The sequence below is a fragment of the Nelusetta ayraudi genome, unplaced genomic scaffold (genome assembly GCF_046127955.1).
Source record: "Nelusetta ayraudi isolate G7.1 ecotype Tasmania unplaced genomic scaffold, CSIRO-AGI_Nayr_v1 ptg000019l, whole genome shotgun sequence".
In the NCBI taxonomy this organism is placed as follows: Eukaryota; Metazoa; Chordata; class Actinopteri; order Tetraodontiformes; family Monacanthidae; genus Nelusetta; species Nelusetta ayraudi.
In genome coordinates, this window is record NW_027466069.1 from 4,028,590 (window position 1) to 4,147,708 (window position 119,119).

The 119,119-nt window shown below is 46.8% G+C and overlaps 9 protein-coding genes and 1 long non-coding RNA gene across 14 annotated transcripts; 9 read left to right on the top strand and 1 right to left on the bottom strand.

Moving 5' to 3' along the window:
- The first annotated feature begins 302 nt into the window (after positions 1-302).
- Positions 303-27,025, top strand: epha2b (eph receptor A2 b). Of its 2 annotated transcripts, none has more exons than XM_076026483.1 (17): positions 303-500; positions 1,242-1,321; positions 2,447-3,095; positions 16,234-16,389; positions 17,005-17,343; positions 17,437-17,567; positions 18,156-18,327; positions 18,439-18,538; positions 19,364-19,419; positions 19,536-19,661; positions 20,388-20,585; positions 20,707-20,768; positions 21,202-21,411; positions 21,502-21,651; positions 21,785-21,978; positions 22,978-23,133; positions 25,139-27,025. In XM_076026483.1, the coding sequence occupies exons 1-17, from the start codon at positions 416-418 to the stop codon at positions 25,245-25,247; spliced, it is 2,973 nt and encodes a 990-aa protein (XP_075882598.1). In that variant the 5' UTR covers positions 303-415; the 3' UTR covers positions 25,248-27,025. The 2 variants fall into 2 exon arrangements, with proteins under 2 accessions (XP_075882598.1, XP_075882599.1); XM_076026484.1 differs by having other exon boundaries at positions 20,388-20,573.
- An 11,419-nt stretch (positions 27,026-38,444) lies between these two features.
- fam131c (family with sequence similarity 131 member C) lies at positions 38,445-48,576 on the top strand. Its single transcript, XM_076026036.1, has 6 exons — positions 38,445-38,633; positions 40,120-40,184; positions 42,123-42,207; positions 45,823-46,065; positions 46,400-46,489; positions 47,646-48,576. The coding sequence occupies exons 1-6, from the start codon at positions 38,603-38,605 to the stop codon at positions 47,897-47,899; spliced, it is 768 nt and encodes a 255-aa protein (XP_075882151.1). The 5' UTR covers positions 38,445-38,602; the 3' UTR covers positions 47,900-48,576.
- A 201-nt stretch (positions 48,577-48,777) lies between these two features.
- LOC142888306 (uncharacterized) lies at positions 48,778-51,314 on the top strand. Its single transcript, XR_012926681.1, has 4 exons — positions 48,778-50,146; positions 50,246-50,316; positions 50,599-50,689; positions 51,165-51,314. It is a non-coding gene; the product is annotated as an uncharacterized LOC142888306 (long non-coding RNA).
- On the bottom strand, positions 49,868-60,310 carry clcnk (chloride channel K). Its single transcript, XM_076026486.1, has 18 exons — positions 60,141-60,310; positions 59,457-59,804; positions 57,828-57,967; positions 57,632-57,709; positions 56,890-56,973; positions 56,106-56,262; positions 55,273-55,357; positions 55,087-55,203; positions 54,871-54,955; positions 54,150-54,296; positions 53,495-53,564; positions 53,301-53,399; positions 53,022-53,238; positions 52,111-52,244; positions 51,176-51,267; positions 50,608-50,676; positions 50,236-50,322; positions 49,868-50,018 (listed from the first exon to the last, which is right to left on the bottom strand). Exons 1-18 carry the CDS (start codon positions 60,271-60,273, stop codon positions 49,980-49,982), a joined length of 2,181 nt encoding a protein of 726 aa, XP_075882601.1. The 5' UTR covers positions 60,274-60,310; the 3' UTR covers positions 49,868-49,979.
- Positions 60,311-66,104: 5,794 nt separating this feature from the next.
- On the top strand, positions 66,105-68,906 carry hspb7 (heat shock protein family, member 7 (cardiovascular)). Its single transcript, XM_076026490.1, has 3 exons — positions 66,105-66,408; positions 68,179-68,303; positions 68,415-68,906. Exons 1-3 carry the CDS (start codon positions 66,225-66,227, stop codon positions 68,592-68,594), a joined length of 489 nt encoding a protein of 162 aa, XP_075882605.1. The 5' UTR covers positions 66,105-66,224; the 3' UTR covers positions 68,595-68,906.
- A 1,081-nt stretch (positions 68,907-69,987) lies between these two features.
- LOC142888310 (kelch-like protein 2) lies at positions 69,988-72,621 on the top strand. Of its 2 annotated transcripts, none has more exons than XM_076026491.1 (4): positions 69,988-70,146; positions 71,199-71,444; positions 72,120-72,235; positions 72,340-72,621. In XM_076026491.1, the coding sequence occupies exons 2-3, from the start codon at positions 71,240-71,242 to the stop codon at positions 72,212-72,214; spliced, it is 300 nt and encodes a 99-aa protein (XP_075882606.1). In that variant the 5' UTR covers positions 69,988-70,146; positions 71,199-71,239; the 3' UTR covers positions 72,215-72,235; positions 72,340-72,621. The 2 variants fall into 2 exon arrangements, with proteins under 2 accessions (XP_075882606.1, XP_075882607.1); XM_076026492.1 differs by having other exon boundaries at positions 69,994-70,146; positions 71,202-71,444.
- A 271-nt stretch (positions 72,622-72,892) lies between these two features.
- On the top strand, positions 72,893-79,574 carry LOC142888307 (zinc finger and BTB domain-containing protein 17-like). Of its 2 annotated transcripts, none has more exons than XM_076026487.1 (15): positions 72,893-73,028; positions 73,889-74,133; positions 74,228-74,407; positions 74,572-74,892; positions 74,991-75,125; positions 75,290-75,507; positions 76,056-76,198; positions 76,274-76,574; positions 76,690-76,777; positions 76,930-77,046; positions 77,145-77,265; positions 77,354-77,484; positions 77,591-77,836; positions 77,959-78,048; positions 78,260-79,574. In XM_076026487.1, the coding sequence occupies exons 2-15, from the start codon at positions 73,929-73,931 to the stop codon at positions 78,667-78,669; spliced, it is 2,706 nt and encodes a 901-aa protein (XP_075882602.1). In that variant the 5' UTR covers positions 72,893-73,028; positions 73,889-73,928; the 3' UTR covers positions 78,670-79,574. The 2 variants fall into 2 exon arrangements, with proteins under 2 accessions (XP_075882602.1, XP_075882603.1); XM_076026488.1 differs by having other exon boundaries at positions 74,991-75,077.
- A 726-nt stretch (positions 79,575-80,300) lies between these two features.
- Positions 80,301-84,179, top strand: ddost (dolichyl-diphosphooligosaccharide--protein glycosyltransferase subunit (non-catalytic)). The gene is made up of 11 exons (XM_076026489.1): positions 80,301-80,562; positions 81,126-81,236; positions 81,341-81,427; positions 81,525-81,628; positions 81,736-81,830; positions 82,064-82,157; positions 82,401-82,549; positions 82,672-82,819; positions 82,907-83,027; positions 83,131-83,237; positions 83,499-84,179. The coding sequence occupies exons 1-11, from the start codon at positions 80,328-80,330 to the stop codon at positions 83,646-83,648; spliced, it is 1,401 nt and encodes a 466-aa protein (XP_075882604.1). The 5' UTR covers positions 80,301-80,327; the 3' UTR covers positions 83,649-84,179.
- A 399-nt stretch (positions 84,180-84,578) lies between these two features.
- On the top strand, positions 84,579-99,450 carry plekhm2 (pleckstrin homology domain containing, family M (with RUN domain) member 2). 2 transcript variants are annotated; one of them, XM_076026494.1, is made up of 20 exons: positions 84,580-85,125; positions 86,592-86,698; positions 86,874-86,983; positions 87,079-87,178; positions 87,281-87,368; positions 87,446-87,620; positions 88,586-88,645; positions 90,038-90,329; positions 91,071-91,862; positions 91,938-92,007; positions 92,450-92,540; positions 92,649-92,713; positions 92,936-93,024; positions 93,298-93,430; positions 93,525-93,706; positions 94,579-94,644; positions 94,785-94,944; positions 95,023-95,202; positions 96,171-96,287; positions 96,412-99,450. In XM_076026494.1, exons 1-20 carry the CDS (start codon positions 85,066-85,068, stop codon positions 96,547-96,549), a joined length of 3,075 nt encoding a protein of 1,024 aa, XP_075882609.1. In that variant the 5' UTR covers positions 84,580-85,065; the 3' UTR covers positions 96,550-99,450. The 2 variants fall into 2 exon arrangements, with proteins under 2 accessions (XP_075882610.1, XP_075882609.1); XM_076026495.1 differs by lacking the exon at positions 88,586-88,645 and having other exon boundaries at positions 84,579-85,125.
- Positions 99,451-101,662: 2,212 nt separating this feature from the next.
- Positions 101,663-116,680, top strand: ano11 (anoctamin 11). Its single transcript, XM_076026496.1, has 24 exons — positions 101,663-102,286; positions 103,172-103,292; positions 103,390-103,583; positions 103,726-103,833; positions 104,603-104,739; positions 104,830-104,887; positions 104,968-105,078; positions 105,159-105,324; positions 106,098-106,188; positions 108,514-108,610; positions 108,696-108,839; positions 109,042-109,179; positions 109,898-109,996; positions 110,080-110,182; positions 110,308-110,419; positions 110,511-110,565; positions 110,808-110,905; positions 111,556-111,692; positions 111,810-112,015; positions 112,114-112,250; positions 112,901-112,991; positions 114,097-114,295; positions 115,366-115,407; positions 115,659-116,680. Coding segments are annotated over exons 1-23 (2,730 nt in total). The 5' UTR covers positions 101,663-102,160; the 3' UTR covers positions 115,368-115,407; positions 115,659-116,680.
- The last annotated feature ends 2,439 nt before the right edge of the window (positions 116,681-119,119 follow it).

Below are 119,119 nucleotides of genomic sequence, written 5' to 3' on the forward strand. Positions count from 1 at the left end.
CGCGACAGGTTCTTTCTGAAAGTTGCGAAACTTTCTCACGCACCGTCCACAGGAAACTTCCCCCATGTCAAACACACACACACTCACACACACCCACTCGCGCGCGCGCGCGCGCACCCACTCACGCACACATTCCAGCAGGCGGAGCCAGCGACGCGCGCCGCCGCTGTCTTGTGAATGAGCTGCGCCGGAGCGCAGCGCACCTCTTCAGTGCACGGCGGCGGAGCGCAGCGGAGGGGTGCGTGCGGCGAGTGTGCGTGCGTGCGTGCGTGTGTGTGCCAGCCAGCCAGCCAGCCTGCCTGCCTGCCTGCCTGCCTGCCTGCCTGCCTGCGTGAGTGAGTGAGTGACCGAGAGAGGAAGGAGCGGACCGCTGGCCCGCAGGGAGAGAGAAGTAACAAGGAAAAGTTGAGCAACAATGGATTTCTTCTGCGGATTCAGACCTCTGCTCTTCACCTACGTGCTGATCAACGGGATCTTCATCACGCTGCAGACCAAAGAAGGTGAGCGGACCTTTGACTTCTGTTCTGGGAAAAGTTTTTTTTTTTTGATTTCTTTTCGCGTCGGATCTGTAAATGGAAGCGGAGCGACGGGCGCCACGAGGGGGTTCCGACTTGTTGAGAAACTGTGGAGAAACAAACACACTTTGTGCCGTCAAAGTTTGAGTGTCCAAGGAAAAAGTTTTGGCTGCAGCGGAAGTTGCGCGTGTTGAAGTTTAACGCACTTAATAAAATAAAAAAAAAAGTGCGATTATTCTTATCGGCGTCTGCATGTGCGCTGCTCTCCTACTCCCAAGCAGGTGAATTCTGGAGACAATTTGTCATTTTTTTTTTTTTTTTTTTTTTTTTTTTATAAACAAACTTTACAACTCATCGGAATCTGTCAGTGTACTCGGCATTTTCCTGGGTTTATATTTATGTGCACAGTAACTTTAGATTTGTGAGTCGGTGAGGAGATAACTCCGCGCTCATGCTCAGACTGGCCGTAAACCACAGCTGACAACTTTACCGTTTCACTTTTGAAATTCGAAGAATTCCTTTCAGCAGAAGGTGTGTTTGCTCTCCTGATTTGCGGCTGTCAACTTTGCCAAAAGAGAGAGAAAAAAAGAAGAAAGAATCAAATAAAGGAACCCATCACATAAATACATTTGAAGCCAACTTTTTAAAACTCTCACTCCAACCTTTTTTTTGTTTGTTTTTTGTCTGCTTTAGTATTAAAAGTGTGCTGCTCTGCTCTCTCCACAGAGGTGCTTCTGGACATGAAGGCCACGGGAGGCGAGCTGGGCTGGCTGACATGGCCCCTGGACCAGGGAGAACGGCCCGGGGTGAGTCCTCCTCCCTCTCTCCTCCTCCCCCTCCCTCCTTCCACCCTCCTCCAGCTCCCACGTTCCCACTTGGAATTTGCCTTTAGGATAAAATACTGCAGGCAGCAGATTTTACAGGATGGGAGCTGTGGACGCTTGACGCTGGTGTGGTTTTGCCTTCGAGTGCGCTCAGCCGTGCGCGCATACGTAGTCTCCCCATAAAAAACAGAGTCTGTCTAGTTCCCGACTGAGAGGAGGAGGAAGGAGGAGAAGAAGAAGTGGCGGCCGCGGCCTTTGACGGCAGGCGTGCGACGAGTCATGTCGGTGCTGCAGCGAGCCTAGACGGGGTAGCTGCCGAGAGCTCGGAGCTGGGAATACTTGTGGCCTCTTGTGGTTGCAAGGCCTCGGCTGCTGAATTGTATGTTAGGGAGCAATTAACTTTTTGCCGCATGTGGTACTTCTTTTTTTTTTTTCTGGGATGGGGGCAGGGGATCGTAGGTGGAGCTAATCACTCACAGCTACCTTTTTTTTTTATTCCTGCAAAACCAGGGAAGCAAAAGTCTGGAGGGGAACTTTAACTCGAACTAATGAACTTTACATCCGAACTGGGACGGCGCTGGTGCTGCTGACCAGTCGGCCCTCGAGCAACTGAGAGAACTAAACTTTTGCTGTTCTTCCAATGACACCTCCTTCCTTCCATAAAACACTTCAGTTTTACTCTTTGCACATACGGGAGGGAGCTTTACCCATGACTCATGTGAGAGTCTTATCGGTAACGATGACTATTGTCGTAAAAAAAAAAAAAAGAAAACTTCCACCAGCTGTTTAATAGACGCGTTGCCTGCGCTGCTGTTTCACAAGGGGTTTTTTTTTTTTTGGTTTTGTATTGTTTTGTTTTTGCACAGAGAGCCTCGCTCAGCCAACAAAGCACATTCCTCTAATTACCAGCACAGTAGTGGGTGGCAGAGAGGAAACCGCAGCATTGGGCCCCCTGTGGGGATCAGTCGTGTTTCAATAGGGAGACGTTATGGCAACGCACTGGGCAGCAGTTTTGTTTTAAATACAACCCTTTGCAGGGCCACAGTGACACCAGGTGAACTTTAGAGCCTCAGTTCTCATTCGGCATTTTCCCGCTTCTCCTCACAGTGGGAGGTGGTCCAGCGGACCCTCAACGGCTCCCAGTTCTACACCTACTCCGTGTGCAACGTGGGCGAGCGCGAGCAGGACAACTGGCTGCGCACCACCTTCATCCAGCGCCGGCAGCTGGCCTCGCGCGTCTTCGTGGAGCTAAAGTTCATCGTGCGCGACTGCAACTCCTTCGACGGCGCCTCGCTCACCTGCAAGGAGACCTTCAACCTCTTCGCCTACGAGGCCGACGCCGACGTGGGCACGGCCTTCCGCAAGAGCCTCTTCAAGAAGGTGGCCACCATCGCGCCGGACGAGATCACCGGCAAGAACGACCTGCGCATCAACACCGAGACGCGGGTGGTGGAGAACCTCTCCCGCAAGGGCTTCTACCTGGCCTTCCAGGACATCGGCGCCTGCATCGCCCTGCTCTCCGTCAGGGTCTTCTACAAGACCTGCCCGGCCACCGTCAAGAACCTGGTCTCCTTCCCCGAGACCATCGCCGGCGGCGAGAACCAGGCGCTGCGGGAGGTGGGCGGCGTGTGCGTGCAGAACGCCGTCAGCGAGGAGCCGCCGCGCATCCACTGCACCATGGACGGCGAGTGGGTGGTGCAGGTGGGGCACTGCCACTGCCAGCCGGGCTACGAGCAAGTCGGAGACGCGTGTCAAGGTAAGGAAACAGAGTCTGTGGGTTTCTTGTTTTTTTTCTTTTTTTGCAAAGGTTCCATCTCCCTCCTCAAGGGGGCGTTTTGGACCTTTGTCCTCCGCATTTGACCCATCCCGTGCGGGAGCGGTGGGCAGCAGCGGTGCTGCGCCTGGGAATCATTGGGTGATCTAACCCCCCGAGTCCAACGCCCAATACCGGGTGCCAAGCTGGGAGGCAATGCGTGCCATTTTCACAGTCTTTGGTAGGACCCAGCCTGGGGATCAAACCCACAACCTACCAGTATCAGGGCAGACACTCTACCACTAAGACCACTGAGATGGACCTTACTGGTTACTTAATTAACCTGTGTGTGCGCTTGCAGGATGCACGAGATTCTCATTTTATTTATTTATTTATTTATTTATTTATTTATTTATCTATCTATCTATGAGTGAACACGTGCAATGACTCACTGGCAAATTTAAATTCCTGTCGGTCATAAAAAAAACAACTCGTCCCTTGCGCATCGGAGGTTGTTATTAGCGTCGCAGGCTGGAATTCTCCCCGTGGCTAAACCCCCCCCCAACCCCGAACCCCCCCTCTGCAATGGAAGGAATGCTCGTGCCTCCTCCTGACATGTCCTGGCAGCTCCCCCCTCCCCTGACCTTGAACCGATACCTGTAAAATTAGGAAACGTGCTCGGGGAGTTTCACCCACCGGCGCTTATTAGCAGCGCGGCGCTCCAGCGGAAGATCGTCGGCCCTTGCGTTCCTGCCGAGCCCTGCGTGCTGTAATTTGTTCTTTTGGGGAGGGGAAGGGGGGTAATTCTCTGGTGGCGAGTGACGTGTGGACACCCTTGGCATTTCAACCCCACTCGTGAAAGGGAGGGGCGGCTGTGTCATGATTGTCAAGGTCCGGCCTCTCGCTGCCGCCGTCCGTCAGGTGATTTCCGACTCCTGTCATCGTTGCGTCCTGCTATCTGGATGTGGTGGGCGTGATGGTATCATAACTCCCCATAGGACCCCCCCCCCCCGGAACCCCCTTCTCCATTGGCTCGGCGGTCCTGGCAGGCGCTGCTGCCGCTCAAGTGGCGGCACAGAAGGGGTCCATTGTTGCGGGCGTGAGGGCTGTCGGAGAGACTCGGGCTGATCAAAGACGCCGAGGCTGGTGCTACTGTACTGTGATGGATTAGCATCTTGGAGGCCTCTGAGGAGGAGGAGGAGGTGGGGGTTGGGTGGAGGACACTGGGAGCCTCACACGCTTTCACTTTGTTCCTCTCCGGCGTGGCAGGAGGCAGCAGAGGCCCTCCGCTGCTCCCTCGTCGTCCGTCCGTCCATCTCTCTCTCTTTCTTTCTTTCTGTCCCTTTCTCTTCATACTTGGCATTGGGAGGGCGGGCGGAGTGGGCGGCGGGGTTGTATTGTGTGCCGCCGCCGCCACTCCTGCTGCTGCTGCTGCTCCTGCTGCTGCATATGAACACAGGCCGGCATGCAAGGGCCTGTCGGAATCCGCTCAATGACGGAGCAGCTCAGGCTTCCGAAACTGCTGCAACAGGAGCCTCCTCCTCTCCCTCCTCCGCACCATCATCATCCTCTTCCTTCTCCACCACCTACACGCACACGCTCACCACTCACGCCCACCTGGAAGTAGCGTTTGCAGACAAACTCGCAGCCTGTTTGTAATTGATTCTCTCGGCTCCCCTGCCGTTGGCAACTGGCAGATAGGAGCGCTGACGTCTCCTGTCAGTGCGTCGTTGGCAGCTGTGGGAAAAGCGTCAGCAGGAAGAGGGCGACGGAGGAGTGGCACACAATGGGGACGGAGGGACGGTCCGTTCGGGGCTGTTGGTTTAAAAACTAGGCAAAGAGCAGGAGAGGCGGCCGACAGAGGAGGTGAGGAATGGAATGCAAAGGTAGCTGAACAATGAAGCGCACTGTTTCCCACCTCCACCTCCACCTCCGTGTCTCTCCGCCTCGGCTGGGACATTCCTGATCAGTTTGCTGAGGAGGAGCCTCTCCCAACATTACTCCAGACCTGTGGAATTCCCAGGAGGAGGATATAGAGCAGCTCCGGGTCAGGACCTCACATTAGAGGAAAAAAAAGAAAAAGGCCCCCCTCTCTTAACAAAAAAAAAAAAAAAAAAAATCTGCAGCGGGAGAAGGAGCCTAATGAGAGGTCGGGAGACTCATGAGGGCAGTTGCAGATGAGGGTGGAAATGAATCACTGGGCTGCTGAGTCGCAGCCAAGACGGATGATTCGACGGCCTTAAGGTGGAATCTCACACAGACACGCAGTTAATCATTCTCCTGCTGCTGCTGCTGCTGCTGCTGCTGCTGCTGCTGCTGCTGCTGCTGCTGTTGCTGCAGCAGCGAGAGAAACCACAAAACTTTTGATTGCGCCGCTTTTTCTTTTTTTCTTTTTTTTCCTTACTAGCTCTGCTCCAATGTTTCCATGTTCGCCGATGTGTTCACTCACTTTTTATGACTCCCCCCGCTCGCTCCCACGGGACCTCTTTAAAGCAGAAATACTGCGACTCTCTCTGGTTTTTGTCTCGGGCTCCTCGTGGGGTTTTTCGCCGCCGTGTTGTTCTTGGCGTGCAGATCACTCGGACTGTGATTTTTTTTTTTTTTTTTTTTTCTGTTTTCTCTTCAGGCTTTCTAATGAGGTTTCTGTAGCCGGCGTGCGTGTATTGCTCCCAGCTGCACTTCAGTGGGTGTGTTAAAGGCCCGTTGTGTAAAATTCGAAAAGATTTGCTTGAATGAAATGATAGATTTGTGAGTTTATTTTTAGATTTGGTTGCTAAAAACAGACTAATAATGACTTTTTCCAGTATATTTATGTGATTAGAATGGCCTCGAGTACATGGATCTGTGTGGGATTTCCTGCTTTTACCCTGAAATCACAGCTGCTGTAATAAGCAAGTGAGAGCAAGTGAGATCAAGTGGGATGCTGGAGAACCAGCAATCAACTTTGTTTTCAACGCACTTTCAGACCATTCATAGCGCCAATACATATTGCGTACTGGACCTTTAAGTGAACGACGGTCCACTTGTGGGACAAACTCCAAATGATAAAACGCCTCACTTCCTGCGCGTCAGGTGTAAAAACCTTTATTGGGCGGCTGTAAATCACATCAGTCAGCAGTGCCAAGGCCTCACAACAGGCTGAGGTCTCTTTATGGAGGTGGCGCAGAGACAATAAAAAGTCAAACTTATTGCAGATTCATCAAATCTCTGGAGAACAAGAGGAGGCACGGTGGCCGGCAGGGCTTCAAAGATCGGGTGTGTTTTATGATCGGGATCGTTCAGGCCGAGTGAAGACTTTCCCAGGGTTATAACTGCGTCTTTGTCTCGCTGTTCTGATGTCTTTCTCTGTCATTATTTCTCTGTCAATTTATTGTTTCAGCCTTCGAACTGCTTCGTCATCTGTGGAATTTACACTTCACAAATTTACGCTTTCGCGCGAAAAAGACCCGTTTTTGATGCTGATTGAGGTGGAAACTAATTAAAAGTGTGTAGTGGTTAAGTTGTAGTGCATCGTATTTGTAAATGCGTTCCACATTGCTTCGCCATTGTGGAGAAATTAACGGTCGGTTATTTGGAAAATCCATTCAACGACAACGGCACCCGGTCTCGTTTTTGGGATTTTTGTGCGTTTTTTTTTTACAACCCCCGGAAAATAAAATTGGGACTATTTGCAATTTGTGGTGGGTCGTTTTAAATGGACAGCGGCGCTGCGGCTTTCCAACCGTGACTCACTGTTTACACCGTTTCCCTCCGCTCCGCATCACGCCCTTCCTTAGCCATAATCCCTCCTCGGGCCTTGTGCTGGGCTGCACACCTCAGCGCCCGCTCTCAAAGGTCCTCGACAAATAAGGCTCTAATCCCGCATCCAGGCTGCCGCGGCTGGTGGGCAGCAGGAAGGAGGCAGGCACACACACACACAATGCTGCACGCTTGGACGGCGGTGCGGCTAGTTTGGGTGGAAGCTCTTGTTGTGGCGGAACAGCTGTCCGCCCAGTTCCCGTAAAAGTTGTTACCCCGAGCCGGGACAGAGAGGTTCCCGTAAGCCGCTCTCTTCCCTCTTTGCCCTCCTCCAACTCTTCCTGACTCCCAAATGTAACAGCCGGTGACGGAGTCTCTCTTGGATTCCTGTGCGGCGCAGCCACTTTATTCGTACGGGTAGCAATTGACTCGGGTGTGTTTTTTTGGCCTTTAGCGCGGAGGCAAACTACCAGTTCTGCCCACGTGCAGTTTCCTCTCCGTCCCATCCTGCCCGTCCCAGGGGAGAAATTTTTTTTTATTATTATTTTAAAGCCAAATTTTCCCGCGTCTCAATTTCAGTTTATTTGAGGGATTTCTCAGCCCGTCGCTGGATTCCCATCCCCATTAGAACGGCACGGCTTACGGAACACGCCGTCGCACAGGCTCTGCCCAACGACAATAAACTAACAGAAAGAAAATAAAAGCAAAGTCTTCGGTCAGGGGGCCACAGTTGTCTTTGGGAGGATTTTCAGGTCAACGATGTGACACCCGTCGAGTTTCAAACATCCCGTTTCACACGACCCCGGCGGGTTTATTTAGACTGTGCGCAGTTTTGTCTGTTTTTTTTCCACCGGTAAATACATTTGTACACCGACGGACTGGTAAAGATAAATAGAGGCTAAATTTAAACAATGCCGCCAATCAGAGGCCCGGTGGTGGAATGCGAGGGGGCAGGCGGAGGGGCGCGCAACTGCGCCGCACCGACGGTTAATGCGTAAACACTCTGCAGGGCTGAATGCAAACTCGAGAGCCTCCACGGTTTGTTTTCTTGGCTGCTGTGTGACGTCGGGATTAGGAATACCCATCTGGGAATAAACCCTGAAGAGAGCCGGAGATCAAGTGTCTCCAGCAGACTTAAGCAAACCTTTTTTCGCTGCCTCGAGTCGCCCGCTTCGTCATAATCGCCCCCCCATTCCCCACTCAACCTTTTAAGACCAAAGCCTTGTGCAATTTCAGTTCAGCACACAAAGGGGCATGACACGGCAGCGCACCTCGGGATATACGGGCCTGGATTGAGCCGCCTTCTGCTCCATTTCACATGATGAAACTGTCTCAATCCTGCAGGATAATCCCCAGACCCAAGTCTCCTGTTAGGGCGAATATCCTTGGCTCTTGATCCCCGAAGCGGGTCTAATAAAATTAAACAGAAAGAAAAAAACGGTTGCAGGATGCTGCTCATTAGGATATCCAGTGCGTGTGTTGATATAGGGGAAAAAAGAAAAATTTAAACAGTTCTCAGAAACCGCCGCCATTACTGCTAGTCGCACGGATTCCTCAGATCTCCGGCCAAGTTCACGTCTGCCTGGCGGGCTACACTTTGGGGAGTTGGTTAGATAATGGCGGTGGTGGTGGTGGTGGTGGGACTCTGAAGTCGAGCGGTGTCATGCACGGTCTTGTCGGGGCCCACGTTCTAGGCCCCGGGTAGAAAACTGACAATTACGGCCAAACGAGATGACAGAAAATGCAGCGAAGACGAGATGCGGCGGCGGCGAGCGTGTGCAGCGGAAATAATGGCCCGTCGTTTTGTCGCGGAGGCCGAGGCTCCGAGCCGTCAGGAAAACGCTTCACATCTGGTGCCCGTTCTGGTTTAGCTTCAGCGTAGCGGCGGCTTCTGAGGTCCTGCAGCCCCCGGGGGTTTGTTTAAAATGTGCGTTTTGCCGCCGCGATGCTCCTCTGTTGTCTAATTTCGGGGGTTTAGTGTAATGGATACACCGTAACATGTTTTGGTTTTACAAAAATATTCAGCGGCAGTCCAATATTCTCATGAGTGGAAACCGCTGCGGTGTTGTAGTTTTTTTGTTTGCTTTGAACTCGAGTGTTGCCAGTAAATGTTTAATTTGAATGTAGCTGTATGTTTGTCTCTTTAAAGGGGGAAAAAAACAGTACAACTCTATTTAATGTAATTTTAACCAAACGGGATTATTGTGGAACTCGGATTGTAAACTCCTCCCATATTCCAGACCCTTCCTGTTGTTTTCCACAGTTTTCAACTGGCCTCCATATATAAACAGCAGCTCCTAGCTGTTGGTCTCTGTTGTGCCTCTTCGGGATTTTCAGAGCTGGCAGAACGTCGCCCGGCTGATCAGATACAGCAAAACAACAAGTGCCTGGCTGTCAGTTGAAACTTTGCTCTTTCAGTCATTAAAAATAATTTTGAACGTGGTAGCATTGCGCAATGTGCCCTGTGGTTTTACACACACCCAGCAAATTTAATTGCTCTGACAAGCAGAGCGTTTGCAAGAAGAAGAAGTTATAAAGCGAAAAACAAGTATTTTCAGTTAAAAAAACAACAACAAAAAAAACAAAAGGGGAATGCAAAAGTTTTCCGCAACTCAAATGCAGGAATCCAGTTTTTTTGTTTGTTTGTTTCTTTTTTTTTTTTTTTTAAATGCAAGTGTTATTTGTGTTGAGGAAGTTGGGACACGTTTCCGCTCGGTGACATTCCTGAGCCTGGAGGGCCTGTGTGTGTGTGTGTGTGTGTGTGTGTGTGTGTGTGTGTGTGTGTGTGTGTGTGTGTGTGTGTGTGTGTGTGTGTGTGTGTGTGTGTGTGTGTGTGTGTGTGTGTGTGTGTGTGTGTGTGCGCGCGCACAGGCCCTGTGCGCCACATTGTGTATTGTGCTGCCGTCGGTGTGTGAGGTCAGCACTTTCCTTCCCCCGCTGTCACTCGGCCCCCTGGCCGCCGCCCCTCCAGCGCTAACAGGACGAGCTGCCAGCGGAAGCCGGAGGTCTGCTAATCCCCCGCTGGCTCCTGACACGTCGGCTCGCTCGGCTTTTCCATTGTCGCCGCACGTCGAGCGGCCACCGCTCAGCCACTTTCTGTTTTGTTGTTCCGCCCCGATAAGTCGTTCTGTTTATTGCCGCATTTGGTCCCATTTTAGCCCCCTCCTCCACACCTCCCACCCCCCCACCCCTTCTTTTCACTCTTTTGCAACCAGGAAGCAGACGCGTGACGACGACGACGACGTCCAGTCTGCGACATTATTGTCGACCCCGCGTTGTTGCGAAACAGTGTGTTGTGTTTGCCACCTGGCTGTCTGGCTTTCACCAGAGGGAGTGAAGCTCCTCGGCGGCTCCAGCTGTGGCCTCGCTGACCTGCCTGTCGGCTCCGGACGGCGGCGCTCTGCACAGTGTCAGGCTGTTTTTTCTGGGCCCCGTTTCAGACGGAAGCCACTTAAATCGAGAGCTTCTATAACTGGACGGGTCTTTCCTTTAAGTGCCAGTGTGCTCGGCAGACCGCCTGCTGGCCGGTTATTGTCGTACCATAAAAAAAAAAGGGCACACTTCCTGCATTGCTGCCTCCTATAGAGCGGTAGAGTGCGAGACAAAGGCACTGGTGAGTTTGGCTCGGAGAGGCATTGATGAACTGGTCATTGTCCTGCGTCCTTTCGCACGGCTTGTGGTCTAATAATGTATTTGTGCGATGGGCACCGTCAGCGGTGATGTCACCAATTCCTCAGGTGGTCGGTCGTCATCGGCAGTGTTGTTGGGATTACTCCATAAAAGTAATCCAACTACTGATTACTGATTACTCCTTATAAAGTAATCCAATTACTACTTTAACGGCTTTGTTTCATGAGTAATCTATTACTTAACTTTACTTAAAAAAAAGATAAAGAAACATTTGAGAACGTCTTGTTTCCTGCACACAACGTACAACGGACCACAAAATCCTTTAATTTAGACGAGAGGAACTCAAAATGATGTTTATATTTCCAACAACGCCATGCTCGTTTTGGTGCGTCGTCGCACATCAATGACGTTGCCTGCACGGCTGCTTCATCAATCGGCGACATAATTGTTTTCTGACATTTTGTGGATTATAAGACATTTGTAGCTTGCAAAGTATTTCAGAAAACTAATGGAATCCTTACTTGATAAAGTGCATTTAAAATTATGATATAATTACCAGTTTTGCCAGAGCGATCCAGTTACATTACTCTGTTACTAAAAAAGAAGTTTAATTACAGTAGTGGATTCCTGAGTAATGGATTACTCGCCAGCACTGGTCATCAGAAGACTGCTGAAGCTAAAGAATCGCTGCACAATTGTTGCATTTGATGCGGAAACTCTTGCAAAACATTGTCTGTGTGACACGTTGTCTAGTGCCGCTGCCCCCGAGTGTGTCGTGTTGCGCTCCTCGCAGTCTGGATTTCCCCGGCGTGAAGGAGCTGAGGCCCCGCGTGACCCTGGTGTCAGCTCGGACGGCTCTCTGCAAACCATCAGGCTTTACTTTTAAGCGCTCCGAGCGTTGCTTTATGGCTCCCGGCCTCCGCTCTCTCACCCGGCAGCATCGCTCCTCTTGTCCGTGGACCCACGGACGGACGGACGGAAGGGAGTGAGTGAGGGGAGAAAGGGGGGATCGGGAGAATTTATTGTGTTTGTTAACGACCCCAGATGAAAGCCTGCTCGCAATTGTAAAACAGATGTAATTCCCTTACAGCTGCTCCATTGGTCGGCTAATCCCTTTGACTAGTGCTGCCACCCCCCATCCCCGCACACACTCACACGCACACACACACTCACACGCACACACACACCCACACACACACTCTTCCATCAGCACGCACACACCTTTACTGCTGCCCCCTCCTCCGACCCTACCTCGGCAACCTCTGACCTGGGGGCTCGCGTTACCGGCCTCCCCCTCCCCCCCCCATCACAGACCCCCATTGTTCCACGGTGCACCCCTCCGAACCTCCCGCACCCACCGCTGGGTGCCCCAACATGCTAATGACAAGTTGTCACTCCGCGTGCAAACAAAGCGACATGACTTATTGCAATTACAGGTCTGACCGAGGCAGGAATGAAAATAGAAGAAGGGGGTCTGGGAGGAGAAGTGACCCAGAGCGGGACTTCGCTCTGCTCCGCTCCACTTGTGTCTGGGGACTGGTCGCCTTTTTCTTTTTTTAATACTTTTATTTTTCCAAAAGGCTTTTTTTTTTTTTTTTGTTCACTGCTGCTGCTGCTGCTGCTCTCCTCCTCCCCCCCTCCCCTTTCTCCTCCTTCCTCCTTCCTCCTCCTCTTCCTCCTCCTCCTCTTCCACGCTGTTAGCATGTGTTTGTTTTACTTGGCCGCCGACTCCCAGCAAGCCGTACACAGTTTAACTCGCAGCTACCCCGAGGCAGACGTGACCTTTATGCCTCTTTCTTAAAAAGCCCAGCGCCAAACTCAATTGAAGCCCCCCACAAACCTCCCTCTCCACCCCTCCACCCCTCCCCCCCACCCCCCGCCCGCCACGGCCCGGCCCGGCCCTACCCAGAACCCACCTCCCACCGCCGGCCCTGAGGGGCGACTTGTGTTGTGGAGCCACCATGTTACCCCCATTCATTCATCCATCTAGCCGAGCGTGCATTCATCACTGTGGCCGTCTCATCCATCTTAACTCCCTCCTGCCGACACACAGGGAAGCTCCAGGGGGAGGAGGAGGTGGAGGAGGAGGAGGAGGAGGAGGAGGAGGAGGGAGTGGGCTCCCACTCGGCCTCTCCAAAATGTAACATGCCCCTGCACTCACTCACTCACTCACTCACTCACAGTAAACAAACAGGGAGCCACTCAAGGCGCACGGGGGGCCTCTCCAGTGACAAACAGTGCTTGTGCTCAGCGGCCAGCGAGCGAGCGAGGGAGCGGGGAGGGAGGGAAGGAACGCAACGCTCTCCACTTTTTTTCTTCCACTTAGTCAGATGTTTCGACTCAGAGCAGACCAAGAGACTTTGTGTTTATGAGAAGCATTCATCTACCCCCCCCCCCGCCCCCCCCGTCACTCCCGACAACTCCCCTTTCTTGGGGTTTTAGTGCCTGCGTCCATGTCGGCTTCCTTTCATTTCTGTTATTCTGCAGCCTGCGCGCTCGCTCAGGTATCCTCGGCCACCGTCTGGTCACGCTCCTCCGTGCTCGCGCCTGTTTGATTGGACTTCTGCGAGGAAGGAAGGCTGCATCAGCCTCGCACTTCCTGCTTCCTGTTGTGTCCCAGCAACAATCGCACACATCCCCTCTCCTCCATTCTTTTCCCCTCGTCCACTTACTTCATGGAACCGGGAGGCTTCCTTTCGCCGGACCTTGTTGTTTTGTCGAGGAATCTTCCAGTGGAACACCTCAGCGAGGGGTCGCCTAGTTTACCGTCCACTGGTTCCTGACTGGTTTTCCCCTACGATGAGAGCTGGATGTGAAACTGCAGTGAAAACACTTGAAGTCGTTTGTCGAGTTCATGAATCAAACCCGCAGCTTCTGTTCTGTCGCAGTTCAGCCCTTTTTTTTCCCCCAAATGAAGGCTACTTGTCAGCACAACCGACTCCCAAACTCACTCATTCTGTCCTATTTGCGTGAACTGGCCCAATCTAAAACCATGAGAACGTTAAGAACCTCGCTGGCGTGGGTCGGGGTCGTCCGGAGACCCTCAGCTGGAGAGGTGAAAGTGAAGCTGTGGAAGAAAAGAAAGGAGAGGAGGAAGGCCTCTCTGCCATACAGGCCTCCTCTCCTGTTGGGTGGTGTGCGCTGGAATGCATCATGATTATAGAGGCGGCGCGCAGCGTACGGCCATCATCTCTCCCAGAGCCGACCACGAGGCACTGCAGCGCGCACTGCTGCCCCAAAAAGAAGGTCGGTTCCTCCTCTATTCAGTTGCCATGTGGCATTTCGGCTATTCCCATCTGCATCGCTGTTGTGTGTGTGTGTGTGTATGTGTGTATGTGTTTTCTTTTTCTTTCTGGAGCTCTTGAATGGCATTTCATTCTCTTTGCCTTCTGCTCAGCGGTGAATAGCAATGTTAATGGGTTAGCTAGAAACCCTTTAAGTGATGAGTGGGAGGGAGGAAGGAATTTGGGGATTACGAGCGGCAGAGCTCGGGCTATGAATTGGGGTTTTTTCGGGGGGCAGCAGCAGCTGTTCCCCCCACTCAGCGCAGGAGTCGGCCCGGACTTGCCCTCTCTTGGCACTCCCCTCCTTTTCTCCGGCCCTCAGCAGGATACAGTATTCCTCCCTTTCTTCTTTCTCCGACCTTCTGTCGCAGCACCTCTGCATTGCCTCGTTCAGGTTAATGAGTAGCTGTTGGTGAAACAGCTGGCTGGGACTCGTGGTGTGTGTGTGGAGGGGAGTGTGGGGGCGGCCGCCCCTGGGGGGGCTCGGCTGCTGACTGGATGAGTGTGAGGGTCCACGGCACATGTGTCCGACTCCAGGTCCGCCATTTGCCATCGTGAGGTTTTATTTTAAGAGCTTAAAAGGTGCTTTGCAGAAGTCTTTCCTGCATAAACTACATCTCCAAAAATGCATAGTGAGGACTAGTTCCCACGTCAGGTGAAAACAACTTAGGAAATAACCGCAAAAGGACCCAAAACACCCAAGACGGTAAAAAAAAAAAAAACTGTTGCGGCAGGACAGCGATGTGAGGAAACTTTGAGCAAAGTTTATGTAACAACTTGTGTTTCGGTGACGTTTGTCTCTTGTCGACTCGAAAAAGTTGATTGATGCGCGAACCCAGGCGTTGAAAAAAATAATAACCCTGACTCTGGAGGAGTGATTGCACGCGTGCAGGCCAACACTTCCAGCCGCGACACCGACTCTGCCGGACGGACCTGCCAAGTATTTCTGCACCGGCCTTCATCCTCTCTGCGTCCGCACGCTGCCAACCGCAGCGCCGCACGGAGCGAATCACAATCAATCAAGTAAATCCCCCCCTGATTTTTCCGTAAACCGGCTGGTGATTTCCCTCCAGCGTGCGCAAGCGTGTGTGTGTGTGGTCGTCGGCGGCAGCCTTCAAAACGGCGTTTGCACGTTCGCGAAACCACAACTGCCTTCGGTCTCGTGTCGTCTCCGTCCTTGGCATCTTCTCCTCAACTCCTCCGGAATCTTGACATTGAAACTTGACTGCATCACCCCGGTGGGTCGCGCACCGCCTGTATTGTCTCAGCCGTCTTGGAAGTACTCCTCCGACTCTCCAAACAATCCAAACCGACTCCGGGCCGCTCGCATTCTGTCCGTCCCTCCTCCGCCAAGTCTCGTTTGCAACCGGCCGGCGTCTCTTGACATCTGTCGCTGAACTATTTAAAAATGCAGCCAACGTCTGGGAAGGCGAGGAAGGAAACGCGTGTTTGTGTATGTTTGTGCGCGTTAGTGTGTGTGAGTGTGAGTGTGTGTGTGTGCGTGAGCGGGCTTGGCAGACGGATGGGAACAGGTGACGGCGCAGCCGACATAATCCCCCGTGTTTTTGTGCACACATGCAGGCGCGGGCGCATGTGTGCGGTGTACACGCACCGCCGACTGCCTGCCTGCCTGCCTGCCTGCCTGTGTGTGTGTGTGTGTGTGTGTGTGTGTGTGTGTGTGTGTGTGTGTGTGTGTGTGTGTGTGTGTGTGTGTGTGTGTGTGTGTGTGTGTGTGTGTGTGTGTGTGTCGGCGAATGTGTGATAGTGTGAGGGCATGTGTGAGCCGCAGCCTGTCGGAATGCCCCTGCAGACCGTCTCCTTCACGGCTTCGCCCCCTCTGTTGGAAAAATTTCACACCGCATCAGCCTCGCGTTTCATGGCCGCGCCGGCCGCAGCTGGAGCCTCTACCTGCCGCGCCGCGTCTGGAGCTGGACGTGTGAAATCGGGAGGCGTCTTGTATCAACCGATAGGGTTTCAGAGAGCCGGTGGGCATCCGGGGGGAGGAAGGAGGGCAGAGGAATTTCATAAACTTGTGAGTGGATGTGGAGGAAATGGAGGTTTTTAGTTTCCTGGTACATCCGTCGTTTCTTTTGCCCTTTTCCTTTTTGTTTTTGTCGCTGGCCGTTGTTTTTTTTTTCTTTCTTTTCGGGCTGACTTACCACTGCGGAATGTCGTCAGACTGGCTGCGTTTGTCAAAAGTCAGTGAGGGAGCAGCAGCCGATTGGGGGGGGGGTGGGGGTGGTGGTGGTTGAAACGCTAATGAGAAGGAGTGTCAGGAGGATTTTTTTGTTTTTCGGAGACGGGGCCACGTGAGTAGATCTTACCTGGAACAGAAAGGAGTCACACAACCTTTTTCACCCCCTCGACTAAATCTGACCTTTGACCTTAATAAAGAGTTCAACTTAAAACCTTGTTTCTGCTGATGTTGTCCAGAAAGTCGACTTGTTCACTCGGCTCGGCTCACGTCAATGTGACCTTTCTGTTTGCAGAGTGTCAGCCCGGCTTCTTTAAGGACGCAGCGTTGGACAACAAGTGCAAGCCGTGTCCCGCCAACACACAGCGGCAGGCCGCCGGAGCCCTGTTATGTCCCTGCATGGACGGATTCTACCGGGCTGCATCGGACGCCCCCTCCGGACCTTGCTCAGGTAAAGAGCCCCCCGTCACCCTGAACGCATCATCATGGTGAGGTCGTGCTGCAAGTAGAACATTCCTGGGGCGTGTGTGTGTGTGTGTGTGTGTGTGGGGGGAGGGGGGGGGCGTGATGTCACTCCTCAAACTCGCTCTAGAGCAACGCAAGCATGTTGAAGCAGCTGCCTGCAAAGTCCGCAAAAAAAAAAAATGCACTGAAGTCGGCACTTAATCCTAAAAACTGAGCCGAGCAGTTTCCTGCCCGTGTTTTGCTGCTGCTTTGCAAATTAAGTCCCACATCATGTCGATTCTGACAATGTAGATATGTGCAAAAAAAACCAAAAAATATGTGTGGTTTGAAATTCGAATTGGAGAGGAAAAAAGTTTTCCCAAGAATGAAATGTGAAACCTGCTTCCGTACAACTCCTCTCAGATTGGTCAAGATGTGACTAAAGCTGGGAAATTACAGAATACCCTTTTTTCTTTTTTTTGTGTGATACCGTTTCCTTCCTTCTGAGGTGTTAAAAAAAGAAAATATATATATATATATATATCCGGGACTAAATAAGAAATGTTCCAGGAAAGACTCGCTGCTCCTCCTCCATCAAAAACAATCCTTTATTTCCCCTCAGGCCTCCCCTCGGCTCCCAGGGACCTGGTGGCCACCAGCAGCGGCGGGAAGCTGCTCCTGACCTGGAGCCCCCCGGAGGAGACGGGCGGCCGCTCGGACATCACCTACAGTGTGGAGTGCCAGCACTGCGAGGGGGCGCTGTGCCTGCCCTGCGGCGACAAGGTCCGCTACGAGCCGGCCAGCGCCGGGCTGACCGAGCCCCGGGTGGCGGTGAGCGACCTGGAGGCGCACCTCAACTACACCTTCACCGTGGAGGTGCACAGCGGCGTGTCGCTCTTCGTGGGACAGGCCAACAAGGCGCCGGCCACCAGCGCCCTGACCACCTCGATGCTCTACACAGGTGGCACCACCTTTCTGCAGGAATCATCAAACCTCACACCCTGGCTTTGTTTCTTTATTTATTTCTTTTTCGCCTTCTGATTCTTAACTTCAGATCCCCCCAAGATCATCTCCATGCGGCTGGTGGAGAAGACCACCAGCAGCCTGTCGCTGTCCTGGGACGTGTCTCCACGGCGGTGGAACAAACTGCAACCCGTCCGCTACGAGCTCACCTACCGGAAAAAGGTGCAAGGCTTTGTTTGCTTTTTATTCAGTGTTAGCTTCTTCTAGGTTTAAAGGTTAAGTGTGTAATATTTAGAGCTTTTGAGAAGAAACAGCGGCATCAAGTAGTTAAATTTAAGATTGCGACACTCTTACCACCCCCCCTCTCTCGAGCTTGCCAGTGAACTACTTTGGCCTGTCCAAACTTGGCTTCACCTTCTTCTTTGTTGGTTTATTTGAGGATGCGAGCAGTCACCCTAAATATGAAACTGTCAGGCAAATTGGGATTGTCCACACCAGGCTTCCTAAGAGATATGGCAGAGCAAGATGGCAACTAAGTGGGACTGTTGCTCTCTGTATATTCTTAAATATAAATAAGAACCGTTTTCTGGGAAAACTAAATATGTTTTATTCGACCGTGAGTATCCACTTTTGTTAATGTTTTTGTTAAGGTTTTTATGGACAGCATATTAAGCTTTTACCAATATAAAAGTCATAAACCAGGTCAAAATTTACACAATAGACCTTTATTGTAAATACGCTGAATAACACACATGAACGACGTCTAATCACATCAACTCATCACTCCCTCCCCTCGCTCCTCCTCTACAGGACGACAACCTGGACGTCACCACCTACGTGGTGCACATCCTGGAGAAGAACTCTGTGCAGATCTCGGAACTGGCGCCTGGCACCGTCTACCTGTTCCGGGTGCAGGCACTGGGCAGCGACGGCAACCCAGGAGGCTCCGGCGTGGAGGAAGTGTTCGAGACGTCCAGGGAAGGTACGGTAGAGACACGGAGGACACAAAAGCAAAATAATGAGGCGTGTCATTTCCTACCACAAATGAGAAACTCAGTGGTGTGTTTTTTTTTTTCTCCTCTGTGTTTTCCAGGATCTCTGACTCAGAACCCCACCGCCATCATCCTCATCTGCGTGGCTGTGGGGGCGGTCCTGCTCTTCATCGCGGTTCTGGCGCTGTGCCTGCGGCGACGGTCAGTATCCTCTGGTCTGTCTGTCTGTCTGTCTGTCTGTCTGTCTGGCCAAAGCCCCACCCACCACCACCATCATCACCACCACCAGTTTCCTCTCTCCTTTCCCCCTTTTCCTTCCTGCGGGGGCCTTCGCATGGCCTCTGCTTTCACTCCGTCCTCACCTCTCTCTCCCCCTCCCCCACACCGCCGACTTTCTCTTTCTCTTTCTCTGGATCTGTGTCCCCCCGCCGTTCACTGGGGGGAAGAATTTGCCATGAATGCGCCTTGTCATTGCTGAATGCTCGCATCCTCCAGAGTGTTGGGTCCCTTTTTTCCCTCCTTGTTTGAAAGGAAATCGGTGCCGGCTTTTGTTTTTTTTTCCCCCTGTATTGTTGCTTGATAAGAGGCGCTCGGTTCCTTCTGTTTCAGGCCGGCGGCCACTATGTAAAGGTGACCCAGGGCCGGTACTGTAGCAGGCTGCAGGCCCGTCGCTCTGTCCACCTCCCACCCTCTCTCTCTCCCTCCCTCCCTGCTTGTCCGTCTTTCACTCTTTTTTTTTTTTAATTTTTTCAAATGGGCTTGGCAAACACGCTCTGTCCGCGGCCTTTTATCCAAAGCCTGCTTCTGTGTGAATGGGCTCAGTGCAGCGAGGTCCGCGTCCCTCTGGAGAGCTTGAGAACGTCTTTGAAAAAAGAAAAAAAAAACCTTCCACAAAGGTTGCTATGCGCTATTGATATTAAAGTGGCGACATGATATAAAGACACGGGTGCATTTGCTGTGTGAAAGCGGGGCTGTTTGCCTATTTTTATTTGTTTTAATTTTTTTTCCTCTTCTTTTTAATTTAAGGAGGCGAAACTCTCACGCGAGGCAGGGACCAGAGGACACCTACTTCTCAAGCTCAGGTGGGCAGAACAAAAAAATAAAATAAAAATATTTTTCTTCTTCTTGTACATGTTTATATTTAGTTACCTACTTACTTACTTACTAACTTTCATACGTATTTATTTAATTCCAACAGAGCAACTCAAGCCCCTGAAGACCTACGTGGACCCGCACACGTACGAGGACCCCAACACGGCCGTCCTGAAGTTCGCCACTGAAATCCACCCCAGCCACGTCACCAAGGAGAAGGTCATCGGCGCCGGTGAGTGACGGCTCCGTCGAGACGATCCTCGGCGGCGGGGGCGGGGCAGGAGGGCCTGAGTGCCGAGTCGGTGAAAGATCTGCCCCAATTCCCCCCGAAATGCCCTGTTTGGATTGAGCCGTTTTTTTTTTCTTTTCTTTTTCTTTTTCTTTCTTCCCCGGCAGCTTAAGCGGCTGACTGACAGCGGTTACTTTAGCAAGATTAGCATCTGTCTGGCCTCATTTGCAAACGCACACAAAAAAATTGAGATATTTTCCTTTCGTGTCGACACACACACACACACACCTCAGCGGTGCAGAAACGGAGTGTATTAAGAGCCACCTTTTACCCTCTGAACCCCCGGTTCCCACGACGGAACCCTCCTCCACCTTCAGGCGTCTCCTGGTGTGACAGCTGATTCCCAGGCCTTGGCACCACAGGACATCCACTGCCGCTTACACAACTCCCTCCCAACACCAACACCCGGCCGGAACACACCCCAGCAGCACGGCCTGGGGCAAAACAGCCAGAAAGAGAGAGAGAGAGAGAGAGAGAGAGAGAGGGAGAGGGAGAGACTTCCACCTTCCTATTTATGATGCGCCGCACAAAATAAAAAAAACCTGCAGGCGAGAAAACCGAAGCAAATGTATCAGACGGTGTTTACATCCACTACACCCGGGTGCTTTTTTATCTTTTTTTCTTTTTTCTCCCCCCTCTCTAAACCCTCTGCCCCGTGTCGTCCCTCAGGGGAGTTTGGCGAGGTGTACCGTGGCATTCTGAAGGCGCCGGGCAGGAAGGAGTCGGCGGTGGCCATCAAGACGCTGAAGCCGGGCTACACGGAGAAGCAGCGGCAGGACTTCCTGAGTGAGGCCTCCATCATGGGCCAGTTCTCCCACCAGAACATCATCCGGCTAGAGGGGGTGGTCACCAAATGTAAGGACTTCTGTGAGTTTTCAGCGGTATCATTTTTCTCAAACTTTATTCCCCACCCCCCACCAACTCCCCTTGTATATTTAAGCCCGTTGAAACGCCACTTTTAGTCACATGACTTGTTGTTTTTTTGCAGTTAAACACGCTATGATTGTGACGGAATACATGGAGAACGGAGCGCTGGACCGCTACCTCCGGGTGAGTTGGTCTAATCTGTGGATGTATTGTGACAACTGGATACTGGACTGTGAATATGGCGGTGCTGCATTTTTTTTCTTCCAGTGGCCACTTGTGGTAGTGCAGCCAAAAATTCCATGTGACCCAAAAAAGAATTTTTCGGGCCATATTGAATACAAAAATACTGCAATACAAAAATAAACACTGGTAAAACAGTTAACAGGACAACCTGCGATCTGAAATCATGATAAATAAGTCATGGACTTTTAATCTTTCTCTGAAATTTATAAAGAATAAATTTATTATTCTCAGCATGACATCACAACTTTGTACATGCTCTTTGTCTCGTCTCGTTCTGATTGGCTAATGCGTTCCGAAGTTACAGAGGCATGATGGCATTTGCCCCAATGAAACGAGTGGGAGTAAACCTCCACTCGTCTTCCTTCCCCTCCAGGACCACGACGGAGAGTTCTCCTCCTTCCAGCTGGTGGGCATGCTGCGGGGCATCGCTGCTGGCATGAAGTACCTCTCCGACATGAGCTACGTGCACCGCGACCTGGCCGCCCGGAACATCCTGGTCAACAACACGCTGGAGTGCAAGGTGTCCGACTTCGGGCTGTCTCGGGTGCTGGAGGACGACCCCGAGGGGACGTACACCACCAGCGTAAGCAGAGGGCGGAGTTTGCCGATCGAACTCGTTGGCCAATCAGGCGGCGTTTTGAACCAGCTCATGTTTTTGTTTCTTCTCCTGCAGGGAGGGAAGATCCCCATTCGCTGGACGGCTCCGGAGGCCATCGCCTACAGGAAGTTCACCTCGGCCAGCGACGTGTGGAGTTTCGGGATCGTCATGTGGGAGGTCATGGCCTTCGGCGAAAGGCCGTACTGGGACATGAGCAACCACGAGGTGAGCTGACGGCCCCCGCAACCCCACACACCCTTCCGCCTCACCCCCACCGCCTCAGCCCTCCTCCGATTGTATCTGGGCCTCGTAGCCGTAACAGGGAAATCACATTAGTCCCATCTGGAACCTCTTGCAGGTGATGAAGGCCATCAACGAGGCCTTTCGACTGCCGGCGCCGATGGACTGCCCCTCGGCCGTTTACCAGCTCATGTTGCAGTGCTGGCTGCAGGACCGCGCCAAGAGGCCGCGCTTCGGCGACATCGTCAACCTGCTGGACAAGCTGCTGCGGAGCCCCGACTCCCTCAAGACCATCGCCGACTTTGACCCACGGTGAGGTTTTTTTTGTTGTTTTTCTTCGGACCCCCCGACCAAGCGGCTAATTTCCACCAGATGTGGGTGCGCTGCGACCCCGCTCTGACGTTGTCGCCAGTGGCAGCTCATAGAGGAAAAAGTACTGAGGATTTTTTTTTTTTCTTGATCAGATTCTGGGAGTTGCCTAAAATAACACATCTGGTTTGTTTAGATAATCAAACGAAAACTTCAGTTCTGAGGGTTTACCACGCCTCACTGTTACCGCATACCGATAATGTACTACTGCATGAGCACACTATCGGAAGATCGCCAGCTTCCTCAAAACATGTTAAAGAAATTATCATGAGATTGTTGCATTTATCAATGGGGCATTTGATTGGAAATGATCAAGTTCCCAGTGGTGGAAGTAAAAAAAATCTCCCAAACAAACTCAGATCTTCAGCTGAGGCCTTTGTCTTCTCCTCAGGTCTGGAACTGTGAAGTCTTTGTGTGGTTCTTTTTATATGAGCCACATTGTGTTCATCACAATTCAATTGTTCAGTTATTGAAGCTGTTATAACCTTATAAGGTTGAACTGGCCAAGAGTTTCCAAACTTTTTGAAGCTTCAGTTTCGAGGGTATTTTATCCCCCTTGGACTTGTTCTCGGTCTGCTTGCAGTGAAAGTCGAGGTTCTGTCAAAACGGTGCCAGGATGTTCCAACAAAGCTGTTCAAAGAGCAGCCTGACATCTTTCCTGCCAGCCTAATGAAAGAAACGTGTGTTCTCATCCAGAGCACCGCTCTGCTGGATTCACTTTTGTGCGCAAATGCACTTTTTATTTTTTCACCCGCCCGTTTAGCAGCAGCAGAGTGTGAGAACGGACCAGGAGGTGCCGTATCTTAATTATCTGTCGCCCGACTGGTTTTTTTTTTATCGCTCGCTGGCTTCCTGCACTGTAATTACAGTCCTCGCCGCCTCGCCTCTGTTGTGGGAAAATCTGGTGATTATCTTTTTTCTATCCCCTCTGTGCTCTTGCAGCATATCCATCCGCCTGCCCAGCACCAGCGGCTCCGACGGGTCCCCCTTCAGGTCGGTGTCCGAGTGGCTGGAGTCCATCAAGATGAGCCAGTACAGCGAGAACTTCAACTGCGCCGGCGTGGTCACCATGGACCAGGTCCTCCAGATGAAGAACGAGTAAGTGATGGAGGCGTCGGCGGGTGTTGAGGCCCTTTCGTCTGCAAATTATGTCATCATCTGGGAGCAGTGGAAGCGTTTTTCTCTCGACAGACGAAAGCATTACCATTACCAGCCTCCACGTCGCAGTCGATTCACTTGTTTTCCCCGAAAAAATGCTTCTTAACGGCCAGCGGAATCGTTTTTTTTTTGCTCCGTATAATTTCCAGCCTCGGTTACAACTGCAACGTTAAAGACGGAAAAAGTAATGGATGGGAGGTGGAGACGGTGGAGGTGGGGGTGGGAGGGAGGTGAGTGGAGGAGGAGCGGGAGGGGCGGGATCATTTGCGGCGGCTGGTGGTGAAGGCTTGTGGTCGGCTCCTCCAGTCTCGCTCCCATCCTTCTCCTCAGCCACACACCCTGAGAGCCTCGGGCACAACTTTTGCTAGAACCCCATGAGGAAAAAAAAACAAGCCACCAGTTTTTGCCTGTGCAGGGCAAAGTTCCTTCTGTGGCTTTCCCAACATAAAAGGAGTTGAATGGAAAATGGAGAAGAGTCTGCGGCGGCGGATTAGAGAGGTAAAACTGACGGGCGGCTTTGGAAGCCCCTCACGGTGGCACATTAGTGTTTGGAGGAAGATTGAGGAGGTGCGTCGAGCGGGAGCCTCTTCTGGGGAAGTTTGAGCGTCAGTGGATCTTCTCAGATGTGGAGCCGAGGGAGCGATTTTTTTTTTTTGCCGTTTGACTTAAAGGTCCCATGTTATAACAGTTTTCAGACGACTCCACTTAAACGTTCACCAGAAAAAAAAAAATCAAAAGAACTTAGCCTTCTGTTTACAGCCTCCTGCAAAAAATAGAAATGCAGGGGTTTAGCTGCTAAAACTGAGGCTTTGTTTGAAAGGTAATTAAAGGCTCAACTGTTTTCTTTTATTTCATGTTCTGATTTTTTTTTTTTTTTTTTTTTTTTTTAATTAAAGGACTTGTATTACAATCATTTTCAGACATTTCGTTTTCATCCCAACTCCAGCGGACACAATTTATTATCTGAGAAAAAAGTCGAGGGAAAAAAAACCCCTAAAAAACTACAAAATTTAGCTTTCTGTTTCCAGTCCCTCTAAAAATGATGCTTGATTGGAGATTCCAAATATTTGGAAAGGGGGGAAAAAATGGCGGTGTCAGAGGGCAGAGCCACATCTGGCGTTGTGCCTATTGTGACATCACAAAGGGCTAATTTCTGTGGGTTCTTTCAGCAGAAGGAAGTAGAGGATGGCCTTATTTCTCATGTCAGTCGAGTCACTGGAGACGCTGATTGTTCCTGGAAGTTGCTGGTGCAGCAAAATTAGCGCAACGGGGGACCTTTGAACTTTTGGGAAAACAAACTTCAGTAAACAAAACGGAGGGACAAATGGCCTGAAAGCTATTTTTATAATGATACGACTCTCCAGAAAGATCCTCCTCCTCTCCCACACGGCTTCCTGTCCCATACGTCCCACTGGGCTCTGATCATAATTTGGGAAGATGGGCAGACTGTGGCGCAGACCCGCTATTTTCTTTCTCTTTTTTCTTCTTTCTTTCTCGGTCACAGGGCGCCATGTGATTTCATGGCCCCGCGTTTGCATCTCTGGGCATCTGGTAGCACTCTGGGAACAGCAGCCCTCACTTCCTACCCACCCTCTGCTCGCCAGACGGGTGATTCATGGTCAATGGGGAGATTCCTCGTTAAGTCATTACGGCTGCAATTAAGGCCTTAAACTTTAGGCTGCCGCCGCCGCCGCCGAGCTACAGCGGCAGGTCGGTTTTCACGTGAAGCCCCCCCCTTTGAAGCCAGAGACGGTTTTGAATCCCAGCAGATTACCGAGGGCTGAGCGCGCCCTGCCACTGCCTGCCTGATTGGCGTCTGTCGACACTTTGTCACGTTTGCACGAGTGATTCTGGAGAAGCAGGAAGGACATGTTGGAAGACGTCCGGAGGACGGAACGCTGGCTCAGCCCTCACGTGTTTGTTTTTTTCTTCTCCATGTTTCCAGGGATATCAAGAACATCGGGGTGAGGCTGCCGGGCCATTTGAAAAGAATCGCCTACAGCATCCTGGGTTTGAAGGACCAGACCAGCACCCTGAGCGTGTTTGCTGTGTGATGGCCGCCGCCAAAAAATGGGAGATATTAAAGTTTGGGCACTGAGGCAGGACGGCCCCTGTGAACTCTAAAGTGAGCTGGAACACAAACTGCACAGACGGATCCGGATCGGCACCAGGGACCAGGAGAACCGGGTCGATCCGTCGGGGCAGAACAAAAACTGGCTGTACATTTGTGATTTCTTCATTCTTATCCTCACTGCTGGAAATCCAGCAAATATACAACAAGGCTGCGTCGACTAGACTGTATATTTAGACGTCTGTTTTTCTTTTTATCACCCATGTTTCTTTTTTTTCCTGTACAGATGCAATTCATCGCTTCATTTATTACTCACATTCTTTTTCCAAAAAAAATCACATTCCTGTTTCAGTTTTTAGAAAAACAACAACCAAAAAAAATCAGTCATCGAGTCAATGGCATCCTGGGTTTTAAGGGCCGTGATCATCGGACAAATAAGCCAATCGCACTGACGCACTGAGTGACAACCTGGAGGCGGGGATGATGTCACAGCGCCCCCTAGTCCGCCCTCCCTGTCGGACCAATGAGGACGCAGCGTCCGGAGGCCGAGCTGGCCCAGTCAAGTTGAAGAGACAATGTTGTACTGAGGCAAAAAACAAACAAAAAAAATGCAAGCTGCACTGTCCTGCTGCTGCCTCCGAGATAAAAAAAAAAGAAAAGAAGCTATAAACATAAAGAAAAAAAAGGTGTTTTATGAAAAATGTGGATACATTTGCGGTACTCTGTATGTACAGGATCTTTTTTGTTTTGTTGTGTTTTTTCATCACGTTAGGGCAATCATAAAAATGAAAATGGGATTAAAACTAATGTAGCACTTGAATTAAAAAAAAACAACAAAAAAAACAAAATCCCATCGTCTTGATGTGTCTTACAATTACAAAATAAAAGGGATTGTAATAAATACAATAATAAAATGGTTAGTTAGAACCGAGCTGTTTGTAGCATATATATAGGGAGAGGGTGAAGTTTGCCAAATGTAAAGCAAGAAGAAGAAAGAAAAAAAAAAACAAGTTTCTGGATGATAATGAGTCTTGTTTTGGTTGAGATGATTTCACATTTACCCATCGCTTAGTTTGCAATTTCAGCGCTGTCTCATTGTTTCCTCTTTTTTTTGATTCATTTGTCTGTTGGTTTGATATTGACGAGGGTGAAACTTTACGCCTTTGATAGTTCCGGACATTTTAGAAAGCAAGAAAAGAAAAAAAAAAAAATCATTTCTAAAGTGCCTGTTTGTGAAACATCAGATTTCCCACCCCGCTCCTTTCCTGTGTTTAATGGGGCGACTGCTTTGCTGGTGTGGCAGGAAGTGCAGAACGTACACTTCCTGCTGGGCTCTTCACTGACTGCAAATCAATGTGTTACTGATGTTCCTTCCTTTACTTGAATTTTTACTGTATTTTCTATGACTCTGTTGTAGTTTATATATCCATCTTTTGGAAAAGGGATTTATTTTTTTTGAAAACTTATTACTCCGGCTTTCTGGTTGCAAATTTTGCCTTCAGTGTTTTGGTTTTTTTGTCACGCTGTTTACCATATTACCAAAACTGATTTCTTTTTTTCCGCTTCTCTTAGTTTTCATCACTTCCCCAAAGCGACTCTCGGCCCTCAAACTACCTTTCCATATCTTTTTGAGAGCTTCTCCATCAAAGAGCAAACGTTTGCTTTCCCCTCCCCTCTGTTGTTTTGTACTATTTAATAGCTTATTTATTTTTTACTCTTTTTATTTATTTATACGAATAAACACTGAGCTGAAATTCTAAATGAAGGGTGTTCCCTCTGTTTCTAATGTTTCCTCTTTAACTTTAGAATGATTCAGACCTTCGATTCCCTTTGAGTGCACTAGTGGAGTGATGTCCCGGGTCGACCGTCTGACAGACAGAAAGCAGAGCAGAGTGATAACTGTTGCTTTAAAGGACCCTTAATTCCAAAATTCACTTTACCTGACCAACGTGTCCCTCCAGGCTCCTCACAGATAAGAAAAAAGCCAGTTCACTTGTTTGAGTTTGTCCACTTTTCAGAATTGGTTCTTTGTGATATGACAGAACAATGGACAGAATACGGGCCCTTTAAAGGCAGCAGTGGGCGGTTCCACCCGCAGGTTCTGTCCTAATGCTGCCCTTCGCTTTAATGCCAGACTCAGAACCTCTAATGTTCATGTGCCGCAAGTATACAAACACGCTCACAGACACGTCAGCAGTGACGGACAAGTCTGAGATTTTGAAATGCCTAAAAAATTAAAACCATCCCAATATTAAACTCTTAGAACAAAAACAAACTCTGCAAAGCTCAATATTTACGAAATGGATGAACGAGAGATCCCACTCATCTGCTGTTAGATGAGTTTCGCTTTGGGGAGAAAAATAAAAAAATGTGCAACATCACATATTTCATTCCCATGAACTCTGCTGCTGGAGAAAGGTCAGAGTGAGTGGGATTTTTTAACCTTTAAAACTCTGGTTTTCAGCTGAGGGAAACCTTATCAACCTCTGCACAGAACTCAACTTGACCTACAAGGTATCCAGCATGAAATGCAATCTTTCCTTCAAAACAACTCAAATGTCAGAAATTTTTATTTGGGAGTTTGAAATTCTTTCAACCTTAACTGGAATGCAGCCTACGGGATATGTCGAGGGAGGGTGGGGTTTGCGTGGAGGGGAGTGTTAGCAAGTAAATGTCATGGACAAAATATGCAAATCAGGTGAAAAGCATGGTACCCGGTCCAGACCAGACACGCTCCGCTCCTTGCTAATGGCGTGCGTCACCGCCAGGTGATCCACTTGTCCTTATCTCTGCTCCTGCTGACCTTGCGGTGGCAGGAGCAGGAGCAGGGAAGTCCACGGCGCCGCCTTCGGGTTCCTTGAAAATTATCAGCCTTGACTGATTGATGCAAGTGACAAAGCCTTAAATGCATTCCCCAGATAAGCACCGCACTCGGGGAGGAGGAATGTCAATATTTAGCGACTGAATTAATCTGCGGGTCGGCACTGTGAGCTAGCGAGAGAGAGCCCAGAGCCGAGGGGAGCATGAGAACTTGGATCAGTAACCAAATCCCTTGTGAGTCTTTTTGTCCTTGACTTCCAGCTGGCCATGTGTTCTTACCTTCGTCCAGCCGACGGGATGCCTCGAAATAGTTTGAGCTCTGTGCGGCGAGCGTAAGCCGAGAAAGTCTCCCTGGACTATTTTCCACCGCCTCGTCCCTCCCTTTGCCGCTGCGTTTCACAGCTTAGTGTATTTTTTCACCCCTCGGTGGAAAACAACAGAAAGAGGAGCAGAGTCTAGCAGGGCTTCACCGCTGGCCAATCCCAGTGCCTCAGAGTTCCAGCTCTGAAATCTCCAATAAAGTCCAATAAAGAGAATTTTCAATCCGTCTTAGTTTTCAACGGGTTTTTAGCTTCCTTCCAGTTGTGGGATGCCCTGAAAAAACCACTTGGAGGTGAAGAAGAGAAAAGGAAGTCACTTTTGGCCCTATAGCTTGCTGCGGGATTAGCTTGGGTGGTACAGCAGCAGCAGTGGTTTATATTAGAAATAAATATAATTTTATTTTCATTAAGAGGAGATCAGAGACAACATGAAATAGTGTTTGTTTTTTTTGCTGGACGGCAATTATTTAGCTTAATTTGATTTTGCTTTGCTCTACAAAAGTTTTAGCAGCTAGTCACGGCTAACACGCATACAGGAAGACTCAAGCTGTGGATATCTAACTTATTGATTTTTCCACTTATAGTATGGAAGACATACTCTATAATCTATAATAAAATTAACACCTCAGTGGACTATTTTTGTTTCTAAAAGCTAGTTTAGACAATAAAGTATCAGAGCGCCTGTAAGTATTTAGTCAGTTTATTTTTAGTTTAGTCAGATCAATCAATCAAGTCCAAATTAGTGAGGTCACTGACATTTACCCCCGTGTCGCTGCTTCAAGTTTTGGATTTCCTGTTTATTTTGTAAGTTCCTTCCTTGTGGGTGTGGTCTGGCGTTGTATTTCCTGTCCGTGCTGTTTCCCCTCACCCCACTGCTTATCACATGACACACCTCACCTGAATGACCTCTCTGGTGTGTTTAAGGCTCCTCGGCAGAGGCTAGCGGCTAGCCACCATGTTGCTAGTGCCCCCCACGAGGAGGCCTGCGGCTGCCCGGCAGGAAAGGCGCTCGCTTCCGGTGGCAAACCTGTCTGTGCTGTGTTTGAGCTTCTCTCTCTATTTTTTCCAAACCCTCTAACTTACTGAACACGGGAGATAAAACCCAAGAGGGCCGAGGAAACGTTCCATCTGGCGTCGTGCCCCGCTTCGCTTTCGGCGCTGACTTCATTTATGCAAATCCACGTCCGAGCCCCCCCCCCCCCCCCCCCCCCCCCGTCCCTTTCTCTCTCGAGCACGCTGCACGCGAGGGAGTTTGGTTTGTGTCGCTGTCGTCGGCCGTAACGTGATTATCCTCGCTCGGCAGGGGCTGTGAATGCGCCGACGTTTGTGTCTTGTCATTAGGACTGTAAATGACAGGGACGCATGGGGAGACGCAGAGAAAGGCTGGTGGGAGGGGGCGGGGGGCAGCGAGAGAGGGGCCCACTGGTGTTGCCGGGGGTTGGAGCTGCAGATTTGAGCCAGACCAGGGCTTTACTGCCGGCCACAATAGCATGTGTGGTGATTGTGTTGAAGGCTTGGCGTCCACGGCTGCAGCGGGGCCCTCCGCTGGTGTGTGCGGCTTTCGCTTTTTTGGAGGTCTTTTTTTTTTCTCCTTTTTTTTTCTCTCTCTTGCCCCTCCCTCTTGCCTGCGGTCTGTTAGATGTCTTTGTTCTCGGGGCGAAGGTCAATTGGAGGAGAAATAAGGAAAGAAGGAAAACATTAGCGTGGCAGCGCTCATGTGTGACCTCTCCCTCGTACCGCCGCCCTGCCATGTTTAAATTTTCTTTTTTCCTTCTTCTTTCCTTGCCCCTCCTTTTTTCATTTCGCTCTTTTTTTGTTTTGTTTTAAGCTCTCTGTGTCATGCCTGGATCTGACAAAGCGGCAACGCTCAGGAATTTACATCCCGGTTAATTTTAGCGATGGGTTCCTGACCAGAAAACACATCCTCCAATTTCTGTCTATATTGGTCCTCCGGCTTCTTTTCCGCCTCCTGCTCCTCTCACCAGCGCCTGCGGGGCTTCTGCCGATGATTCCACTCCCAGAGTCTCCACCAAGACCTTCAATTTTCCTATTTTTCCCTGCATTCTGGACTTAAAGATTTCATATGACCTCATCCTGGATGACACTCTGATTTGTACCGACGCTCCTCGCACGGTTTAATCTGTGCCAGACAAAAAAAAAAAAAAGGGAGGGCTACAGGAGGAGCAAAAAATTATTACCAGCGTGTAGTATTTCCCAAACTTTGCTGCTGGATCTGTTTGATGTCAGCACGAGGCGACATGAGGGGGAGTGGAGAGCAGAAACACAAGCCGCGTGTTGACATAAGCCCCGTCCTGCTGCGGACTCGCTGTATATTTTGAAACGCTGGCCTAATTCGCTCCATACTCCCCCACTAATGACGCTGCTGATGTCACTCAGCACGTAAAAAAATTCTCGCCGATCCACTCTTTACAAGAGCAAGTAAACATCTGGTGCTGCTCCTCAAAAAGCTCTTCTTCCTTTTCTTCTTCTTCTTCTTCTTCTTCTTCTTCTTCTTCTTCTTCTTCTTCTTCTCTGGTTTCTTTTCTTTCTTTCTTTTGGTCCAGGAGAGACTCTTTAAACTGGACCAGTGAAGGCCAGTTTTAAGTGCAAGACACGTCGTACCACTCCAAACCTAGCATCATCCTACAACTGCGGGTCTGAAGAGTCTAGTCGGTGTGATAGCAGGGTTTTCAAGTGCTGCGTAATGAGAGTGTGCTCATTTTTTTTCAAATTGATCTGTTTACTGCAGATGGAACTCGCAGGGAAGCTGAAACGGTTTTAATCTCCAATGTTTTTAAGAGCAAATTGTGTAATTTCTGCACAGTTTTGCAAAAGAATTATGAGAACAAGAGGAAGACAAAAAAAAACATCAACACAACCAAATACACAAATGTGTGTTTGTGTGTGTGTAGACAAGGTTAAGGAAATATGCAGAGCAACTATGCAAAATCTAAAATATTTCAAATGACATAATTGCAGCATGGAATCAGTGCGGCAGTTTATTCCGAGGATGCCTGAAGGTCTGAAGGAGGCTGTGAGCCGCACATTCCTGAGACGAGCTGAAATAGGTCCTTGATTTTTGCGCCGTTTTCATCGCTTTATTAAGAATAAACCAAGTCTCGGGTCACACATGTTATGGCCGCTCGTTCTCACATGTGTGCAGTTGCATAATTACCGTCGTTGGATAACCCCAAGAAAGCTGAAATCGAAAACAGGATGCGAAGCAAAAAAGAGAAATGAGAGGACTTATTCCTACTTTTCTACAGCAGAGAGAGAACCTGCCGGAACATCTGCTACTCTGGAAAAACACGCAAGCACATGCACACACACTCACACACACACACACACACACACACACACACACACACACACACACACACACACACACACGCACACACAAACACAGTGCATTCCCTACGCACAATTGCTCACTACCAAGTTCAGACCTTACTTCCTTCATTACATTGGTGTGAGATTTTTCTTTAATTAAATCTGCGGAGGTGTCGTACCTGGCAGGGATGCCTTGGCCCCAAAAGGGAGACGCCTAGATCAAAAGGAGCAACAACGCTGGAGGAAGGTTGAGCAACGCGAGGCAGCCGCAAAACCCATTGTGTTCTCGTTTGTTTTGGCAATACGAGCGTGTGTGAAGCTCCGGCGCTGCGTCACCGAGGCCGAGAGGAGCGTAAACACGGTTTAATGCACACACAACGACTCGTATACGTGTGAAACGCACATATTTGTGTGTGTGACGTTAGCGCTCTCCTTCAACGTGCACATAATGGCAAGAACGTGCACACAAAAACAACTTTCTCGACTGACAGAGTCTGAGGACCCACAATTTTTTTCCTTATCATGCAGTCGTGACCAAAATTTATTCCAAAGCACTGAAAATTTATTCCACAAAAATAAAAACGGCAACCCACATTCTAGCATGTCTGCAAATGAAAAAATATAAACGATTGATTAATTTATTAAATAGTCAATTATTGAATTGAACGTATAAATATATATTCCTTTTTGATAAAATGGGAAAAGTGCCCATGAAGCCGCGACCCACCAATCAAAACACCTCCACGACCCACTTTTGGGTCACAGCCCACCACGTGAGAAATGCTGTTCTAAAAGGTGTTAAAAACTAATCTCCCAGACACAGCACCTAGAGGACGTTAGCGGTACTGCGACTTCACCATCTGCGACTGAGCAATATTTACAAGCGTTATGTTTTCATTACCTGTAGGAGCTTTAAAAAGCTCACCACCACTGCACAACAACTTGGGTGGCATTTCCTGAATTGTTCCACGTGTTAATCAACTTTTTTTTTCTCTCTCCCATCAAAAGGAGAGTCAAAGGTCAAAATCGGCATTTTAACCACAGCATTCACAGAGAGAAGCAAAAGAGCAGCGGAGGCTCCCCCAGCAGGACGCGACTCTCCGTGGCTCTACCTGCGACTTTATGGCTCCTTTCTCCTGCACGCCAGCTCTTTGTTAACCCCTCCCCCTCCCCCACTCACGGCCTTTTTTTCTCCTCCTCTAATTTCCGTCTGTCTGCATACGTTTGGGAGGCCATTAATCGTCCGCCTCTGTGCAACATGCACCCCAGCAGATAATTACAGTCATTAAACCAATTAGGGAGCACATGGCGGGGAGGCTTCGCTCGGGGCCCGAGGCCTCGCTCTCCTCCTCCCCCTCCTCCTCCCCCTACTCCGCCTCCTCCTGCTCCCCTCTCTCGCCGGACGGCCGAGGTGGTCTCACTGGAGAAAGCGTGAATGAAGAAAAGGAGCCAATTACTCGGGCTCAGCTCCGGATTAATGTCATTTCCTGTTGGCGTAGCCTTGAGAGACCTCGTCGGCTTCGCCCCGAAACTAACCAGGACCAGCACGAGCCTTTCCCATTTTCACATCCTCTCCTCCTCAACCTCTCCCCTCCTTTTTTCCACTCCCCCCCCCTCCCTTCATTCGGACCTGTGTCATCAAAAAATATCTGTGTCCCGGCGCTGAGTGGGCTATTTTGGTGATTTCTGTGGCCAGAGAGGAGGGGAAGAAAAAGAAGGGGATGAGAAGTGGCAGGAAAGGGAGGGAAGAGCGGTCAGTGTTGCAGACGGCGGTTTTCGGTGCTCAGTGCTCCGTATATCATGTGATTCTCAAGCTAATATTATGGTTGTTGCAGTTCCTGACGCAGTGGGAGTTCTTGCAGAGCTAGGCCACGAAGTGACCGCCGCACAAAGCTTTGATGACTTATTGGGACGATTGGCACCGCCGGGAACGCGGGCGGAAAAAAAAGAAAAAAAGAAACGCGAACAAAAAGTCCCTCGCACTTCCACCGTAGGCGTTCCTGCGTCATCGCAGTTGCTCCGTGCGAGTTTCTTTCGCTGCGTTGTGCTTGGCAGGTGTCTCGAGGAGAACAAGGGCCTCCACACGCTCTCTGACGGGACGGAGTCAAAAAGTGGTGGAAAGTGGATCTTGACGCGGCTCCAGGAGACACAAACAGAGACGAACGTATTGAATCCCCCCCGCCACCACAGGTTGAAGATAGCATCGTGGCCGTGGTAATGGTAATGGTCTGCACATGGCTCTGCGACCTCTCACTGCTCGAGCCGCAAAGTCAAGTGGGCGAGACCCATTTCTGTGCAGCTCTGTTGGATCGGAGCCTCTAATGCAGTGTGAATACGAGACTGGCCGCTCACTTTTTTTTTTTTGTACGAATCCACCAGTTTTGTTTCACAGCCCACTGGAAACTTTTGCAAATGTTGGATGAAGCCTGTTCAAAAGGGGCCAATTTGGATTGGTCCAGTTAGTCACAGCACAGAGCTTCCTATTGGTGCCTTCGCAGAACTAAAAGAAAACAGCAAAAATAAAGAAATTATAAAATCAAGAGACAAGACTTTACTGCTGTTCAGCTGTACAACAAATTATGTCCTGCTGCGATAAAATCCCCAAATTTGAAGAAATTTCCTGTTTTTCCTACAAAATCCAAATCTTGGCTGCCTCTGTCTTTTGGCAAAAGGCTGATTAGTCTGATCGCAGTCTGACCAGCTAAAAGCGATTCAGATCATAGCTGGATCTGGATGCTGTTGTTAGATTTTGGACTCAAAATCTCAGACTCATTTTTGTAAAATGTTTTATAAAATCTTTTGCTCACAAAAACGTTTTTTTTCCCCCCTGTATGACTTTGCTGCACACTAATGAAGTAGAATTCTGGGTGCATGAGTGTCTTAAAGTCATTCATCTCACACTGCACTGTCACACTGCACTTCCTGATTATCTCGATGACTTTATTTCTGGAGAAAACTCAACTGTTATCAGTTTTGTATTTATTAACTAAATATTTATTAACTAAATAAATTGGCCTTTTTTTTTTTTTTTTAGTGAGTGATCTTCTCTGTGTGCTTTAGGTTTTGCAAGAGGAGCACAATCCAGTCACATGGTGAAAAGTGGTGAGACCTACAGCGTATGGGAACAGGAAACAGTAATGCTTTAATGTTTAGTGCGTTTGTGCTTTTCCTGTATGTCCTCACATATTTTCCATGACGGCACCGTCAGGTTTTTGTTCTGGAACGAGATTCAACAACCTGCGGCGCAGCTGAAGCCAAACCAGACTGAGTTCTATTTGTGTTTCTCTGCACAGGGTGAGTTTTCCCTGACTGGAGGAGTCGGAGGGCCGCTGTGGGCACCTCCGTGTGTGAAATGTGGATCTTTTGTCACCGGGGAGCAGGGTGGGTCTATAAAAAGCACGGTGGTCCGTCAGCTTGACTTCCAGAGTTTTAAAAATACACCTCCAAGTTGTTCTTCCCCCCCCCCGATGACATGTTTTTAAATACGCGAGAGTGGGAAATCCCCGCTGTGCAAGAAAACATTTTTTTTTTTGCCAGAAGCTGATTTAATTTCAGAAAGGCAAAAGAAAAAAACACTCCTCTCATGTGTAAGCTAAGCTAATTTAAGGCAGCCGTGTGTCTGTCGGGTGCGTATAGAAATGTTTTCTCGTGTGTGTGTGTGTGTGTGTGTGTGTGTGTGTGTGTGTGTGTGTGTGTGTGTGTGTGTCATCCAGTTTGCTCAGTGCCTCCAGGGGAAAAACAGCAATGATAGTGACTGAACGTCTGTGGCTTTTCCACTCGGGGTTTGTCTCTGTGTCTCTGTGGCTGCTGCGGAAACATTCCTCCTGCTCTCTTTCTGTGACTGAAAAAAAAAGAAAAAAGAAATAGAATAAAATAAATCAACCTTCTTTTTCTGTCGGTTGTTTTGAGGAGGTAGTGTGATGCTGGAGATGCACACAAGGACAAACACGGCTGGTGGAACCGCGATGGAGGGTTGAAGGAGAAGTGTGGAGCCGGGATGTGAATATCGACCAAAATTGATTTTTTTTTTTTTTTTCTCCAGCCATGTGCAAGGTGATTGATTGACAGGCAGGTAGACAAGCCAAAGGTGATTAGAGCAAAGGCTCCCCTGGTGGCCTGAATTATTGATCACATCCTTTTTTATTTTCTCCCCCGGAACTAAAACCCCAAGCTGCTTTATTTCTCTGTTTTCCCACCATTCCATGAGAATACAGAGGTGGAACTTGCGCAAGCAATGACATTTCTTTTTTCTTTTTTTTTTCTTTTTTTTTTTAGCGAGTTTGGAAATTAACAGCTGCACTTCGGCTTGGCCGCCACAAGAGGGCAGACTGCTTCTACTGAACTGTCCCTCGGAAGTCTCCAGACCGGGAGAGCCATTTCAAAAATGTGGCTCATAAATCTTGAAAGAGTTGTTGAAAGAGTCCTGCACATTCTGAGGAATGTTACAGCTAGATTTATTTTTGTTTTTAAATTCTTTCAACGAATTCTTCTTCGCCTTTTCATTGTGATTTCATATAAAACAAAATAAACAAGGTGGCCAATTAACTACTTGTTTTGCTTTCTCCATTTTTCAAAAGAGTGCGCTGAAACACAGACGCCTGGTAATTATTGCTTGATGTGATGTGATGTCCCAACAGACACTGACATCTCACCTCCACATTAGTGACGACACCTCCATCCAGATGTTGGCTCTGCCACTTTAGATGGTCCTGTTTTATCCCCCCCTCTAAACGTGTGAAAGGTTGAAGGTAGGCTGTTCACAGAAAGTTAAAAACGCTGTTTCCTGAAGATCTGCAGAGTTATTTAGAGAAGTAATCATGCAATGCTGCTTTGCTTCAGTCCAGGGTGAAACATAAAGTTTGATATGACAATGAAGTAAATGCATTTACATAATTTTTGTTGGACCGACTGTGTGTGTTGTGTAACGACGGCCACCACCTGGAGTTGTTTCAGTCTGCTGTCGTACCCACTGAGGGCCTGCAGGTGTCATTTAGAGACAAACAGTTTTCTGATGTTGTTCTGCGAGTATAATGGGAAAATCCAAAGGCTCTGCCTCCTCAATCAACTGCCCCCTGACAGTATCTCACTTCTGGTAAGGCTTTTACAGATGATTAGATCTGAGCTTCAGAGACACTGAACTAAACAAAAAACTTTCACTACAACAATCTAATGCCAAGATCTTTTCGTACTAGTGATATTGAGATGTTTGTCTCGTGTTGAACATCAAGCCCTCAGATAGTTATGTTGTATTTTGACTCGGATAAAGTGAACAATTTTCCTCACCTTGCAGAAAAACAAACCCTCCCTTTTCTCCGTGTTTGCCAAACTTTTTCCCACACTGTCAAACTCCTCGCATCAAATATTGCATCTTTGGTTACACAGACAATTTGTCTCTTGGGAAAGAAAATAAGGGGTGCTTCAGTTGCCACGGCAACAGCACTTTCCCGTAAAAAAGAGGCGAAGGAGCTGTTTGAGCAGGCGGTGTCAGTAAAGTGTCAGCGATGTGAGCATCAGGGAACACTGCCTCTTTACCACAGTGTGTGTGTGTGTGTGTGTGTGTGTGTGTGTGTGTGTGTGTGCGTGTTTGTGTATATCTGTGTGTGCGTGTGTGCATGTGTTTGTTTGTTTGTTGTGTCTGAAAAATATTTTTCCAAGGTCACAGAAGACACAGAAAGATACGCAGCAAAATGAATGTCCAAAACCTTGATGTAATTTCTCAGACGTGCCATCATGTTATGCTACATCATTAGAGTATTATGCCAACACAAACCTCTGTTTTTTGTACTTTGAACTGTCTTTGACATTTTTTTCTCAATCAACCTGGAAAAGAGAAGATTGGTTTTTCACTGACAAACAGTCCAAATCTCCCGGGATGATCAAAGAAGTCTGTCCCAGGCGTCTGAGGGAGAAGGCAGAGTTGAACAGTTGCCACTCGGTCACATGATCACACAGCGGAGAAAACGTTTGCAGTCACAGTCACACCTGCGCGCAATTTGGAGTCTCCAGTGAACCTGATTGGGGTGTGGGAGGAAACCAGAGAACCTGGAAGGAAGACAAACAGGTGCACGGAGGACGTGCAAAAAACACACACAGAGTGGCACGGGGCCTGGGATTTGAACCTGCAACCTGTGGCTGTGGCAAATGTGTCATCGGGCCACCTTGGATCTGTTCAGTCAAGTTGCAATTGTCAAAAGAGACAAAAAAAAACAAACAAGAGGGGCAGAGTTTGGATGTTTGGAACCTGACTGCCCCAAGTGGACTCAGTGACTTGAGTTTTGATTCGTCAAGATTTTTTCTCCTCTTAATGCACTGACAAGTGCGGAAGTCACTCAGTAACAGTGACTGTTGGGAAGAATGAGCCATCTGTCCTGCTGCCCCTGGTCAGCGAGAGCCTCGAACGCAACTCATTACGACTCAGTACAATTCCTCAGACACTCACCTCCATGTGGTGGATGGATAGATAGATAAGTTAGATAGATAGATAGATAGAATGTACAGATAGCCAGATCAATACATAGATTCCAGATCAATACATACATAGGTTCTGCATGGGCTGCAGGAGAAGAGTGGAGTGGGAGGAGAGTAGAGGAAAACAGAGGGGAGGGGATTTAAAATCGTTCACGGATTTCCCTCGATTTTCTCCCCCGTCTCTCCCTCCCCCACCTCTCTCTCTCTCTCTCTCCCTCTCTCTCTCTTTCTCACCCTCTCTCTTTTCAACTCTCTCCTCAGCTGAAGAAGCCCGTCAGTGCATCCTCCTGCTTCCACTCTGCCTCCTCGGCTACGTCGTCCTCTGCTCGTCCACCTCCACCTGCGCCTCGCCCTCCAGCCCGCCATGGTGAACAGATAACTGCCCGGCCGTCGCGACACCATGGGTGCCTGCCTCTGCAAAGGTCACAAAGGTCAGTGCCGGAGCCCACCTGTTAGTGCGTGCCCTGAGTGTGTGTGGTTGCCGGTTCCATTCCCCCTGCAACCCAGTCTCAACGGTCCACCAGATGAGAAGCGCTCTTCCTGCCGGCGCGGCTGCACGAACGATTGGATGAGGCTGCGTTGGCTGCGAGCGCGACAACCTGGAAACTTTTTTTCACGTGCTCTGTATGTGAGCTCGTCGCTGGAGGCTGATTGCTGGGGGGGCAGGGGAAAGGAGTGGGGCGTGCGGGGGTGTTATCATCGGATCAGCGGAGGTTGCGGAAGATCAAACGGCAACCTGTTGCGACTTGAACGTGTGCGGCGTGAGCCGCATGTGAACGTCTCGGACCGCGTCTCAGCCGCAGCTGCTTTGTTGCGTCAGAAAAAAAATTGAAAATGTCTGCAGCGAAACACGAGGGTTGGTTTTGAGCTTCAAACTCCCTCATTAGCACATTCTCAGCCCGTACTTTAAATTCCCACTCTTCCTGTGTTTATTTATTTATTTATTTATTTATTTATTTTGCCATGGGGGTTGTCGCTGCTTCGCCAGACAAAGTCATTCATTGTTGCTGTGACTGTCTGAGCGATGCTCTTTGAAGCCGTTGACAGAAAAGAGAGAGAGAAAGAGAGGGCTGGCAGCGGAACAAACTGATAAGACAGCTGTGTGTGTGTGTGTGTGTGTGTGTGTGTGTGTGTGTGTGTGTGTGTGTGTGTGTACGTGAGGACGCGTATGACTGAGAGAGAAATTGAGTGTCCAGCAGGGATTTACCCCAACTGGAAAAACAGATTGGTTCAGTAGTCAGGATGTGTTTCTTGACCTGATATTAGCGTCCTGTGAGTCTTTAAGTGTGTGTGTGTGTGAGAGAGAGAAAGATGGAGAAATTGAGAGCCCAGCAGGGATTTAACCTGGCAAGAACAGCTGATTGCTTCAGGAATGAAGATGAGTTTCTTGACCTGTTACTGGCGTCCAGAGACCAGCAGCAGCAGCAGCAGCAGCGGCCCAAGACCTTAATGAAATGGATATGTCTCGTGCCTCCTGTGGCTGCGAGCTGTGACGTCTTTATGGCACCGTCATGCAAATTGTCTTTGCGACAGGCGACGGCGGGGGAAAGCCCAACCTGTGTGCGCGTGCATTGTGATTGTTGGCGTGCGTGCGTCTCCATTGACCTTTCATACGATGCAAATGGAGCCTCTCCCTCCACTTCCTGCCCTCATTAATGGGAACCCTGTCTCCATCAATTAGAGAGAAAATATGCAGGGACACTTGAATTCAAATCTCAAATTTAATTGTGTGTCTCTCTCTCTCTCTTGCTCCGCTCACTCCTCCTCCTCCCACTGTGAGCCTCGTTTGACCCCTCGTTGCCAGAGGCGACTCATCCTTTAGCTCTGACACTTGACCGCATATACACACACATGTACACACACACACACACACACCGATTCAGCGTGACTCTAAATTGGGCGTGTGCTTCTCCACAGAGTTCCGCTGTCCAATGACTGCCGTGCAGGAGCAGCTAGCTGAGGCTCAGACCAACTCAGCCAAGGTGAACTCGTCCACAACCGTCCTTCATTCATTCCTTCCTTCATGTGTTTATACCTTATTTGTGTCATGGGACACGGAGTTCCAAAAAGCTGTACCCTGCAAGATAATAAGCATGCGTTTCCTGTGAGTAGTCTCCTCAAAACAGCATATTTAACAAAGCTGTTCACAGCATCCTGGAAAAAAAAACTTTGTGGCCAGATGAAACATCAAATGGTGTCACCAACCCAGATGAGGTTTTAGTTCGGTATCACTGCCCTTTGTGACGTCACAAAGCACCGATAGCCATTCCTGTGTGTTTAGCTCAAACTTGCTGCAACTTTCTGAACTTTCTGGGATCTTCCCCTTGCAAAACCACTCTTGCTCAGCTGCTCTTCGTCAGCCGATGGAATGGGAAGTTTACTTGCAGGGCTTATTGTACGCGTACATATGAGTCTGCATTCAAGAAGACGTGACATATTTCCTCTCAAACGTCTCTTTCACACCTCAAACTCACTCTGTGACGCTCCTTCACACCTTCCCGCAGGTGAAACTTCCTGCTTCTCACCCCGACAGTGGATACACCAGACTTTGCTGCATTTTTACCAATGTTTAACGTCAATGTCCTCGGCAGTCAAATATAATCCTTTGTGTGATTTTGAACAAAGATATCACTGCGTCTGGCGCCGCTGAGACGTCATTGATTGTGTGTTTCTGATGATGAAGAAGAGAAATTGCCAAAAAATCGTCCTGTTCCCGTCACAGAAAAAAACCTCCACCGCCATCTGCGCTCTTACCTTATCGCAGCTGGATTACATCCGCCGCCTTTTTGCTCTTTTAAAATTAATCCCAAAAGCGGAGGCTATTTCGCCTTCGCCCAGTCGGCGGAGACTTTAATCAGTTTTCCAAAGGAGGCCAAGGAGCCGCTTTTATTTCCCCCTCCAGCATCTGGAACGACGGCTGCGGGGCACATCACCAAGTGTGTTTCTGCACACAGACACACAAGCACACACACCGCCTGCTCTCCTGAGCGCTGTGAAAGGAAAATTCATAATGATGCTAATAATAAAACACCTGACAAAAGCCACGCTAAATGCATTTCCCGCTCCAGGGTTCTTCCTCTCCGCCAAGATCTGCAGGAAACGGCATATTGAGCCCAATGTTTACAGCGCCCTGCCAAAACTGACGCCCTCCTGCACCATATGTTTAAGAGGAGGTGGGGCGTGCAAGTCAGAGACCTTGAGGGAGGAGGGGGAGGGCCCTTTGTGACATCACAAAGGAGAGATTGCCAGGCTGTGCATGTTCAAAAAGACATGTTAAAAAAGACGTATTATTATTATTATTATTATTATTATTATTATTATTATTATTATTATTATTATTATTATTATTATTATGTGGGACCTTTTTATAACCGTTGCTAATTTGATGTTAAACTATCTGTGATGCAGAATGCTGTTGGAGGCAGACCTGATGCACTTCATGTGTCAGGATGAACGCTCATTTGCAAAATGAAACAAGACAAACGCATTCATTTTTTTAGTCTGAGGTGCAGTTCCGATCGGAGCCGTTTCAGGTTCTCCATATACGCTTTCATCTCCTTCCCTTCGGACCTGCAGGGCTGGCAGAGACGCTGGCAGTTATCGTCACTCTGGGCCTCTTTTTAAAAAAAGCAGCAGCAGCAGCAGCAGCAGTGAGCTCCAGGACTGACTGCTTATAGTCGCGGGACGTCTCTGTTGGCTGTGTGCCGTTATATTTTGTTTTTTGTTTTGTTTTTTATCTCTGGCTGGAAATGCCAGGCGGAGACTCTCTCCCACCTCCTCTGCTCCCTGGAGAGGCAGCAGCCACACCGCAGCGAGTCAGCGACTCCCTATTTAGAGAAACAACACCTTCCCAGATCTATTTGAAACGTCTCGACCGCGGCTCTGACCGGGCCTGAACTTTGCTCTCTCTTCCGCTCCAGGATGCTCAGAACCCCTCCAACGGCCGCGTGGCGGACAAAAGGGGCGGCTATGACGTCGGGGCGCTGGCCACCTCCTCCCTGATGGGTGAGACTGACGACTGACACACACGCTTCACGCGGCAGCGGAGGGGAAAAGCGGCATGCTGGGAAGTGACTTCAGGAGCCGCGGGAGGCCCCTAATGTCATTTCCCTTCTTCTCCTGCTCATAGTCGTCCCTTCCTACACGTGCACTTAACGTCAGTCCACACACGAACACACAAACACACAAATGCACGTTCTCCCTCCCCTGATTTGATTGGTTTCCCTGCTGCTGCGTCCTCTCTTCTTCATGACGTGACTTCCCACCACTTCCTGTGTATTTCCTCTTTGCCTTCCTTTGCACCTGCAGGAGGTTAATTATATCAGTCGAGGGCTTGTGCCTTTGCTGAACTTTTGCCAGCAGAAAGTGTGGACACACACACACACACACACGGGTGACACCTGCATCAGGAGAGCAACAGAATTTGAGCAGTTAAACTAAAAAAAATGGACCTGCTAGCATTGCTCCAGGATTTAATTGGCTGTCAATCATCGCTTAATTTGAAAAAACACTCTTAAGTCACAGAGTGTAGCTGCCGGCAGAGACGCCGCTATTCAGGGTGAATTTGGCTCAGCTGGAGGCAGAAACTTCAATTCCGCCAGCGCTTCGACCTCACAGTGCAGCCGCATCGCTAATCGTTTGACACCGTCGTCGTCATTGCTGAGAGACTCAGACCGGCTCTGATTCAGTCTCCAGGTGTTTTCAGCACTTCACTTTAGTTCATTTCAGCTGGAGTCCGTTGAGTTCAATTCGAACAAATTAGTAACTTGTTGCGCTTTTTGCATTATGAATACAAAATTAGACAAGTGAGTGTAACTAATGCTGAATGTTAAAAACAAAATCAGTCAACACTGGCACTTTCTGTGGCAACAGTCTGTCAACGTGTCTCTCGGCTGCCACTCGCACAAGATGCTTTTCTCTCCCGCGTCATTGTTTTCTGCTCTGACTGAGTGTAAACACCTGTCGATGCGGGCCACAAGTATAAAGTGGCCGCGTTGGAGCAGACCACCTCGTATCATGTGACGACAGAGCCCCTGCTGGGTGCCGCTAGGAGACGGAGCGGAATAACAAACAAGGACAGATGAGCAAACACGGGGTGTCATCGCGCCCATATGGAGCTCCGCTAACACAGATTTGTTTCTCTGAAGCCCGTGCAGAATTTTTACCCGGGGGCATAAAATGGATTTTTTTCATTATTTATTCAACAGTTGGCAAGAAAATTGTATAGATTCAAGGCAGAAACAACAAAAGGGGGGTAAAATGTGCAATGAAACATGAAAAGAGCAACCACACAATGGTTTGTTATTATAAAGTAGAGACGAAAATGAATTAGAATTCGACGGAATCTCATCCAAATTTTTAGCTGCAAACAAACAAGCAGACTCAGAGGAGGAGTTACAGGGGAGACCGCCTGCAGATGCCACTGATGGGATCACATTTAGGAGGAAGAACTGCAGAAATTAAAACATGATCGGTCTAAACCTACACATTGAACACAATCTGCAGCATTAACTCACAGGGTTCATAGGAGACCATCATTGACGTCATATTTAGTCATATGAAACATGACACTATGGCTTGAGAATCCATAGAGGATCACACTTGAACACACATTCACCTTCATATAGGTGGCCTAGTTGAGCAAAACATAGTTTCCTTCTGCAGCTGCTGCAGGTTTGTCGTGGTTGCCACCGGATCTGCGGGTTGGGTAAAGTCTTAAAGGCTCTCTGGGCTTATCCAATCGCAGGACGCGTATGCGTGAAGTAAAGCCAGCTAGCTGTCCGTGGCATCACAGACTTGAGATCCGATTGGCTGTCGCAACTAACTGAGGTCTGTTCACTTACAGCAGACAGGAGCCTTCTTTGTCGGTCCTGCAGGCCTAACGCAGATTTCATAGAACCTGAAAACACAAGCCAGCTGAAATATGATTGGATAAAAACTCTTCCATGATATACGACAATGGAAGCAACCCAACCGGTTGTTGTGGCGTTGATTCATTGCGCTGAATGTTCAGAAGACGGAGCTTCCCAAACAATCAAACTGCACATTCTGTGGGAGCCACAGATCACTTTGATTTCCTGCTGCAGTACAGATAGTGTAACTCAAAACAACATGTCGGGGAAAAAAAACTTTCCTGATATGTTTATTGCAAACATCCATCAATTTAACAGGCAGTAGGAGAGCCATAGAAAAGCACTCAAATCGGATTTTTCACCCAGACAGCAACAGCTCACTGCTTTCTATTAATGCGAACGGTGACGCTATAGGGAGCAGCTGCACATTGTGCGATTTTAAACAACCTTCCCAGCATGCCATACTGCTCGGCAGGAATGAAAGGATGTGTCATGTCGTGTCAGCCACAAATGGTTATTGCAAATTTCTGACTGTCAGAATTGATCGCGGGCTACCTTTAGTCTCAAAGCAGCGGGCATTATTTGAACAAGCTAGCATTGATTTTCTACTAGTGGCCACATTTATCTCACAATGTTTCGTGCGGTACAATCAATAAACGGCACGGTCATTATCCTGATGTCATCATGTGTCCGTCTTTCCCTTGTCTTTTGATGTAAAAATGCTCAAATCTTCTGAAAATCCATTGCTGCATCCGAGCTAATCTTCTTAGCCACAGCTGGCCACTTCCTGTATTTCTTCTTCTTTGTTTTGTGAAGACACCTCACAGCGGCTGCTTCCCTCGCAGCTGAAAGAATACACAAGGCCAATGACAATGGAGAACATTTTAGAATTGTGTTGAGCACCTCAGCGCTGAAAATAAGGCGGCGTGATGAGTTCTTCGGCTCTCGTTAGCATACAGGCGCTTTCTCTCTCTTGCTATCGCTCTCTCTCTCCATCCCACAAGATTCTGTTCTTCATCTTTCCTCCTCCCCATGACAACATTTGCCTCTGTTAACTTCCCGCTGTAACCTTTCCTCATCGTCCTCCGCCGGTGCCCTTTCAACATTTGCTTTTCCGTCCCTTTGATTGTGCTCCAGTCTGCTGGCTGTCATCTTCAATCCAAACTCTTTATTCCTCCCGACCTTTCTGCCCTTATCTCTTGTGATTAAAATAAATTAGGGCCTTTCTGTGGGTCTGCACAGTCGTTCCACAGGTTATGAATAACATTAATGCTGATATGGGACACGGCGCATTCATTACTGCTCGACAAGAGTCAATTTGGGGCAACAATGGGTGTTTGTCTGTCTGATTCAGATGGATGTAATCGCTGTGATGAAGGCTTGTGATATGACTTGACAGCTGCGGGACTTGAGGAAAATGATGTTTTGTTTGAAGATGTGGCAAGAATATTAGTGAACAGCATACTAGCCTGTTAGCATTTCGACTTCATGATGCACATATGAACTGGGTCAAAATCAATGTATTATCATTTTTAAATCAAAGTTCAACCTCCCAAGACACTCTCAAAGCGACTCTTTTTATTTCCCTCAGGCGTTCTTACACTGCCATGAAGAATATTTACAATATATTGAAGTGTTTATTGGAGACTAGCAGCAGCAGCAGCAGAAATGAATCTCTCGGGAAACAGAGTGAACAAAATGAGTGAACAAACTAAATTAAAACAATCTTGATTGAAGCGGTTGATTCTACTGATCTCTCCTCCTGCAGGCCTGGTGGCCACCGTGAAGGAGCACATCACCAAGCCGACGGCCATGGCCCAGGGGAGAGTGGCTCACCTGATTGAGTGGAAGGGCTGGGGAGGCGGTGGCGGCCGCGACGCAACGGGAGGCTGGAGCGGCGCCAGGGGCAAAGGTGGCAGAGGCTGGGGGGGAATGGGCGCCGACCTGCAGGAGGACGAGCAGTTCTACTCCCAGATGACGGACGAGATCAAGGAGGCTCGTTTCGCTGCAGGTGAGGCGGCGGCGGCGGTGGCGGTGCTGGAATGAATTTAAGGCGGCTGAGATGAGGTCAGCCGAGATGAAGTGGCGCTCACGTCCCTCAGGGGGCCTTTTTGTGTTTGTTTGATTGGCTCACGGTGAAAGTCGATGTTCCTTTATGACGTCCCGTGATGCTGACTCGATTCTCCCGAGCTTATTTGATTTCCCTTTGTTTGAGACGGCAGTCTGGTGGTGATGAAAACTACAAGGGAAGGTTGGCTTTTATAAAAAAAAATACATAAAAAAAAAAAAAAATCAGAGGGACCTGACGGTGTGATGTTTTCTTTTGTTGATCGTTTTCCTCTCAGGGGTGGCGGAGCAGTTTGCGCTGGCCGAGGCAGCCATGAGTGTGTGGTCCATGGACGACTGCGTGGACGAGCCCACGACCAGCGTGCAAGGTGAGAACACAACACGGACTCAGACACGTCACCCGTTCATCGCAAACAACGGCCTTAACAAGGTATTCTTACAACAAAACGTGTCTCCAGCCCGTGAATCCAGGATTGCTGCTTTGTGTTACCAATGTTGTGTGTTTGCAATGATGCAAAAATTTATGTTAGCACACAAAAAGCAAACGGCTGATTCTCTGAACTCTGTGCTACTATAAACCCTTTAATCAGGTTAACAAAACCATGCTACTCTGTTTAGCAAAGATCAAACTTTAAATAAATACCAAATACCAATATACCAAAGACAAAATTCATCAAACAGTTATGTAAGTTATTACATCCACTTTATCCCAAACTTTCAAATTAAATCACCTTCGTTTTATACAATATTCTTCATCCCCTTTTGTCCTCGTCGACATTTTAAGAATGATTTTTTTCGGGCAATTTCTCAGTTTCATTTATTGGAAACGTTGATGTGAAAACACTGGAATCAAGTGCATTGTGGGAGATTTTATGACTCTTTATGACTGAGGTCACGTTACACAGACCACAATCACATTCACACAACTATTATGGTCTGGTGGGCTGCATGAAACAACCCGATGGCTTGAAGCTGGCCTGCAGGTCTGGAGCTCCCAGAAACACGAGAAAGGAGCAGAGTGCACGCACACCCACTTCAAGAAGAAACACTTTCTTCATTTACTGCATGCGATTGCGGCAGGCCGAGTGCTGCCATATACCAGTGAATCGTGCTGCATGTAAAGGAGGAGACGTCTAACTGAAGCAGACGGGGAGCAACATCGAGTCGGATATTTGCAGCCTGTGACGACACCGTGCGGTGGCGCTGTCGCAACAGTAGCAGCAATAAATGGTGTCTTGGAAAAAGATAAATAAGATTTTCAGAGTAATGAATAAATATAATGATAAAAGATATTAAACCAATCTCTCTCTCTCATGGTTCCTCGTCCTGTGCAGCCCTGCAGCGTCTGACTCTGACGCCTTACTTTTTAATATCTTTATAATCCAATCAACAGGACTAAATGCATCGCCAGTGCTCCCTCATCGTGCCACCGAGCCGTTTAATTGCAAGTCTCGTCATTTTTATTTATTTTCGTGTCAAGAAGTGCAAAGCCGTTGTTAAGTGAAACCCGTTGTCCCTCCTCAGCGGCACCGAGCCACTTCCTGTCCCAGTTCCTGCTGGACGCTGCAGGCCTCGGCGTCCCCCAGCACCTGTACGACCTCCATTGCCAGGCGTACGCCACCGCTGGCGGCAGCAGGATGGCGGCGCAGGCGGCGCCTCAGCCGGTGGTCGACTCCGTTTCCCCCAGCCAACAGGACGGCGCTGCCACTGCCACCGAGGGCGCCGTCCGCCACGTGGACAGCAGCTCTCTGTCTGAGGATGATGTTTTCTACAACTAGGCCTGACGGGAAACCGGGAGAGCGAACCTGGGCTTCAATCACCAGCAATGACTGATGGGGGGGGGGTGAAGAAGAGAACATAAAGAAAATCGAGGCAGCCGTCTCTGAAGAGACATTTCCTCAGATGAATTGTTGGGAGACGTCTGAGTGCCTGAACCTCCTCACGATCCCACAGGTTCAGACGTCTGCCGCTCTGAATATTAAAGAAAGAAGGACTCTCCATGTTTTGTTCCAAGTAAATGTACATTAAAGGGTCCATATTATTCTAAATTCCAATTTACCAATGATTCTGAACAATATGTGACTCTAACCTGTCACTGAACTCCATCCGTTGCTTGCTCCATGTTTCAGAAAGTGTTCAATCCCTCAGTGATGGAAATCAGCCCTTTGTGACGTCATAAAGGCCTCTTTTCATCCCCCTTCAAACACGTGGAAGATCCTACAACACACCAGTTTCAGTAAGAACCTGTAATTGAGTGTTTCTGTAAACAGAGGGTTAAAGAGAGCTTCTTGGATAATCGGGCTGCTCCACTGGAGTCTGGGATGAAAAATCAAGAACAGAGGTGTAACGTGGGACCTTGAGCTTTGTTGTTTTTACACGTGGAACTGATCCGTGAACACAACTCTGCTACTCTGCTGTAAATATCTTGTCATAAAACATCTCTTTTGGTAAATGTCGCTGTAACCTTTGTGATTTTTTTTTTTTTTTTTTTTTAAATCAAACAAAATATCTCAATAGTGACAATCGGAAACAAAACTGCCAGGACAAAAACAAAAAAATGCATCTTTCCTTCAAGAAACCTGATTCATCAGGGTCTGGGAATGAGAACTCTTTTGTGAGGAAAGCAATTACACGCCACAGTCCATCTATGATTAGCTTTTATTCACACTGCCGCGTCTGAGAGCGGCAGGTTGGTGAGAAAGAGGGAGGGAGGTGGAGCGTGTGTGTTTGAGAAAGAGAGACGAAGTGAGACTCATGAGGAATCTGGGTGGTTTTAAATTTAAAACAAACAGTCTGTCGACTGCTGGTATGAAACAAAACTCCTTCCACAGAATGTCAAAAGTAAAAATATGACAAAAACAGCAGATGTAAAGAGAATGTCACTGTTGAATTTACAACTTGTCAGAAAATCCTGGAGTGCATCAGTACTTAGTGCATTTGGGTTTTTTTTAACCAGCAGACTACGACTGCTGGATCTGCAGAGGGGTGCATATAGTTCTGATTTCAGTCAGACCATCTTAAGTGGTTTTCTTTAAAGACAAGCTAATCTTGAAGCCTTTGAACAATACGTGTCACCTCTTGAGGAATTGCTCCAGTTTGAAAAGCTTTCACGCTTTCCTAAAGTCAGCCAGCATTGTGTTTTTCTTTATTTTTTTCAACAATTATCACATGATCTACCTGCTCCATTTGTCAATATAGATGTTTATTTAGATGTAAAGTCAGATAATTTTGTTTCCATTACCTGTCACCAGTGAAGTCAGAAAACAAACTGGGCCTTTAACGTCCATTAGAGGTTTTTTTTTTTTTTTTTTTATCTCAGCACCAATTGGTACAAGAGATGAAACCTGTGAATGTCTACGTTCAGAGCCCCAACGCATCCCATAAAACTCACACGAGGACATTACTGCACAGTCATTTTAATTAGTGCCAAACTGACAAACAGAAGCTGCCTTTGCCGGATTACACAGAGTAAACAGACGTGTCTGCAGGGATTAAAGCCACCAGCTGGGGCCACGTTGGGTTAATGGATTTAGCGGCTGCTTCTTGGCCTTTTGTTTACATCCCGCCTGCGTATTGTTCTGACTGGACCGGACCAAACCAAGAGCTGTGCTTTGTGTGAACTCCTCGACTCACTGAGGTCCTGCTAATTACACCTTCTAATGAGCCCTGATCACTGGGGCTTCTGGCTAATAATGGGTTCGTTCATGTGCAAATGTTGCGAATGTACAAAAGGGATAAAAGGAAAAGAAAAATGGAGAGGCGGCATCTTGTTAAAGTCGGCCTTGTGTTACAGTTAATGGGACCGAGGTGGATGGAGTTCTGCTCTAAGAGGTGGAGAAGTGGGCTTGAATTCCTCCCTCAGACCTCTTTGGCCAGATCCTCCATCATCCTCTTCATCTGGTGCCACAAAGCAGAAAAAGGACACAGAAAGGAGCAAAGGAAAAAAAAAAAAAAAAAACACAACTGTGGTTAAGCATTAATGAAAACAATCATCATCAACCAACTCTGGTCCAGCTGTAACAAAGGTTGAGCTTCACAGCTGCTTTAAAACATTGTGAATCAAGATTTGACCTTGCGTGTGAATATGGTTTCTACCGGATTCCTCTATTATTACCTCTCGCCAGGTAATGAATCCCAGCAGCTTCCCCTGGTCGACCACGAACAGCGGCTGGGATCCTACCACGGTCAGAACCCTGTAAGCCTGGAAGAGCACATGAAGCTTCAACAACAACAATATGTTTTCTCGGGACGTCAGTCGGCATTTCTGTTCCGTTTTTTACGTCGATGTGTGACTGGATTAAAAAAAGAAAAAGGGAAAATGGAGACAAGGTGTAAATGAGCCATGAAGGCGTTGATGGATATTTCTCAACAGCCCAAGCTCTTCATTAACCTCCACTTCCACCCGCAACAACAGACTGGAGACAATATCATTGACAATAATAATAATGACAATCATAGGAATAATGTTTCTTTCTAGTCCTCCTACCTGCTGAACGGTGGCGCTGGGTGACAGCAGGACTGACGGCGGGTGAATGCGACACACCTCATCCAGAGTCTGCACAACGCACGTGAGACACAACGTCTGGCATATTTAATTCATTTTTCCCAGAGTCGCATTGTTGTCATGTCCACAGAGTGTGCACAACATCTGCAGAATTACAAGACTGGCTCACAATAGGAGGCAAATATTCCATCCCCAACCCCCCGAATGTTTGTGTGTGGCTTATCGATCCTGCAGATGGAAACAATGAAAAAGGGCATTTGTAGGTTTTGTTCTGTGCGTTTTTAAAGGTCAGATATTATTCCTATTTCACCATATTTTTTCTGCTTTCCATATATCGACCAGAAGGGCTAATTTAAAGTGGTTTTTTTTTACTTTTTTACTGTTATTTGCTTGCAGCCCGACTTTGAAGAAAATCCTTAAATCCCATATTAGGTCCATGAACCTGAAATTTAGGGACCGACAAAGGATGCGAGGCCCCTCCCTCGTCCGGCCCCTTGACGGCCGCAGACAGTTATCACGCCTCCGCTTTGTTTCCGCAGCCTGCAGCTACCTGTCTGACTGCACCTGGCACCTCGGTCTCACCGCCACGCAGGAACTTCAGCAGGTCGGATCGAAGAGCGAAGCCCAGAGGTGTCTGCGACTCTGTAACAGGAGATTAGACAGAGTGAGAGAGAGAGAGAGAGAGAGAGAGAGAGAGAGAGAGAGAGAGAGACAGAATTTCTCATTCCTTGCACATTCCCGTGCGGCTCCAGAGTGAGTGCGGCTCTCCGGCAGGCTGTGAGTCATCTGCCAACACAGAAATTTCATCCATGTGATTGCTGCTGAACGGCTCTGCCGGCTCACTGACTGTCTGAATGACTGACTGCTTCTTCACACTTGTCAGCTCCTTGAACCGGCAGCCGGATTGGAAACTCTCTAAATGGAAATGCTTTTTTCCCGCTCCCGTCGTCACTTTCATGCCTATTTTCAGAGCCTCTTTGCACTTCCATCACTGTGTTTGAACATCAAGCGCTTGACACTTTTGGGGGGCCCAACCAGCCTTGTGGCAAAGCCCTTGTGTCTTTTTTGTGATGTGCAACAACAGATCGTGACTCCTGAAAGTTGTCATATCATGCAAAATTCACTTTAATGTTGTTTTCCAGTCATAATGCCTTTCCCTTGCTCCAAGGGTGTGTGTCAAAGCATAGATCCTGCTGTCATCCGTTTGTGATGTCACAGAGGGCACTGAGTCCTCTACCGGGATAGTGACGACACACCCCAGTCAGGTGTTGGCGCCACCTACTAAGACCACCTTTCTAAAAATGTGAGGGTCAAATTTTGCAGGACGCTAAGATCATGCTGTTTGTTTTGAAGGAGGCTTTAAACAGTGGACTAAATATATTTCTTCATGAAGATTTATAAGGCTTTGAGGATAGTTCAATTAGCAAAGGGATCAAATTTAAGAACCTAAGTGCAGAATACTCATTGCTGTGATGGTGTGCAAACCGTGCGAGTCCACCAGGGGGATTTCTGCATCCAAACTGGCGTTGACGGCCCGCTGGACCTCGGCAACTCCGGCTGTTTTCCGAAGCTGCAGCGGCTTCCCTCTCAAAAGCTGGCCGACAGGTGTGTCGGTGAGCCTGCGAACACAGTGAGTCACATCACACCTGCAGGCCAGAGCCGCTGCGGGAGAGTTGAGCCATTGATCTCAGGCTAATTGGCTCGACGACACTCAAGGCTGACTCATCAGCGGCGGGCGGCTCCGATGGGGAGAAAACCCTTTGGTTTTCGAGTGCGTCACCAATGAATTCATCAGTCCAGCCCAGTGGAAGGAGCGAGAGCAGATTAAATTTTTGTTGTTGTTTCTTTGTCTTTTAAACGGTGAGTCTTTTTTTTGACTTCCTCTTGCAATCTGTTTCTTCTTTGTCTCGCAGGTCGTACTCTCCGCCTCAAATCCAACACCCACGGGCCTTTTATCCTCGAAAGAGTGACAGCGCATGGATTTTGGAATTAAGTGCAAGGAGCAACAACAACAAGTGGCTCAGTGTTTAATCCCTAAATTGAGAACGCCTGCTTCTGCGGCTCTCTGATGGAGTTCCAGATCGATGCCGGCAGCTCGGCCAAACAGCAACCTGCACCGCTGCTGTCAAGGAAACAACAAACAGGCCTGTAAACTGATTTTAATGCGTCTCACCTGTGTCGTTTCTCCTCGCCTGAACCCCACCATTAGCTAAAGCGCTCAGCTCGTCGGTCCGTCTGCCTGCTGCTTATTTGTTCATGACAAAAATGTTTGACGGGTACTTTTTTGTTTCTCATATAGGTGATATAGGTGACAACCTATATCACAGCCAACCACTAGGGGGTGATCCATTTGCACGCAGGCACTAGTTTGGAGCGACCTGGCTTCATGCACTCACTGGGGGCGTTCCTTCTTCAGGGAGGGCAGGTGCGGCAGCTTCTTGCTGATGGCGACTGCGTCGTAGAACGACGGGCGTCGCCCGGCACGGGCCACGGCGTTGGCCAGCAGGGTGGCGAGGAGGACGGGCGCGGCGTGGCTGAACTGACCCGTCAGCTCCACGGCCAGCAGAGCCGGAGACAAGGTGTGCGTCGCCGCCCCAGAGAAGGCCGCTGCACCTGCACGGCAAGAGAAAAAAGCTTTTGTATCCTGACGTCGACCACGGTGAAAGTTCTCATACCGGCCAGCGCGTAGCCTCCAGGATTTATGGAGGAGCACCAGCGGCCCGAGGGACACACACACGCGGCTCCTTCTCCAAGTAAACGGCCCAGAGCTCCCCCTGGAAAACCAAACCGTTGTCATAAGCAACTCCCAGTTTTTGGTTGTGTGTGGGTTTTTTTTTTGTAAAAAATACAGAGCTCTACAGCCACTCACCGTAGATAAACACTGGCATGAAGTAACCAGCCGGCAGAGGCAGAGTGCAGGCAAGGATCAGCATCCACATCTGCAGACAGACGGACAGACCGACTGCTCAGCATCGAGACTCACAAGCTGTGAGGTCCGCACCTGCTCAGGAAGCTGCACACAGATTTTATTTGCTCCACTCGACTGTTTTGGAAGAAATCAAAGTTGGATCAAAGCGGGCCTAGGTGACAGAATTTTCACTTGTTTTTTGTTGTTGTTTTTTTTCATTTGACTGCTATTTCCTCAGTGACAATGACTTGATTAGTCTTCACCTGCAGCCTGAAATGACAGCTTCGCGGGAGGCTGATGGAACTTCTGATCCCGACCACTGAGGCAAACATTGGCCGGCTGGCGGTCAAGACCACCGGCTGCCCGCTGGTTTCAACCTGCAGCGCCGCTGTAAGTGAGCGCATCAAGGTTCCACCAAACAATTCAGCACGAGAGGTAAAAAAAAAAAAAAGCAAAAGCAAAAAAAGAGGTCTTTTGCTCGCTGACTCGTTCTACAAAATAAAAGCCAATTATGGGAGAGTGGCAGCCGCGGGAATGGGAGGAAAAGGTGGGACTCGTCACTGATGGTATCGCTGCAGAGATAAAAGACCCCCTAATTGGCTCTTTGGTTGTGTACCTTCATGAGGAGAAAGATGAGCAGCGAGAGGAGAGCGGGGCCGCCCGACGAGCTCCACTCTAATGACGAATGAACAGATGCGTTCTGGGGCGGAGAGCTCCACTGCCTGCTCTCCAGCAAGGACGTGAGCAGCTGCCTCATGGTGTGCTGTGGAACATTGAGTGATACGCACATTGTTGTCTTCACACATAGAGGAAACAACACAAAGAGACAAAGCGACGGACATACTGAGGACCGGCGTTATTTTCCTTTTGTGCGAATCGTCGGCAAATTGCGTGTTCTGATCGTAGACGTACGGAAGAACTCAAACCTCAACGCAACAAACGGCCCAAATAATTCATCCGTGAGCACCGCATTGTTATTCTGCTTCGTTTGGCAACAATCTAGCATGTAATGCGAAGCTATGTGATGCGCAGCAGTATGTGGCCTCACAGGAAGAGGGTTTACTTTGGGAAGGTTTGAAGTTTCTCCCTGTGTCTGCATGGTTTTCCCTGCGTGAGCTCCGGCTTCCTCCAGCAGACACATGAGACATATAAAGGTTATTGGCAACTCCTGCGTAGGTGTGAGTGTGGATGTTGTCTCTCTGCGTTGCCTCCAAATGAACTGGCGATGACGCCTGTTAGAGAGCTGGGATTGACTCCAGCACCTCAGCCATGATAGATAACACTGGACTAATATGACCACATGGATTCACGGACGATCACAATTCCTTATATCCCACCTGGGAGGCCATGTATGAACCGATGGATTCAGGAAAAGTGACGGCTGCCAGTGCGAAGGCCACCACACCAGAGTACACGGCCTTCCTACAGAGAGGCAAATAATAATAATAAAAACAAGCACAATCCTGTTTTTGTTTTCTCAATCGGATAAATACAATGTATCATCAGGTCAGCTGTCTTAAGTTTACTGTGAGAACGCAGTCTGGCAAACTCACTCCGTGGTCAGCATCCTGACGAGGCCGCGGTTCGCTTTGGCGTAGCTCAGCATCCGGCGGTGGCAGCAGAGGAAACAGCAGCTGACGGCGCCGCACAGCAGCCTGTTGGCGAGATACCTTAGTCTTAGTGGACATTAAAAGTATTGTATGGATAAAGAAATAGCTTCCTTTGTGGTGTCAACGCACCCGAGGAGGGCAAACAGAAGAACCTCCAGCGGGTAGAAAGGTAGAGTCCCGGGGTAATAGGTTTTGAACAAGGCCTGGAGAGTCTCTGTGGAGGCAAATATACTAGAGTCACCCCAGCAACCCTTACCATTACCCTCAATATGACACCACGGCTCGAGAATCCATAGAGAATCACACTTACACATAACATCACGTTCATATAGGTGACCCCGTCGAGCAAAACGTAGTTTCCAGATCATTTAAAACATGATTGGTCTATTGCCCGGTGTGTAAGGACTCTAAGACGGCCATGGATACTGTCGAAACTCACAAAAAAGGCGATTTTGAGAGATTCCTTCAAAACACAATCTGCACTCTGATTGTAAACCCTTGTCCAATTCTTGTACAATAAACTGTGCATTGTCACCGATTCATACGAGAGACCAACAAGGCGAGAACGAAACAAACTATTGAACTACTAAGTTATTTAACAACTGAACATGTTGTTGCACCAATGCGCCACGTTATTTACATTTTAATTTGCAGATGATTCTGCAACCTAACCTTCATTTTCTCCTTCGGCCGTCGTGGGGTCGCCGTGGTGGACACTGGACCTCCCGGTTCTCGGGTTTTGTTAGACCAGCAGAGAAGGCCTGGCTGTCCCTGACGGCTTGTTATACACAAATAATACAGCGACTAAAGACCCCTGAGAAATGTTGATTTATGTGGAAGGTGTCTCTGCACGAAGTCCTCGGCTCATGTTCTCGGTTTGTTTACTCTGCAGGGAGGACCCCCCCCCCCCTCCCCCCACCTGCATCCCCAATGACCCTGGGAGGTCAAGTGTAGATCGTCACCTGCGTCGCCACTCCACACTGAGAACAGGCGGAAGGTCAGCGCTCCGCAGGCGGCCGAGAAGAAACATGGCAGGTAATGTCGGAGGGCGAAGTGGGAGCTCATCACCTCCACGCTGAACAGAACACCTAGCGGGAGGGGAAACAACAAACAGGAAGCCTAGATTCTCCTAATAGAAATCAGTCGCATACTTGGAATTCACTTTGGTTGCAATTATATGCACAAACTGATTTGTGAATTGCACAAAAGTTTGTGATTCGGCACACGCAGAATGCATAACCGCGCATGTATTGCAGATGTATTGATGGCATTTCACTGTCATGTGCAAGTTGCAATAAGGCTGCATTCAGTCTGTCGCACAGTGCGAGTGTGCATGTGGAATCTGTGTATGAGGTGCCGAACCCTTGACAATGCTCCAAATAATAATAATAATAAGAATAAGAATAATGATAATAATGATAACAATATTCATTAGCAAGGAGGAAGCAACCACAAATCTTGAAGACAGGTCACTTATTACACTAATTTATTTGGCCATCAGGCTGAAACATTAGCATGTGTTTTGACATGGTCAAATAAATTGGTGTAATAAGAGACCCAAACAACAACAATCACGACCACCACCACCACCACCACCACCACCATCATCATCATCACCATCATCATAGAAATAACAAATGCTGCGAGGAGAGAGAACACTAGGAAGACAGAAGTGAGAGGAGATGAGCAGCAGAGGCGCGAGGACGGACCAAAGAGTAAATGCATGGCCTGGTGTCTGAAAAGCACTCTCTCACCACTGATGGGCGCTCCGAAGCAGCTGGCAACTCCGACTGCAGCAGCTACGACCAGCATCTGTCCATCAGCTCGCTCCTGAAAATGACTTTTTTTCATTCTGTTGTTTATGTAATTTTTCATTTGTTTCATGAAGATTCTTGCTGTTAGTGCTTTACAATCAAGATTTCTGCAATGCAATTAAGCACCCACAAGGTTTAAAGCGTCTCTTCACAGGCCAGTTAGCGCCTCTTGAGGTGCAAAGTGGTATTGCAAAGCATTGCGTAGAAGAGCAACCTAGTAATAATGTTGCTTCTTTTCACCTCCTTGTCTAAATGCCTCAATGTTTTGCTTTTCATTATTGCTTTAGTAAATTCTCTGATTGAGTCTCATTAATTAAAAACAAATTTGGCACTTGTTTTTTTTTTTGTTTTTATTCTTATCCAACAAATAATATGCAAATCAATATATTTCAAGTTTTTATTTCTTTGGATTTTGCTGATCAGGTCTTGCAGCTTAAAAAAAACCCTCAAATTCAAAAATATTCAGAAAAATAAGTTTGTGGGTTTGTGGTTTCAATAAACTGAAAATCTTAATCAGCAAAGTTACAACAAGGAACTGCTTGAGAGATGTCAATTTGCGTGTAATGGCTCCATAAAATTTGTTGGTTTCATCTTTTACGTTAAATTGCCAAAATAAAACAACTTTTACCTGATATTCTAATTTTTCGGGTACCTGTACTTAACAGCACCTTCACCTTGTTATCAGCCTGTATCAGGGTGCAGAGCTTGCTCAGGTAGGCTGCAGCCATGGTGGAAATGTGCACAAATGGACCCTTTGAGAAACAAAAAAGAACAATAACACCTTGTTGTTGCCGCAGCTCACAGAGACACCAGCAGCCAACAGTTTTACAGAACCGCAGCACATTTTCAGAGAGGCTGACTGGCTCTCACCACTTTCCCCAAGAAGACAGTGCTGCCGGCCGCCAGTGTGCAGGTGAGGCCCAGGAACTTGGTAAACATGTTAGTCAGAGTCAAATAATGAGGCAGCTCGATACCAGCCAGCATGGTTCTCACTTCGGGGATACCAGAGCCTGGGGACAAACGAGGACACCAGATGAGGCGGCACTGACTGAACAAATGAGAGGAGGTTTTTGTTGTTGTTGTTGTTTTTTTTAGCCCTGTTAACTCTAAATCCCCCTGAAAAACAATGTTGTCTGCAGAACAGGTTGATGTAAGAGACGGGTCATGTGACAAAAATATGGTGAGCTGATTCGGGTTCAAACCTGCAACTAAATATTCCACAGGAAACGCAGTGATAGGATGAGCAGTCTGCCTCATTCCAAGCAGACCAATCAGATTTGTTCGCTGCCGGCTGGGCCAGTAAAATAAACTTTTGACAAATTAAGACAAAATGCCCTTCCGAGTGTGGAAATTGCCGATTGGTTCGGATTGGAGCTTTCTTAAGGCGATGTGCAGGATGTCACGTTGCAAATCTCAGCCAACCAGCTCCTTGGCAAGGTCGGGGCCTAGTGCGCGGGTGCAGAATAAGTTTGCTTATCGTTCATATCATATTGCATAAATTTCTCCCGTCCGGTTCTGCGCGAGCACACATACACACACACACACGCACGCACACACACACACACACACACACACACACACACTCACACCTTCACCAAAGAAAACAGCTGCTGTGAGGCTCAATGTTTTTTCAGATAAAAATCAAAGCTGACTTTTCATGCTGTATATGTCTCACTTTAGCAAGCGGCGATAAGGAAAGATAAGATCGCACTTGACTTTTCTCAATGCCATTTACCTCAGATGGGAACGGACAGGAAGTGCAAAAAAAACACCAACCTTAGAATAAATATAGCAGAAGATGCCTGCACTTTAGGCTGATATTTTTCCTGATGCCACAGATGAAAAAAAAAAAAAAAAATGATGCCCAAAATAAGACACAGTGAAGCCAGAGCAGCAGCAGAATGTTGTGTTCTCCTTCCTGCTGGAGCTGCTTGGCTGGTGAAAAATAGATGCAATATTTCCCTCAGTTACCTTGTGGCGATGGGGTTGGCCATTATCTGCTTTGACAATACATCCTCCTGTTAAATTGAAATTACTCGGAGCAGCTAGTTTCCCCAAAGCAAAGGGCAGCTAAAAAAAAAAATGCAAGCACCAAAATGAAATTACCCGTAACGCAACAATTTTTGTAATTGTGCATGTTTTTAATAATAGACGCTATTCAGCCAGAGCAATCTAATACTTCACTGTGTGGATAAGTTGTTTCTGTCAGTGACGGCAGCATGAATCACCATTTCTGCCCGATAAACGTTGCTGTCCTCACGTTGAGCAGCAACACTCATTTGCATTTATATGTGGTCCTGTTTGTATTCTAAGGGAATAAGTTGCAGCCCACAAAGTTGACAAGTTTGAATTTGGAGTTGCATCACATATGAGTCAGCTGCAGATGTTCACAGATTCAGAAAAGCAATGCTTTTTTTGTTTTTTTCAGCAAAACCAATGTTAGCTCATAACTAGCGGCAGCGCTAAGCCCTGCGCCACCGAATAACATGCCAGACAAACCTGTGGAGGCGGGACAGACGTTGTCGCAGAAAGACGCAGCGACTGCACAGAGGCATGCTGGGTAAAGCGTCCAGCAGCAGAACTGCAGCAGACTATGGCCCTCCAGCTTGGTGTAAAGCCACTGGTGAGCTGAAAGCCAGCAGAGACATAGAAGCAAAAAATAATTATAATAATAATAATGATAATGATCGGTGTGAAGTGTGTAAGTGTGCTCACCTCTCAGCAGTTTTGTTACGCCGAGGTCCATCGTGAAGCTGAGGATGGCGGTCAGGACACCCAGTGTAGCGTAACAATACCACTCCATCCCACAGACTGCACTTAGACATGATCGCAGCTTCAGGAGACTCTCTGCATGCACACAAAAAGTGAAAAAACTACCTCTGGGTCTGTTTTGCTAGCAAGAATGCGTGTTGTTTGTGTGTTGAAGAGTGTTTTGAGAGTGAAAAGAGGAATTCTCAGAATGTCAAGCATGAGAACGTGTAATAAATCATCAATAATTTACTTCTATTTCTCATCTCCTGTGGCCACCTCACAGTACACGCTTCAGCTGCTCTCGCGCTCTGACTGACGCCCCGACAAAGCCGCACTTCTTGCGTCGCTTTGCGCACTCGATCGTCTCCTGCCGACGTCAATCAGTATCGATCGACCTGTAACGATTCCCTCTCTCCCTCTCCCGGGTCTGACCTTTGACAATGTCCCTGCTCCGTTGGCATGGTTTCATCGGCTCTCCGAGCAGCGGCCTCTCATTATGGGACGCCTCCCATTGATTTGCTCCCTCCTCAACGTCGCTCCCATGAGCCTTGCAGGAGCCCTGCATCCTGTGTGAAGTCCTTCTTCTGCTTCTGATTAATAGAAGACCGAGGATGAGATTATCGGCGCTAATTGAGCCGTAGGGTGGACTCGCCTCCGCGTTGCACCTGAACCTGTTTTGCACACGGTTGTGTGCGCAACGCGACCTCTGTCAAGGCTTCGGCGCAGAACTAATGGTGCAGTCGTCGTTGCGGCTGCGGCTAATATTAACTATTTTTAACACCAGTGCCCTTCACGTGACCCGACCGCAGGAAGCAGGGACATTTTTCCACGCTGCTGAGGTTCTTTAATAGATTTCTGCTGATATTATCAACTGTACTGCAAAAATAATTAATATTACAAGAAACACACCATGTTGATATAATCCTATTAGGGCAATCATGAACACTAACAGCTGTGACTGTTAGGGAAGTCGTTCAATCAGGGAGATTTCATAGCCGAGAATGAACTTCTGAATACTAACAGTGTTAATGTCTTAATCTGTAATTGGCTTTATTTCAAAAGGGAAGAATTGCAAGGAATGATTTGCATCTATATTATATTTCAACTTTGAGAAAAGGCTAGTTTAAAGTTGTATATGCTCCATTACTATTCGAGTAATCAGTTGGCTGGTCAAGGTCCTTCATCAAGCCCAAGGTCGAGGAACACACACACACACGCACACATGCGCACACTCAGTGTTGCGTGAAGTTAGTGTTTAATGTTTGCTCCGTTGCCTCCCCTCAGGCTTTTTAATAATCACGTGTTTTATTCTTGAGAATGGAAATCTGCACGTTGCATCTGTCAATCATACTCAGTCACTCTCGCTCTCCCTCTCTCTTACACGCACACACAGAAATCCTCGTCATTTCACCTCACAGAAACTTGTTGCCATGGGAACAGCTCACAACTGCGACTGTTAAACCACATAGACGGTTATTTTATTCCCAGTAGCGATTGTGATCTCTGCCGGAGAAGCTCCCGCTCTGGCAAATGATAGGGGAAGAGAAATGTATCACATGACGTAATATCTTTCCATCATCTCTTAACTGAATATAGACATAGAAAGAAAATACATTTGAGACATGAGGTCACAAGTTAATGTTTTTCTTTGGGGTCACTGTGAAATAGATTTGAAGCCTGCACAAAAACCTAATATTTCCATGCCTTTGGACTGCAGCAGCAGCCTATCAGCATTCCATGACCCACTCAAGCTCAAAACTGTCTGGAAAGTCAAAATTGGAAACTTTTTACAACGTTTATCATGTGTCCCCAACTCTGCTGGCAAACTATTCACTCTGCTGCGACTATATATGTATTTTCATTCATGAACATGCAGCATAATGTGAACAAACTGGTAATGTTTTATCATTTCCACATTTCCATTCACACTAATTTTAATTTGTGTTTGACTGAATACTACTAATATTACTGTGCTGTATTACTACAAAGAGGAAAAATATGTATTTCGTTTCGTTCCAAGCAGTTTCTCTTCTTTTGAATTTATTTTTAATTGTTTGTAATTGTTGAGGATTTCACGGAAGCCTCTGAAGGATCGCAGCTCCTGAACGAACGCGCGATAACATCTTCCTCACAAACTTTATCTGTGTTTTAACAGCAGCGGTGGGATGACCTTCCAGCAGTCAGCCAGGCTGCCACCGAGAGGCCGACCCCGGTGTCTGGACCGTTATGTAACAGCTGCGGCTCACACAGCAACACTACCGGGAGGAATGCTTGTGAGTATGCGCGTGCGCGTATCTCTATGTGCATGTGTGTGCGTGCAAAAGCGCGCGAGAGAGAGAGAGAGAGCGTGAGAGAGAGAGATTGTGGGCAGATAGAAATGCACACAAACATTTAGAGGTGACTCAGAGTCGCTGGGGAGATAACCGCACTTTTATTTCTCCTCACTCGGTTCCCCAACTAGTCTCCCTGAAGTCACCATCAGCATTAAATCGCTCATGTATTTTGCAACTGCAACATGTTGTTTTTTTTGTATTTAAGTCGACACAGAACGACACAGAAATGAGAAAAGTCCATTCTTCACTTCTTTGGTTGGCGCCACTGTTCAGAAAATGCATCGATCTATGACGATGGCACGAAGGGGAAATGGCACATTGGGCTCTCTGCTTGCAGCCTCCAGCAAGAAAAAACAGTAGTTTTCAAAATAATGCTTTTAAAATGATTTTTTGTGACACCGTGTGTATACATATATGTGTATATATATGTATATATATATATATACATATATATATATATATATATATATATATATATATATATATATATATATATATATATATATATATATATATATACATGTATATATATATGTATATATATATATATATATATATATATATATATATATACATATGTATGTACATTTATATTTAAATGTGTTCGTATAGTCCTTCAAGCTTCAAGGCTGCTCCCCGGGAGTCTAGGATGAAAAGTAAAGACAACAAGCATATATGTATATATTTATATAAAAACATATACATATATATGTAAATTTATATTTAAATGTGTATGTATAGTCCTTCAAGGCTGCTCCACGGGGGTCTAGGATAAAAACTAAAGATCTGACAACAAGCACAAGGCGGGACCTTTGAAAGCCACTCACTGTTTCTGCCGTGGCTCCACCCTCGAGCTTCTCGCACGACTAGCCATGTGCTACAGCGGCACACAGGGTGTCTGTTCTTTTTGAAGTCAAAGCCGGTTTTAGATGGGGTTAAGCTTTTTTTTTTTTTAATGTGCAGCTCCTCTTATCAGAAAAATAGTTTTGCACCGAGTGTAAAAACAAACGCAGCAAACAATCACCCCAACAGAACATCCCAGCCAATCAAAAATATATTATCGTCACAGCAAATTAGTTGTGTTTTAATGTTGTGCCTTTTCAATTATCACGGTGCTTCGCTGACTTTCAGTCCGGCGGGTATTTTGATGCGCTTTCACCACTGATGGCGCCCCGCTGTGTTTTCTGCAGCCCAGAGTCTTTTTCCTCTCTGTTTATTCATTCCAGTCTTTATCTCTCCTCGGTCACCCCAATCCTCTTCTTATCTTTTTGCGCCTCTGTCAAAGCCACCCATCGATGCTCATCCCCGGTTTCTACCCTCCTGCAGGTTCCCATCTCACCCTTCGACTCCCACTCTGTAATTTCTCCAGAGGCACCGGCCAGATTGAGCTCTGTTCACGGGCGTGACACACTCACCAGTTGTGATGTTGTGAAGCTACACAAGACTGTTGCGTGTTTACACTGCATTTTGGGGTGTGTTTTTGTTTTTGTCTCGCTGGTTATGATGAAGTAGAGGAGATCAGGCCTGTCAACTCAGAGAAACAGCCCATAATGATATATATATATATATATATATATATATATATATATATATATATATATATATATATATAATACTTATATTAGAGAGACTTGTTTATTTTTTTCAGTCTTTGGGAAAACAAAAAAAAAAACCTTGCAAAGCAGCTCAGATTTCAAATCCACAACCACACATCCATCTTGCTGAGTTTGGATCAGAAAAATGTGTAGCGTGTGGTTGGTTGCGACAAAAAGAAGGAAGTGGCTGCTTCCCTCTGCCCTTCAAAACCACAAAAGAAGAAAGAAGAACAATTTTAGCAGAACAAGATTTTTTTTTTTTTTTTTCAATTGAAGAACCCAGAACAGCACTCAAGGCTTTTATTAGTGTAAAATATATTTCCTCTTTACTTCTGACTGGTTGACTTGCTGCGGTAAGAGTTTAGTAGAATACTGCAGCACATTGTAGTGCAAGAAAATTGCAATTGGGTGAACTGGCAGTCAAGAACATTTAATCGGTCAGCTTATGATTCTGATAGAGAAAAACATTTATCCAACTTTTCTTTTCTAATGGGCCTCTTTTTGCACCTCTTGTCTGACTAACTGACTCAGGACACAAGGCTCATCATCCAATCACCATTCAGTTCACCCCTGCTGAACCGTTCCTCCGCCCTTCTCATGCATTTTCGATGGGCTCATTCCCAGACAGATACTCGCAATACATGCAGGAGCTGATTGTTGGTCTTGTGTGCTTTTAAAATGGAAAACACCTCTGACGTCTCGTGCATTGTGGAAACGCCCCTTACTGTCTTTGTGAGACCCGCCTCCATTGTGTGGTGCACTTTGAGGCCTGGGCGAGCCAGAAGCCTGTTGTTACTGCGTGTGTATTGCAGGGCCCGATTTAGACAGAGCAGGGTGGGACGGTGAGGTGGTGGCCAGGCGACAGTGATAAGACTTAAAGCGCATAATAATGGGTAATGGGCGGCCCCGGCGGGACTGCGGGGAAACTTTTCAAATGCGGCTTCTGAACCAAAGTTGCTCATTTGGCCTTCGATTTCAACCCTCAGGAGGCCAGTGAAGGAAAATGTTATTTGCCTGTAGATCCCCGTCGTGATTATGGCCAATCGAACCAAATCCAATATGTAATGTCAGAGGGGCCATAAATGGATTTTAATGGATTGGCTGTGCAGTAGCGGTGATTGGAGAGGGGAGGGGTGAGCGTCAGTCTGGCCACGCTGGTGGAGCCTGCATGCAGATATTAATAGCAGCGAAGCAATGTCACTACTAAGTCCCCGGCTCCTGCTGACGGCTTTGTTTTCCAGCGCATTCTTTCCACCTTTGTCCTGCTCTCAACTTATCCCGTGAGATATGAGGGAGCTGGTGAGCAGCAGAACGGTGGCATTTTGTTGTCAAACCGTCTGCTCGGCGTCTTGCACATTTGAAGGTTAAATGCGCTGTTGTGTTACAGATTGCATTCATGAAAGGCCCATCGTTCCAAACAATTCACTTTCACTTTCAATTCAATTCAATTCAATTCAATTCAATTCAATTCAATTCAATTCAATTCAATTCACCAATGTTTTATTAAATACTCCTGAATTACCAAAATTTTGCTTTTGTTATTTCATATTGGTAGTGCCAGCTCCACTTTTCAAGTAGTAAGAGTGCCGCAATGCACTAATCAACCCTTTATGATGTCATAAGGGGCAATTATGCCTTTCACCTGGTTAGTAAGACCTCATTCAGGTGTTGGCTCTCCCCTTTCAGAGCACCCTGTTTTTGTCCCAAATCTAACATTTGCATCAGTTTTAGCAGGAAGCTAAACTGCCCATTGAATTTTTTTTCAGTGGATTGTTACAAACAGAGGGCTAAATATTCTGTTTTCTGGAGAGCTGCATAATTATTTTTAATTAATTAATTGGGTAAAATTTCTTCACTGGAGTCTGTGATAAAAATAAAATGAGGATCAGAATGTATGATATGTGATGTATTGATTTATTAATAGCTGCACAGATTTTTTTTTTCCCCCTTTTGTCCTTGTGCCTTTTGAAGTCCTGGTGGTTATGTGACGAAAAAGAGCCGCTCTCTTTGAGTCTGGGTCTTTTAAAAAGTGATGAAAGGGATTTCCCTATGAGTATGAAAAAAAACGTAGAGAGGCTCTGATGTCAGGACAACAGAAGGAGAAGCAGGAAGAGCAGCGAGCCCAGACAGTGATGCTATTTTCAGCGTAATATTTGAAAATTGACAACTGTTGCCTCCTCCTCTTCCTTCCTCTCACCTCCGTCTACCTCTTCCGATCAAAGCTCTCTCTCTCTCCCCCTGCTCTTGACCTCCGGGCCTCGAGAATCCAGAACTTTTTCCGAGCGCCGGCCCTCCTCTCCATCACTCTGTGCGTCGCTCGATAAAAATAGAACGCTGTCACTCTTTCCCAATGAGCTGCCTCATTCCCGCACACCTCCCAGGCGCACAGGGGACCAAACAGTGCGCATGTGTCTATATAAAGGGGGAAACAAGTGCATCCGTAAAACAGATCGAGGGACCAGTGCAGGACTGTTGTGTGCAGCTTGTGTGTGTGTTTTTTTTGTCCAAGTCCAAGAGGAACTCGTCCCTCCGCCTCCCTCTCTGCTCTCCTGCTCCTCCACCGCCTCGCCCAGCGCTCTCACACATCCATGAGTGTGACCAACTCCTCTGCCTATCGATCGGAGCGCAGTTTCCACCAGACCTCATCATCGTCCACCTCCTCGTCCACCTCCTCGTCCTCCACCAACCCGCACATGGAGAAGAGCCGGGGACTGTTCGCTGAGGACTTTGGCTCCTTCATGCGGCCCGGGAGCGACGCCTTGGGCTTTTCCAGTAAGTTGGGAGGCGCCTCAGGTTTGTTTAACTTTGAAGGCTGACAGCGAGAGGACACAGTTGACTCTAATGTTGAAAAATCAGTGAGGTGATTTTCTGTAGAAATAGCAGCATGTTCATCCAAAATAGAAAAATAAAAATATTATCAATGTAAAATTATATTTAATCTTATAAAAAAGAAAATAAATAAAACACAAAATAACACGTTTGAACACTGTATGCATACATAAAAGTGTCTTTCACTTTAGTAAGTAATTGATTTTTATAGTTATTTCCATGTTTAAAATCAACATTAATAAATATTCACTGGAGACCTTAATATCATGGAGTCCATGTGTGGAACCAGACTGTACTGTCACCTCGCTACTGGCACAAACACACACACGCACACACACACACACACACACACGCCTGTGAATATGTGACATGCGTCCTTTAAATGGACTCTGTTAAGTCCATGCGGTCTCAGCGACCGGCAGAATTGTTTTGGAAGCCATTCCCGGCATCCCATGGGGGAGTGAGAGCACACACACACACACACATGCACGTACACACAGAGTGCTGCAGAGGCTGCCAGCAGTGTGACTTCACACACCGGCTATCTGAAATGACGCCTGCATATGGAATGAGCAGGCGGTTGCTCGGTGACTAGTGTACACAATCGCACACACACACACACACACACACACAGATAGAGATTGAGCAGCGTCACACAGCTGAATATTAAAATCAGGGCCCAGCGAACATTGTGCAAGAATCAGAAATGAAAAGCTGTGGGCTAAACGGTCACTTTTTCAGCTGCATTGTAGAGAATTTCCATTTTACTTTCATTTGACTTCTTAAAAACTCCACTCTATATGTACAGCTGCTTGGACCTTGTAAACACTATGGCAGCTGCATTTTGTCGTTACTTCAACCTGGCAGTCCATCAATGAAATGGCAACGATGAAAGTTTTCCAGAGAGCTGGTATTACTGGTCAGGTGATTTATCGTTTTGAGAGGCCAACACCATGATCTCGCTCCATGTATGTTGGCAGACGTTAAACACACGCTCAGCCTGTCGGTATGCATATGAGGTCATGAGTTGAAACGTACTTCTTCTCTGAGCTCATCGTCCTTCACTGCATAACCTCATGGGATTTTTTTTCTTCATTTTTTTATTCTATCCCTGAATTCTATCTCTTCTCAATATATTGTTCATATGTTCTATCAGCGTGGTCTATGAAGGTTACATAGACAACAGTGAGAGCTTGCCTCGCATTTCTACGTTGATAAATTGCATTATTATAGTAATAAAATCAGTTCTGGGGCGACTCATGTGCTGTGTCACTGTCTGTCAGGATGGACAATGGACAATCTACCATGAAAATGTTGAACCAGCACTGACCCTGGTCTTCCTTCAATGTTGGTCCAACAATGTTCGAAACAGACAGAAAAATAGACCCTTATATTTTGCAGCAATTTTTCTCTTTAACTGTGAAGAAAATATTTTTACTTACAGTATTTTCTTTCATTTTTCGTTCTGGAGTTCTGAATGAAACTCTACATTATTTTATTATTTTTTGTACACTATGTATAAAGTCTCCTTTTGTGAGGGAAATGAAAAACATGTTTTACTGCCGCCTGCCGTGTCCTCTGGATTTGTAGCTCCTTTTGAGTTCAGTAGAGTTATTTAGCGAGGAGAAAATAAGTCACCATAGAAGAAAAGAGGCCTATAAGAGATTTCCTCCTGCAGTGAGCTATTTACTCGCATTTTGGTTGTGCTTTTAGGTGGGGCTGGAAATATCAAGGCCCTCGGTGACTCATACCAGTTCACAGTTGACGTGCAAGACTTCTCTCCGGAAGACGTCATCGTCACCACGTCCAACAACCAGATCGAAGTCCATGCGGAAAAGGTAAGCAAAGTCATCTGTGTCCTCAAAAATGCTGCTGCCACTAGTATCTGGAGTCTTCCAGACGCTAAGCAGCGTTAGCATCATTTTCACATCAGTTTCACTGACCAACAGTTGGCCCAGGATGGTTCCGTCATGAACACGTTCACGCACAAGTGCCAGCTACCCGAAGACGTCGACCCCACTTCTGTGACGTCATCACTGGGCGCTGAGGGGACGCTGACGGTCAAGGCGCGGCGACAACCTGGCAAACACGAGCTCGTACAGACCTTCCGCACAGAGATCAAGATATAGGGAGGGGCCCAACGTTCTCGTCGCAAGATGCTCACTTTTCTGTGTTTTTGATGCTGTTTTTCCAACTTTCTGTCTTTACGTTAAGCTCTCTGAGAGTTTGCAACAATGACAACAACCCATTTCTGCACTCCATGACTGTAACTCATCATTGTTTCAGTGTTACACGCATGGAAATTAACTCTCCCTTTCACTATTTTACTCCTTTAATGTAGCACAAATCCACAACTGAACCTTTACAAAACTGGCGGTTGCTCTGTTACTAATTTATTATGTATTATTATTTGTGTGAATAAATAATCCTTCTTTGACTTTCTGTCAACGTGTGTTGCTTTCAATCGAGGTACTGCATGCTCATCAGAGGCCCAATCCTTCAGTTTGGAAAAACACAGCACAAGTTTACAAATCCCATTTGCTTGACATAATTTTAAGATATCTTTCAAAAATCATTGGCTTAAAAAAAAAATGAGAACGAGAGTGATACCCCTGCCACTGAAGCAGCACCCCCGGCTGGCCTAGTTTTGGACTCCTCAACTTTGGGTGCCTGCCCAGGACCCTCTATCCCATGCCTACAGGCAGACCTATAAAATATTCTACCAGGTCTGCAAGGCTGGCTGTGTTAACAGCAGAGATTGCCATATTTCTCATAACAAGTCAATGTATCAGTAAAATGATTCTTAAAACAAGTTTGTTGGAGTATATGCAGCGTTGTTTTAAGAATACAGTGTACGTTTATATGGCTGACTTAAAAATGTTGGTTTCGTAATTTTTTTCAACTAAAAATTGGTGAAGCATGTTAGCAGTACAACATAAAGAACAGCATCAAAATCAATGTGGGCTGATGCATTCTTTTCATGTTCAGCATCAGAGCAGGGCAACAGATGTGATTCTATTCAGTCTCTTATCCATGGAGACATTTGTCAGGGCTCCATCCTGTTTCCCAGAGAAAGGAATGCAAAAAGCACCATCCAAAAAGATTAATTTGGGAGTCTATGTAGTGTGGCTGCCATTTGCAACAGCCAAGCCTCTGATTTTGCTCTGCCTCTACCTAGCAAAGGGCAACATTGAGGACAATAGTATTGATAGGAATCTATGGGTGCCAGCATAAATATGCTTGCTCTGAATAGAATCTTGAATTTGTTAGGGATACAATGCATTTCCAGGATGTTTTTTTTTATTCACGATGACATCATTAGGATTTCGTTTTTCTGATTATTTGTTTTTTGGGGGGAAAAAAGTACAGAAATGACGCTTGGCCTTGTGTATGTAGTCGTTAATTAATTGATAAACACAAAGTGTAGCTCGGGTCTTTAGCGCCACCAGATGGTCATTGTGAGAATTGCATCTGCGCAAACAGCACCACTGCGCATGCTCCGGTCGCGCAGCCGTCTGGTTGGTATCGATCGATCCGAGATAAAAGGAACAGTCCGTGGTGAGTCGGGTCACAGCACAAGATCGTTCGCCCGAAGAACTCAACTTCTAACTTTGTTCATTCACAACTGAGATAAACACTTCGTAACAGCCGCCAGAAGTTCGACGCTGTTGCAGAGAAACGGTAAGACGAGGCAATTCAATGGGCTTTTTTTGTTCTCGAAAAGTTAACTTTTTGTGTTCTTTTCGACTTTTCTCTTCATCTTCGCCTCTTTCTATCGTGTGTAATCCACTTCTCACACACCATCTAACTTCATGTCCTCTTTCACTACATCTATAAATGTCCTCTTCGGTCTTCCTTTACAAGTCCTGCCTAGTAGGTTCAGCCTCAGCATCTTCGTGCTGGTTCTCCTCTTCCTTTTCCGTACACAACCAAGCCATCCCAAAGTGGCCTCCGTGGCGTTGTCCTGTGAATATCTAATAATTGCGTGATGGGCCGGCGACCTTAATGCCCTCTTTCGCTACATCTAAGAATATCCTCTCTGGTCTTCCTCATTATTTCATGCCTGGTAGTTCCATTCTCAGCAAATTTCTGCTAATATTGTCCCTCTTCCTCTTCCGTAAACATTCCAACCATCCTCATACTGGCCTCCGTTGCTTTGTCTTCCGAACATTTTACATGGCGTTGCGTTTCAAAAAAGAGTACGAGCTAAGTGTGAAACCAACAAAACAACAGCTGTGCAGGACCCACTCGTCGCGGCCACCATTCAGTTTGTTTTGCATTTTCGAGGCGCGCTCAATCAATCCCTGATATCACTGCTGTAAAGATGGAGGAATTGTAGTCGATGGTCGCAGTGTCGAACCAAGGGTTCTCAAAACTTCTCTATAATAGTCATCTGGTGTTCTGTGGTTTTCTCATATAAACATTACCAGTGTGTTTTTTTTCCGGTTACATGTGATGCCACTTTAGGTAATTTAGCCTTGTGTTCATGGTTAACTGTACTTTGTTTGCTTCTTAAATTCAAGGGATTGTATCCATCTTCCCCAGCTTTCCTAAATTAAATAATTTTTGTGTGTTCAATCTTCCATAGTTAAATTTCCCCACCCCCCAACTTTTTACTTCGGCATGGGACAACACTGAAACACTTTCAGTTTAAAAGCAAACTAATTTAGTTGTCAAATATAGCAAATCAGCCACATAAAAATCATTGTTGTACCGCTTGTGTTTTCCCACAGCAGCCATCACTGAACATCCCCATCATCACTCGGGCAATACCATGGAGTTTCACTCTGAGAAAGATGTGGAGCAGGAGCAGCCCCATCAGGAGGAGGAGGAGGAGGAGCTGTGTGACTCCTCTTTCATTGTGGAGGGGATAGACATGAATGCCCACAAAGCTGTGTTGGCCGCCTGCAGCGCCTATTTCCGCGCCATCTTCCTGCACCAGAACAATATGGCACGTATGAACACCAGCAAGACAACAGGTTGGTCGCTCTGTGCCCATTTTCACACGTCATGAGTGTAGTGGTGTAGTTATCACCACCAAATGAATACTTCTCTAAAATCCTTGTTGGACTGTTTGATTGTGGTCTTGCTGCTTTGTTGGTCAGACAGTATTTGAGATGAATGGAGGAAATTTACTTGTATTTTTCTCAGCTTTTTCTCTGTTTCGCAAAAAAACAACAACAATATCTCCACTCAAAGTCATGTGTACTATGTCAGTACTATCTTTAAAATGTATCAGATAAAGATGGATTTATGTTGTCCCTGTGAGGTATATAAACGAAAGTACATTTTACTTCATTTTGATTATGACTTCTACCTCTAAGCTAGACTGGCATAAGAAACCAACCATCCCATATAAAAATCAGAAAGAGAAGGTTTCTGGCAGTATGAAAATGTGATTATAATGTTGTCAGTAGCATACACTTTACAGACTGAAATGTAATAAATGTCATTTATCTATAAATGACATATTTTCACATGCTAAACTATTTAAAATATAAAAATATGTATATATTAATAATAGATATTATTTGAATAAAAGGTGATATTACTAATAACTTTCTTTTCAAATTATTATTTTTATTAAAGAAGGCTTATAGAAGGTAAATTTCCTCCTGTTGTGGACCATCGTCTCATCTTGGTTTTGCTTTTAGGTGTAGCTGGAAATATCAAGGCAACTGCTGACCAGTCCACAGATGAGCAAGACTTCTCCTCGGAAGACATTGTTGTCACCAGATCTAACGAATAGCTCAAAGTCTGCACAGTGAAGGTAGGCAGCAGTCGCTATCCACAAAGTCTGGGTATATTAAGCAGTGTTGGCCCACCCCATGACTACAGAACGTTTTTTTAAATTATCATTATTCTGTCCCACAGATGGCCCAGAATGGTTCCGTGATGTACCTGGTCACACACTAGTGCCAGCAATACGAGGTTGTGCAACCCACTTCTGTGATTACCAAGCATTAAGGGGATGCTGACAGTCGAGATGTGGTGACACCCTCCCAGCCAAGCTCGTCCGGAGCTTCCACACAGAAATCATGTTGCTATTTTAGACCATTCCTGTTAATGCAAACCTACCTCGAAAAAATGTATGGCTGCTCTGTTACTAATTTATTACGTATTGTTTGTGTGAATAAAACAATCATTTCATATGAATCATCTGTCCATGTCTGTGACTTTTAATTAAAGAAATGTATTCAAAATTATCTATGTAGACGCCCATTTCTTTCGTTTGGGCTGAGCCTCAAATGTGGACTTTTTACATACTCTAAAATTGTATGTTTACAGCAGTGACTATTTTTCGGTTACAATTGCTGCCACCAAGCGGTCATTGTCAGTTCTACATCTGCGCACACTCCTTCACTGCGCATGTTCCAGTCGCACATCCGCCTGGTCCATATCAATCGATCAGAGAGAGGAAGATGGTGGCGGCTGGGGCTCGCGGCGCAAGATCGATCACCGAAACACTCGATTGGATTTGTTTATCCACGTCCGAGGGACACTCTTCGTAACAGCAGCCAGTCGCGCAGTCTGACCCGGGTGCGGAGAAACTGTACTAAGAGGTAACTCGACTGCTAGCTTCTGTTGAAAATGGCGCTTCTGTGCTTTAAACAAAAAGAACGAGCCAGCTCCGAAAACAACAAGGCGGCAGAAACACGACTGCCTCGACGGACCGCCATCTTGTTTCTTTCGCAGTTCAAGGCACGCTAAATTAATCCCTGATAACAAAGCTGCAAGGATGGAGGAATTGTAGTCGATGGGTTGCACTGTCAAACCAAGAGATCTCAAAAACTTCGAGAAAAGGCTCATCCGTCGCCGCACCGTGTTTTAAAACGTGTTGTTTTTCTGGCTCTTATATAACCACCAGTGAATTATTTATGTGATGAAATGTGAGTAGTCCGTTCTGTCTAATTTAGTCTTGAGTTCATGCTCGGCTCCACTCAACTATTTTTTTTTTTTTTTTTTTTTTTTTCAAACGTCTTGGACGTAATAAATACTGTTGGCAATGAAAGGAGGCCCTGTATCTAATGTCACGAGCGATTACATCAGCAGTCATACAAACACACTCTTTCAGTTAGGGAGATTAACATATTGTTTCACAGTGCACCAACTCATCTTTTATAACATATATATTTTATAATTTTATCCGTCTACCTGATGTATTTAATACATCTGCAAGACTTTTTATTTTATTTTATTTTACTTACAATCATGTCACATCTGGTACCCCTATGTTACAGTTACAATAGTTTACCAAAACTTACTCACTCACAGGTCGACATTAAGAGATTGCACACTGAAGATTTTTCAAAGAAGGAAATTGACACCATAGCTGTTTAATAGCAAACTGGTTTAGTTGTCAAGCTGTCTATCTGTCTAGATAGCTGAACAAATGCGATTGCATCCCTTGCGCTTTCTTCAGGAGCCATCACTGAACTCACCATCCTGACTCCCATTGTACGATGGAGTTCCCGTGGCACAGCGGGAAAGTTCTGGAGCAGCTCAACCGCCAGCGTAAGGAGGGTTTGCTGTGTGACTGCACCTTCGTGGTAGATGGGATCGACTTCAAGGCACACAAAGCCGTGTTGGCCGCCTGCAGCGCCTATTTCCGCACCCTCTTCCTTGACCAGAAGGATGTGGTGCATCTGGACATCAGCAACGCAGCAGGTAGATTTTGCTTTCTTCTATTTTTATAATTTATCATCCAGTAAATGTGCACTTATTGTTCAAACTTTGCTGTTCTGTCCGTTTGTGGTTGCAGGCTTGGGTCAAGTTCTGGAGTTCATATACACAGCAAAGCTGAATCTGAGTCCGCAGAATCTGGAAGATGTCTTGACTGTTGCCAACTTCCTGCAGATGCAGGAAATTGTGAATGCCTGCTCTGCTTACCAATCAGTAGCCACGCCGTCAATGTCGCTCCTTGCCTTGGATTTTGCTGTCGGTGAGTTCATTCTTCACAGAACTTCTCTTTAAAATGACCCCCACATTTCAATCAAATGCTGAGGTTTTTGGACTTATTCAAAAAAAAATAAATCTGTCATTTAATATCCTCTTGTTATTTACCACACATCATATTGAAACACATTTCTTTAATCAAACCAACAGACAAACCAGCTGAAGGAGAACAGAGAGAGGAACAGGGAAGTTCCCTTACAGAAGTAGTACCTCAAGCAGAGGAGAACCCCACTGAAGACCCATCAGAAGATCAAAGGCCTGCATTAAAGTTAGTGGAAGATGTTGGTGCAGACACTGAAAAGACTGTTTCTCAGCCTGACCCCATCGAAACACCCCCAGACCAGGAGCTATCCCCCAAAACAAGCCCAGCCTCTACACAAAAGAAGAATTCTGCTGATAAGCAAGGAGAAGTTGCCGTTCAAGACTCACTTGAATTCCAGGACGACCCTGCTGACACGGATTACGCTCCCAGTAATTACATGTTTATCACATTATTGTTTGTGTCCAACATGATGCGTTACAATACAGGTTAGCATCATTTGCATTTCTGATTTTGTATTCGTTTGCAGAGTCGCAGGTGAAATATTTTGGCACGTCTCACACAAGCTCACGGGGGAGAAGAATCAGAAAACCTGCGCGAAGACATTTCCCACCTGGTGAGTTTGCTGTGCGGCGCTCCTCTTTTCTGTTCAAGCTTCATGTCGGTGTGTATTTTTTTAAGTCTCCCCTGGGAAACATTGGCTGCCTTTTGAGATCCCCATTAAAACTCTCCTTCAGTTGTACATATGTGACCCACAGCATCTGTTAACCTCTCTTTCTCCACTGCTTAAAACTCCAGACTATATTTAAGGCTTCTTGTTTTTTGCAGACAATAACTCAGAAGATGAAGGTCCATCAGCGGCAAAGGTTTTGAAGGCAGAGCAGGAAGAAGCTGCCAAAGAACCTGAGGAGAAGACCAGCAGCTTGGAGCCCGACAGTGATGAAGCAGACAGTGGCGAGTTAGACAGCGAAGATGGCAGACAGATGGCGTCCATGAGCACCCGGTCTGAGTCGAAACCATACAGCTCTGTGACACACAAGTGTGAGGTGAGTAACGCCGACTTGTCAGCACAAAGAAGCTAAAGTTAAAGTTGGGTTGTTATCATAGAATGTGTGGCGACATAGGGCCTTTGGTTTGCGAACACCAATTTTAACGCCAACAGTTTGGCTCTGTGATGATTGCCGTCGTGACATATTCAGGTTGAATTTGCCCAAGGTTTGGCGGCCACTGCTGGCCAAATGATAAAATGCAGGTTCTCGCCACTTCCCCATAGGCATCTTCATGCGCATGCAGTATTCTGATTCTTGAGGGCAAAACCAACACCTTGCCGGGCTGATTTCCAGAACTGTGCATGTGGGTGTTCAAAACACTCTGTTTTGAAAGGGGGGGCGGGGGGGCAAACTCAATTAGTAAATGATGGGTTTTATTTATTTTGGAGGAGTTAATTGGCATTGTTCATGGTCACTGTAAAGTGACAAACAATATTGGGTCCTTAAATTGTTTTCTGGATTATAAATATTATTCCAGCAATCTGATATGAATGTTGATCGTGCTGTGTACAAATGTAGCTTTAACTGCTTCCTCCTCCCTGTAGGAATGTGGGAAGAAATTTACACACACTGGTAATTTCAAGAGACACATGCGCATTCACACTGGAGAGAAGCCATTCAGCTGTCGGGACTGCAACAAGGCCTTTTCCGACCCAGCGGCCTGCAAGGCCCACGAGAAAACACACAGGTAAGTCATTTTGGTTTAACCTGCACCAGGTAGGTCTCCCATTCTCAGTACTGACAGATCTTGTTGCCTGGACAGCCCCTTGAAGCCGTACAGCTGCTTGACCTGCGGGAAGAGTTACCGGCAGATCAGCCTGCTCAACCTCCATCGCAAGCGGCACACGGGCGAGGCGCGCTACACCTGCAGGGTGTGCAGCAAGCTCTTCACCACCTCCGGCAACCTGAAGCGCCACCAGCTGGTGCACAGCGGCGAGAAGCCGTACCAGTGCACCTACTGCAACAAGGCCTTCTCTGACCCCACGGCCAAGATGCGACACCTGGAGACGCACGACGCAGAGAAGGGCAACAAGTGTCCACACTGCGACAAGCGCTTCAACCAGGTCAAACCGCATTCCCCTTTCTTGTTAACACCACCACGTCCTCGTTTGCAAGAAAGACTTTTGGCTGTGACAGGTTTTATTTCAGATGTGTGAACTCAGTTGGTGTTGTCTTCAGGTTGGAAATCTCAAAGCTCACTTAAAGATCCACATCACAGATGGACCTCTGAAATGCAAAGAATGCGGCAAACAGTTTACCACGTCAGGTAAAAATGTGTTTCATAACTAACATGTTTTTGTTTTTTTCCCCCTTTGAGATCAACACTATTAACTCCAGTGCAAAAACTAAGAAACTGAGTAAATGTTTCTATTAGAGATTGAGAAACATTCCCCGACTTTTTTAAATTTTATTTTAAAGGAAATCTCAAGAGACACCTGCGGGTCCACAGTGGGGAGAAACCGTACATCTGTGTCCACTGCCAGAGAGCTTTCAGTGACCCTGGAGCTCTGCAGCGGCACGAGCGCATTCACACAGGTGGTCCCAAGACACGTCTCTCATCCTGACACTTCAAAAGCAGTGTATTCGTTGTTCTGTGAATATTAAGGTACTGTGACTGTTCCTGTTTTTTGCAGGTGAGAAGCCCTGTGTGTGTGATATCTGTGGCAAAGCCTTCACTCAGGCCAGCTCCCTGATCGCTCACGTCCGCCAGCACACTGGGGAGAAACCCTACGTGTGCGATCGCTGCGGCAAAAGGTCCGTGCCGGGAGTGTCATGAAATTTGCGTCCATCTGAATTGTACTCTTTTGAAAACCTTTTGAAACCACGTGATTAATCTGTGCAGGTTTGTTCAGTCCAGTCAACTGGCCAATCACATTCGTCATCACGACAACGTCCGGCCGCACAAATGTCACATGTGCAACAAGGCCTTTGTTAACGTGGGAGACCTGTCCAAGCACATTATCATTCACACCGGTAAGATCTGACCGGAGTTGAGCAACGTGGCAGAAATCCAAAAAATTGGCACTGGTCTGTATTGTGCATCCCTCTCTGTCTCCGTCTCCCTCTCTGTCCTGTGCAGGGGAGAAACCCTTCCTGTGTGACAAATGTGGCCGTGGGTTCAACCGGGTCGACAACCTGCGCTCCCACGTCAAGACCGTCCACCACGGCAAGGCTGGCATGAAGCGGCTAGTGGTCGCAGGGAGCAGCACTGAAGACGACGGCGAGGTTTGTCCCGAGGTGTCCACATCTGAAGAGATCAGCATCGTCACCGTCTCCTCGGACGACATCGTCACACTGGCGACCAGTGTGGTCGCCCAGCTGACAGGTCAGGCAACATATTTTAAGTGTCAATGTTCTGGACTGAGCTTTAACACATGCCAATCAGATACTAAAAAAAAAAAAAAAATCTCATTGAATGTTTTTTTTATACTCCGTGTCTCCTCACAGTACTGCCTGTGGCTGGTTCGGTGCCATCAGATGAAACGGAGGCTTTGAAAGCTGAAATCACAAAAGCTGTCGAGAAAGTACAAGAAGCAGGTAAGGCTGCAAGAAAGTTACTAAATGAGGACAAATTGCACTTTTAAGTTTAAGTTGTGCTCTTTTCTCCTCTGGCTCACATTATGTTATCCCTTAGAGTGAGTGATATAAGATTTTGTTTTGAGTTAATTTAAAAGTAATGAAATAATTTATGAGACAAAAGGAAACGCTGTGGGGAATGCGATAACTAAATCCCCCTTTCTGTCTCCAGATCCCAACACGCAGATCTTGTACGCTTGTGACTCGTGTGGCGATAAATTCTTGGACGCCAGCTCACTCGCTCAGCACGTCCGCATTCACACAGCTCAGGCCTTGGTCATGTTCCAGGCAGACTCCGACTTTTACCAGTACACGGCAGCCGACGGGGACGCTGCCGCAACCTGGCAACCCACTGCTGAGCAGGTGATCCAGGACGGGGAGCACGTTCTACACACTGAGGGTGGGCCGGAAGCTGATGAAGGGATTGCCGGGGAGACACAGGAGGAAGAGAAAAGGGCAGAGGGAGCAGTTGATGAGGAGGGGAGGGAGGACAGAGAGGTTGAAAGCCACGTAGAGATAAAGAATGAAGACGGCGTCAATGACAGTGTGCAGTGTGAGAACGGAGCTTCAGAAGATCCTTAAAGAGAATAATAGATTTTCCTTGTATACGTGAAGATTTTTTGCAGAAAAAGGAAACAAACAGGATAAAGTTAGTTACAGCATTTACTGATTAGTCGTGACAAGTAACACATATTTTATATGAACATGTATGGTCATTAACTCCAACAAGTTGTATAATTTGGTATTTTAGACTGAAATGCAGCTGTGTGCATCGTTCCTGGTACTGTCACTTTTCTGTCTTAACGAAGAAACTTGAAGAAAGATCTGTGTTATTTTTTTACATTTCACTGGGATGTGTACATTTTCCTAAAGCAGTGTATTTTTTTTTTATTATTACAAGTCAAAGTATTTTAATTACAAGCACATGATGCAAAAATGTACCTAAATGAATAAATGATGTTTAAAAAAAAAAGATTTAGTCGAGGAATGCCGGTAATTCTTACTTTATCCTTTTACCAGAGGGGAAAGCTCATGCACTGTTGATCCACCAGATGCTTTCATTGCCCTGCATGTACTGTATCAGTAGCATATTTTTTTGACATTTGTCCTCTAAAAAAAAAAATCTTAGTTCTAAATGTGCGGCAATTAAAGAAATCACTCACAATTTTCAATATTATTTGTTTTCTTGTTACATTCATTTGGCTTTGCTGGTGTGTCCACAGTCATTTTTAACTTAAACTTGTAGATATTCTGTATATTATTGTTTTTGGCAGTTTAAATTGAAATTTAAAGTCCCTGATGTTGGCAAATCATTAAATTTGCATCCCACAGTGTGACCATTCTTTTTGCTGTTAGTGTTTTGTTTTTTGTTTTTTCATATCAGTTGTGTAGTGCTGCTCATGCAACCATATGAATGAATCTGTCTACTTTATGTATGTAGCCTGATACACTCTAGAAATAAAACCTTTTGTTTTATTTTAAAATGATATGTTGCTATCTTGAAGTGCTGATTTCCTTGAACATTTTTAGAGATGAAGCTTGACTGATTCAACATTGAACAGTAAAATTCCTGCTCCTAGAGCAGTGACGCTATCAAAGACCGAGAGAGAATTTTAAAAAAGAATGTATTTTTACATTCTCGTTTTTTATATAAATTATTTTCGACTTTTACTCCAACATTTTAAAACTTTTAATGCTCTTCCCCAAATGCATTGCCATTTACTTTTAATTGCAGTACTTGAGCTCACCATGCAAGGAAGCTGTTTGCTAGCTGTGTAGTAGAGAATTCCCAAACTTTTTTCATTTGTTACCTTAAGTGTTGTCCCGATTTTTCTCCAATCTGCAAGTATACTGTTAGTAGAAATTATAATTATTTGACGACGTAATAGTAACTACATTCAGATAAATAGGCATTATTGTGTAACAAATGAACGTAAGTATTTAAATAAATAAACCAAATAAATAAAGTTTGGCGTTTTGTACGAGTCCTTATCTATCTATCTATCTATCTATCTATCTATCTATCTATCTATCTATCTATCTAACTATTTATTTATTTTACGCCCATCGCTCAACAGCCAAAAGCCTCAACACTTCCGTGAGTCTGTCAGTCTTATAATAAAGCTGTGAAGCTATTGGTTCATCCATACCCTACGTGACATGTTCTCCACCGTCATTGGTTGAATCTCGGGGTCAACGTTTTGTCGCCTGCTAACGCTGACGTCGACTTCGGTGGCAAAATGGCGTCGCTGGTAGTAGACGTGCAGACGAACCGGCCCGGATCTGTCTCATGGGACAAGAAAAAGAGCGAAATAAAGGCCATAAGGAATAGAAGAATTATGACCAACAATGTCCTTTCTTTCCTGTTGTTTGCGGCCATGTGGAACTGTGTGGCGGCTGACGGGAAAACGTTGGTTCTGCTGGACAACCTCAACATCAGAGATACCCATTCTATCTTCTTCCGCAGCCTGGCAGGTGACTACCAGTTTCTCACCGTTTCATCTATTTTAACTCTTTTTCAATGCACGTAGAAAAATGCGCTGCACATGTGCCTTTTACTGTGAGAACAGAACGCTGTAGTGCTTTTAGTGTTTAGTGGCTAAATGCAGAGTAGCTAAAAATGCTAGCATGCGCTAGCTTGCTACTTTACAGCAACCGAACATCATTCGATTTTAGGATGGACAAGTATATTACACTAAACAATGGTAGACTTAACTTGATGTTTGCATAATTTAGTCATCCTTAATTGGCCAATGTTTCTTTTCGGTAGACTGTATATTTCACCATTTAATACAAGATTGGGTGGTTGCCAATTTGCAACATTTAACAAATCGGTGCTTCTTCACCTATTTATAAAGAATAATGCTCAATACTGTCACAGTTTAATAGCCATAATAGCTCATACTTGTGGTGGTATGTAAGAATTTTGGAGTGCTTTATGCCTTCAGTTCCCCAGTATCAATGTTTGACAGTGTTCTTTTTATATACATACAAACATACATACATACATACATACATACATGTGTCTTCCTTTTCAGATCGTGGCTTTGACCTGGCATTTAAGACAGCTGATGACCCTTCACTCTCCCTCATCAAATATGGCCAGTTCCTGTATGACCACTTAATCATCTTCGCGCCTTCAGTTGAGGGTACATTTCATTCACTCCGTCTTTTATACAAATTATTGGGGAGATTTTTTTAACAACTGTTTTTAAAAACAAATTTCCAAATGTTTTTGTTTGCTCACGTGTAGACTTTGGAGGAAACATCAACGTGGAGACAATTACTTCCTTCATCGATGGTGGAGGAAATGTCCTGGTTGCTGCCAGTTCTGACATTGGTCAGTCGGTCTTTACCTGCTGGTTTTTCTGACACACACTAAGGGATCTCGCGTCGTCGTCGTCGTCTTGCATCAACACGGTTTCCCTGTTGCACAGGTGACCCTCTGAGGGAGCTTGGCAGTGAGTGCGGCATTGAGGTCGATGAGGAGAAAACGGCAGTCATCGATCATCACAACTACGACGTGTCTGACCCCGGAGAGGTAAACAAACTTGTATCCACTCAGACGGTAGAACAAAGTGTGATCAGCCAGGCTGTGAGAGATGTCGCGCCACATTGTTGTTAACAAGTCCTCCTTTGTGTCTCCAGCACAGCCTGATTGTTGCAGACCCTGAAAACCTGCTGAAGGCCCCCACCATCGTGGGCGCAGCCACCGACAAGCCTGTCTTGTTCAAGGGTGTTGGGTAAGCACAACAGATTGAAAAAATGATGTTCACATGAAAACACTTTTAAATTGTTTATAATCTCAATTTATTTGCTATTGCTGTCAAAACCCCAAATGTTTGCAATTAAAAAAAATGTGATTACCACTTTTATGTGTAAATTCTCTTTGCAAAATCCTAACTTAAATGTACAGATTTTGATGTTGAGTTTGAAGATTTTAACTTTGCTGATTTGAGGTCCTCCTTCATTTCAGCATGGTGGCAGACCCATCTAACCCTCTGGTCCTGGATATCCTGACTGGCTCGTCTACCTCTTACTCCTACTTCCCGGACAGACCGATCAACCAGGTATGATCAACCAGGCATTTTTTGATCTAACTATGTTATAATTAGTTCAGCTGAATAGTAGCTGGTGATATTGTGTTGATTCAGTATATGTTGCAATGCAAAGAATACCTCAGCAATATCTCATGACTGAACCACTGGTTATTGTGTATTGCTGGGGTCTCTGCTGATTTCCACTCCCAGCTGTGTCCTGATCTAGTGTCTGTCATTCTGAACTAATCACTGGGAAACTCACCATCTCGCCAGTACCCGCATGCTGTTGGCAAGAACACCCTGCTGATTGCCGGCCTCCAGGCCAGAAACAATGCCAGAGTGGTTTTCAGCGGCTCCCTGGACTTCTTCAGCGACGCCTTCTTTAACTCTGCTGTGCAGAAGGCCACACCTGGATCCCAGTGGTAAATATCAGCGTTCACCACAACCTCCTGCGAAATCAGAAGATCTTGTTTTTATCTTGTGAATGTTGTCATGCTTTTTCTTGTTTCTGTCAAATAAACACTGCTGTGTTGACTCTTGTCAGGCATGAGAAGACGGGCAACATGGAGCTGGCTGAAGCTCTGTCCCGCTGGGTGTTCAAGGAGGCCGGAGTCCTGAGGGTGGGAGATGTGACGCATCACCGCGTTGGAGAGTCCTCCCCCCCTGCAGCTTACACCGTCACCGACCTTGTGGTGAGTTGTGAGCACATATATGTTTGTCTCTGCATGAGTTGTCGGCTGTTCACCGAGGCTCACGCACACGTACATTCCTAACCGCAGGAGTACAGTGTCGTCATCGAGATGCTGTCTGAGGGCCGCTGGGTTCCTTTTGATGGAGACGACATTCAGCTGGAGTTTGTGAGGATCGATCCCTTCGTTAGGACCTACCTCAAGAAGAACGGTAAGCTGACGTGGCCTTGACCATGAATTGCAGTCATGGTACTGTCATGTTAATGTGTTCTTCTAACTGAAAACTTTGAGTAAATTACGTGTTCTTCCTGTAGGAGGCAGATACAGCGTCCAGTTCAAGCTGCCTGATGTTTACGGAGTCTTCCAGTTCAAGGTGGACTACAACCGACTGGGATACACACATCTTTACTCTGCCACACAGGTGAGCTTGACCAGTTTCACTGTCTAATAATGTCTTTGTTAGTTTTTTGTTGAGGCACATGTCTATGTTGTATTTTCTTTTAGACTTTAAAATGACATGATAGCCTTTTTTTTATATTTTGCATGACAATTGAAGTTGATAAATCAGCAATGCCATCTGTTATTTTCATTAGTGTAAGATGTTCAGTCAACGTTTTTGCTTGACCAAAGTTCTATTGCTCATCATGTCCAAAAAAAACTAAACACGTTTTCTGTACCGCAGGTGTCGGTGCGCCCCCTGCAGCACACTCAGTACGAGCGCTTCATTCCCTCCGCCTTCCCATACTACGCCAGTGTCTTCTCTATGATGGCGGGACTCTTTGTCTTCAGCATCGTCTTCCTGCACATGAAAGAAAAGGAGAAGTCAGATTAAAAACAAATGTGCTTTATAAGTTCATAAGATCAGTGACTTTCTCATGCAGTGTGAAGAGATGGAGTTTAAGGTTTTGCATCATCATGCAGGGACTTTGACTGCAGTCCTCAAAAAAAAGAAAGAAAAAGAATACACAGTCTCTTTTGGTTATTGGGACAATCCTAATAATTGTCTGGTGGCCAAAGGAGTCATGACAGAAATGCAGTGATTGGGTGTTTTGTTTGATGTATTCTGTTTGTCTTGTTTATTTTTTTTAATTTCTACTCTGAAATCACTCATGGCCTGTAAATGTTGTGAAGTTGGTCAGCGTATGAATGAAGTTGCTTTACTTTGGTTGAGGTATCTTCTTGGTGGAGCACTTGCCGTGGAAGTTAAAGGCAGTCCATTCTGAAATTGTACTTTTTTTTTTCTCAATTGGGAAAGCTGTAACAGAAAAAGGTGGTAAATGCACTGAATATGCCAACTGTTCATATTTGATAGAACTTTTCAGGAAAAAAAAAGTTGGACGAATAAAATTTTGACATTCCACTCTCTGAAAATCTTGTCCTTTGATTTGAGATGTTTCAGATGTGCAAAAAAAAAAAAAGTAAATTTATTATTAAAAGTTGTGTGTTTGCCTGGGTGTAATTAACTACGACCATCTGCTGCCAATTATTATTGAATACACATCATACATTTTGTGGTTTACAACATGGATTTTGAAAGCATTAGGGTCACTGACTTGTCATTTCAAGTCAGTAGATAATTTTTTTCATATGTTCATATTTTTTGAGAAGGCTGTCTCGGGAACCATTAGCTTGGTATATATTTTCTGATTTAATTAGCTCGGTCCAAAAATATTGTACACAGTTCGTGAACAAAGCCTTGGATATGCACTGCGCATAAATGGCTGGAGGTGACGTAACGCTCACTCATTGTGGGAGTATTCCGGTCAGGGATAGAGCGCACCAAGTAATTCAGCATCTGTGACTTTTTGAAGACAATAAGGAAAGACTGAATGGGTAGTTTAAATTCGAATGGCAATAATTTCGAGATTTTAATATACAGGAATTGAGAACTCTGTAAAAGTTATCAATGCGTGGACCAAAACTTGCTAGCAACCCTTACGGGGCGAATCTGCTGTTTGGAAAGAAAAGTCAAGCGGCTAACGCTAACCCGGAGCTAGCCGAAAACAATTCTTGGGCAACAGGATCTTTGGACAGTGACTCGCTTATCCTCAGCCGAGCGTGACATTGGCAATGAGGGCTGTTAGATACCAGACCGAGTGCGCGCGACTGACATTGAGCTGTTGAGTGGTTAGCCGTGTTTAGCATGTCAGCTAGCTTGAGCGGGCGGCTTTAGCTTCGAGTAGCAAAACAAGCGCTCTTGTGCATCGAGGGAGTCAGCTGACTGTGTGCGGCGAGCCAGCAGACCAGTGATGGATCAACTGAAAGTAAAGGATCGCATATTGGAGAACATCTCGCTGTCAGTCAAAAAGGTAAGCGCCCGGACCAGTCGCGTAACGCTCCAGAAATGTGGTTCTGAATCACCAGGAGATTTTCAGATGGTTGAATTAAGCGAACGGTAGGTTCGTTTCTGTCAAAGAGGGCAACTTTCAGGTTGGAGTACACAAACATGAAAGGGCCTTTCCTCCTAACGCCAGTCACCTATAAACTATTACTATTTAAATGTTATGTTCATTCACGTAATGTTGTGTCTAGGGTGTCGGTGTCTAGTTTGTGTTTTGGGCGGACAGTGGTTGCGCCGAGCCTCCTGCTGTGCGTTGTAAGCATACCTGCAGTCAGGCACGGACACATTACTGCCTCCAACCCTGCAAATAATGCTTAGATTCAGACATTGTTTCTGTTTTGGACCCAACTGTACCTTTTGTGACAACGCAGCACTGTCTGCCTCTTGACGTTCATGCATCAACGTCCTTGCAGAATGCGTTTTTATCTTTAATTGACTCTTTTTCAGCAGTGTTTGCTTCACAGAAACAAACCTTGACGTATTTTTACAGACCTACCTAACGTGTCTTGCGTCCTTAGTTCAAATCCAACTGCATTTTGCACATTACGAAACGGTTTGCCTCCAAGCATCTTCAAGTGTACAATGTTTACCTCAGTCAAACATTGATTAGTCATGCGAAAATAGTCACAGGATGTGAAATTCCCTTTTTTTTTTTTGCTGGCCCTTAATCCTCAAAGCTATTTCGACCTGCTTATTGCTTGGCCATGCTGCAAGGCCCCAGAAAATGTCATCGAAGTTCATCTGCCTCAGGTGAACTTGGAGTCTGTGCCTCTCAACGTCTTGTACTTGCATGTCCTGTTATCTGCGACTGGCTCTCAGCTGCTGCTCTGCATCCGTCCCTGGTGATCATCAGATTATCAGAGCTGTGCTGCAGGGAGGTGCCTTCATTGCTTGTGTGCATTTCTTGTTTTTGCTCTTTTCCCTTCTCGAGCAGTAAAAAGAAATCGGTTGGATTTAGGGCAACAACAAGTCAGAGCGCGTAATGTCGTTCTGCTGTAATTTCTACTGTTGAGATGACCTTTAGCGGCTGTTATTCAGTATTGATGTAAACAGGAATTCCCACACCGCTGGCTAAGGCGTGCTTATAGTGAAGCTTTTGTCCTATTTCAAGTTGATTAAGTTCAGGGAGAAAAATGAAAACAACTTGATCTTCCAGTTAGACAAATCCTCCACTCAGCCAGATCTCTTTATTCTTGGCTTGCTTATTTTTAAGCGCATGAACAACTGCAGATTTTGCATACCTCCAAAAGCAACTACCAAGAACCGTTTCCACTTTGCAGCAAATTCTTCTTCTTCTTCTTCTTCTTCTTCTTCTTCTTCTTCTTCTTCATTGTTATTGTCTAATCTGGATGGCAGAAATTTTTTCCTTGGAATTGAATTAACATTTCCTTTCTCACACTACAGAATGACTGTGTTGGTCTCTGCCTCTCTCAGTTACAGAGTTACTTTGCGGCCTGTGAGGATGAGACTCCCGCCATCAGGAACCACGACCGGGTTTTGCAGCGCCTCTGCGAACACCTCGACCACGCCCTTCTCTATGGGTAAGAAGTTCACATCCTTGGTTCGGAGGGAACCTTGGGAATCCCTTTACACACCCATTTTAGTCCACTGAATTTTGTTGAATTCTGTGTTTTTTTCCCCCACATTTGATGTTTGTGTGCAACTTTCTTGTTTTTCTGACTGATTGATTCACAATCTTTGTTTCTGCTGGGCCAGGCTGCAGGACATCTCCTCAGGCTACTGGGTGCTGGTCCTTCACTTCACCAGGAGGGAAGCTGTCCGACAGATAGACGAGCTGCAGCACATAGCCACCAACCTTGGCCGAAGTGAGTTCCGCCTCTCACCCCCCAACCCCCAAGCTGTCAAAGTCACCCACTGGTACAGCTTAAATAAATAAAGAACTCTCCTCCTTCCTGTGCAGGTCGTGCGTGGCTCTACCTGGCATTAAGCGAGAGCTCGCTGGAGAGCTATCTCCGCCTCTTTCAGGAGAACCAGGCGCTGCTGCATAAATATTACTTCAAGTAAGCGTTGATTGCGTCACAGTGGAAATTGAATTTCCTCTTTGGTAATATCACGCTGGTATGTAATATGACAGTTCAGCAGCTGCTCTTCCTCCACGTCAGGAACGCTCTGGTCTGCAGTCATGACCACCTCGCGCTCTTCCTCACGCTGGTGTCCGGCCTGGAGTTCATCCGCTTCGACCTGGAGCTGGTCTGTTATCCGTCAGAAGAGAAAATTTGTCATCAGCACCGTGTTGGTAACGTCCCTGTTGCTTCCCACTGGTTCAGGACGTGCCTTACCTGGACGTGGCACCTTACATGCCGGAATACTACAAGCCGCACAACCTGCTGGACTTCGAGGAGCGTCTGCCGAGCTCCGACAGCTTGTCGCTGCACTCCTTCACCTCCTTCACCTCCACCAACCTGGAGTGGGACGACAGCGCCATCGCCCCGTCCAGTGAGGGTAAGGCTGAAAGTAGTCCACATCCCTTTCTGTAGATATTCATGGACAAGCTTGACTGGTCAGTGATTCTGTAACATTTAATTTGCAGATTTTGCCTTTTGGATATGACACTCTTTTTTTTTTTACAGGCCTCTCGAGTCACACTTTAGGTCTTCATTTGAATTTTAGAAAATCAAATAGCAATTTTATGGCAAATTTTAGAGCTGTCTTTTGTAAGGACATTTCCTTCAGCCAAACGAGGTAGGATGAAATAAAAGAGGGAACATTTTGGTTTTGTTCCAAATATATGGGGAAACTGGGCCAGTCCGTCTTTAATGAGGATTTTTAGGAGTCCGTCAAATCAACCCTGAGCTGAAAAACCTTTTTTTTTTTGCAACCTTCCTTCTTAATTGATCCCTTTCGGCACAACATTATTACCAGCAACTTGTCCGATTCCAGCAGAGCTGTCACTCTTCTCATCAGACATTAGTATTTAGACATTAGACATTAGACAGTAAATCTCCAGTGTCGGCTCTGCGCCCCCCTTTGGATGTCGCACTCAGATGTGAACCTCCTCCTCTGGAACGGCAGCTTTGTTTTCAGCTGCGGGGTTTGTTCAGACCTTTGCAGTGCACACTCACGCTTTGGCTCGCGTTCATATATTGATGCCAAGCGGTTGGTGTGCCGGTGCTGAAGCCAGATGGATCCTCTCAGGCCGTTCTGACTCCTGCGCTGTATCAAATTTCCCAGCAGGACGATTGCAGCACTAGTGAATGTTTACATCATCGCCCTCCACGCAGTCCGCAGTCAGTTTAGTTTTTTTTAGTTCACTCACTCTCTTGTTGCCATCTTTTTTCATAATGCAAATCATATGTCATGTTAATATTTTTGATTTCTCAGCCATTCAGCCTCCTCTCTCTGTCTCTCTCTCTGTCTCTCTCTCTCTCTCTCACTCTAATCTTCACCATTCTCCCTCCTTTTTTTAGATTATGATTTTGGTGACATCTTCCCCGTGTTGCAGTCACTGCCAAGTGCAGACTGGGAAGGTGGGACATTGGTCAACCCCTCCCCCCCCCCCTTTTTTTTAATCCCCTCCCTCTGCCATGTCATGGTTTTATGCTAATGCTTATCGCACGCTGGTTATTCCAAACCTGTACAAACCTCTACTAATGTGAGCAAACACAGTTGGCTAAGTGGGAGCGGACTGTCAACACAGGTGATGGGGAAGAGGAAATGTATCCTGCCACACGCAAACATTCAAATTTGATTTTGTATTTGTTTAAATGTATTTATAGTTGTCATTTCAAGGCCTGATGGTCTGACATTACTTCCATTTTTAGATCTTTATTCATCATCCCAGAGTGCAGTGAGGCAGCCTGGTACTATTTATTAATTATTCTAAAGATTCTAGATCTTTAGAAAATGAAAAAACTTTTACTTGATACGCGTTTGGAGGGGGGGCAAACACAAGAGGGCGGAGCCAACGCCTGGCTGGGGGTGTGGTCAGTGACCTAGCAGAGTGAGGTAGCAATGCGACACACTTTGTCAACAGTGCAGAAAATCAAAGGCTGGAGCTTTCTGCTCACTGATGGGCTGGAGACACATTATGAATTGGGAACTTTGCCGTTTGCAAGGGATTTTGCACAATATGGTCTACTTTTAATAAAGCGTGAAGGTAAGTTTGTGAAAAGGCTCTTTGATTCTCTAGAGAATTCTGCCTCTGATGGCCTCATGTTCATTTCTGATGTCCTGCATGTGTTCCCTCTGCTGCTCGCGCCGCCTTACTGTTCCCGGCCAAAGCAACATAAATGCCTTTCACTGGCTCTCACTCTCTTTGTTCTGTCTCAGTTGTGCCTTCCTGGTTGTCTGCTGTATGACTTGTGTCTCTTTTCCTGTGTGACGTGGCACCGGCCTCAGCTCAGCCTCACTGCAGCTTTATTCTGCTCCTAATGTCATTACGGCTGCATTAAGATTCACGAGGTCCGTGCGCATCTGGCACCGTAATGGTTGACTTTTGATCTCAATTTCACAGTCTAATTGTCAGTCTGCTCATGCCGTACACCTTTCAGGTGAAACATTAAGATTCCTGCAGAGAATGTTGTATTCTAACCATGTGCTAGAATATTTTTAGTGTGGAGCTGCAGATCCTTTGAGTCAGGCCTGTGCCACTGCAATGAAAAGCTGCTGCCTGCCTGCGTTCTTGCAAATGGTCCCTAACATGTATTTGTGTGCAATGCTGGTGTAGAAATACACAAAGTATTGGTAAAGTTGTCTCGTTTTTTTCAAAATCAAAAAAAAAATCAGAAACAGAAGATGCATATCAAGACAAACATCTCTGGAATCTCCAACGAGACTGTGCCAATAATACAGTGTATTTCTAAATCTGATGGGCTGCCCCTACTCTGCATTAACTGTGAACTCTGCTGACTTGCCATCAGAGGGCGACCTGACGGACCAGGCCAGCTGTCCGCGGTCCAGCGGCTCCGACCCGCAGACGGTCGTCAGCGACGCGCTGGTCCACTCTGCCTGTGGCGTCAAGGTGAAGGCGGCCAGCCGCCTCTCCCCGCACAGCCCCACCTTCAGACACAACCCCTTCAACGAGGACTCGGACACCAACACCACTAACACCTCGGCCGACGTCACGCCGGTTCACGTGGCCAGTCGGCACAACTCCACCTCCGCCGCCGGAGACGACATGGAGAGCGTTGGCAACGAGCTGGAAGTCATCAGGTGCAGTAGCGGCAACTGGTTTGTCTGTTGTCTAGTGTTCTCAACTAGTAGAGTCTCAGGACCCACGCTAGCTAGCTTTCTATCATGTCTGGTAAATAATTGATTGAAATTATTGAATTGCAAAATAAATTCCCAACATTTTCTCTACAACTATATATATGTTTTAAAGTCCCTTTAAAAAATAATGAGAAACTGCCCTCAAATCATTGTGACCCAATCAAAAAAGAAGGGGGTCTTGACCCACCAGTTGAGAAACGCTAGTTTAATGTCTATGTGATGGTCAAAGTTAGCATTCCCTGAATTCTGCAGCAGTTATTTCCTGCTTCCAGCACAACTGAAAGGTTAATGTGTGGAAAAGAAACATTATCAAGGTCCTTACACACAGGGCAATAGGTGAAGCGACGCAAATAAATGTCGCGAAAATGAAAATCTTTCGCCGCCAAATCTTTTTCTGTAGACTCCTAGCACGAGGCGGATATGCGTATTAAATTCACGAAGCGAAAAAAGTTTTGTGCTCTTTCTTTCTTTCTTACTTTTCTTTTCTTACTTTCTTCTTTCTTTCTTCTTCACTCTGTGGAAATTCACTGTCGATGTGCAGGGTTGTAAAGACCTTGAGGCCAATTCATATAAAAAAAATTAAAAAAAAAAAAAAATTCAAATTTAACCTGTGAAGCCACTACAGTGCTGGAATGACCTTATGGCATTTCTGAGTTTCTATCTGGCCGATCCGTTCTTCTCCAGGGTGGCCAGGAGAAGGAAGCCTGCCAAGAAGCGGCGAGGGAAGGGCTCCCTGGACTCCAGCGGCAGTCTCCACAACTCCATCTCCTCCGAGCACACGGAGCTGGAGAACAGCCTGGTGGCGGCGGACTACGTGGATCTGCTAAACTGCACCGTGATCCACGTGGACGCCGAGGCCGAGTCGGGGAGAAGCGGGCTGGGGTCGGAGTGCATCGACGGCGACGAGGACGCCGAGGAGGCCCTGCTGCGGCTGCCCAAGATGGCTGACACCTCCATGGACACGGTGGGCAAGCCCCTCTGCGATGTCATGGACAGACTCAACGGGGGTCTGGACGAGAAGGAGCGCTGGGAGCACCTGGACGAGCAGGAGAAGAGCGACGAGGTTTTCAAGCCGCTTCCGCAGCCTCCCGCTCAGCTGCCCTTTCGCACGGACTCAAGCAGGGAGCCGCCCGACCGGGCGGCGAGCGACGCGACCCCCACCCCCACCGCCGCCAGCCCCGGCTTCCTGCAGACCTCCCCCGCGCCCGCCGACGCGTGCTGCTTTGCCGCCTTCAATCCAGACGCTGCTCCCTCAGGTGGTGGCCACCATGACGCTGCAGAGCCTGGCCAGCCAGAGGCTCCTTCAGGTGGCCCTGAAGATGAAGGAGAGGGAGAAGCAGCAGCAGCAGGACAGAGGTCAGAGGTGAAGAACGGCGAGGTCGACGCAGACGGAGGGCGGGCAGCAGACGCCGGCGCGGAGGAAGTGAAAGAGGAGACGCTCAGCCCCTCTGAAGTCTCTCACCCTGCTGAGTTTAAGTAAGAAGGCTTCACAGAGTTGGCGCCGCACTGTTGCTAAAAATGCCTGATGTCATTTGTGCATTTGTGTTTCAGGGTGGACAACAATCACTTGCTGCTCCTCATGATCCACGTGTTCAGAGAGAACGAGGAGCAGCTCTTCAAGGTGGGGACGCGGTTGAAACAGTCGGATTTCTCGTCTCTCTGTCGTCTCTCTTTTGGCCAGATTTTGCGGTTTTGTTTTTTGGAGAAGTGGTTCAAAGGTTGTTGCTCAGTCCAGTTGTTGTAAGGCTCCGTTAGCCAACGGCCTGCTAGACGCTATTACTCAGCCCCTGCAGTGTATCCACCAGTATGCAGTTGAGATATTGAGAGTTGTGAGCGGCACATATTATCACCAATTGGACCTAATATGCATTTGCAGTAAAATAAAAAGTTATGCATAGGTTAGAAATAATTCAATTAAAGGTCAATATTGTTGTGTTTGAGGCCTTTTGTCAAATGTTGTGTTAATTCCTTTTGTCAAAGGGTTTTAACAAGATGCTATTTGCAGTGTTTGACAAATATGAACATGGGCAGAAACTCAACCAAAGGTGCTGCTGTGTCTCCAGATGCTGAAAATGAGCACTGGCCACATGGAGGGAGACCTGCAGCCTCTTTACCTGCTGCTGACTGACTGTTACATCTACCTGCTGCGGAAGGGTAATTGTAGTTATTACAGTTTGCAATGTATGAAGTTACACTGCATTTTTATACAGAGGAATTCCGTGTTCATCTAAGAACTCTGTTCTCACTCTGGTTGAACTGCAGGTGCAGCAGAGAAGCCCTACACTGTGGAAGAGGCCGTGTCCTATAACGAGCTGGACTATCTCTCTGTAAGTCCTCCTAATGGCGTCATGTGATCCTTCTCTGTGGTTGGCACGTCGGTCAGATTTCATGGCCGAAGTGATAGTGGTGCATTAAAAAAAAGAAGTCATTTTTAGCCACTTTGTCTGTTTCCTGTTCCAATAAAAAAGTGTTTGTCGAAGAAGACAAAGGACTAGCTAACAACGCTAACGACATCAATGGACACGTTGGTGAAATGCAATGTTTTGTAGGTGGGCCTTGACCAGCAGACAGTGACGGTGGTTTGCACCAACAGACGGAGGAAGTTCCTGTTAGACACAGCTGACACCTCCCTGACTTCGTAAGTGTTCCGCTTGTGGTTCCCCACATGCTGTCTATTTCATTTATTTTAGCTTGGGTCTGAATTACAGATGTTTCCTGCAGCTGTGTTTTTCAATTGCAATAACGTTGTAACATTATTGATGAAGGATATTTTAACACATCTGTCCATGTGGTTAAGGACAAAGGTTTTTTTGCCAGAATTCTTTTTTTTTACGGTGAAACTATTTTTTACAGCGTAATAAACCCGACCATTGTTCTGTCAACCAAAACCAATATGACTTTTTTCTTCCAGGTGTTTTTTGTCTGCACTCAAGTCTGCCATGGTCAAAGGCTGCCGTGAGCCTCCGTATCCTTCCGTTCTGACCGACGCCACCATGGAGAAACTGGCTCTCACTAAGTTCATCTCCCAGGAGTCTCACTGTGAGGTAGACGCCTGCTAGACTCGCCGCCTCGCCTCTGCGTTCGCCCGGCCCCGGTGACACCGATGGCACCAGCTGATTCTTGCTTTGTCTTCCCCAGGTTTCTGAAGTGTCTATCCTGCTGTACTCGCTGGTCCACTGGGAGGATCCGCTGGACGTGTCCCAGGTCGGCTCACCAGTCTCAGGAGGGAGCTCCAGCACCAAGGAGGGGTCAGTGCAGTACCGGGCTGGAAACACCTACCTGGGCAAAGAGCTGTGGAAAAGCTGCTACCTGGTCCTCAGGTATGGACAGTACGGCTGTACGATTCATCGATTTTAAATTAAATTAAAATGTATTTATTTATTTATTTAATAGATTTTTAGTCAAGACCATGTTTAAAAAAAAAAAAAGAAAATCGTAAAATCAATTTCCCGTTCGCATGCTTCTGGGTCTGCGCCTCCAGGCTACCGTAGTCTTCCTCCACACCACAAGCCAGAGTGGGAGCAGTGTGAGAGCGATGTTTCGGATCAACTCACTACTATGTTAACTGGCTACCTTTGTTTCCTCGCACCTGTAGTTGTCCTAGCTACAGCAGATGTTAAAACCAGGAAGTGATTCCGTATGCTGCCCTCGCCACTGCCTGTTAGTAAATCATTTTTTCCAAAGTCGCGACATCCACTTGTCCCGTTTTTGTGACATATTTAACGAGGAATGTCACGCAACCCAGTCGTGTTTTGAACAATGTGTTGTAGCCTAATGTCGCAAGTGCTCACCGAGTATCGGACATGAAAATATCACGTCCGCTTTATTTAAAAATAAAGATAGAATATTTGAAATAATTTATTCCATTGTCTTTTGTAGTTTTCCCCCCGAAAAATTTTAATCGAAAATTGAGTTTTAAGAGAAAAAAAATCGGGATTTCATTTGTGTCCAAAATTGCCCAGCACTAAGGGGCAGGAAGATCGAAGCTGGTGCAAAATATATTACATGCACTACCAATGTTTGTCAATGAGTTTTTTTAGTGCTTTAGGAGAGCTTTTTCCGTAAAAGGGCTTAAACTTTCAGCATAATATTAAAGCTGTTAACTGTAGAGAGTTGTGTCTCATTAGTAGATTATTCTACTATCGGCTGCAGTTTATGTGAGTATAAATACATCTCCCTGTTTCTCTCCCAGCAAAGGCATTCTGTACCTGTATGCAGAGAGAATCGATGTCACGCCTCTGATGTCCGTCACCATGGGGTAAGGTCCTCTTTCAAGTTCATATGTATAAAATCAAAATCTTTAAGAAAGCCTAAAAACTGCTGCAGTGGGCGAACGTGCAGAGGCGGTTTGTCTGGCAGTGAACCGAAAGAATAGAAACCTCTCCGCCCTCCCAACAGGGGAGAGCACTGTGGAGGCTGCCGCCGCTCAAACAGCACCGAGCGCCCCCACGCCTTCCAGGTCATCCTGGCAGAGCGCCCCCCGCTGGAGCTCAGCGCCAACGACGAGCAGGAAATGGCCGAGTGGATGCAGCTGCTCTGCCAGTCCGTCTCCAAAGGGGTGAGTGGCCTGTAAAAGGTCAGCGTCGGGCGCCGCTGAATTGAAACGAGGACTCACCCCGGCGTGCCCGACCTGCAGGTCATCCCTCAGGGCGTGGCGCCCACGCCGTGCATCCCGTGTTGCCTGGTGGTGACGGACAGGAAGCTGCTGACCTGCCACCAGGACTGTCAGACCAGCTTCTTCCGCTCGCTGGGCGCCGTCGACATCTGCGACGTGACGGCGGTCAGCGTGGAGGCCGGCAAGCAGTACTGCGTCATCGTGAGTGCGCTCCACCTGAAAGGCTTCTGCGAACATTAAGCGTTGAAATTCTGTTGTCAAGGCGTCATTGCTTCCACAGTCAAACAGAAGCTCCCGCACACTGTTCAGCTCTCTGTATCGTCACATTTCGGTTGACAGACCTTTGTCAGGCATACATACAGGCATTTATATAGGCGTCTGGTAGATGCAGTCAGCCATTCAGAAGGCTGGAGGACTCAGCATTGCTGATGGGCCTCACCTGTCAGGTAAAACAACAGCACTTGTTAATAAATTGCTACAATTCATCATCATAATGTGAAAGAATTTAAAAAAGGATGATGGTTAGGACATCAGAGACTTTTTTTTTTTTTTTTACGTACTTGATTAAAGTGTAATTGGACATCCACTACAATTATTGTCAGTGTCCGCAGGGAGTAGCTATTAGCTCCTTGTGTAGGGTTTTTATGCACCGAGCATGCGCACACACAGCATAGAGCGGGAGGCAGACTACAGTAAAGAACAGTATTATTATTATTATTTGTTATAATTTGTTATAATAATATAATAATATGTTTGTATCTATATTTCTTTTTTTTTTTAATGTTAACGAGGAATCGATGTTATACAGAGGTGTACTTATAACAATTTTATAAACAAATGATGCTATTTATCATCGCGGTGGAGAGTGGGGAGGCACAAAATAACATAAAAAATTGAGAAGCACTGCAGTACACACGTGTTGCTCACCAATCCAAGAGGACTGGGCAAACTTTAATAACATATGAAGCTATCATCATTTTTTTTTTCTTGTGAGGCCATTGGAACGTCACCACTGGATGTAACTACGTCATTATTTCATCATTTAACCCTTTGCAGCTTCCTCACGTTCTCTATAATCTGACCTCTGCTAATATACTGAAAATACCTACTGACACTTTTGATCCATCTCAAGGACTTCAGTGTCTCGTCTTTTCATGCTGCTTCTGCAGGAGTTTGCGGCGGACCGGACTCAGTTCCTGCCCCCGTGGGTTTTGTACTTCAGCGGCTGTGAAGAGCGAGACCGCCTGCTGGCGGCGCTAGACAGGGCCTGGAGGGCCGTTTTCCAGGTAATGCTCCGCGCGCTCACTCGTCGGAATTCGCCGTCTTAAATCTGCCGTTTTAAATCCGCCTTCCCCTCACATGCGGTTGATATCGTGCTTGTTTTTTTTGTTTTTTGTTTGCTCCGCGCAGGTCAGCCTTCCCCACAGGGAAGTGTCGGACGCCTCCCTGCAGAAGCGCTGCAGCGAAGCCCTAGCGCTGATGAGCAGCGTCTGGCAGCGGGCCGACAGCCTGGCCCGCGGCAGAGCCCAGCGCGAACCCTGGTGCTGACGGACACACGGCAAACTCACCCAGTCACGTACGTGTAGACAATGAAAAGAGACTCACGGTGAGAGGCAGCCGCAGGGCGGATGGCGTTTAGAGTCGCCCCAGCGCTGAGACGACTCGCTCGGACCGCGTCAGTCGTCGTCGTCGTCGTCGTCGTCGTCGGAATGTAGCTCATCCCGACTCTCTGTTGACCTCTAGAGACCTGCTGCAATGGTAGACGTAGTAACAGAAGGTGCGTCGCCTTAAAATGGTTCCGACAAATCTCCGAGAGACGCTCCAGTCAATTGTAATCTCGTCCTGACCTTCAGATTATAAGCCATATTTCATTTACTCTCACCTCACTGTAAACCTCCCTGCAATTTATCATCAGTTTGTGTTCGAGGTGGGGGAGCTGTAAGCGGTTCCGCACAAAAATGTGTCGTTACATGTATTTATTCAATAACCCGCGTGTCATATTTATGGTAAATGATATAAAACTTAGTAAATTTTCAAAGGTAACATCAGCAATTTGGAGGCGCCATTAACATCAAAACAATGTTGACGCTATTATTCATAAAGTCAAAAGTGTGCACCTCGCTCCCAGATGATGGCGTGATGATCGCAGCCTTTGGAAAACTTTCAGACATTCACGAGTCTGACGAACTGAGGTTGAGGGTTCAAGTCCACGTCAAGAAGACAAGAGAAACAAGTGAAAACACTGATGCCTGGATGAACTGCGGCCTGAGGAAACACCTCACTGAGAACACTCCAAAATCCAGAAATACGGTGATGGAAAAAGCCATAGGTCATAAGCCGAGGCTGTCTGTTGCGTTTTGCCGTGTGGGATAATTCACTGGCTTTGCCTCCCGCTGAAAATAAACCAAACAACCAAGCAGTCCTCCTTTCCTGCACGTGCTCCTCACGCTGCCACGTGTGGAACTCCATCACATCGTGCATTAGCGTCTCAGTGTTGTCACACGTGCTCGTGTCGTTGCCACTTGGAAGGAAATCCTGCCTTTCCTCTCCGCTCAGGCCAGGTGAGCGGACGCCTCCCTGCAGACTTGCACATTGTTAGTCCCCGCCTCCTTTTTTTTTTTTTTTTTTTTTTTTTAACCGTCACTAGCCTTGGTTTTGTTTTAACACCCTGCTAAGTGCCGTTGTTTTATTTATCATTGGAGAAATCAGCAGTGATTTCAAAAGAAAGCCAGAGGGACATTTTCACGTTATTATCGCTGATGACTTGATGAGTCTGATGAGTCGCTGCGTTCGAAACCGTTTCTCCAGCGGTGCCGGATGGTATGTCCAAGTACATGTTAATCCTTGTTCGCCTTTGAAGCAACGTGTAGCATCTCTCCCCAGAAGATTAACGCCGTTAAACTGCTTGTAATGTCGCCCAGTGCCAACGCTTCATGTGAGGCCAAATAAGAATTAGAGTCTAAAGTGAACTTATTTAGTTCAGCTGTATTTAAAGGTACTTGATGATGATGATGACGATGGTGATGATGGTGATGATGATGATGCATGTGCTGCACAATCTGCCCTGGTGTTTGCCTCATGTGGCCATGCTGCTGTGCTGATGGCTCTCTTTGTGATGACAACGTGGCCTTTTCTCTAAGTTAAAAAAAAAAAAAGATAAGAGATGAGCTTAACAGTTTAAGTCAAGTATTTTATTTTTTAAATTGAATATAAACAAGCACTACTTTTACTTTGCGTAGTTGCACCTAAATCAATTATTCTTTAAAAGTGCATACTTTTTAAATGTCCCATATTTTGTCTGCTTTTTTTTTTTTTTTTCTCACATCTTTGTTTGTCACTCTGGACCCCGGTGGGGCAGCCTTGCAAGAGGGCGGCGCCAACACCTGTCCTTAAGGGCGACGTCATTAGTCTGGGAGAGGGCACACTGAGGAATCAGCACTGGTTTATGACATCACAAAGGGCAGAGTTTCCAGACTGGCCGGAGACAAATACACGACATTGCGGTACCTTCCATAGACACGACACACAGGGATTTGTATTTGTGTACGTACGTACGTGCGTCCTGGTTTTGATGGATAGTGTTGACACAGAATTTCACAGCTGCTGTTGTTTGTTCGCGTCTGTGTGAAATGTGTTTTGCATATTGTTTTTAAAAAATTTACAGACGTCAGAGGTTCTCAGAGGAAACATGAATGTGTTCTCAGAATGAAGGTTTTATTCTTGGCGCTAAACGAGGCCGTTCATTTTTGCCTGTGTTGTGACGTCCAGCCGATGCCGAAGCGTCAGCAGTAATTTGTGCTTTAAATCTTCTCTTCAAAGTGCCGCTCGGTCTCGCTCGCCCTCCGGTCTAATCTCAGGTGAAACAGAGGGGTGCGTCACACCCCTTAGCTCTCATCACTGCTGGGTTTTTGTTGTTGTTTTTAATCTCACACAGTGTTATTATTATTTAATGTTATTTTTGGTTCTCTCCATCTTCCAGCGTATTAGGGAGTTCTTTTGCGCGCACACGGGTGAGGCCACAGAGATGTATTGAGTTCCAGAGAAAAGGTTTTAAATTAAAAGATTGATAAATAATTGACTGGTTTCTGAAACAAAGATCCAGTGGATTATTTCACTGGATTGTTTTAAAAGGTTTTGTGTTGGGAGGGCAAAGGGTTGGATTTACTTGAACTGTTTGTTGGAAGATGCTGCTCGGAGATGGACTCTATCAAGTGCGTGTATATAAAGCAGAAGAATTTGTTCGAAGCAAGACATTGCTGGCCAATGATGGACGTCACCTTAAGGAAGAAGCGCCGTTTCTGTGGACAAATGTATCACTGCATGTAATATTTGTGTTATGTTGAGCAGTTTTACAGGACTGTAAATAGGGCACTAATCACTGTACACTTACGTGCATGTCCAGACTTTTATACCGTTGATTGAATGTACAAATAAACTAATGTGATTGGACTACGATGTCTGTCTCTGGCTTGATATTGCAACGCAAGTGTGTTGCTCATTTTCACGATTTCCAATCACACACACTCATCATGCAGGTGTTCACTCAGTCAAACAATTGTTGACTGCACAGTGTGGGTAAAGATTTACCATGGATGAGAAAGTAGTTTTGCTAAACTGAACAACAAATATTTGAGATGGGTTTTTTTGGGGGGGGGCGGGGGGGTTTGCAAGTATTATTTGGAAAGCGGAAACATCAACAACAAAAAAAAAAATCCCTCCGGGCAGATGATTAAAAAAAACTTCCCTAATGTGTTTATTTAATAGGTGGCGTCTTATCTTCCTTAATTCTATTTTAAGAATTCTCTGTTCTTTAATTAAACTCCCGGTTGGTTGTAGCAACCGGGACGTTTCTGTAGCAGAAACATCAACAACGACAAAAAAAATAATCCCTCCAGGCCGATGATAAAAACTTCCCTAATGTGTTGATTTAATAGGTGCCGTCTTATCTTCCTTAATTGGTTCCTGTTGGTTCTATTTTAAGAATTCTCTGTTCTTTAATTAAACTCCCTGTTGGTTGTCAGCACAAAACTTCAAACAGAATTCAAGCTTGCACACACGCACCCTGCAGTGGTCGATTAGTGGCCATGACTCAGTTGCTCCCCACCTCCGTTCATGACTTTTTCCACCATCAGTTGTTTTCTTCAATTACTAAAGAACCTGGTCACCAACACGGGGGATTAGAGTCATCGCCGTCGGCTATTTACTGTCAGAGGTGCCACTCTGGCTGGTTAAAAATAATAATAATTAAAAAAAAAAAAAATGAACATAATATAAATAAATAAAGACATTGCAGTTGCTCGATGTGACCTGTAGAGGTCCCACTTGAGTCACTGGTAAGCTGCTAATTGAGACAGTTTGGCGGCAATATATTTTTGTGGGAACTCTGTCCCGTTCCAGCAGTTGGTGAGTCTGAATTGTGTTTAATGGATGGGCTAAGTGCGTTGTTGTTGCGCCTCAGTTTCAGTTTATAAAACTAATGGCTTATTTTTCAGTGCCACTTTTATTTTTACAGTTCTGGCTCACCATGCTAACTGCACTTAGCCAGATATCCAGCCCAGCTGTCAAAAAATGCTACTTGATTTTATTTGCATTATTCGCGGCTACTATACTTCAAAAGCTTCCTTTCATGAAATTCTGCACAAGAAAGATTCAATGAATTTGAAAAAAAAAAGAGAGAGAGAGAGCATTTCCATATTTATTTTATTTTATTTACAATTAACAATTACAACAAATTGGATTGTACCCCAGATTTTGGCTGGTTCGCCTCCACATTTGTAACACTTTTATGATTTTGATGGTCTGGAATAATAATAAAACAAAAAAAACAAAAAAACAAAAACAAAAAACAAACAGTGAGACTAAGCCACTAATGAATATTCACATCAACCTGCATGGTGTTATTGATTATCCATTTGCAGTTGCCGTAACAACCGGTACATTTTGTAATTTTTCTTAGCTGCGTTCACCCTCGGGGTACACTTATGGCTGCCGGCATGGTTTTAATGAGCAGCGGTTCCAGCTGATAGGAACCAGTTTATGACTCTTCAACGCGAGGAAAAGCTGACCGGGGGTTAGCCAGGGGGGGGAGGGGAGTAGGGCACTCGTCATGGTAGAGAGGCTGAAAGAAATAACACTGTCATGGTTCATGGAGAGCCAAGAAAACAAAAACGTCTCTCTCACACACACACACACACACACACACACACACACACACACACACACACACACACACACACACACACACACACACACATCAGTGAAAAGAAAACAGCATTGCAGCTACAAGGTCAGAATGACAGAGGCACATAATGCAGCAAGAACAAGACAAACAGTTTCTTGAAAGGAACACTTGGTAGAAATAAATCAAATTTCAATGGATGAGTTCTTAAAACATCAAATGGCACTTCCAAAGAGAACCCCAATGCTTCTATTAGTATTATCATTGTTCTGCATTTTAAATAATGCAGACATTAAAAACAGATCTCCTCCTGCATCGCCCTGCGTGCCAGTGTGATGCTGCAACTCTAAAAATACATCTCAGACGGAGGAAAACTGTTTGATGCTGTGAATAATTTAAGCAACGTGCATTTCAGAAAACCAACTGGGTTAAATGTGCAAAGCAGCTTGTAAGGCTGGGGAGGAAGCACATATCCACATCAGAGGAGATATCTCACACACACACACACACACACACTACACCCTGCATAACGTGTGTGTTAATGAGGAAGCATTCACTCGCCCCAGCCTCCCTCTCCCGACTGGCTATTACATTATTTACAACACAGGGATGCTCCGCCGAGCCAGGAGTCTTCCCTCTGATGAAATGCTGCGAAGCCACCAGCCTCTCCTCGCGTGCTCGGTCCATTACGGTACTCTACTGCTCTCCATCAGGAGAGGAGGGCGGATGCAGAGGTGGAGGAGAGGGAAAGGGAGAGAGTGAGTGAGGAGACGGAGAGGAGGAGCACCGCCGACCGCTGCCAGTGCAGAGTTTAGCAGCAGACAAAAAATTCTGCACAGTGAAGGTGGAGCGTCCATCGCAGCTTTTCCCCTCTGAAGCTTCCGTCAAAAGCGTCTTCACGCGTGTATTTTATTACATTTTTGGACAGAACAGCTTTTATTTTTTGTCCCCCTCGTTGTCCTCCTCCTCCTCATCATCACCATGTTGAGGAAGAGTTCCGGGGGAGACAGGGAGGTCCTCCTGGATCTGGACTACGGTGGGAGAGAAGCGCAGACCGCCGACAGCTACGGGAGTCTCCAGAACGGGAGCTTCATCCCTCCGAGATGTGTGAGTGCTGCTTTTACTCTCCCCTAGTGCCGCAGAGGGTGTGTGTGCGTGTGTGCGTGTGTGTGTGTGTGTGTGTGTGTGTGTGTGTGTGTGTCTGTGTGTGTGTCTGTGTGTGTGCGTGTGTGTGTGTTCCATCACCAGCAGTTGAGCAAATGAGCAAATATAGAAAATAACTGCATACCCCCACAGCAGCCATATCCCTTCACACCTCGCCGACTCCTTTATGATCTTGCGGTGAACCTGATAGCCGGCGCCCTGGTTTTCTGTTTTTCTGTCTTTTGGGGCAATCCATCATGTTCTGTGCTAAGACATGACTTAAAGGTTGCATAGCGGAGCATGGTGAAATATCCAAAAAGCGCTACAGCTGTCCAGAAAACAGCATTTAGCTCTCTGTTTGCAGCCACCTGCAAAAAAAAATCAAAGGGAGTTACAACTTCCTGTAAAATCTGATGCTTTATTGGAGCCTCCACATGTTTGGATGCGGACCAAGAAGTAAGCAAGGTCGTTTCAGAGGGTGGGGCTAACACCTGGCTAAGATAAGCGTGGCCCTTTGTGACATCGCAAAGTGATGTGTTAGCACATGCTTTCAGAAAAAGTGGAGTGAAGAAGCAAAAGATGAACTTTCTCGCGTTGACCTAAATTACTGTGACATTTGTCAAGTTAATTCTATTGTAGCAGGGTCCTTTAAACTAGTAATTAATATGGGTCCCTCTTTCCTGGAAGCTTTGATAATGCTGTGTAATGACACAGATTCTTATGGTTAAAACCACCAAAAGGAAATCAAACAGGATCAAACAGCCTGTGGGCTAAAAATAGATGAGAGAAATGCCTTGGGCTGCGGCTCTCCTGTGTTGTTGCAAACCATTTAGTAACGGATGCTTTTAGGTCTCAGCGGCCGACAGAGACGTGGACGACGGCGATCACATTCACATCCAGTGCAACAAAAGGATCAACCAGTGGGCTCCGCCGCACGGAAACTACTTCAGGGACGGCAGGACCAAGATCGGTAGGCAGCGTCGTGATCCTCCGGATCAGAAGCTCAGAGGTTGTTTTTTTTTTTTTTTTTTCACCCCATCACGACATCCACCTCTTATGCGCCGTAGACTTTGTGCTGGTGTGGGAAGTTCGCTCGCGGAGGAAACGGCGCGGGGGGAAGGCGAAGGAGGACGAGGAGCAGCAGCAGCAGGCCGACGTGAAGGTGGAGAGCAGCAGGTCTGAGCGCAGGAAGGCACAGATGGCTCAGTGGAGGGAGAAGTTTGTCCAGAACCTGCAGAGCGCCGGACTGCTGATGGAAAAGGTTGCGGAGCTTCAGACGCCCAAAGCACACCCAGCACGACCATTTACTGTTGTCTCCATCGCCACTGCACACACACACACACACACACACACACACACACACGCACACACTTTCTCTCACTCTTTGTGTTGTTCCCTCGTAGGAGGAAACTTCAAATGAAAAGAAGACAATCCATTTTCTAAAGCTGAGCGCTCCGTGGGAGGTCTTGGTGTTTTATGCCGAGGAGCTTTGCGTGAGGGCGCCGCTGCAGGTTCGTCAGCCTGTCGAGTGTGTACATTTGTATGGGGCAACACGGTGGTGCAGGGGCTAACATTAGCCTCGTTCAGACTGCCAGCTAAAAATCTGATTTTTAGCCCATCCACATTTAAACCGGATGGCTTGTTTGTAGTCTGAACAGTCACAAATCACATGAGACCCGATCGGTTTTGACTGTCGGTGACGTCACTCTACGCGACGCAAGACCCAATGTGCCAGACCAGAGAGCAAGATTCCAGGTGCGGAGCTGTGACGTAATGGAGCAGACAGAAGACTGGTCAACAATGTGGCCCAGTCTGAACAGAGCCAGATCCCATTTGGACATTAGCTACATTTGCTACAGTGTGGACAGTCAGCCCTAAAAATCGGATTTGAAACGGAATCCGATTTGAATCAGATTTGCCTGCAGTCTAAACGCAGCCATTGTGACCTCACAACAAGAAGGTCATGGGTTCAATCCCAGGTCTGGGGCCTGTCTGTGTGGAGTTTGCATGTTCTCCCTGTATCTCTCCGGGGTCTCCGGCTTCCTCCCACGAATCAAAAAACACGCACGTGAGGTGAATTGGGAACTCTAAGTTGTCCGCAGGTTAGGGTTAGGTTTAGGTGTGTGTGAGACTGTGAATAGTTGTTTGTCTTTCTATGTGGCCCAGTCATAAACTGGGCCTTCACCCCAGCTGGGTTGGCTCCAGCAGACTGTCATGCGGCAACAGAAGATGGATGGACGGACATTTTTGTGTTGGTATCTGAGCTGGTCTGTGTTCCAGGCTCAGCCAAACCTGGACCTGAACACCTCTGCACAAGTTCTGAACCGCCTGTGCATCCCCAACGTCATGACCGAGTCGGTGCCAAACAGGCCGCTGGACTACTACACATGTGCCTTCCGCCAGTCCAAGATGGCCCGGTGAGCTCATCATTCTGTCACCTATGTTTTTTTGAGGGAGCACCTGGCTTGGCGATTGCCATTTTTACTCTTTCCACCTCCTCTGCACAGGTTCCTCGGATGCGACGACCACGACAGCTACTTCACCAACACGCAGCGGCACCGCATTGTGAGCAGCAGAGGTTCCCCTGCCTGTCGCTGTGCTCGCACACCCGGCAGAGGACTGACCTTCTTCTGCGTCCCCTTCAGGTGCACGAGATTCTGGCCCGCACAGTTTACGGCAGGAGGAAGAGGGCCGAGGTGGGCGTGGACAGGCTGGTCAACGAGGGCGTGTACTCAGCTGCTTTCCCACTGCACGAGGTTTGGCTGCCTGCTGGTTTCACGTGCACCTCAAGCCTTTTATTCCTTCTGAGCCGGGTTGCGTTCGTCTGCTTCCTCAGGGCCCTTTTAAGCTCCCGAAACAGCCAACCCGCCCTGATGAGCTGAACCAGAGGCAGGTGCTTCACCACTACTGGGCCCGCTGGTGCAAATGGTACAAGTATCAACCTCTGGATCACATCAGGGAGTACTTTGGAGAGAAGGTTGCCTTCTACTTTGCCTGGCTGGGTGCGTCTGAGTTATACCTTATACTTACACTTATATTTGACTCTGAAACTGTAACCTAATAAAGTATTTAAATGCCGATTTTGAAGACTATCATATGAAATTTTAAACAGCACTAGCAAAAACATTTGCAGCAATTTGCAAATGCAATTTGCAGCATCGTTTTTGCCTTTTTGGAGATGGAGCTGATGTGCAAAATGTTGGTTGGAAATAGTTTCGGCCAGTGAGATCTAAACGTACAACCAGTCGAGCTGCATTTAATTCAGAATATGACAGTTTGTATTGGTCTTAGATTGGCGTTCCTTGTGGCCAGCTGACCTACAATAATAACTGCATCTTAAGGTCTTTGTCATTCATTTTCTCTGGCATTTTATCAGAAAAATGTTTCTGTTCTTTGTATTCTAGCAAAACCCCGGCAGTTGTATTGTACTTCCGAGACAAACCGGCTGCTGTATTTCCATTCTTATAACTTTCCGTATAATATTTAAAGCTTCTACTGGGCCGGAATCCAGTCTGGCACATTTATCAGCTCAAACTCCATCCACTGCACTGAGAGTATCATGTTGTCACAGTTCAGGAGGAGAAAAAAAGGGGGGAAATTGTAATTGACTCTCGATAAGTAAAACCCATTAAGTCTGTCGTGCATCAGTTTCTCTCAGCAAAATCCTCCCTGAAAAAAAATTAGAGACAGAAAAACCATCATCTCATCATTGAGCCTTGATCTCGGCGCTCATTCCTCTGCAGCAGCACTGACGGAGCTCTGTGTGTCCGCGCAGGTTTCTACACAGCCTGGCTGCTGCCGGCGGCGGCGGTGGGAACGGTGGTCTTCGTGTCGGGAGTCATGTCCATGGGGACCAACGCGCCAGCGTGAGTCCTCAAAGTGCGCGCCAAGCACGAGACGCACGATGGGCACATGTAGGATAAATCGACAGATAACAGTAAAAGATAAAGAGGCAACGTAAGAATGTCATAATTAGGAGTGGTGGATATGTATACATATCGTTAGCCTAATAGCAGAAGTCATATTTGAATGTTTTCAGAAAACAAGAAAAAACACATTTTTTAACAAGCACATTGGTATTTTTTTCAGATATCACAATTTGGCCAACAAATGACTTTTTTAGCAATTATGCTATTAGGCTAACGATATGTACATACATACATTTTTTTTTTTTCAAGTAACAGTGATGCTGCTCATCAGATCACAGTCGCATGACGGTCAAATACCACAATGTCTCCAGTAAAAATAAAGTCACACACACACACACACACACACACACACACACACACACACACAGTTTTAGACATAAACTGCTGACTGATTCACTGACTCATTGTGTTGTAACTCCCTCATACCTCTGTAATGTTTTATCATAAAATAAACACGATGTGGTGCAACCATTCCTTACCAATCGCCAACCACTGGGTGCGGCGGCACACTGGAAAAGAAGTCAGACTTCGGGGGCCTTTTTCGTCCAGAAAAGATTGATTTCGAGTTTGTGCGCTCAGTTTGGCTCTTATTTACCGTGAGAAGGCTTTGTCTTTTCTCGCGCATCGATTTCGCTCCCTCTAGCAAAACGGTTAAAAAGGTTAAATAGTTTATTGGAAGGAGGCCTCCTCCTGAAAGAAAAAAAAACCTCACCACAGCACGGCAGTAATTTTGGTTCTGTCGTGTCCGTGCGGCGTCTTCTCCCCCACAGACAAATGCTGGCAGACGCATCTGCTATTCTGCTGTTGCCACAAAACAAACCACTGTGCCCAATTGGCTGCTCTGACTCCTTAAAGGAAAGCCAATAAACGTATCGTCTGAAGTGCTCGATTGGACAGGTTCAAACAAGGTAGAGGCAGAAAAGTGCAACCGTGCTCTCAAATTGGCCTCTGGATGACATTGAAGGAGTTGCAGCTCAACGTTCAGCTTATCAGACAGTTTTTGCTTTTGCCAGCAGACTTTGCTTTTGCAGTTTGCTTTTTGCCTCAAAACATATAGAACGTCATAACAGCTCACACCCACTGGTTTCAGCGGTTGCAGCGTCGTAGTCCCTGCGAAGGTGTAAATGTTTGCAGGCAATTACAGTAGGGATTAGATAAGACCAGCAGCGTGTTGAAGGAGCTGTAGTGTAAAGTGAATATACCATGTTGGAACTTCAGGATAAGCAACAATTGCTACACGATGAATCAGTGGCAGAGTGGCAGTAGTGCCCTCTGGGTGTGTGTTTTTCTTCTGCTCTCTATGATTTGGCTGCATGATCATGTTGATGCACGTGATTCTCCTCTCCCTCCGTGCCGCAAACATGTGTCACTCCCCAAAAGCCTGACACTGTCAGCTAACAACAAATAGCAGCAAACAGGTGCAGTTGTTAATATGCTGCTAATGTTAGCCTGCTAGCATAGCTGGCTAAATTGTAGTCCGGATTCCGGCTGCTGGGGGCCTGCGGGAGCCGGTTTGTTTTTGTCTACATGCAGAGCAAGACTTCGACACCTGGTGAAACATTGCACTTGGATTTGACTTGAATTTCTTTCTCCTGCCTTTGAACCGTAGAAGAATTCGCCTCCAAATCTGCAACTGGTGCTGAACGGCACTGCTTGATGCTAATGGCTAACATAGCCTGCTGGCTAGCAGTAGCCGGAACTGTAGGAATTTACAGGAAAACTTTGTATTAATATCCCCCTCAGTCCTCCCTTACAAGCAGCAACTCGAGCCCTCTGTGTTTTGGATCCTGTCTTGTCTGTGACAGTGGACACTCGCTGCCGTAGAGTACGAGAGCAGAGAGGCGGCAGGATGCAAGACGGGTCAATATCTCAGGGAGGCAAACTACTGAATGTCTCAGATTCACGAGCCTCATTAGACCACACTGGAGATCCAGGACATTGATTGGAGGAGAACAGATGGGAAGCATTCTGGCGGCGGTGGCGGTGGCGGCGGCGATGAACGGGGTCTCAAGTGATAATGGCCAATTAGTGCACAATAATCTCGGCGTTCCATAAGTAAGAAGGGTAGATGTTTTCCAGAGAAATGCAGACTTGATTTTATAAGCGGAACTCTGGCGCTGGTTATGGTCTACTCAGCTGGGACAAGATTAGAGAAACTTTCTGTCTGAAAAGACGACAATTTTTTAAATTCATCATTAGAAGAACTCGAGTTGAGAATCAGAATGGAAAGACATATTCCCACTCATCCGTGTCTGTCTGCAGCAAAGAGATCTGCAACAGCGGAGGAACTTACCTGATGTGCCCCCTCTGCAACACGTGCAAGGCCTGGAACATGTCGGAGATCTGCACCATGGCCAAGGTAAACCCACCCTCAGCCGCTACGACACCTGCAACCAGCACGCGGAGAGCTCAGCTAGGTCTTCTCGACCCCTCCCTGCGGGCAGATGGGCTACCTGTTCGACCACCCGGGCACCGTCTTCTTCAGCGTCTTCATGTCCTTCTGGGCCGTCACCTTCCTGGAGTACTGGAAGAGGAAGATGGCCACGCTGGCTCACCACTGGGACTGCATGGACTTCCATGAAGAAGAGGTCTCACACTCCAGTTCCTGTCGGTCCATTTAGCAGTTTGTTATGACACACACTCTTGAGCACGTTTTTATTTTTGATTTGATTCTTGATTTTCTTTGCAGAGGTTGATTGAACGCTTAGCACTTTCACTTCACGTTCATTTTGTTTGTGTCCACGTGGTGTAGAACCAAGTGTGTTTTGTGGATGTGCCCCCACCCACCAGGAGCGTCCACGGCCGGAGTTCACAGCCATGGCCCCCACCATGAAGCCGAACCCGGTGACCGGGGTCAAAGAGCCCTACTTCCCGGAGAAGACCCGGCTGTCCCGCATGATGACTGGCTCCATGGTCATCATCATGATGGTGAGGCGCCCCGTGAAAAAGGGCTTCAGCTTCAGCAGCTTCAGTATGGTCGCCCGGCAGGAGGGGTTGTGAGTTCGATTCCCGCGGGTTCTACCTGTGTCTGTGTGGCTTCTCCTCAGGTACTCTGAAGATCTAATTTGATAGAATAGATTAGGATTGGACATGTATTTTGTGTGTTGTCATTCCTAACGTGCTTATTGAAAGGGTTGTGAGGTCTTTTGCTGCCTCGCTTGTTCCTGCACCAGCAGCTGAGGCCCTTTTTCCTCCAGGGCTCCTGCCCAGCGGAAAGATACATTAAAATAATCTAATTTATCCAACCGCCGTAGGCTCAGTCTCGGCATCAACTCATGTTTGGTTCTGGAAAAATACTCCATCCGTCATTCTCTTTACGGAGACGAACGGAGGTGGCATCCCTGTGGCACCAGTGCGCAGAGGCTTTAAAAGCCTGTGGGTCTAAATAAAAAGAAAAAAAAGAAAGAAAAAGGAGCCGAAGAAGCTGTATTTTGTTTCAGCGGTGGGAAAAGAATCAGTCTACTCACGAGCGGCGGTGTAGAAACTTGGCCGCGCTCCATCTGGCTGTGCTGCGCGCAACAACGTGGGTGTGAAACAGGAATAAATTAACGTTTTCTTTCTCCTTCTAAAACGCTGTGTGCTGAAAGTCCCTCCCCTCCCAACCCCCCCACCACCCCAACACTGACTGCTGCCTCCTCTGCCTCAGCTGTGCGTGGTGATGATCTTCCTGGTGACTGTGGTCATGTGCCGCGGCATCATCAGCGTGATGATGTTTCACACCGGCAGCCCCGTCCTGCGCACAGAGGTAAAAAAAATAAATAAAAAAACAACACAGAGAAAGACACGCTAGCGCTATGCACGCTCAACAACTGGTGCATGTGACCTCAGGCCGGGACCATCGCCAACGTCTCCAGCAGCATTGTGAACCTGGGACTCATCCTGCTGATGGGCCGGGTTTACACCGCGCTGGCCGAGCAGCTCACAAAGTGGGGTAAGAGTCGGCGCCGCCCTCACACGTCTCCCCGACGTCACTGCTGCCCAGCAGCGCCGCAAACAAATCACATTATTGAATGACACATGGTGATCAACCCGACTGGACACTGTTCTGTTCCGCAGAGATGCACCGCACACAGACGCAGTACGACAACGCCTTCATCTTCAAAGTCTTCATCTTCCAGTTCGTCAACTTCTACTCGTCGCCCTTCTACGTGGCGTTCTTCAAAGGGAGGTGAGGCGTCAGTGCCGCTGAAATCATTAGCGTGTCACAATGAAGGAAATACTCAGTTTTCAGATTGCTTCCCCCTCTGCTCCCGAATCAGATTTGTGGGCTACCCGACCAACTATGGCACCTTGTTTGGGATGAGAAATGAAGACGTGAGTTAATATTTAACCTGTTTCAATGGCATTGCTTGTTTTATTTCTGTTTTTTTATTATTATAGTACTTTGAGACTTTTCAAAGGCAAAGTGCATCATAAATAAAACAAAATATTGTTCTCCTTATTATTGCCATTGTTGTTCATCTGCAGCAAAATGCAGAAAACAAAAGTTTTCTGCACTAAGTTTTCCACTAAGTTTTATGTCTGTGTGTTTGTGTCTGTGTCTGTGTGTGGCGCAGTGCGGTCCCGGCGGCTGCCTCATTGAACTGGCCCAGCAGCTCTTCATCATCATGGTGGGAAAACAGCTCATCAACAACATCCAGGAGTTTGTTCTACCGTACGTTTCCTGTTTTGTTCTGGGCGGGAGGGTCCATAAAAAAAGCACCTTGCTTCAAGTTTGCTGTCACCTTGTTTGGGAAGTTAACCTCTCACAAGGAAGTTAACCTGTCATGCTGTGTTGTTTGAATCTAGAAACAAATGAATTCGTACACCATGAATGAAAATGAAGACCAATACAGTCTAAATACAACAGTAGGATTAAAATGGAAAGATAATATGTGAGTGAATCACGCTGCAACGGACTGTGGTTGTGTTTGGTGCAGTGAAGCTCATTACCGAGCCTCCGCAGCATTGGCACAGTGTGTGTGTATGTGTGTGTGTGTGTGTGTGTGTGTGTGTGTGTGTGTGTGCGTGTGTCGTCTAGACGCACACACACACACACACACACACACACACACAGCCGACCAGACAACAAAGCAGAGAGACGCCCCTGAGGGCTTCTTGTAGTTTTGGGACAATTAGCGGTGCTGCAGTGCGGCAGTTTCCATCACGTTTACCTTCTGTTTGAGAGACACATTTAGAGGAAAGGGGAAAGTGAGTGACCGGTCTGGTCCATAGAACTCCTTGTTGTGCCGTGTTGTCTTGGGTTTCACACTGCAGTTCCCAAACTGCGATTGTGTTTTAATTGCTGGTGTGTCTCTCTGACAGCAAAGTGAAGGCCTGGCAGCAGAAGAGAACTGTGTCCAAAGTGCTGGGGAGCAAGGCGTCCCATGAGCCTCGGCGGTGGGAGCGGGACTACCAGCTGGTGGAGTGTGAAGGCCTGTTTGAGGAGTACCTGGAGATGGGCAAGTTCCTCCCTCTGCGTCGAAACAATCGTCTGAGAGAAAGATGACACGCATGGCGAAATGGAAAATCACGATGGAAGTTTCAGTCGGTCGGCTGCATCTTTTTTTGCGCTGCAGTGCTCCAGTTCGGCTTCATCACCATCTTTGTGGCGGCGTTCCCCCTGGCGCCGCTCTTCGCCCTCCTCAACAACTGGGCCGAGATCCGCCTGGACGCGCACAAGTTTGTGTGCGAGTACCGCCGGCCGGTGGCCGAGCGCGCCCAGAACATCGGCGTGTGGTTCAACATCCTGGAGGCCCTGTCGCACCTGTCCGTCATCGCCAACGTGAGTCGGGCTTGCAGGCCGATCTGGGCTGCTTGACCCCTGCTTGACCCCTGCACGACCCCTGCTTGACTCCTCCTTTCTCCCTCCGACGTCCGCAGGCTTTCCTCATCGCCTTCACCTCGGATTTCCTGCCTCGCCTGCTCTACCAGTACAAGTATGACAACGATCTCCACGGATACGTCAACTTCACCCTGGCGTACGCCCCTCTGAACTACACCGAGTACCCCATGTGCAGGTACGCAGTCTGCTAAAGTGAAATTGACCATTTAGTCTTTATGCAGTTTCTTACCAGTAATTTCCTTTAAAACAAGTTTTGATTCCAGATTCCATTGGTGCAACTTTGCATGTCCACAAAAGAGAATTATTAGCCCTCTGTTTGCAGGCGTATGCATTAATGTTCATTTTAGCCTGACTTTACCTTCTCAGACCGTTGTATTTTATTCCAGACCCAAATGGAAGAGCCTCCCAACGTTAGTTATTCAAAAAACACTCTTGAGATCTTCAGAGTGGAGCAAACTTAGCCCTCTGTTTATAGCTAAAACGCATGCATTCAGTTTCCTGCTAAAACTGATGGACCTTCCACATGTTTGGAAAAAGCAAACGCCATCGTGGGGGCCTGGGAGAATAATCACTGATGCCTTGTACCCTATGTGACCTCACAAATGGCCAATCCCCATAACCTTCGAAAGAATGCAGCAGCAACATTAGTAGGATGAAGTTTCCTCATTCCTGGGTGGTTTGGCCGACAGGCTGCAGACACGTATAAAAAACACTGGGAAAAATGTAAATAATCACATCACAAAATTGTCTTGTGCGGACAGAATTTTTTTTTGAAGGAGATGCACGTCAGCCAACTCTGCTGGGCCTCTGTGTTTTATTTGCTAGATATAAAGCCTTCAGGGACAACAGTGGAAACTACTCACTCTTCTACTGGGAGCTCCTCGCCGTCAGACTGGGTTTCATCATCGCCTTTGAGGTACAGCGAGCCGCTCAAACATTTTCTGTTTGACTGTGAGTGCTGTTTTATTGCAAACCTTGACTGTGCAAGTTTTACAGTGCTAGAACTCTGTGGAAAAAAAAAACCAAAAGTGGCCGTTCAGAGTCCCAAACAAACAGTGTGAGATGATTTTTCTTCTTCAGACGTCTTGTCGGGAAACTACCTGCAGTTATAATGTCTCCTGTGAAAGCTAATGCAGTAGTCAGCAAGTCCCGCCCCTTCCTCCTGGTCCTTGCTGAGAGCGATGCCGGTTGTGAAATGATCCTCGGCTGACTCACTCTGAGGGCCGTCACCCATATCATAACATTTTTATTGGCTTGTTCCAGCAACCCTGTCTGGACACACTTTGACTCATGAGTGCGATCGTCTTTCAGCTCTCCCCAAAATGATAACAACAACAAACCCTTTATTGAAAGCTGTCAGGGCCACACTCACTGTCTGGCTTGGAGGGCTCCTTGTCTAAACACTGTGTGTGACATGATGCCAAAATATCTGAATGGCATTACCTTTCAAATGTGCCTTTATTTTCAAGTTTGAAGGACAAAAATTGCCAAAGAAGAAAAAGAATAATATTTGAATTACTACCACTACTGCTTATTTAGATTAATGCGCTCTGAAGTTCACTGGAGGAATGTCGTAATGAGTGGGGGGGAAGAAAATTGATGTTTCATCAACTCTCCGCAGACAGAGCCACTCATCATGTTACGCAACTGAAAATATCAGATTGAAAAGTGCAGGTGAATTTTGATTGTCTAAGTATTTCTTTTTCGCTCAATAAATCATAAATCTCACCGCTGACTTCACGACGCAGGGCTGAGGAGCGACCTGTTTTCCCAGATAGAGAGGCTAACTATTGTTAGCAATCGCACAAATGAACAACTTGCTTTGTCAAAAATCCCAAAATACTTTGCATTGAGAAAGACATCATGGAACGCTCCCACACAAGAACTCTACATGGTTAATTATTTTTTAATTAGACCCAGCGACACTGCATCCAGAGCGAGTGTGACACCTGCAGGCCGAGAGGAATTAATTCTCTCCAATCTAACGAGGAGATTCCTCTTCTTCCCCCTGTCTTCTGCAGCATGTGGTGTTCTTCGTGCTGCGAGCCATTGATTGGATCGTTCCCGACGTCCCGGAGTCCCTGGAGCTGAAGATCAAGAGGGAGCGCTACCTGGCCAAGCAGGCCATGGCCGAGAACCAGGAGGCGCTGTTGGCCAGCGGAGGCCGAGGGGCCGCTGCCGCCACCGCCGCCACGTCGGTCACCTCTAGCCCAGGTCAGTGTCTTCAATCAAAGTCTGCAATGGGAGCCAACACAGTGGTTTATTAATAGGTTACTCTGGAGTTAATCAATATCTAGGATTGGATGCGCACCAAGACTAGAAGTACCTTGATATGCGAGGTTGGAAAAGAAACAGGGCTTTGCATGAACATTTAGGCCTGATTGCAGTGATATTTGTATATTCTTCCATCATAAATGTCCATGCATTTGGGTGAAATCATGCTAAATCTTTTAATAATTATACCAGCACAGCCAGGTAAGAATTCCCTCTTTGTTGCTGCATAAATAAAGACAATGTGTCTCCCATACTTGTGGTTTCCAAGTTATGACTGTCAAGACTTTTTTAAGAATAATATGCATGTGTTCCACTACAGCATTTAAGCACTTAAGCCAATACTGTCATGAATAAAGCTAATCACAGAAGATAAAAAAGGCACATATTGGCAGTAATTAACTCTACATAACTTGAACTTTTGCCATATCAGAAGGTCACTGCCACTTTGTCACCCCAGAACATATTTCTTGAGTTGATCCTGCCTCGAAGCATTTCTCCCCAAAAAAAATTTCAACATGAGTTTGGACTTGCATACAGCTGCCTCTTCCCTTCGCCATCGCCGAGAGGAATCGCAGCTTTACGGGAAGCTGAAGTGTTACACTAGCAGAGTTTACTTGTAAAGTGGAGTGTTGAGAGTGTCCCTGCATGACACACATACACACTCACACAGACGTATCCGCGAAGCAGTCTGTGAAGTAACTGTGGTCTTGTCTGTCTGTGGCCGCACACAAGCGGGTCATTACAGGTGATGTATGTGGCATCTGAGAAGCTTAATTACATCCGTGCACCTCGTGGCCCGACACCGTCTGTGGGCGAGTCCTTCAAACACTGGATGCCTCGCCGTCTGACACTCTGACAGCAGAGAAATTCCGCTGTAACCAGAGACGATGGCGTGGAGCCACAGAGGAGCAGTGCACGAGCTGAAGAGTCGTTTTGTGAAAAAAACAAAACAAGTGTTGAGTTTCTGTGTCCAGTCGTTCTGATCCAGGCTCTCACTGTGTGTGTGTCTTCTGCAGAGAATGTAGCCGGAGAGCATGTGAGGAGTTAGAACACGGCATGTGAGTATTCTACGAAATTTAAACCAAAAATACTGTATAGATTGACAAAAAAAACAACACGATTGAGTATGTGAGAAATGAATGTGCACCTCAGTGGTTAGAGCAGCACACTAGTCAGTGAAGTCCCACTGATTAATACGGTGCCTCTTTCATCTGCGCCGCCGCATTTTATCTTCTTAATCGACTTTTTCACGACTTTTCTGACTGTCTTTTGTGTCTGCCTGTCCCGTTTCTTCTGCTGCCAAACCAAGCAGGGCGGTGAGCATCACGCCCTTTGGAAACAAAACTTGGGAGGAGGAGGAACTCGGCCGAAGAACAAAAGACGATTCTGAACCTCCGGCAACACCCTTTTTTGTCAAGTGACGTCTTTGCACAAGGAATTTTATTTATTTATCTATTTATTTGTTTTCGCGAGAGCGAAGAGAAGCACAGCTCAGCCAGGCTGATGCACAGGAACTCTGATGGATCCGTCGACACAAACAGGATCTGGAACTTGAAACTGGAACCTGCTGGACCTTTTGTCTTGAGGCGTAGCGGAGCCACAAGATGCACAACGAAAACACACAGAGACACGGACAGTCAGTGCAGGAGACTCGGATGAGGCTGCCTCTCACACCTGCTTCAAAGCTCCAAATAAAACTATGATTCTGAGCTCTCTTTGGTCTGGCTTGTTCAGGGTGTGTGTGTGTGAGTGTGTGCGTGCGTGCGTGCGTTCAGAAATGCAAAAAGCGGAGCCCAAAAGACTCACAAAAGTCTCTTTACGGCCTGCCGAAGCATCGCTGACCCTCAGAGGTTTGGCCTCGCCTCCCTCTGGCAGCGACGTCGACTCCGGCGGTAGTCTGTGACATCACCACCGGGTGTGGTCTCAGCCAGAGCGTGCGCACATGTCAGCCCAGACGACCACACCCAGCAAGGGAGACCGATGTGGTCGGAGGTGAAATCTTCTCCGTGAGACAGAAAATTACAAGTTTCCATTGAGTTTCTCTGTGTTGTCACAAAAAGATCAAATTGTAAGAAAACAGGAAAAGTGATAATTCTACATCCTACATGATAAGTTTAGGCTGAGGTCACACTGAAGACATCATCTGAGTAATAGTAATGTTGCCGTGTTCAATCAGCAGCTTTACTTTGTATCAACATTTTCTGTCCTCTCATGACTCTGGATACTAAAATATGTCCCAGCCGAAGGCGAGTAAAGGATCCCATTGCACAGTTTGGTAAAGAATACTTTTAATTTGAGTGTTGAGTGATAATAAAGCTCCCTTCAACCTTTTGTTTTCATTTGTTTCTGCCTTGTCTGACTCATGATTTCCTCTTTCTTTTCTTTTCTTTTTAATTATTTTTTTTTTTCCTACGTCCATTAACTTCAGGTAACGTGCTCTTGTGCCTTCTCCACCTGTCTGATTGTCTTTTTCCCACCATGATTGTTCCCACCTGTCCCCCGTTAATTGTTGTGTATATAACCTGTGTTTTCCTTTGTCTTGGTCCAGTTAGGCTTGTGTTCCATGTCAGACAGCCAGACTACCAGCACACTGATCCAGGTCAGTATTCTTTTGCTGACAGAGTGCGCATTTATTTTGGTCACAAAATGTTCAAAAAGCTGTTAGGCTAAAAATAAATAAAAAAAATCTACAAAAAGAAAATGTGGAGGAAGAAGAACAGAAAATAGCTTGCAGGAAGTGCAAGTACAGGCTAAGGTTAGTAGTGTTAGTGGGCAACAGCGTCACAGTGTCTAGTTGTGCATTAACAGAAAAGTTTACGATTCCAGAGAATGCTGAGCCAACACGGATGTTGTAGTCATGCTCTGCAGGTAGAAAGAAAAACAAACCGACTCCCTGCAGGTCCTCGGGGAGCCTCCGGTACAACAAACAACAAAAAATAAAAAACCCAAGCTGAGCTAACGAGGGTACGGCGCGACCGGCGTCTCAAGTGGCTGTGCTGTTTTGTTCCTCCTGTAAATGACTGTTTTAGGCTGCTGGGTTATCAGTAGCATCTCGCTGCAATTGTTTAATTGACAGCGTTGGGAGCTGGAGAAGGATGAGGGAGGGGAGAGAGCTTCAGGGGTGGAAGAGGGTGATGGGACAACAAGCCCAGTTGGTATACACTCCTCCAACACACCGGTGGTCTGGTGTAATGACTGTTATAATCACCTGCAAACATCGACACCCTCTCCAGTAGCAGTAGCAGCAGTAGCAGGAGCCCACAGCCGGTGTTTACCAAGCAGAGGCTTCTGTTCTGTGTCACTTAATGCAGAGCGACTCACTCTGTGATATTTGGACTTGGTGAGACGTCAACGGGGGTGGAGAGAGAGAGAGAGAGGAGAGAGAGAGACACGGCCCTGACAGAGCTGCAGGGGAGGAACTTTAATCTCATCCATCTCACCCCACTCGCCTCTTCTCCTCTGGCTCGTGCGTCCCTCCCTCTGAAAGTGACATAACAGCCCCTCTGACGGATGGAGAGGAGGCTGATTTATTGGCGGTCAGCAGCAGGCAGGTGTTCACCGATGATTTCTCTCTTCCTCCCTCTCCTCCCCTCACAAACTCCACCGCCAGCCGTGGCCTCGGGCAGCTCCTGACTTTTTATTTCCTCCTCCTCCTCTTTCTCTACCCCCTCCTCCTCCTGAGCCCCTTCCTCACAGCTCCCCTCCCTTCCACTCTCACTTTGTCCTTCGCCTCACTCCTGCGATCCTTCCACGTACATGCGTTAGTTATTTTCCTAGCGAATCCCCTCCCACCATTTGCTCTCCGCTCGCCGCATTCATCTTCCCATTGTTGTGATTGCAGAGAGTCTCTGTCCTGGCCTGCAGCTGGAGAGAGTCGCTGCAAGTCAGCCGGCGCAGGTATGCGATTTGGACACCGACTGCTGGAGCGAGAAGAAAGGTGACAAGCAATTATCTTCAGAAACGTTGTCTAATTATTATTTTTGAGATTCTGAAAACGGTTGGAAATGCGGCGTAAATCAGCGCAGTTGCCTCTGAAGTTGATGTTGTCACTAAAAACAGTTTTGTTTTTTTGTTTTTTTGCTGATGCGCCGTTTCGCACAAGATCTATTAAACATGCAATTAATCCATTAATTATTTAAAGTGGTGTCTGGTGTAAAAGTGCCTCAGTGTTGAAAAGTCTTGCAGTTCCTTTGATTTCATTTGGACAGAATGTATTTTCAATTTTCAACAGTACAGAGAAAGAGAGAGAATCTCTCAAAGTACTTGTACAGGAAAAAACAACCAAAAACCAACCAATCAAGTCTTTTATTCAAATATATTTAAAAGTTCCATATTTTGAAAACTTTTCCAACATTTTTTTTGTCTCCAAATCTGTGTCTCTCTTGTCAATGAACAGAAGGCACTGACAACTGATAGATATTAGCAGCTGGGTGACCACACCCCCAGCCAGGTGTTGGCTCCGCCCCTCTGAGACTGCCTTGTTTTTCTCCTTCTCCCGACAGGTGGAAGGTCTAAAACAGAGGGCTAAATCTGATGTTTTCTGGGAATTTTTTTTTTAAATTAAAAGCATCTTTCTGCTTCCACCAGCAGGTCTCGATGGTCGAGGGAAAGTACAAAGTTCATAAGCAGCATTGTGTCTGTACAACCTTAGGGAGAATGAAGTCATAAATTTGGCTTGTATGACTTGCAAATTACACAAGTCAACGCACTGTTCTGGACACCTGCTCATTTGAATCATTGTCAATAGCGAGTGCTGATAAGTTGGTGGTT

What these genes read in the sequence shown, in the direction of transcription:
- ddost (XM_076026489.1), top strand. Translation starts at nt 80,328, where the DNA reads ATGGCGTCGCTGGTAGTAGACGTGCAGACGAACCGGCCCGGATCTGTC. An exon ending in TGCTGCCAGTTCTGACATTG is followed by an intron (nt 81,428 to 81,524) that starts GTCAGTCGGTCT and finishes CCTGTTGCACAG; the next exon opens with GTGACCCTCTGAGGGAGCTT. An exon ending in GCCACACCTGGATCCCAGTG is followed by an intron (nt 82,550 to 82,671) that starts GTAAATATCAGC and finishes GACTCTTGTCAG; the next exon opens with GCATGAGAAGACGGGCAACA.
- hspb7 (XM_076026490.1), top strand. Translation starts at nt 66,225, where the DNA reads ATGAGTGTGACCAACTCCTCTGCCTATCGATCGGAGCGCAGTTTCCAC. An exon ending in CGACGCCTTGGGCTTTTCCA is followed by an intron (nt 66,409 to 68,178) that starts GTAAGTTGGGAG and finishes TTGTGCTTTTAG; the next exon opens with GTGGGGCTGGAAATATCAAG. An exon ending in TCGAAGTCCATGCGGAAAAG is followed by an intron (nt 68,304 to 68,414) that starts GTAAGCAAAGTC and finishes ACTGACCAACAG; the next exon opens with TTGGCCCAGGATGGTTCCGT.
- plekhm2 (XM_076026494.1), top strand. Translation starts at nt 85,066, where the DNA reads ATGGATCAACTGAAAGTAAAGGATCGCATATTGGAGAACATCTCGCTG. An exon ending in GCCAGTCCGTCTCCAAAGGG is followed by an intron (nt 94,945 to 95,022) that starts GTGAGTGGCCTG and finishes CCCGACCTGCAG; the next exon opens with GTCATCCCTCAGGGCGTGGC. An exon ending in CCTGGAGGGCCGTTTTCCAG is followed by an intron (nt 96,288 to 96,411) that starts GTAATGCTCCGC and finishes TGCTCCGCGCAG; the next exon opens with GTCAGCCTTCCCCACAGGGA.
- epha2b (XM_076026483.1), top strand. Translation starts at nt 416, where the DNA reads ATGGATTTCTTCTGCGGATTCAGACCTCTGCTCTTCACCTACGTGCTG. An exon ending in AGCTCACCTACCGGAAAAAG is followed by an intron (nt 17,568 to 18,155) that starts GTGCAAGGCTTT and finishes CCTCCTCTACAG; the next exon opens with GACGACAACCTGGACGTCAC. An exon ending in CACCAAATGTAAGGACTTCT is followed by an intron (nt 20,586 to 20,706) that starts GTGAGTTTTCAG and finishes GTTTTTTTGCAG; the next exon opens with TTAAACACGCTATGATTGTG.
- ano11 (XM_076026496.1), top strand. Translation starts at nt 102,161, where the DNA reads ATGTTGAGGAAGAGTTCCGGGGGAGACAGGGAGGTCCTCCTGGATCTG. An exon ending in CCGGACTGCTGATGGAAAAG is followed by an intron (nt 103,584 to 103,725) that starts GTTGCGGAGCTT and finishes GTTCCCTCGTAG; the next exon opens with GAGGAAACTTCAAATGAAAA. An exon ending in TTGGGATGAGAAATGAAGAC is followed by an intron (nt 110,566 to 110,807) that starts GTGAGTTAATAT and finishes TGTGTGGCGCAG; the next exon opens with TGCGGTCCCGGCGGCTGCCT.
- fam131c (XM_076026036.1), top strand. Translation starts at nt 38,603, where the DNA reads ATGGGTGCCTGCCTCTGCAAAGGTCACAAAG. An exon ending in CTCAGACCAACTCAGCCAAG is followed by an intron (nt 40,185 to 42,122) that starts GTGAACTCGTCC and finishes CTTCCGCTCCAG; the next exon opens with GATGCTCAGAACCCCTCCAA. An exon ending in GGAGGCTCGTTTCGCTGCAG is followed by an intron (nt 46,066 to 46,399) that starts GTGAGGCGGCGG and finishes TTTTCCTCTCAG; the next exon opens with GGGTGGCGGAGCAGTTTGCG.
- clcnk (XM_076026486.1), bottom strand. Translation starts at nt 60,273, where the DNA reads ATGCAGGGCTCCTGCAAGGCTCATGGGAGCGACGTTGAGGAGGGAGCA. An exon ending in GAGCAGGGACATTGTCAAAG is followed by an intron (nt 59,805 to 60,140) that starts GTCAGACCCGGG and finishes GTGTGCATGCAG; the next exon opens with AGAGTCTCCTGAAGCTGCGA. An exon ending in GTTCATACATGGCCTCCCAG is followed by an intron (nt 54,297 to 54,870) that starts GTGGGATATAAG and finishes AATGTTCCACAG; the next exon opens with CACACCATGAGGCAGCTGCT.
- LOC142888310 (XM_076026491.1), top strand. Translation starts at nt 71,240, where the DNA reads ATGGAGTTTCACTCTGAGAAAGATGTGGAGCAGGAGCAGCCCCATCAG. An exon ending in GAACACCAGCAAGACAACAG is followed by an intron (nt 71,445 to 72,119) that starts GTTGGTCGCTCT and finishes TTTTGCTTTTAG; the next exon opens with GTGTAGCTGGAAATATCAAG.
- LOC142888307 (XM_076026487.1), top strand. Translation starts at nt 73,929, where the DNA reads ATGGAGTTCCCGTGGCACAGCGGGAAAGTTCTGGAGCAGCTCAACCGC. An exon ending in TGCCTTGGATTTTGCTGTCG is followed by an intron (nt 74,408 to 74,571) that starts GTGAGTTCATTC and finishes TCAAACCAACAG; the next exon opens with ACAAACCAGCTGAAGGAGAA. An exon ending in TGTGGTCGCCCAGCTGACAG is followed by an intron (nt 77,837 to 77,958) that starts GTCAGGCAACAT and finishes GTCTCCTCACAG; the next exon opens with TACTGCCTGTGGCTGGTTCG.